Source organism: Grus americana, chromosome 5, assembly GCF_028858705.1.
Source record: "Grus americana isolate bGruAme1 chromosome 5, bGruAme1.mat, whole genome shotgun sequence".
Taxonomy (NCBI): domain Eukaryota; kingdom Metazoa; phylum Chordata; class Aves; order Gruiformes; family Gruidae; genus Grus; species Grus americana.
The window spans coordinates 5,778,678-5,922,856 of record NC_072856.1 but is presented as its reverse complement, the minus strand read 5'-3'; the positions used below and the strand labels follow the sequence as shown (position 1 = coordinate 5,922,856).

Below are 144,179 nucleotides of genomic sequence, written 5' to 3'. Positions count from 1 at the left end.
ATTTCCAAAGAGCACTCTGCTATAGAGCACGGTTATATTTCCCTTCTCTACAGCTTATGTGTACCACATGTAATGCAGTTATTCCAATTAATTTTTCATAAGATAAAAATAACTTATGTCCCAGCCAGCTGGGTATTAAACCTAACTAGAAATAAAAAAGTTTCAGAGAAGGAATTCCACTTATTTTGTGGAATATTTCCAAGCCCTGTCTTTTTTTTTTATATATATATATATATATATGAACAGCATCTGCCCGTCTGCTTGACAGCTGTTACCGTATGACAGATATTGCAGCACAGCACTCCTGTCCTGAAGAGAAATGTGTACAAGCATTTCACGAAATAATCACAACAAGATCAATGTTTAGGATGAGAATTTTCCAATGCCTTTCCTCTGTTTAATATCCCAAATGAGTACAAGTAGATGCGTTATGTTTTATAACTTTACAGCTACAAAAACAGACTCTGAATGATAGTCCTTCCCCCATTTGGGAAAACAAAAAACTGTATTACTTCTTCTCAGCTCTGATAGCGATACTGGTACAGCTACAAAACAAATGCTGAATACTATTCCCACTGAGATTAATGGGTTTTGCCAAGATAATGCAGATTCCACAGTAGTGCGAGGCACTAAGGCTGGGGAAGCAAAATGCAATCTAAGTGGAATTCCTGGTAAGCAACGTTCCAGTTTGTCCTGTCCGGATCCTCCTCTTTGAACCCGCTCCTCTGACTCGGTGAAGGTTTTGCTCTTGAACCGTACAGGAGAAGCAAGAATATTCCTTCCCCGTTTGCATGCACTGGACTCACCTCTGTTGAAATCAAACAGGCTTTCTGAAGGCCTCATTGTCCATAGGCAGCATCTGCTTCCAGCCTGCCCTCTGAAGCGGCTCTAGCCCAGACAAACTCGTTACATCCTTCCCTGATTGATCAACCAAGTTCGTGCCCAGAAGTTCTATCCTGAGTCTGAGGTTTCAAAGAAATCTCTCCTCCCACAGCTAAGAAAAAGCAATGCAATTTGCAAATGGCTTTAAAAGATATTTAACTATAGCTATTGAGGTATTACATAGTTATTTTAGTGTACACGGCCACCCCAAACTAGAGCCCAGCTTGTCGTGCGCTATAGAACCAAAGCCAGTCTCGACATTCCTGTCTTATTTTCCTCTTCTCTCTAGAAGAGGCAGAGACAGGAGCTCCCTTGGCAGAGAAACGAGGTTCAAACACCACAAATCAAATTCATGTGGAGGTTCCTCCCCACCTTAGCTACTATTCAATTGCAGAGTCAGTTCAAAATCCACAGGACCTAAGTTTTCCGTATTAAGATTCCTCATGCACATAAAGCTCTGCCTAAAGCATTTTCAAGAGCCACACAAGCTCTGACAGCGCCCATCAGCAAGCGCTGGGTTTCTAAATTCAGCTTTGGCAAAACTGGGCTCTCCGGCACCCGCTGCCTTCGCGGGACCCACGTTTGGCACCCGATCTGCAAGTGTAGCTGGTGGCCGAGGTGCCAGAGCAAGAGATGGCAGCAGTGCTGCTCTGTCTTGTCATCCCTCTTACTGCCAGCGTTAAACCAGCAACAGAAGATACGGCAGATGAGCTCAGTTCCACCCTTCATCTTATTTAAGCTGCCACAGGGAACGTTTAAACCTTCAGATACAGGACAGTCTGAGGTAGGAAAGGCAATGGTATCAATCTCTTCTACCAAAGCTAAACTGCTTCACAGCGACGAATTAAATATTTTTTGAGCCAAGAAAAGGAGAAAAAGGATTCATAGACCACTGGTTTGGGTATCTGATTGTTCGCCAGAGAAACCCAGCTTTCCGTGCTGCTCTGCTGAATGCTTAATGTACAGAAAGCGTGGAACAGCACAGACATGGCGATGGACGTCTCCTTATCTCCCAGCTAACCACCAGAGTCACCGGGCTTTAGAGTCATGCCGGCTCAATCTGCTACTCCAATGAACATTTAACCCTCCTGCACAAAGGGAATCGGGTTAAGGAGACTGAAGCTCTTTCTACCTACAAGGGTTTATCGATGCTTCAGAGTATAACAGCTCTATGTCCAAAGCAAAAAAATTTCAAAACAAAAGCAAAGCAGGCAGAAACACCCCCAGACAAGCTGAACGAGTGCGCTCGTTTATGAAAAGTTGACGTATCTGGTCACGGTGCAAATTACTAGAGAAGTATCTAGGTATTTTTACTACCCCAAATTAAAACCCAATGTTATCTGCAACTCTGACAAGTGATTGGTTATTACCATAATATAATATTTATAAGCAATGGATGACACAGACCCTGACATAATTTTTTTTGTGAAGCAGCATAGAGAAATAACAGTTTCCTACAAATCTCAAAAAATAGCCCCTACAAATCTCAAGTTAGCCGCAATATACATACATGCCATCTGCTAGAAAACCCCTCTTGCAGTAACGAACCACCAGCCATGTAGTCACAGCAAGAATAGCCACATTTCCTAACCACGCTAATGAGAAGAAAAAGATCTTTGTTTACGCTATAACCAGAAGCCATTGTAATTATTTTCCTAGGGCTAGCTGAATGCAAAAAAAAAAGTCTGCTATAATGACTGTGCACTGGCTTTGTCAGATGGCCAAAGTGAATTCTGGTTTGGTGGTGGAATTTGGTAGGTTGGGTCCCCAAGGACTTGCTCAGAAAAACAGTAATTTGGGGATGATCTCTAGCGATACATACAATGAAAATTAAGTTCTACCAAAAAAAAAAAAATAAGTTTTGCCACTGGGCAGATTGCTGAATAAAAAGCTGGAGTTGCATTACTTCCCGTTATCTGCATTTGCAAGCTGTTCACAAAGAGCGAGCCGAATGATAGGAGATTTTCCATAAATATTGACCTCATGTTTACTGAAAAAACTATAGTCGTTTGCTATCCAAATTTATAGTAACTATTTTCTCTAGAAGTAACATTTTCGATAGGAAACACAAGCATAGTAAAAGCTTTTTTGGGTAGAAAATAGCAGAACCCATGCCAAACTATCAGCTTTGTGCACAGACCAGAAAATGCTCCAGTGCGCTGGAATTCATATTTTATCAAGTCAGTCAACACATTTCCAATAAATGTCATTTTCCTGCCCCCTTTTTGCATACTTAAGCAAACTAGGACAAAACAAGCAATATAACACCAGTGAAATACAACTAATAAACTAGAAATTATGTGCCTTTTTTTTTTTCTTGCAATCTATCTCCAGGGTATCAGAAATTCAGCTGTGGCGACTAAGGACTCAAACCCATTAGAGCCGTGTTTGTCTCCGCTGTTACGTGGCGCAGATTGCAATGCATAGTTCAGTGAGGAAAGCAATTTGGAGGGACACAGTCAAAGGACTCCTCCTCCCATATGTATTAAAGAACAACTTCCATGATCAACCAGTTCATCGGGCCACTCGCTTTCAGCATACGGTAGCTGCTAAGTAGTTCGCAGCAGTGCTTCAGAAGAGCTACAGCAAGCAGGTTGTTACAAGTCAGTCCTTTTTTGCACCAATAACCATATAAAATTTCTCAGGCTCTGGGATTTACAGAGAGAGGTTGGATCCTCAGCTATTAGCGAGCATCGTAGCTTCATTCAGATCAATGATGCATTAAGCATCAAAGTCATTTACGCTAGCCAAGGGTCCAGTCTACAACGCCTGGCTCGCTGCCACCGAACAGTTCATGACGCTTTGAGTGAACTCATAAAGCGTTGCCCAGTAACGAAAAAGAAATTCCCTGCTGTCCTTGAAACCTGTTGGTTGAATAGGAATTTTGCTTTGAGATTAATATATAAACCCAAAATTGGAAGGACAGCAGCGACAGGGATCACTGGTGCAGAAGATCAACTGAAATAAAAGAACTGAGACCATGATTTTTACGACATGCCCCACATGCCTCACTCAAAGCCTGGTTTTAAAGATTAAATGGCCAACATCTAGCGTCCAGAGGAACGTAAGGCCTCCGAGAGCAGAGGACAGAACGGCAGGAATTTGGAAGTTGTACTTGTTCCTTGAGAGAGGCGGCACCCGTAGCAATGCTTCAGAAGTGTAGAAAGTATTGTTAGTAACTATAACCTAAATCTCAACTTTGTAGTCAGGTTCAAAGTAAGCTAAGTGGTTTAATAATTGCCTTCCCCTTACAGTCTACTAACATTTATTTTGTTTGTGGGTTGTTGTTTGGTTTTTTTCTTTTTAAAAAACCCGCCCCTTCCTATGTTTTCACATATATATTTTTAATATGCATACACATGTGTGTATGCGTGCAAAAACTCAAGCAGCATCCAGTACGTGAAGTTGTTACGCACCAGAGCGAGCAAGGTAATCTTGTTTAATCATGAGAACATCTGTTGTCCAGTCAAACAAATAGAGAAATGGAAAATATATGTCGTTGATTTTATCATTCCAGTCACTCACAACAAGCAAAAAGGTAGCGACAAAAGTTGAGAGAGTTGATAGATTCCTTTAATCAGTCCATGCTCCACAAAACACCTGAACCACGAGTGGTGTGGAGCAGGGTACAAAGCTGACCTGACAGAAAAGGTCGTGCGGGCCCCGAACACACAGATAAATTGAGAAGGGATATTAGTTCATTACCCTCAGCTCCTGTAAGGCCACAGGCTTCAGTCTTTCACACAGTTGCTTCCGCACCGAATCCGGTAATGGGCATTTGCTAAACTGCATCTCTGACGGATGCGGTCAGTGTCGATTTAAAACGGCAGTGAGGTTATAGAAAGGCTTCCCTGGTAATTAGCTCCAGTGGTTGATTACCACATTACAATGGAGAAGGGAAAAAAACCAAACCAACCCAAAACAAAAATAAAAAAAGAAAATCAGACTCCAACACAAACTTGTCAGGTTTCAGCTTCCAGTTGCTGAGTATCACCAGACTGAAGAGCTTTGGTGGTCAGTGTGTGGGTTGTGGGGTTTTTATTATTCTTCCTCCAGTTAGATTTATACGTGTTCTGTCACTTCCCACTTCCTCCTTCCTTTCTTCTTTAAAGTACTAAATAGCCTGATCCTTCCTTTATCACAATGAATTTTCATCTGCCTTCAAAAGTGTCGGCCCTTTTTTTGCCTTTTAGATCATCAATTGCCTGTCACAACATGAGAACTCCACGCCATATACCTGTGCCACCATTCTCGCTAGTGCTGCAAAGAGACTTCTGTCGCTTCCTTGCTCCGATTTCCTACTCCCTTATTCATCCCCCTGCAGAGCATCCCACCTCGTTTGGTTACAGCAGCGTATATTTTGTTGCTTGTGTACTGTTACCCTCAGATCCTTTTAGTTGCTGCCTTCCAGAGTAATTTCTCATTTGAAGTGAGCTCACACTCCTTAATTCTATAGGAATCGCTTTGCATTTGGTGTATTTAAAGCTTATTTCTGTTTCGATGAACCTCTCTTTATCATTCTTTCAACTGTTGATTTATCTGAACATTTTCTCCATATTGATTTTAGAGTTACCGTTGCAAAAATGGTATAGCTGAGCCGTGGTAAACTTAATAGGATGATTCTATACAATTTATCCTAGAGTCCTTGGGACTGCTAACATCCATCAGAGCAGGAGCTTATAGCACTTCTGGAAGAGAAAGGCCATTCTGGCATGCCCACAAATTTACTGGGGTGGCAGTCTGGAGGGGGTAAAAAAAGAAAAAAAAAAAAAAGTAGCAATCACAAACTTTCTCAAGTAAGGAAGCACTCGATCTTTGCTGTAAAATAAAGTGATGGCAAGAGAGTTCTCTAATGTGCAGCCAGGAAAGGTACATGAAAAAGGAAGAAGGCACACAAACCATGAGAGGTTGGGCTACAAAAAGAGTGCACTTCAGCCATGGCAAAGGGCCCATCGAACCCTCAACTGCCACACTGACGCTGGACTTACACAACAAAGCAAAAGAAGCACTTGAATTCGCTTTCTTCAGACGACTGCAGAAGATTTCAGGCCAGAGGGACTCAGTTTGTCACCAAAGGAAACCACGAAACGGGTCAAGGGGAAAGCGAGGAAGATCATTTTTACGTTAGTCCACAATCCACCTCACGGGAAAGGGAATGACCGACATCCGAGACCCATTGGGTACCAGATACAAAACCAGTAACCCACCAGGCGAGCCGAGCACTGCACTGGGACAGGGTCAGGCACAGCGCGTCACTTCCTGGAGACGCTAACGAGGAGCAGCATCTCAGTAATTCTCCTAATGAAGAATAGAGAGGAGCGACTTTCTTCTCACTGAAGAGAAATTCATTATCTAGCCTGCTGAGAGAGACAGGACAAGGGCTCCTATCACACACTCATCTCACCGATGTCCACCTTCTCCCTACCAGTCTTTGACTGCTGTATTTGGGCCAGTAGCAGTCTAATTTCGACACAAACTGGTGCCAGCCCAGCACTGATGATCAAGTTTTCTACCTACCCTTCCGACCTGCTGCACACAACGTTTGATCAAAGCAATTTATAAGCACCGTAGCATTTTATGGATTCATTTCAACTGCCACAGAACCACCACAGAACAGAAGCAAACCAAGCCTCAAAAGGAAACGGTACATAAAAATATATCTGTTTTGCAGCTGGGAAAAGCAGCAGCTCAGCAAACGCATCTCCTACAGCACATCCACGGGTAGAGCTGCAAACAAAAGCTCAGCCCTTGACTCTTACACCCTCTTCCTGCCTTTCTTCCTTTCTTCAACTCATTTTGAAACAAAGCAAGCAATAAAGGATTTAAGTGCTTTGAAGTGACAAGAGATAATATTAATGCTTGTTAATCAAGTCTTTAAGGAAACTAAATAGTGCAGGAAGTCGCCTGTACAGAGTACATATTATCTGAATTGACAATCTATTTTACTTTATGAAACGGTTGCCTATAGTAGAATAAACAAAGGAATTAACACAGTGCCTTAATACTCTGGTCATCTGCTCTTTACAGTGTTGTGGGTTTTATTTTTGTGGAACTTCAAAATTATTTCTAATAATTTGAAAATGTTCCCAAGCAGAGTCCGTCTGCCTCTGCTCGGAGCTCTGTGCCTCCACTTGGGACTTGCTTCCTCTCCCGCGTTATTGCTGCAAACAGAATGTCTCCTAAACTCAGAAATCCGGCATGAAAAGATACTTCATTACTCTGTATGCTGATGAATACCAAATTTCCCTTGGGCTGTCAGGAACTGGAAGGTTTTTTCATCTGTGTATCAAAACAGCAGTCGGATTTCGTGAAACCTACTTACAGAGGATTTTTCCCCACCTCCTTCAAGTTCTTTACAATTACTAGCATGTCAGGACAGGGAGCAGAAGCAACGCCATTTCAGAGAGTTCAGTTTTTAAGATGTCGAGGCAACTATAAGAAATTTCTGCTGCCCAAGATGACTTATACAGGTTATTTTCAAATACTGTTTGTCTTCAGGGGGACTTCAGTGTGGTTTCTTCTCCTATTTTAAACAATTATTTGCCCTGAAAGGTGTTACGATGACCTTTCGTCAGTAAATCGGCGTATTTGTTGTTATTCACAGTGTTCATTCACGTGCCAGCTGACACGGGAAAATGGTTTGGTTTGAAAAACTTGATTTTACTCATTCAACTTTTGCTAAAATGTCATTTATGTCAATCAAAATAATTACACTCAGTTTCTTTCCTTCACACTTGTATCTCACACAATGAGGAAGGAAAAAAAAGTAACATTTTAAACATTTACATGCATTTGCCCAATTACTCCACACTGACATTATTTTCAGACAGGACTTCAAAATATTATCAGCGTAATGGTCACAGATTGGAGCTAGAAGCACACAAAGTAACAGAAAGACATGATAAATATAGGATAATGATCAGCAGGAAAGTTTCCCCCGAAGCACGTAAACAAGAAGTCGGCAGATAGTTTCTATGATTTATACTTGCCATGTCATGTTGACAGAGTATTGTTCACAATAAATACATTTCGGTTCACAATTCGTAGTCACGTACACACCCTAGATTTGCATTGGGCTACAGAAAACCACTACACCGATATACTACTTTCTCTGCTTGTCAGAGATTTTGTGCCAGAATAAGGACCTGGGCTGCTCTTGACCATAAGTTTTCTGAACTGGCTTTGCTCATTTGTACCGTGCAAAGAGCAGATTGAGGAGGATCCTTAAACACAGAGCCCCGTCATTAAAAGCCCCACGTTTCTCTGGGCCAGCCGCATGCACACTACCGCTGCAAGACACCACCGACCCTGCACCCCAGCCGACAGCCAAAACACTTTAAACTGCACTAAGAACGTATTAACAAATCGCGTGTAGGAACAGGAAAAAAGATGGACAGCGTTCATTTATAAATGGACGATGAATAAAATAATCATGACTTCCAAGGTGCAAACATTTTTCTCATTGCAAGAGGGGAAAGTGAAGTGCCATGAATTTTGAGATTAAAAGCTTCTGTACAGTCACCGGAGAAACCGGTTATCTTGACACACGTTGAAGATAAACACGACAGTTTTTATTTATACCTTACGCTCAGAAGCTCAAATAAGTTATCAAAACTGTAGTAAAACTGTGGGTTAATGATAGTATTAAAAAAACCTTTTGGATAAAGAAGTCTTCTTGCTTCCTCATGCACACAAAACATTGCCTGTGATTTAAGGAATTTGACATGCAAATACAGAGCATACAAGAAAAGTATTACTTCTTCAACAGCAAAACTAACCTCCTGTATCGGTTAGAATAATGGAAGAAATGACATCACTTCAGCACTCTCTCATCATCTGCTGAATACGAATCGATGGCGATTCTTGTCTCAATGCACAAAATCGTAGCAAGTTTTCCCCAGAAGTGAAGGACATAACACATGCCCGTTCACCAGTGTGGTTCAAGTATTCTGAAAATTGGATCATGAACCATGGTGCCAACTTTATCCTCTTTCAAAATTCATTAGAAAACCCTTTTTATTTTTCCTGGTGTTAACAGAGAAAGAAAAATCTTCCCAACATACTCCCATTCCCTGTTAAAATGCATTTCGCTTACTTTTCTCTTTAGCGAGAAATACTATTCTCCGACAATCTTTTTAAACACCTCTTACGTATAATGGAATTCTCTAAAAATCAGGTTTGATACTTTTCAAATCACAGTGATTAACGCTGGCAAGACTTATTCATGACATCCCTGCCATTCTCCTCTCTCTTGTTTCAGGCTTATGGCATATTTCCATTAGCCAGATATTTATCAGGATCCTTTAGATAGATTCAAAGTTCCTTTTCTATGTTCAAAGAGCAGCAAAGAACACACTGTGATACATAGCATGACACACAGCATCAATCTACCCACAGATATACATGACTCATTGAATTGCCTCCCAATGGGAGCAAATTACTTCAGTGAGGTATCACAATAGCTCAGCTCTATTACTTCTGTTACTCTTTGTAACCTTTATTATCTATTTCTACATACTACATCATCATAAGTGTATTTTTACCGCAAACCGCTCCCAAAGTGCTACAAGTACCCTTCACAATTCTAATGGCTATGAATCCAAACGCTTACAGATGGAACTCCAAAAATCAACTTCTGCCTTTAAAAACAAAACAAAAAACTACCAAAAAGAACATGCCCTCAATTAGAGCACTTTTTATTTAAAGCAGAGCTCTGAAAATCTGTAGCATTTGGCTATCAGTCTCACAAAAGCAATCTGTTGGAAGATTTCCCCTTCCTGCTTCCAAGTGGAGCAGAAATACACACAATCTGCTTTGTGGTATTTTAGTATGTCTAGTTTCTGCTGCACTAAAGTAGATTAATCTATTAAGGCACGTTAGAACCCATTTTGAAAAGGACATCGGTTCTTCCCATCCTCAAGAAGTATAGTTGAATGAACCTACCGGTTTGTTCACTGAAGGAAAGCACCACCAAAGGATGACTTCAGAACTAAAACACTGAGTCTGCAAAGTTTCAAGAAGCAGTCAAATCCCCGATCCTTTCAAACAATAAGAACTATGCCTTAGAGCTGGGGACCATTTGCAACCTTGATTGCTATGATAGCCTCAGGCTCCCGAACACTTTAAAATAATTTCCCAGTTTAATGAACTGTTCATTCCACAGCAGACTTAAAATCATTTCTGGCAGAAATCCCCCAGCTAACGGAAACACTGGAACTCCTCTTTTAAAGGTAGCAAGGACAGGGCAAGCAAACTAAGTAACGTCAGGTCCGAGGTAGGCAATCTCCAAAGTGATGTTATTTTGACAGCTTTGAAAATGCCACAGATAAGCCAGGGGCTGCACGACCAAATCATGTGATGCCAGAATTATTGCTACTGGATCACCAGAAACCCCCAGGTGTATGGTCTCCTAGTCAGAATTGAAAAAACACCTACAATTTGAAACAGTTAATTTGCTTATCGGCGAAATACCAGCAGCTGGCCAAAGCTAAGGGTTAAAAGATCACCATTTGCAAACCTTCCAGTTGCAATTGATTTGATCTCACGACACCTCTAAAGGCCTGCGCTCTCCAGGTCCCACCACGAAGGCCAAGAAGCACAAGCTAAACGCTCTGTTGTTCTTCCCACATCACCGTAAGCCTGGACTGAAATCCCAGGAACCACTCCTATATCGCGTTCTTGCAAACCAATGGGACCGACGCTTCACACCCAACCAACGTTATCATTGAGCAATCTGATCTAATGAAAGATGTCCGGGCCCATGGCAGGGGTGTTGGAAACAGGTCATCTTTAAAGGTCTCTTCCAACCCCTTTTCAATCATCAAGTCCAAATCCTCAAAGCATCGTCAAACTTAAAAATTTAAAACCAGAGGAGTCTGCTCCTCCAGAACCAAGGCAAAGGCAGCTGCATCAGGGGTCTTCCCACCACGGCTCCTTGTCTGATTCCAGAGCTGGTCAATGACCACCAGCACAGGGTTTCAGAGCACAAAGAAAAGACTTGCAGCCTCACAGGTCTGATACTTTTCTTCCTTTTCCGGAAGCGGCAGAGCATGCTTGAGGTGCAGCCTGCGCAGTCTCCACCATTACTGCACTTTGGGAAATGTCTTGTTGCGGCTCTTATTTCATGGAGCCACTTTCTCTCTGGCACAGAGCTGGCTGGTTTCAGAGAAGGGGATGGGAACACGTCTGCCCTTTGACTGACTGTTTGTCAGAGAGACTGACACATTTAGTTTTGAAACCTACCAATATTTCACAGCCTCTGGAACAGACAAGCTGCCAGATTTCCTTTGGGAGAAAGAAAGGAGGGGACGTACGTCCACTGAATGAAAATAACTAATACAGCGCTGGATCCAGCCTCAAACAAGCGAGCCTTTCACTGAATAAGGGCTACAGGACTTGCATTACTGATTTCAGCAGGAATTTAGGTGGAAGAGAACTCTAGGATTTGGCCTTTACATTTAAGTGTATTTTATAGGGTTTACTTGCCCAAAACCAGTAAAAGACTGAAAATTTGCGTGAGCACAAGATGCATACAGAACAGTTTCAACGCCTGAAAATTAACTCCGCAGGCACGCAACTGTTACACAGACCAGCAACCATTGCAAGCTCATTGTTTAATGCAACAGCAGCATCATAAAAAAAAAAAAAACCAACAAAAAAACCAAAACAACTTGCAATGCTGCAAAACATTGCGGAGCATTGTAAATGGCTTCGCAAGAAGTGGTCACTATGATGGCGAGCTGATTTCATTATTAATGACATATTATACATAATAAATTTATTTATATGGAACAGCAAATACAGAAAACTCTCTAGATGAAGAGCTTGTATTGCTTTCCCACAAACGGTCCTATGAATCCTCCTTTTGCTCCCCAGGTTTCCAGAGATTTCCATGCTCTGGCATGGAATTGTCCTCCACTCTGCAAGGCTCCCCAACCCACACAAAGTCCCTGCAAGTCCTGGATTTAGGCAGAACAGAGCGAGTACACAGCATAAAGCTCACCGATATTGTTCAAAATCATCTCGCTGAGACTTGGTGTTCTCAGTCCTTGTCTTTCAAGGTATAGAGGCGTTCCAGAAAGGGATTCATGCTTGAGCGAGCCTTGCTTCCACAGACGGAAGTGGTTGTGAGCACAGCTTGTACTTGTCTAAACAGAAAAGCCTAAGCAGGGACCAGTTCTGCTTTGGAAGAAGGTTTTTCTCTTTGCGGGAGGTGGAGAAAATGTCAATTATTTTTTTTTTTTTAATGCGCATAGAAAACACAATTCAGATAACAGTGGATACGCTTCCTCCGAGTTTTGATTGCAAAACCTATTTCTGTTACCTGTAACTTTGTCAGGCTGAAGTTTATCAGCACCAGGCAGAAGCCTGACATAGCTGTTTCTTTTTTTTGACAGAACCAACTGAAATGTTGCACTGGTTTCAGGAAAAAATAAAAAAAAAAGAGGTGCGAAAAAGTGTCATACATAGGTTTGGACAAATAATTTCAGCAGGTGTTTTAGTACAATGTTCTGAAAAGCGAGTCTCCACATGCATCACAAGGGTCACCTTTCTTGTCAGAAAATTGGCTTGTGGGGAATATTCTTCAAGTAGAAAAAAAAAAATCCACAAAGATAACCAAGAAATGAGCTACTGAAAGAAACAATCACAGCGAGGCTTACCGCAGTCTTTCAAAACCCATATGCTAACTCACCGCTCCTCCACTCCAATGAAACCGCATCAGCGCCAACCTTTTAAACTGACTGTCTACGCACCAGCCCGGACGGGCAGGAGCCGAGCAGTTACCAGGCTCCGGATTTCGTAGCAAAGAGATTACTCCAAGTGTTTCTGCCGGACATAGCAGTAAAAATAAAGGTTATAATGGCGGAGGGTTGAACAGCAGCAGAAACAGGTGGAGAAGAAACTGGTGAGCCAGGAGACAGGTCTGCTGCTGGGGCTGTACGTTTAGAAAATCTGCATAGGGAAAAATCCACGGCCGTGGAGTATCACTTGCATACCTACACACCTAATGCAATCATACAGCACCGTGTGAGTAGAGAGGGCTAACAGACACCATCCAGTGAATTCCCACATACCCCCCCCCCCAGGAGAAAAGAGTCAATTTTAGCTATTCTTGCCTTTTGCTGGAGAAGGGAAAAAAAAACAGGACCAGAGCAGAAGGCCAAATATTCTACCTGAAAAGCTAAAAGTTAGGCACCTAAACAAACTTCTGGCCTCCTGTAGCCATAGTTGATTTCCATTAAAACAAAGAGGGATAATTCAGCTATGCAACAGGGGAGCCTATCTGGTTGACTGCCCCCACGTAGATTCGGGTATGAAGTGCTAGATACTCTGAACAGGATGAACCCTTTGCTCAAGGAAGCGTGGAGTACATTGAATTATTCAACTTAGTGGACAGATCACTTACACGTTTGCATGCATGCTCCCCCAGCATTATGGCTGTAACCTTTACTATACACAGCTTTTAAGTCTTTGGAAACACTGGGGACTTGCACAACTAAGTCCTCGCTTCCTTCCTCATAGAGGTAGAATGGCCAAAATAATTTCAGGACAAAGGAATAACAGGCAATCTAGGAGCGGGAAACCAGCTGGACCTTCTATACTCACGGTCTCGTGAACTTGAGCAAAAAAAATCACCACAAAGCCCACAAGAGTCAGAGAGTCTATCAACAACCACCAGCAACAGCTCCCGAAAGGTGCAGGAGCAGCAGGAAGCACAGCCTGCTGTGGGCAACGTTTTGTAGCAGCCAGCTCAAGAACTCGACGTTACTTTAAAAGCTGGTTCCATTTTGCTGGGCCAAAATTTACTCCCACGTAGATCTGCCTGCAAGTGGATTTACAGTAGTTTCAAGCTAATGTGTTCTTCATCATGAAGAACAGTATCTATATGAACTCCAGAATCTACTCTTCCTGTCTGCAGCCCTGGGGATTGAAAGGATGCAGGCGCTAAAGAGAGCCGCGTAATGGAGGCAGTAAGCATTCCTGCATTGTAGGATACAGTGCTAAGAGAGAGAGAGAAAGAGATAAATATCATTCCATTTGTTCTAAATCAATGCATAATTTCACGAGGATTCACGTTTGTATCTGAATACAATATTTACATTGTCGGTAAGTGTATTTTCCTCGACAGATGTCTTATTGTAAACCCTGATCTGATTCAATCTGCAATCACTGGGGCTATTCACATGCTAAAACGCTATGATGGATGATGCATTTTAAAGAGTAATTGCAATGGGAAATAAAATACCTAGTTTTGAGTCAGAGAGGCTACATTACATACTCAATAAGTGCTAGGACTGAAAAGCAAGCGCTGTTAGGGATGGAAAGACTCCACGCAGCTTTCCCTGGTGCCGAGCCCCTAAAGCTTTCCTGGGCAAAGGATGCAACTCTCCTTTTGTGATAAAAGGATAACGGAAATCAGGATGTGCCCCACTGCAATGAGTATGCTAACGTTGACTGGGAATCTTGTAATGACTTTTATGTTTTAAAGCCTTATGATATCTGGGTGAGATGACCGTGTATTTCAGGAACGCTCACACCTGAAATGAGGACCTCGGGCACTTGTGGATCTCCTGTCCTCACTATCTCAGCTAGCAACCCACGCACTGCAAGTCCTTTGCGGTGAAAAATTAGTCTAGCAGCCAATCTGAAAAATACTTCCAATTGCAAACAATAAACTTCTGGGAAAGAAATCAATATTAGATTAGCTGCAAGGTTAGTGCAAGTCCGTGAAGGACATAAAACAAACACACTAAAAACAAGCCCATGGAGCAGGTTACAGAAGACAATTGCATAAGGTCAGGATTCCATATTAAGGGTACATTGTTCAAACCAGAAAATGAAACTTTCTGGTTTATTAAAGGCTAACACACATCCGCTTTGAAAAATGAACTCCAAAAATATTGTTCGCACATCAGTACAGACAAAATATTTTGCATTAAGCATACTCAAACTATCCAACAGGAATTAGGCTGAGAAGAAAACAAGTAGTGAAACTAACCTGAAAGTTTAGAATTTAGGCGGGATTTTTTTTAAATGGTTACGTTTTGATGGAATGGCTATGTCTTTTCAATTTACCAGTCAAAATTAAATAGCATACTGATCACTTCCCAGGTCTCCTGGCAAATAATACTCCAATACTCAAGGAAAACAGGATGCGCTTTTTTCCTACCTTGATTTTCAAAACCATTTGCTCAGCATTTTGTGCGTTAAGTCAGGGCACCTCAGCTATAGATGCTTACAAATGATCTAACACAGGATCAAATCCAGCCAGAGAAAATCTCTCACATGGAATGAGCTTTGTACAAGCAGCAAAAGGCTGAGTCCCAGAGGTCACCCGTAGTGGCGACAACACAACTGGAGGCTGTTGCATCTATGAACAAAGGTTACAAGCGCTGAAAGCACAGTAAGAAAGATGGAGATGGGTAGCGTTTTGGTCTACGTCGAAAGCAGTAGCGTTCTATGGTAGGACAACAGGGGCACACAGAAACCCAGCGCAGTGTCTTGCCCAAGTTCACGTGCACGAGAGCCCACAATAAAATTCACGTCAGCCCCTCTCGTTATAGCACCATACATCACACCAGCTAACAACAAAGCACAACTTTGGTTCTAAGTACAATATTGTGTCATCTTCCCCACCATACTAGCTACAGGTCTACTCTGTAAAACTATTTTATAACAGTAATGATCGCTTGGGTGCGCAGACTAAACTCCACTACCATACTCATAGGAAAACCCTCTTTCAATAGAAAAATCCCTGGCAGTAAACTAATAACCCGAAGTTGCCCTAGCACCAAGTGCTCAGTTTGGCTCCTAGTCTTCTCATTTTCATTAATAGGAACTGCAGCTTCTTAACATGGGCCAGGGTGCTCCTTGAGTCCTGCAGCTTTATTATGCAATGAACAAGTGAGAGGGACTAACATTAGATATTGATCAAGTGCCATGGGTATCAATCAGTGTCTGGCACCAGCCCCAGCCTCAGCTTTGCTCTGCAAAGTGTGCTGCAGGCACAACCCTCCTTCCTCGCTCCTTCCCAGGGCTCAAAACTTTCTCTTTCTTTTACCCTGCTACCTTTCCAGAGACGTTTAAGAGAGCTATTACTCAGGGACTATTCTTACCCGCTGGATCTTCGGCCTCTAAGGAGAGCGGCACGGCAGCATCCAGGGCAGCTATGCACATCACGCTATTCTGACAATGACGTTGCACACAGCCATTCCCAACAAGCTGAATATTCAACCCTTACTGCTGCTGCTGGCTTTTTAATGACAAACATGTTTCAGAAAACCATTGTTATCTCCAGTTTATCACCTCAAACTTGGTGACAAGAATGAACTGGGAGAAAGTTGTTTTGAAAAGACTTGCTAGAATAAAATTCTTCAATGGAGGCCCACAGCTGCAGGCTGTCATGCGTGCTGAAGTCGTTACATACTCATAATGACATCTGTGAGCACTGTATTAGACTGTAATCAGTCATTACGTAGCATAAGGACTCTATAGCTATAAAGTGATTTCGACATTAGAAATAGCATTGCAGTGCCTCACAAAAATACCCGCCTTGAAAAGAGGGTGCCAAGGCTTGTGTGAAGCAGAGGGATAGTGCGTTAGGCATCAAAGCAGACTTTGGCACGGAGAAAGCCAGTCATTTATCTGGCAAGAGACTGAGCTAAGCAAATAAGCATTAAGCGTATGTTGAATTCTGCTCTCTGGAGCTTCAGCACCTCGCCCTCGGCTTTTCCTTGGACCAAAGATCTGGAAGCCTTTCCTAGAAGTTTTGAACCATGTCTTTTCTCCTAAAGGGAGTAAGGGAGAGAAGGGTAAGGGCAGGACGGATTTTCAAAGAGCAAGCATGGCGCACCCTTTCACTAAGCGTGGGCCAGGACTGACGCACGGGTCAGATGGTGCAGGATTGAGACATGACTCAATTTCTTCTTCCTCAGATTTAAAACAACACTTCCAACCTCCCAAGACTATTTTTTGCCACCGGATCTCTGATGGGAGAGTAGGAGAGGAAGCACTGACATTCAGCATCTGTTCTCAGAAGCAACAGTCCTCCCGTGACCCAGAGCCATCATACCAAATAATTCACTTCTGTCTACAATTCCTCTGAGTTACTGTAAAAGCAGAACTAAAGCTCTCCCCTCTCCTGTTACACGCACCAGGCATCATGTTTTGGGGGTGGTTTTTTTTGGTTTTTTTGTGTTTTTTTTTTTTTAATCCCCACAAGTGACATCCTCACGGACCCAAGGCCAGGGTGCGAGTAGCTCATATACTCACAGGGCTCCCACTTTTGCTCTTTTCTGCCAAACAGTCCAAACCATTAACTAGCCATAAACCTGTAAGTACGTACGTATCGATCAAAAATATTTTAAGGCTACCGTCTTGGCCAAACCATAACAGCTGTGACACCACCAGACAAGACAGGAAAGCTGTTGTCACGAGTTGACTGGGCATGGTAACATGAAACACAGCCACGAGCAGGAAAAAAAGTTCCTCTGTCTAAAAATATTAATTTATTTTGATTTCAATATACGCATGCATCTAATAGAAACTCCAAAAGACATTTTTCCTATGCATTTGTACGTGCCTATTAGTGAGCGAGAGGGTGCCAGGCTATTTTTCACTCATTTATTACGTTTAAGTGCTTGAATGACTACGCCTGCAGCCGGTAACTTTCCACGTAGCCCAGGGTGGTTCAACGCAGGTCACGGTCAGCCAAGATATGACTCATGCCCATCTTAAACATCTGAAAGGTAAAAGTCATCCGTTCTCTCCCCTGCTCTGCTATGGTTCTACCAAAATAAAACAAACATTTTTCACCTCACATTTAAATTTACATCTGCAGAACATCTGACTCACCTGAAAGAAAATGTCACAAATTGCATTATAGCAGAACATCTTAAGATGGAAACCCTTGTGGAAAGTTTTAATAAAATATCACAAAAGGAATAGTCATCCTAAAGTATCTCCTGGCAATGAAGAAAGAATCCTATCCCTGCAATACAATTCTGGAGATGGGTTCAAAAACGCTCTTACAAAAAAATAGGTAATTCCTTTAAAATATGCACATTTCTAATGTAATTTATGTAGAAAACCTTATTGGTTTCATTCCTTTTAAACGCCATAGGACTCTCCATAATGGAATTAATTTCAGAAGAAAAAATACCATTTAAATTTACTTAATCCCATGAATTAATAAAACCATTTTTTGACCTACATTAAAAAGGACGGGGCTAGCCTAAAATGAAAACACAACTCCTCTGAGATTTTTTTCACTCATTTGTAAGTTGTACAGCCAGCTTAATTAGATCTACAACATTAGACATGAAGTTCAACTCAGAACCACATCTTGTCATGCACACAAACTCTAGAGTGTCCAATATCTTGAAATGACCCTAAGTTCAATTTCTTCTTCTGGAATAGCAAGTATAAAATGAAAATATTCCATAAACTGTGAACATTTACAAGTAAATAGAAATGCAGCACTGCTTCTACTACAATTCATAGAAAGCCTCCAAAATTACGGTGTCTGCGTTGAAGATAATTTAAACTATGCAGTAATCCTAAAAATCACTATTCCATCAAGTATGGGGAAAGAGGTGAAACTTAATAGCTCTCAAAACAAGCTCTGCAAATCAGTTTAACAACTCCTGCTAATCCAGAGATTAACAGGTTCGATAAATGAGGTTTGCTTAGCATTTACATCTTAAGTGAGAAGAAAAATAAGAGGAGCTCTAAAAAGAAAAGTAAAGCCCCAAATATCTTAGACGGATTATCACATAAAACTGCGGGATGCACAGCCATAATAAAGCAGTTACACTTCATTCTGGAAAAATCTCAAGACCATAAATAATATTTCTGAAGAGCAATATCACCCGTTTCCATTCTAGTTAAAACTTCCAACCTCTTAATTATCTTCTTTTATAAATGTTATATATATGTAGATAAATATACAAGCCTTTTTCACACCCTCTCACTTGCAAGTCATTAATAGGCATGTCATATAGAGAGGATACATATCTTATCAGCGCAGAAGGCTGGGGGAGAAACTAGAATGTGCAGGAATTTGCAGTTGTTTTAAGAAGTCAGTCCTGAGGTGCAGGCGCTAGGCTGGTGGTCCCCAGCAGCTCCGCACGCTTCCCCTTACTTCACCAGGAACCTCCCGCTAAGTCCGGTGAAACACTTTGTGCCTCAATTTCTCTGGCCATAAAACCGTAGGCGTGCTGCCCTGGACTTGTTCTCAACCTTGACGGCATAATATCGTCTCAGTAACAGCTATGTATATAATGACATCGTATAATGGAACCTCATTTCTATTTAGGATGACTGAGAAGCAGTGGTGTGACTCCACTGTCCGTATTTCTGCATGGGGAGACAAAAGAAGAGCACCAGAGCTCACGGAAGCGCAGGCTTGGAGAATAAGAACGCATTACTGTCATCAAGCCTCCAAGCTCCCGTGATGCCAGAAAAGTGCAATTTTCTGCAGTACGGAAGGGCAAGCTTCTCTTTGCAGATGCAGTTCTCAGGGAAAGACCTTGGGTCTGTTCTGATGAAACACCGTACCATTTCTGCAAAATGTGCGGTTAACGATGGACACCTGAAACTGATGTATTAGAATAACTGGTCTTATCATGATTAGGAATTTCCCCCAAAAATTAATTTACGTGGATGAGTACAAACACTTACGTCTCACCGGTTTCACCAGGAATGGATCTTATTGTAAATACTGCCGTGACATCAGTGGATACAGGACATTATTTCTGTAGGAATACTAGGAATAAGGAATATATAATTATAAAGATGGGGAAAGTTAATTCCTCCTTTCATCATTTCTAATTCTTCGCTAAGAGTAATAGCTCCTATTCTTCTGGTCCTGATATTTTATGCAACATAGGAGTACTTTTACATAGCTTCTTGTCTATCGTATTTTGGGAGAGAATGAAGAGAGTCTTAGCCGTAAGTTAAATATCCTGTGATTCCAAGATGCGTCAACACAAGCTACTTTACGTTAAGCAGGAGGTAACCAGAGAAGATGGTATTCTGCAAATATTAAATTTCAGGGTAATTTATCAGTGACTTCCACCCTGTGAATGCACATGTACACAAAGGTACAGTGAAGCTTTCCGAACAGCCGAAAGCAAAGCACTGACCTTGGAAGCTTTAACGGTGTAAAAATCAATTATTACCAGCCAGAATTATTCTTCAATTTAATTCAATACTGCTGAATTAATGCCTCTAAAAAGTATGTACCTTTTACATCTGAAGATTTTAGGTGGCTGATAGAAGAAGACACAGAATTTATCAGGCAGGTATGGGCTTTTAAACACTGCTATAAGAACTAGTCAAGAGACATTTTCAGTTACAGGACTTCAGTTAAAAAGCTATAAAAGCTCATGTTGAAGAGCCTATGCTGCAGGATTTCATTAGGAGAACGGCAGTCAAAGTAAGTTTCTTTAACTTGTGACCCACTTTTCTTTCATTATAAAAGAAAACTGGTGGATCTAGGGAGGACGTGAACACAGTAAAACCTTGATTAAATAGAATTTCTTGACCAAAAGCAACTAAATTTAATGACACCAAGAAAGAACAAATGGCACGACTAAGTAGAAGAAGATTGGGCTGTAACTCATGGGCAACAGCAACTTACATATGAAGGCTATTGCAAAGTCTTCCCCCCCATGAAATATAAGATTTGACAGTCCCCAGAGTTCACTGGGGCTTCATGAATTTTCTCATTTCATTTCAAATCGCTTGGACCACATGACAAGATCTTCCCCATTAAAAGGCATCAAGCTTTTTAACCTGCTCCGTTTTGAGCCAGAAAAGTACATTCTTCAGGTTCTAAACATTTTTGGCAACCCTAGTGCTTAAATAGACAACAGGAAGCTGAGGCGGGGGGGAAGAAAAAAAAGATCGGGCAGCTATGAATAATAAATAAGAAAATACATAAATTGACCTTGCTGGTTGCTTTAATGATACAAGTCTGCGGTCTGTGCTACTGTTCACACCCAATAGTAGGTCTTACACCTTGAAGTCCTCAGGACAGCTTATTTTGTCAAACAATAAGTAGAGTTCTGGGATCTTGATCATTACAAACTCTTCTTTTGCCCAAACAATCAGCTGCTGGCTTTTACAATTACATCTTAAAAAGAGATAAAGCCATTCTTCAAATATCTGGATGTAATTCCTAAGATGCACAGAAACACCTGTGCTCAAATGATACACTGATTATTTGCTTGCCATTAAATTCTGTCACAGATAATCAGATATCTAATGGTACTGTATTGTTCCTCTTCTGTTTCTTACATACCAGTTTATATTTTCACAGTTGAAACATGATTTCCACTGGTATTTTTCCAAGTCATGGCTTGGCTTTCTGGAGCGTGCTCACCAGCATCCCTCTTGGGTTGCTTTAATTTGCACTCTTACCAGCACCCAATAGAGAAGATGTGCTGCTATGACAGTGCTTGTCATAACATCACACTTGACAATCGTGTGTGTGTGTGGGCACGCATACATATATATATATATATATATATGGAGAGAGAGAGAGAGAGAGAGAAACAGATAGATGGTAGGATGCGTAGATTCCCTAACAAGACTGTACATTTCCATTTCAAGTACCGAATAGAAATATATTCCAAACCTAATTTAGAATACTATTTTTAAAAGGAACCTGGTTGAAAATGTTGCGGAAGATCACTGTCAATGTATATAGCATATCAATAACACTGCCTTGGAAGACGCCGGGGCATCCTTCTCATTAATCTGATGCACAACTACCGTCTTGTCAGTACAGTTCATACCTCTGAGATCAGTCGCTGGGTTTATAAATTCCTTAAACATAGCTACAAGTTACACCTCTCACCCTGGCAATCCAGTTGCATTTTTTTCTGCTAATATATTTATATAATATCAACTGAAATTAGTCATTGACAAGGTAAAAACTAAAAGCTGAGATAAATAGGAAACATAACAGCAGCATTGAAAACGTATTTCAGTAAGCCAGTACTACAAATGTTTTGCAACAGTCAGTTAAAAAGATGTATGGAATTCACCTACGATGATGTGCGTATTATTGTCCTTTCTTTGATATTCTGTCTGGTTTCAGCAAGCCACTGCAGTTAGCAGAAAGACCTGCAGCATTAACAATTTCCACAGTGCCATATTAGTGCTTGATTGTTCCGGTAGCGCCCATCTGTATCCGCTACTGCTGCGCTTCAACGCCTCCTGTAATATACGAGATTTTGATCATGCAGCCAACTACTTCAGTCGCACCTCAGATTCACACTTTGGGCAACTTCATTTTATACAAGGTTTGAAAATATACTGGGATAAACTGCAAACTTGCAATCATGCAAAACGTACATTCATGATTAATTTGCAGTCTGCATTTCATTAAGACTCCTTGAGTCCTTACGGATAAGGAGGAGAAGGCTGCTAGTTCTACAAGGCATGTTGTGCTACAGACGCTATTGGCACGACTTGCAGCGGAGTATGCAAAATCTGTGGTGCTTGGAGAAAGTTTTCTTTCACAGTCTGAAAACTGGTCAGGCTTAAAGAGAAATCTGTAATTCCCATTTATTTAATGGGCAACTAACAACTGCAAGTGGTTCGCATTCAGCGTTAGGACCGATATCCCACCAAAAAGTACGTATCAGTCTACAGTAGCTGTGCATAATTGTTCTAATTCAGCTTTAAAAATTCTAACTTGTTACTTGCATGGAACATAAAGTTCGTCTGAACCCAAATTCTGCATTCAACTATACGGAATAAACAGGCAAAACGTTGCCATGGAAACGTTATAGTAACGAGATTCAGATTTGATCTCCAGTTCACAGAAAAGACAGCATTTCTTTTTAATTGCTGCAGCCAGTTAAAAATAGCGAACGCTGCTTCTGAAGATACAGTCGAGAAGCAGTTGAAGAGCCAGCATGAAGCGGTTATGTTTCCCACTTACTCTTCCACTTCCACCTGCACAGCTTTTTCTCCACCAGTCATCAAAACTCCCACGTGTCCCCAAAGTTGACCAATACCTGGAGCTGCCAAGGGCTGGCACCTTACCCCTGCAGCAGCACAAGTCTCACCCCTGACACCAGGACAGGACCTTTGCTAAAGGGCTTTGGCACGCAAGAGCCTCAGGGCAGTCGTTTGCATTAAGCCTCTGACTTGGTGCTGCCCAAATACTACCCAGAGCAGCTGAACGTTTTTTAGCTGAAGCTCCTCAAAGAAAGGCAGATTGAGGCAATCACCCAGCAGCTCATGTTTGGCAGCGTTAGAAAAAGCTGAAATGCAAATCTGGTCATGTTAAGCGTCAGGAAACTTTAATGGAGCGACACAAACGCTTCTGTCTATAATACGCACATGCAGAAATGCAGAATTGAAACAGTGTTCTGCTGCAGGGCCAGTACATGGACAGAGGGTTTCGCAAGATCACCACTGGCAAAAGTAGTTGGACAACTGTAAGATAAGAAGCAGCTGAGAGAAAAGAACGTGGAAGTTGAAATACTGGCAAGACACAAAACGTGGGAGTATAAACGTTAAAATGTCACAGGACAAAGGGATGAGGTTATTAAACACGATTGCGTTAGCTGCTCCTGACAAGACGCGCCCACGCCTCTCCCTCGGTCGGCATTTTAAAGCAGCGGACTGCTTGTTCCGTTCGGGAGCGGCTACAAGGCGTCCTTCCCCAAGCAAACGAAGAGCGCTCCAACCAGCCCGTTTCCAACCAGCAAACTCTCAGAGCATTTCTATAGCAATGAAGAATCCCTTCGTTATCCTCCAAGCACGCTTTTCACTTTTGTGCCTATTTAGCATTTCTGTGTGTTTATAAATACGTGCATGCTATAGTTGAAAAACTGTCTCCCTGGAAAGGCACATGCCCTGCTCGTTTGCCTTTTAGCTGGTAATTCGTAAGAATACACTCGATTCACCGTGAATGTTAGCAGAGGACAGTAAAGGGCTGAGAACATGAAATCCTCTTCCCATTCTCTTCTGGTACGGGATTAAACCACTAACAGTCTCGGAGACCGATGGTTCTGAAAGCTATGGCAACCGTTTCTGGAAACACCAGTGAAGAAAGACAACTTACTTCAAGGAGATTTGCTGGTAACGTGACACACGGGCAGCGTTCTGGGAGTTTACCACGTCTTCGCTACTTCTTGAATTTCACCGTGATTATTGGGATGCAACCTGTAAGGTCTGCACAATGATTTCTGTTCAATTATTCCTAGAGCCTTCATTAAATATAGTCAGTCACACCGGAAAGCAGAAGTTTATATGATTTTATAAGGTTTATATGTATTATTTGCTACAAAACATACTATCTCAAATGGAATAACAAAGAAATGCCATAGTTCTTTTATTGTTAAGCAGCATGCTACAATTATATATGTTTATTCTAAGGGTTTGGCAAATGTTCTTGGTTTTGCATATAGCTTGGACAAGTTTAATTATTAGAGGTCCTAGAACTCCATTTTAATGTTATATGCTTGATTTTTACCTTTAGCTTTCTGAATTCTATTTATTAGACTACGATGTGGCATTACACTGTAAATGAAATCCTGAAATCATTACTCATGAATTTATCACTAGACATAGTCCATGTGTCTAGGTAAAGTTCAAGTATGTTCTTCTCTTGTTTCAAGGAGATAATTAAGGCAAAGAAATATTGCTGCGTTCATGGAATTACACAGACAGGCTGCTGAATGACTGAACAGACCACGAAACATCAACATTGCAAATATATGCCCGAACATGCACCCCTGGGTTTTGGTGACAGAATAATTTACATATCGCTAAAAGTTTTATCCTTAAGATCTCGTCTGATACTCTTCACAAAAAGGGAAAGAGAAAAAAATAGATTTCAGCCAAGTATGCTGTCAGAAATTCCAGCATCTGTTAACTGCAAGCATCAATTTTTGACGCTTTGTTTTGGTACGGGAAGCGTGTATTACTTTTTTCTTAAGCTACAGGCTTAAGTTTTAAGTCACATTTCCAGAATGAGAAAAAAAGAAATGCCTACCTGTGTCCTTCACCTTTTGGGTTTCCCCCGCACCGCAATTCTGATTTAAAATATGTAAGTAAATCCAAATATTCCCCACTGAGTAGATGCAAGAGGTTTAAAGAAAAACAGAAAAAACCCCAAAGCAAAACCCAACACACACGCACAAACTGCACAAGCACACTTACGTATGAAAATACCATAGCCTTGTAGAAGACTCTGTAGGATGTCCCTGCTCTCGCAGCCTTACCCTTTACATGCCACACTCTTTGCAAAGACCTAAGCATTTCTCAGTCTGAAGAGGCAACTCTACAATATAACCCACGTTAGTGAGCGCTCAACCAGTAAAAGACCCAAACAGGAAAGTGTTAGGGCAGCTGTATCAAGCCAATTTTGAGCAGGACAACATCCCAGCAAGAATATAATCTTTTAATAGGGTACGTTAAAACCGTACCAATCCCAGGGAATACTATGGCAGGGAACAGATTGCGAATCCCTCCCTCAAACCGGTGAGGCTTATTCGACACGCAGAAACCAGATGTGCCAGAGCTTAATTCTGTTCCGTACCCAAGATACAAAACCGGTGCCCCAGGCAGGGTTGGAGAGTATCGGGTGCCTGCAGAAACCAAGCAGAACATACAAAGGCCAAGAATCATCTGCTCCCATCCTTATCCAATTGTGGGAAAACGGTCTGCATTTCTTAGAAGTTATTTTATGCCCCATAACTCAAAGCCTATCTCTGCTAACATGCTAGAGGGAGAAAGCGTATGCATTGCTGTATGTCTCATAAAGGAGTCTTTTGCACAGTGATTTTTCAAACTGCGTAGCGGTGCAAAGGCAAGCAGAGTGCAAATTGACCTTAAAAAGGAGTGAAATCTTCCTTCTCGGTTTTAATTGCTCTTGTACTCAAGCACAAGCTATTTCATGATGCAAATTTATCCTTAGAAGTGGTGACTGTAAACAGATGTTCTTTTGGCAGTTCCTAATTACCGTCTAACCGAGGTATTCTGGACTGATAAATGCCTCATATGAAGATGCTCAGCACAGTACCTAAAAGCATTCTTTGTTTTGGCTAGAAAAGAAATTGCAAGGAGCTTCACCAGGATTCAGAGTTTATCATTATATGCTGGACAGTCAGTCGAGCGGGACTTCCATGTGCTTCTACAGACTTTATTCAAGGATACAAAACTGCCGAGTTACAAACTAAATTTGCCCAGAAATTTCAGTGCTCCAAACGTACGGGTTTTTTACATGGAAGGAAAAAGTATAGGCAGAAGGCTTGTGTGCCGTATGCAAGCTTTTAGTCACCAACCAGCAACATCCTTAAACCTCAAAATCTGTCTTGCTTCTGCGGAACCGATCACGACAATCCACGAGGAAAGACGTGAAACTAATGGAAAGGGATTTATTGCTAATGAAGGAAAACTACCAAGATTAGTTGAAAGCTTATGAAGTAGGTTAAGCCATTGCTTAAAAAAAAAAAAAAACCTCAGCTTTCATGGGCCTTAAAAAAAAGCTGTACTCAGAAATCCTACAGAGCTTGGGTTGCAGTCTGACATTCACAGTAATCCCTGAACTAAAATATAAAAAAATATTATAGAAACTCTGACTATCTGCGCCTGTAATCTATAATTAAGCACTGCACCAGTCACTCACCTCTGGTTAGAATGAGTTAGAAGACTAAATAAAGAAAGAAAGCCCAGCCTTGCTACATTCTTTAAAAAATTCTCAAACTTCCAATGATGTTGAGAACTAGTACATTTAATCTGTTATAAAGTAGTAATTGTGCATTTTCATCCAACTGCTCCTTACAGATCCCGTGTCTTTCCTTACATTTTGTGCAGAATTATACACATCTAAGTAGAGGGAAAAATTGAAGTTCATTATTATTTCACTGCTAATATTCTGCTATGCACATACATAACATATATTTTGTCTCAAGTCAGTCATTTACAACTAGTTTTCTAAATTGTCCAAAACCAGACACTATCTAGAAATTTTCTTGTCACATGTTTCAGGACAGGTACAAATCTAAGGATCTTATCAGATGTAACCCTTGAGATACAGACCTATAAGAAGACAAAGTCACTGAACTGTGGTCATCCTATGCAACTGTCTCTTTTCTCTTGGCCCACAAACAAGTACAATAACTAAGACCCTGATTCGGCAACGGAAAGAAAAGAGCCTTATCTTTCTTTACCATGGACTCTGATGGAACTACTAAGAGCGTACTGATCTGAGAATGAACTTATGTCTCAAGGTGTCACGATCTCTGTGGCAGGAGTCAATCTTCCCCATATATTAACCAAATTTTACGACTAAAAGCCATCAAAGCTGCATTATTAACTCCTCACACCCGTATTCAGAGCCCGCGTCTCCAGTAACTGTGCTTTGGACAGAAGGCTTTACGCACATGGCTGTTCTTGTACACCCTGAGAACGAAGGAGCCAGAACAAAGCAGCTGAGGATCTAAAACCAGCACCGTTGCCAACTTCAATATATTCAGCGAGCCTGAGGCGTAACAGAGCCCGCCTGTTTCTGGTGGCTAACCAGTTCTTGGCTGGATTATACATGTTTTATAGAGCATTTGAATGGCCCTGAAGAGGACAGTACAGAGGTGGAAACGTTCCCTGCCAGCCCGACCTGCTGCTCTCTAGCTGATAGGCGTCCATAAGCACGTTTCCCTGTATTGCAGGTGGCATTTACACAGACACAAGAACTCTTCTACAACCAGAAATTGATTTTCCCCTTTAATTTACTCCTCGGAGAGAGGATGGCGGAACGCAACAATACGGCCAGAGCAGAAATAACTGAAGTGGGACTGACTTAGCAGAACTGCTGTGGAGACCATCAGACCTGGAAGCTTGCTAACCAAACCTGACGGACACCCGCTGCACATCACCGCCCGCCGGGTCTGTGCCTGCTCTCATGGAAATCAATGACAACCTTTGTATAGGTTAGCTTCAGTCCTTTCCTACTGATATTTAAACTGATGGCTAGCAACTACAGAGTAACGTATCAGGGCCGCAAAGACGTATATAAAAGTCCACAGATGCTGCAGTTACTTTTCCAGTAAACAGCCTGGCACTAAGCTGTTCCATGCCTTTCCTGGAAAGGGCTACACGTCTTTGTTGCTTTCAAAGCTGCCTACGGCAAAAGCAAGTACTGCCGATTCCCAAACCACAGTTATGATTGAGTCACAGCTACTGTCATAGACACTTGCCTTGACTTGGAGAAAGATTCTTCAAATTTAAAATTCAAATTAATATTCCTATCAGCTGGAAGAGAGATATGGTAAGTAACTAAACATTCAAGAGTTAATTCCCAATTCTAATTCCATCAGGAATAGGTTTTACTTTACTTTTTAAATAATTAAACGCGGTAACTTGCTAAACCATCAGTCAGAGATGGATTCTCTCTAGGCTGACGTGCAATAACAACATGAATCCTCCGTCATCAATAAGTTCCCACGTCCAGAGATCAACACTACAATTGCTGTGCCCTCTTAGACCTCGTACTCGACAGATTCACTTCTGTAGTGGCGTAACGATATGAAGTGTTTCAGAAGATGGAGGTGCTGAAAAAGCCATTTATGGGGCAGACCAAGTACCATGTAAAGACTAATCTTCACCCTGGGAGTGAAAACCATCAACCTGAGTCATCGGGCCAGGGTTGTTGAAGGAATTTCCCTTGTACCTGCATTATCTCACGCACACAGTAGCACAGGGTGACAACAGGGGGTTTCTGCAGTCCTTGTCAATTGAGAAAAGCTTTCTAACACTTCCAGAAACATAGCAGATAGTAGCATCTTCATTCCTATTCAAAGCCACACTACCTGTAATATCAAAACAAAACAATAAATCGGAGGTGCGGTTATAGATTTGGAAAACACAGGAAATTTTTGGGTCAACAGTACCACCTGCTGGATTTCGAGAAGGTAAGAGATTTAGAGACTAATCAACATTGACTAAAGTCAGACTAAGATGGAATTCAACGCCATTCTTGCACAAATGCCACCATAACTAAACCATTACAAATGAACTGATAAAAAATTGCCCGATCTTCTAAGGAGCTGCCAAAAATCTGCAGAAAGGTCAGTGACGTTTTTAATATGAATTTCTTGTTAAATCAGATATTCAAAACTCACTACACACAATTCATCACATGAATAAAAAAAAAATTAAAATTGGCGAGCTTCGAAACCCCATTTAAAAGCATGTGCTACTACTATTAATGTCAGTGTTAAGTACGTTGTTGGGGTTTTTTAAAGTTGATTATATAACTATAGTGTTGTTCCACTGCAGCAGTATTATTTGGCAGGGTGGAGGAAATGGACAAAAATGCCCCCAAAGCACTAAAACAAATAAAAGATCCCTATCATCTGTCACTACTGAGCTACCAGGCATTAAGATTTGTGATCTCACAGCCTCAAGAAATACTCAGCAAGCAATTAATCAACAGAGCGGTGCGACCTGTAACGGAGAAGAGCACGCTTGACTCTTGTCAAGTGATCACCGCTGTGTTTATGGAAGATGAGATTCACCCCTTCTACAAGCAAAGGGCGGAGAGATGCTCTGCACTGCTCACACCTCACACAGGGAGTAAGTTTCCAGGAGAAAGAAAAACAGAAATTGAGTGTTAAGGATTAAGAGGGAAGGGAGAGGCAGTTAACTGCCACTGCATGTTTTCAGATATGTTTCCTGAGGCAACATGGATGAATTCAGCCAAAAACCACAGGGCAGGTCTGTGTTTTACTAGTGCTATCACACAACCGCCCTGGAGAATCAGCTTCCCCAGTGCAGCAGGCCAGAGAGCTCTGTATCAATCCTCACCTGGCTCTGGGAATAGATACAGCGCTCGCTCATACAGCACCCAAGTTACCCTAAAATTGTGAATCTGTATCTAATTTTCAAGGTGCCGCTGGTATATCCAAACACACAAAGATCCTGTTGATTTCATTTCAAACTACACCTACTCAGAACTTCTTCAAGCTCATTCCAGAGAGTCTCAAGAAGAACCAGTTCTTAAAGGACCTCAATCTAAGTGACTTTACCAAAGGTTATCCCTAAAACTTCCACAGCAAAAGCATCGTTCTTGAAAATTGTGTTACCTATAAGCTCTTTGTTATAGAACAAAAATTAGTTACTGAATTTCCTGCTACTTCTCAATAACAAACTTTCTGACTGCCTTACACAGGCACTTCTAAAGAACTGAAGTTTTCCTTGAAGCACTCACCTTTTCAGCTACGTGTCTTATCGGCTCCTACTACCAGAAAGCTGCGCTCTCCTTCTCGATGCAGAATTCTGTCCAAGTATGCATCAATCTTCCTCTAAACCTTTTAGATGCAGCAAAAATTATTTTAGCCGCACTCAGGGATTATCACCTGATGGATCAAACAGGGGACAGCAACCAGCCGAGAACCCCTCAGCTCTAACCTGGCGCTTGACAAACACTAATCACTTAATCCACATGACTGTAAAGCAGTAGCATCTTGATACTTTAAAAATAATTAAAATACTGTTTTCATTACAAAGCAGAAAGTTAAATCATAACCATGGAGCAGGGAAGTTACAACACCTCTACTGCAGCTCCTGGGACAACCCAACACAACCCAGCTGCTCTGTTAGAGCTTTTATGTGCTCCTGCAGACAATCTCAGCCTCGCTAGCGAGGGATGGGTGGCAGGTGAGCCCCCTTCTGCTCCCCCTTCCACTAGCCTCATTAGTGTCCCAGTGACAGCGAGACTTGCGATGCCCAGTTCGGAAAGCTCAGGGCCACGTTCTGACTTGCGTGGAGTACTTAGTTCAGCAATGGGATAACCTTCTCTGATGGCTAATTAGAGCTGCCGGGAACAAACACAAGAACTCAAATTAGTGCTTAACAATAATGTAGGAGATCATGCACTCGTGGAATAAATCGTAGGGCAAGAACATTAGTGCAAAAAGATATACCTTGTTCAAAATCACAGAGGCAGAAAAGCAGCTGGGTAGATGTTGCATTGTTTATGCAGAATACATAATTATAGTCTTCACATAATCCTTGGGGATGGATGTACACACCAACACTCAAATTCAGGAAATGTTGTTGAATAAGGTAATGCTGGAGTCTACTATAAATAACTAGAAGAGAAGGTGGCAAAATTTTAAGAAAAAGAGAAACAGCGGAAGAGCCATAAAAGAGGAGAAGACTTCTGGAAAACTCGGTGTCAGTAAACAGGAAACCAATGAAGGCCAGCAAGGACAGAAATTCATGCATGGCAGCTCCTGGCAGTAAGCCACAGCAAACCATTTCAAAGAGAACAAAAGACTGAATGCAAAATAAAGCATTAATCCATCTAAACCCAGGAGCTTTCAAAATGACAAGCATTTAAAAATATTAAAATGGGGGAAAAAATCACATACATCTCAGGCTAAACATTATTTACATTGCTTTTCTAATAATTTATGTTTTCCTTGGCTACACATGCAAGCCAAAAAGGCCGAAAGCTGCTGGATGAGAAAGATACGTATCTGGCCTCAGCACGAGGAATGGCCTGCGCGGGTCCGTGCATCCCCACATGGAATGGCCTGCGCAGGTCCGTGCATCCCCACCCGGAATGGCCTGCACGGGTCCGTGCATCCCCACATGGAATGGCCTGCGCAGGTCCGTGCATCCCCACCCGGAATGGCCTGCACGGGTCCGTGCATCCCCACATGGAACGGCCTGCGCGGGTCTGTGCGTCCCCACATGGAACGGCCTGCGCGGGTCCGTGCATCCCCACATGGAACGGCCTGCACGGGTCCGTGCATCCCCACATGGAATGGCCTGCGCGGGTCCGTGCATCCCCACCCGGAATGGCCTGCACGGGTCCGTGCATCCCCACATGGAACGGCCTGCGCGGGTCCGTGCGTCCCCACATGGAACGGCCTGCGCGGGTCCGTGCATCCCCATATGGAACGGCCTGCGCGGGTCTGTGCGTCCCCACACGGAACGGCCTGCGTGGGTCTGTGCGTCCCCACCCGGAATGGCCTGCGCGGGTCTGTGCATCCCCACCCGGAATGGCCTGCGCGGGTCCGTGCGTCCCCACATGGAACGGCCTGCGCGGGTCTGTGCGTCCCCACACGGAACGGCCTGCGCGGGTCCGTGCATCCCCACATGGAACGGCCTGCGCGGGTCCGTGCATCCCCACCCGGAATGGCCTGCGCGGGTCCGTGCATCCCCACCCGGAATGGCCTGTGCGGGTCCGTGCATCCCCACCCGGAATGGCCTGCGCGGGTCCGTGCATCCCCACCCGGAATGGCCTGCACGGGTCCGTGCATCCCAGCCCTGCAGCTCTCATCACACGCCATCGCCACACGGGCGAGCATGCTGTTCGTCACGACAAAGCAGCGCCCGCGGGGGCTGTCGGCACTTACTGACAAGATGCTGGAAGCTACGGCCCTATGAGAGCACCGAGGGGTTCGGCGATAGCAAACCAGCACTAGCTTTCACAAGAACCTTTGAGTCACCACCACCATCAGACCCGTGTTAGAGCTTCAAACAAGGCGGGTGAGCCCCGGGGTGAGCCCCCCGTTCCCGGCAGGCAGCACCGTACCCCAGCGCTCTCCTGCCATGGCAGCCGTACCCGCTCTGCGGCCGCACCGGCCCCGCTCGGCGCCAGCGGATGGCAGCACCGCACCGGGGAACGGGGACGGTCCTCGCCGCCGAACCCTACTTCCAGCAGGCTCTGAATCCCGGGTTAAATCAGGTTTAAGCCAGGTTTACTGGAGCGCGCTGGAAATTTCTCAGCCTATTGTCCCTTTTGCCCTAACAGAACGAATGTCATGTAGTTTTATTCCCCAGGGGGGACCTAGCGCGATCCCGACCGAGCCGGCTCCAGCGTGCCTGCCCCGGCGGCCCCCAGCCGGCCATGCCCGCCCCCGGCGGCACGTCGGGGCGCCGCTCCCGGCCCCATGACGGGGCGGGCCCTGCCGGAGCGCGGCGCCTGGCGGAGGCCGCGGGCGGGGCCGCCGCCACCGCCTCCTCCCGAACGGTCGCGGGCCGTGCCGGTGGTGGGGCCCGCCATGGGGCTGTGCCTGCCTTGCATGGGGGGGGCCGTCAAGGACGTGGTGGAGACGCCCGACCCGGTGAGTGCGGGGCCGCGGCGGGCCCCGGGCCGGTTTCCCCTCCTCCCCTCTCTCCTTCCGGCCGGTTGTTTGTGAGCGGGCGGTGGCATCTAGCGGCACCGGGACGGGGGGACGAGCGGGGGAAGCACCAGCCCTACCCGCCGGGGCGAGGTGGAGGGAACGGGCCGCCTTCCTTAAAATGGCAGCCGGGAGGCGGCCTCCCTGCGCCGCCGGCGGGGCTCCGTGGCAGCCCTCGGTGAAAGGCCTCATGGCTGCCGCAGTGCCCCAGGAGGCGTGCCCGAGGCAGCGGTTGTGCGGGGGAACCTCGTCCTTCGAGCCCGGCCCCGGGAGGGGGGAGCTGCCGGGGCCGAGGCCGCCCGGGGCAGCCCGCACCCGCCGCCCCGCAGCCTGGGGCCCGGTGCCCCGCAGCCTCCCGCTGGTCTGTCCCACACCTCACTCGTCGGTACCTGTATGGAGACCGGCAGCTTCACCTGAAGGGGGTTTGTGCCATAATCGAGGCCAAGAGGACCTTCATTTTAACCAGAAACGGGGAAAACCCGTGCTTTTATCTTTAGTGCACAGGGATACTCGCTGTTAACCAACCTACACAGGATGAAATCTCTCCTGCGTGGGTAGGAACCCACCTCCGAGCGTTTGTAGCCCTCACCTGAGGATAGTGTTGGGGAGAAAAAAAGGAGCCCGTTAAGCCTGGAAAAGCAAGCGGTCCCCTTTTCAGACTCCACAGTGCACGCCTGTCATTCCAGGCCGAATTTTTTGAAGTGAAGGTGTAAGGCAGACAGCCGAATACAGACGTCTGGCGGGGTTTGACTGTAGCTATGTCAGCAGCTGCTCTTCTAGCATATTAGTCACTAAAACCACTTTGTTCTTGCAGACTGGCAGTGGAGGGAAAGCTGATGCTAATTGACTTAAGGTTGACATTTTGTGGCAGTTTGCATTACAGATTTGAGTCATATTTAAAAATTAAGGCTTTCAAAAGGGTGTACAGACTGTCTTGAAATAGAATTTCACTGTCTTTCACATTTTATTTAGGAAATAAAAAGAAGACAGCTAGCAGAAGCTGCTGAAAAGAGGCAGATGGAGGTAATGTCTGATAAAACGCCATTTATCCCAAAGATATTTTGCTAACTGGTTTATGGGAGAAATAACTGGGGAAAATAGCTGGGATTTCTGTGAGAACACTGGATATCATGCCTGGATTGTGGGAATTGTCATTAAATGTTCTCATGGTATTAATGTTTTACCTGTATACCATCTTTTATATACAGTAGAGTTTCATAGCTACGTAAGTGCTCAAAGACCATTCCAAGACAACTGAGCTTGTTTGGATGGGAAAAGTTTTGCAGTAGTTAAAAAACAACGTAAGAATTGAAAAGCAAGTTCCCCATTACTTTTTTTCCTCCATTATAAGACTTGAAAACAGGAGATTGAGAAATATTTCACACCAGCGTTGTCAAACAGTGTTGCAGCGGCAATTTCAAGCGGTACTGCACTTGTACTTCTCTTACAGATGCAGGTTTTGGGCACTTGCACGTTCAGTTTATCAACGTGGCAACAATTGAGCATGTTTCTCAGCTTAAATTCCAGCAAAGTAGTAGTATTAACTTATTCTTCTATCTTTCTAAGGTTACTAAGCTTTCACTACTTCACTATCCTTAACGTTAGAAAGGGTAGGATGCAAATGTTCTAGCAGAACGTAGAACTAGCCAGCCTATTTCTTCCTTTCCATACCCCTCAAAAAAGGCTTATAACATACGTCACGCAACATCTACAATAAGATGTATCTTGGAGATCACAACTGAACTATGAAGAGAGAGGAATGCGTTGTTTGTATTAGTGTCAGTGACACTATATATAGAATTAAAAGTTCACCATTACCTGTGTGGGCCACGTTGACCTGGTTTTAAGGGACTTTGGTGAATAATTGGAGCCACAGCTGAGTGATGCTTCAGAGTCCTTTAAAAAGTCTTGATTTTGTGTCAGACCACATACTAAAAGCAATCCACATGTAATCTTAAATTGCAAAGGGTTTTTTAGGCATAACTGTAGGAAATACACTTTTGAGAAGTGTGTGAAAGGGGAATGTTCCCATCCAGCTCAAATTGCTAAAAAACTTTCCTGGGAGGAAGGAAAGACAAAGAGCTAAAACATCTACCAGGATTTTTCAGGACTATCTTTGAGAGTATTTTAGCCTCTGAATGTTGGGTGATGGAGGTGTCTGGCAAGCAGCCTAATTCAGCCGTCCTTCTCTGCTTAGTGTTTTCCTGTACGCGCTTCTCAACTGCTCATTATTCAGCCTCAAGACGTGTGAGGTGTTCCTCCTTTTGGGCTGCTGTAGAGACAGTCTGGGTACCTAACTTGCTTGGAAAGCCAGTTGCCTAAAAGCTAGAAATCATGGGGGCTCAATAAGTTAGTATTTGTTGGTAAGATTTGCGTTGGTAGCCCACTGAGAACTGCCCTTGTCATCAGGGCCTTGAATTTCAGGCAAGAGCATTGCTGTTTTCCCTTGGTAGATTTAACATCTTGCGCGTAGCTTATACTGTAGTATCATAACCCTAAACTTAGCTAAGAACCACTTTTTGAAACATTTTCTGTGTAGGTTCACAGTGCTAACTGTTTGCCTGTAGTTGTGATATCCCTACCATCTAGTCTAGGACCTCATCAGACCATCACCAAGAAGCAGGCAGTTGACAACAGGTTTCTCATCTGTGTGCTGCTGTCCACACGTCCTGTGAAGTTTGAAGAGTAGACTATCACACAGGTTATGTCTCAGATGACAATTTAGAAGTGGGAGTTCTTACAGCCTGGGCTAGTGCTGCTAACATGACCTTTTTGTTGCCTGCATGTAAAGTTCCCATCGATTTCTGTAGTCACTATACAGAGCTTGTGACTTTGTCTGCTTATTGAGTGTTGGAATAGAAGCTGTCATTATGATTTCCATCATCTGTATCCTATCTTTACGTAACCTTTTGATAAAAAGAGATGGAAGAAATGAACTGGTGATGAAACAGCTAAAGTCCTGGGAAATCCCATCTGCCTGAGTTGTCTCTTCCCAGTTAATTCTGTTTGTGAGGACAAGAATAGGCCCTGACACTGGAAAAAACACAGACTTAAAATTTATGGGACTTTTGGGAAGGGAATTTCTGGTTCTGCATCTTAGGATGCAAAGCAGGTACACATAGTTGCATTAAATATGTTCACCTGGTTGTACTAACAATATGGAAACAAAAAACCCCTCACACACCTATGGGACCAGAGCTCACAGTATGAAGAAGCATCCTGAAAGGTCTGGCTTTATGTAATAGTAGCATTACTTAATGTTTCAGTCTTTTCACGCAGACCAGAGTTCACAAAATGCTGTTGCCAAGACTTGCAGTTTGGTTTCTATCCAGAAAAATTGCTAACTAGTCTTACCCAAATGTCTTTTCTCCCAGGCTTCCTCTCGAGGTATTAAGAATGCTTACTCTGTAGAGCAAAAGAAGAAGAAACAGGAGGAAATAGAAAAAAGAATTGCAGCTTCAGGTTCTGGAGGAGAAGGAGGACTGAGAGTAAGTTCAAAAAAGAAACGACATGATGCAGCTGTCCTTGTATTCACTGAGAAAACCCTGTTTTGTTGTTGTCTACAAGAGTGACTATCTGGAGAAAAAAGACAAGAGGAAGGGAGATGGAGTAGAAATGGAGGCATGTGTCACAATCACAGTGTTCTCAGTGAGACTTCATTTCTGGGACACACAGACAGCAAGGATGGCAGAGAGCTTTTTCCCCACCCCCCCCCTTCTTCCCCAGTTTCTGCACCTACAATGCGTCAGTCCTACAGTACTCTCAGCACTGGGGACGTCCTCACTGAGTTGACCCGTACTCAGCGTCCCTTTGCAGTACTGGTTGAGATTGTCTCTCTTCCCTCAGAGTTCATAGAAAAAGTTTGAACTCAGTAGGGAAATGGCTTTGGGTTTCATGCATCCATCTCTCTTTACAAAAGGAGCATAGAGTGTTGCCCTAGATACTGATGAACTTTGCTGCTACTACTTTTCTAATGTTAACTTTGTCTCAGAAGGCCAGGCAGAGATTAAATGAAGAGTTAGAATCTCTCCAAGGCAATAGATGCATCTGGCTATTGAAACACAGGCTTCATAAGCCTTCATCTCTTTCCCTCATTGCTATGGACGATTCCAGGGGCAGGAGTTTGTATAAGCTGACCCCGGTGGGCTGTGTATCCCCCACTTGCTGGATATGAAAGGTGTTAGAATGGGGAATTTATCATCCTTAGACAACCTCGTGGTATTTGGGCTTATTTTGTTTAGTTGTTTTCCTTTCTTTCCCCTATCTTCATACAAACCTGTGGTGTGTTGTGTTGTTTTTGTCTTTAGTGGCAGGTTGGATAAAGAAGTATGACTTCTGGAGAGAAGATTGATGTTTACTGCCAATAACTTGCCAGTTTCTGCAGCCAAGTGGCACTTACTCATCATGTGGCTTTTGCTGTTTGCATATGAAGACCCAGCAGTACTTTGCCATTGTGGGAGGACAGGTGTGGAAACATACGCTAAGAAACTTAAGAATTAACTCTGAACACTAAGTTTTGGCCAATCTTATTTGTTTATTTTATATGCATGTTTTATTGCTTCCCTGTCAGGAGAGCGAGATGAATTTCCTCACATGGAAGTGGCCTCGTTAGCTGTAGTCAGTCTGTCTGGTCAGTTGATGTATATGTGTCTGCATATGACTGGCTTAGGCGCAGCGCTGGTGCCGACATGTTGTTTCTGACGCTTATTTCAAACTCTACAATTAAACTTTCCTCTAAGTCCTCACATAGAAAGTTGTTCATAAACCTGTATATTTGAATATGTGAACGACAGCATTTCTCTTCAGTTTCCTAATGACTTCTGAACTGCTTAGGGATTTAGTGCCTTTTTCAAAAAAGAAAGCAAGTTCATTGTGGGTCCTTACAAATGGAAGCATTTTGTGACATTAGTTAAAAAATAGAAACCTTTATAAGCCCTGTGTACTTATAGCAAGAAAGCTGTTCTATATGAGTCTAATAATTGTTCTCCTTATTTTCTGATGTGGATTTCTTTTCAGTCTGTAATTATTTATAATGAATACTGGAAGTTAAACATTAAATTAAAGATACTGTTATTCATTGTTCTCATTTATTACCACAAGAGGGCAATGCTGCGCTTCTGAGAATTTTGAAAAACAAAAAGCAGCTTCCTATGTCATCTCTTGGATGGTTCCTTTCCTAAAGCTTCTGTACTATCTAGGTGGGTTTGTTACAGTGCAATAACATTTGATGAATGCCCAAAGCTCTGTCACTTCTCTTCTGTACTCAGCAGCATCTGTAATCCCTTTCGCCAATGTCGAGCTGCCTTTGATTATTTAGAAGTGCCAAAACGATGATGTTAGAACTAGACTTTCAAACTAGTGGCCTCGAGCCACAGCTTTGATAGATGAGGGACATTTGTTGCAGCACGATGAACGCTGAGAATCTAGCTCTTATTTTCCCCGGAGAGCACGATGCTTGGCCTCAGTATGTTACTGGCCCCATTTTCAACCTAGTTTAGGCTGTAGAAGCCTTTTTTTTTTAAAAAAAAAAAAAACACAACATTTCTTTCACCTCCCCAAGTAGTGTCTCACGCTGTCTTAGGAGCACAGTCCTGACACAATGAGTTTCCTGGCTTTGCCTTTGGAATTGAGTTGAGAAGGGAGACTTTTCAGTATTAATATAGTGGCGTTTGAGCTAAAAGGCTTTGTCCTTGGCAGATGAATACCTTCAGTGTCCTTTGATTGCTGACAATTGCTCTCTTCAGTGTATTAATTGGTCGTAGTGAAATTTAATGAAAATACATTGCAATATAATAAAATATACTAAACATAAATTTGAAATGTGAATTTCAATCCAACATCTGTCACAGGAGTGTCCTGCAAAGACACTTAAACAGCACTTAACACTTGGTTGGTCACTTGGGGTGTTTTAAAGTTAATATATTCTTCTTTCCACTCTCCATCATACCGCTCCCCCATAAGGGGAAGAAATAACTATCCATCTCTTCCTCCAGGCCCCCTCTCTCTGAAAGAGCTAGCACACCGACCCAATGGGAGGACTCCATTTGAACTAGCATCATGCAGACTTTCATTTAAAACAACTGAAGTAACCTAGTGAAACGAATCACGGTTCGTGGATCACCCATTGACGTTTTGATGCTGTCAAAACTGGAGGAGTTTTGGGTGTGAAGCAGTCAGACTGCTGTGCTGTGCTGCCCGTCCCTGCTAGGCGGCCCTGGGCAAGCCTGCTCCATTCTGCCCCACGTGCTCTCCCCAGTCAAGGTGCTCTGCGTTCAAGTAAGAGACGACCACCCTGTCTCAACAGCCACACTGCTCGTCATAGTCCTGCGAAGGCCGTGGGCTTGCTTGCGGCTGGCTGGCAGCAAAGGTCTGAATCCCCCCAGACTGAATGGGCCTTTTGTTTAAGAGGTGATTCTCGCAGTTCAGAATTGCAGTAGAAGGAAATACCGCTGCACTCTCTCCGTCCTTTAAGTAAAAAACAGTATGTCTGTGCTTCTTAAGAGTCCTTGTTTTGAATGTCAGATGTATTCCTACAGCTAAGAAATGTCTGAGGATTTGGGGTGCGTAGTTACGTATTACGAATAGCTGGCTGATAAAAATATTTTTGAAGAGGTTTCTACACCATACCCATCTAACTGTTCAAATGGCCAGTCTGAACTGAACCTGGGAACTGATCAGGGTAAATAAAACAGCTCATGTTGGTTTAAGTTTTTCTGGTAACATTAGTTCTGAATGAAAACAAAGCCAGCAGTTGAGTTGTATACAACTGACAGCTACCTGAAGCACACCGTTACACAGTAAGGCTGAGAGCTACGTGGATCAGAGCTGCTCTGCACTTGTAGAAGTAGACACCTCCCCTCTCTTACCGCTTAGCCCTGCGCTAAGTAAATAGAAACACAATAGGAATTTTTTCCTCATTTCCCCAATCCTAGATGTTTACTTCCCCTTGGAGGCTGTTAAAACACATCCATTCATCTAGATTATCTAGGTAGTTGGCATTCTGTTTGCTTTACAGCAGTACCACTGCTCCTCTTTTCTCCACCTCCTGAGAACATTTTCAGTTGCAGATCACTTGAACAACTCCTGGCAAAGACAAGTGCTCGTAAGTTGAAATGAAGGGGCTGACTCTCAGCGATTGCAATGGCATCATCTTTGTTGCAGTAACAGAAAACAAAACCATCTGCTGCTGTATATTGTTAAAATACACAGATTATGCCAGGGAGCGCTTGGGGCAGAACTCCAGAGATTTGGGAGACACAAAAGCTGCGGCTCCACCAGGTGGGTGACACCACTGTGGGCCCTTCGGAAGACGGATGACTTCAGCAGGTGGGTTTGCCACAGCGACAGGCTAAGTCGTCGGGACGCAGCTCATCAGGCACAAGCGGTGCCAGCAGTTGGACGGGGATGGAAAAACCTCTCCGGCTCTATAAACGTTCATGTGATCCCACGTGTCTGTGTCACCTTCTTTCAGATTCCTAACGTACCACAGGCTAAGGCAGTGGGAGACATGGAGCCAAGAAAAAGCGCTCTGCCTCTTCCCTGTCAGGCACTGCCCATCCGCAGCCAGCGGGGCAGCACAAAACAAGCCCCAAAAGAACCAAACCCTCGGAAGCCTCTCTAGCAGATGCTTCTGTAACACCGTGGTGTGGCAAACAGCTCATCTCCCTGATCTAAAATGAATGCATGTAATGAATTCAGTGTTGGGTCTTAAGTTATAAGAAACTTGCTGTACCTTCCCACGCACATATATCGACACCTCCTTATTTCACTCATCCCCACCGACAGCCCTTGAGCTAGTTTCCATACATTTTTACATATCGTCTCTAAATTGCTGTTGGAAAAAAGGTGGGAATGCAAAGGAAGCAGCAATTATCACTATAATAAAGATAAGAAAAAAACCCCTTATCCGCAATCAGTGATGTAAATAATCCTGCTTGGAAGAAAAACTCCAGGTAATGTATGAACAGCAAGGTGACAGAAGGTACCTCCTGTAATGAGCAGTAACAGATGTTACAGTTACATTTCCAAACTAATTCTGAATTGCTTCCAGCATAGTGATGCATGTTTGACTTTACACAATAATAATGGTTTTTAACAGTAATCTTACATAATTCAGCCACCTTGAGTTTTAGCACAGTCACTCACTCAGCCAGCCGGAGCTCCCATGGGGGTTGTTCTATGACCCAACGAGGGCTTCGAGAAGAAGCTTCACCACAGCTCATAGCGGTTCAGCTTTTCAGGAGTTCCAGCGTCCTTAACGCTTACGGTCAGCCAAGCTACACAGCAGCAGAGTAAGCTAGAATCACTCCGTGGCACTCTTCTTCACAGTCCTCTTCAGCGTTTCAGCATCTCATCACCTGCCCTTTTAACAGGAAACTACTCCACAGTCTCCTCAGACCCTCCCTCGCTTCGGGGAATAAGGAAAGAGCTGCAGACCTTCCCTGAGGGTACTCTGCCATTCAGTTCAGCCTTCGAGAAATCTACACTAGGTACCTTTATACCATAGATTTTGGCATAGAAACTTTAGATATCATCCACCATAGCTAGCTAGTACAAACAACAGGATTTTTTTTCTCCGTGAATACTTTTTTACATTAAGTCTGCTCTGCCCCCATCACTGCAGCCAGGGCCATACCTCCTTGAGCAAGATTGCACTGCTCAGCTTTAGCTTTGCAAATTGAGCCTTGGGCTCCTAACACCCCCCCAACTCCTACGTTGCTGCAGGACCTAGTACACTAGGAAAACACCATTCATCGGATCAGCAACACTTACCTTCTGAACAAGGTGCTCCCAAGCCTCCTCCACACCCTAACTAACATCCTACGTTTTGGTTTTGTTTGCTTTGTTGATGCTCCCGCTTTAATTTCCTCCTCTGCTCCTCACACCCACACCAGGTGCATCCAATGCAGTTAAGTCCCACCTGCAAAGTTTTTACACACATTAGGTGGTAGTGGCAATGCTTTAAAAAGTCCTTTATAGGTCTCCTATTCTGGAACTGGCTCAGTTGAAGTTTTAAGTCAGGAAGTGTTTTAATGTGATTTTTTTTTTTTTTTATTTTAAGATGCCTGAGTTCCCTGAGTCAAAAAAGACTATTTTGATAGCTACAGTCCAAACACATAAAGCAGTTCATGTTTAATTTAAAATCTTGGTTTGGATTTACCAGGATAATTTGTTGAACCTTAATATTAAAATAAACCTAAGAATATTTTTTTATAATTATATGCTTTCAATTTATATAAATACCTTCAAATATTTTAAAGAAAAGATGTAATAGTAATGCAAATTTAATCTTGTGCAATGGAAATACAACTATTTATGGTGTATAAACTAACCATTATTTCAAAATAAACATCTGACACTTTCACAAGTGGGTTTTTTTTTTTTTCTTCTCTGTTCATTTGACAACAGATCTCACTGTGCATATATTAAGATCATTATTTTTTTCAGCTGTACTGCATTTTTTTAAAAATAACATTGCTATGGCCTGTTCTCCGGTCCCATAAAGGCTACACACATTGTTTTTATGAGAACTGGGTCTTCCTATGGCTTTGCAAAGGATTTACTGCTTGAGTATATGTTTAATCTTCCTAGAAGATGTCTCAAAATAAGAATAAAAGGCTGCAATTTTTCCTTCTAAACACGTTTGGCATTATGCGCTGCTACTTAGTACGGTGCACCAAGCAATTGTGAACGGTTTGTATTTAGCAGGTATTTTTAGGTGGTGAGGTAGACCGTGCTGTTTTCATACGGCATGGAACATGAAAGAAGAAGGTCTTGATCTCGCCTAGCCAGTAGATATTTTGCTGTTAGTTTTCAAGACCGCGGGAGCAGATCATAAGTACATCATAAACATCAAAAAATACAGAAAAATACCAGTTGGAACTTAAAAAGTGAATTCCAGAATGCTTTTGATTTTTTTCTTTCCCTGCAAAGGAAAATTAATTTTCAATAAAATCCGGGTATTTCTGTGCTATCTGAAAGTGAATGTTTGCCCCGTTGACCGTGTACCTCATTATTAGGAAGCAGTATTGTATACTGTGGGCATCCAGTCAGTAGCAGCAAAGTGCGGGTACGCAGATTACAAATAATAAATAAGACTTCCAAAATGTATGAGTATTTAAAAAAAATTTATTTCATTTTTAATGAAAGAACTGAGTTCTGCTCGAATTTATACAGTCAGTGAAATAATCCTATAAAATGATTTTTCTAGGACGTTACAAGGCACATAAATTACCAAATATCAACATAGAAAAGTAGCCAAAATAATGAACTAAGCCCCCATATGCCTTTCGCTATTTTAGAGGTGTGGGAATGATTTACAAGAATGTGAATCACTCTATTGACAGGGTAATGAATATTTCATATTTGGCATGACCAACAAAATTAAAAATAAGGGGAAGGAAAAGCTCAGATTCAAGAACGGCGTGAGCGTTTTGTGACTCAGGAGGGACTAGCATCTTCTGAAGCTCCTCCTTGGTCAAAGGGCTGTGCATCTTTTAGGCTTCCCCTCGCGGGTCGCAGGACATCACCCCGCGGTACATCTCTATTGTCTGGCAGAGGAAGGGGCAACCTCTCGACTTCCCCGTGCTTCTATATTGGGCAGCTTTGTAAAAACCAGGAAGGATCTACGTACGCATCTAGCACTGAGCATTGTCTTTAGCTTTAAAGAGTAGAAGGTGTGGGGGGGTGGTTCTTGGGCTTTTTTTTAAAAAAAGTAATCACTCTGGGAAGTCGTTTGGCATGCAAAAAGTCCTTATATTCTACTGGTTAAGAAAATCTTGCAACCCATAAAAATACTCAATTTTTACTTCATTTCAAGAGGCATTACCAAATAATTTCCACAAATATTAATTTTCCACCTGCATATGTATTTTTCAACTAGCCTAACCGTCAAGGATTCAATGTAATAAGATTTTCATACAAATATATTGTATTGTCTATTTTCTTCCATTAACAGGATCCACTCCTTTATGTAACTCTAAGTATACATTCACATATTAAAGAGTAATAATTTGGCTAAAAATATATGTCTATTTCTTATCTGATGGTAGTAATTAGCCTATCGAGGGTAATTTGCTATAAAAGATACAGTACTAGAAATAAATAGTTCTAGAATTCAAAGATCTTCAAAATGGGTTGCCATTTCCAGTCTGTCTTAAATTTTCCAAAGTCCTTTTAAAGCATAAACTAAATTTACTACATTTGAGAAAATAATTTGGACCTACATACATAAAGTCCCGATCACATGAGAAGCTTATTTCACTTAATCTCCTTCTTGGTTTTGTAATGGGCAGAAACAACCAGATAATTGTCTGGATTCATGTCCCTGAGGGTTGGAGACTTGCTCTGGATCGGAGAAGTTTTCCCATCCACTCGGGAAATCTGCAACATTCGGCACGGGTCATGCTTCAGTAAGTAACCTGCAAACGTCTCCCATCCTCCTCCAACACGAACCATCACGTGTTTGTTGTGCAGCATCTGAAATTACATATACAGGGGAAAAAAAAAAAACAAACAAACAACAAAAAACCTCTTGAAAGTGAACCATTCACTGGGAAATCACTTTTTTCCTACCAGAAAACTGTGCTTGCTTTAATTAAAAGTCAAAGACATATGTTAATAGTCTGCTTTGTAATAAAAGGAAAGGAGAAGAAATAGTAGAATGGTCTTTATTTGAATTTCATAAGTAAATAAAAATACCTGTAGGAAAATGAGACTGTATTTAAAACTAAAGATTTTCATATTTTATGTAAACAATGCTACATGTTTTTCTACTCCTATAGCACCAACTGATCCTTTCCTTCACGTGCTAACTGCCAAACTAGGCACCTCGCTCTAATGTATATCCCCCAGATCCATACTCGTTTTCTGCCTAAACTCAAATAAAAATTTTTCACCAAGTATTAATGTGACTTCTCCACGTCTGCAGCTGTGAGTTCGGTTGGCAATTTCACTAATTTCTCTCCTCCGGTTCTCCATGCAGAACAGTCAAATAAATACCGGTGAGGTACCATAAAGCAGCACATTCTATAGAAGCCACGTCATAAATCACGCATTGAAAAATGCTTTGATTAGTGCATCTCATGCAATGCTAAACATCATTTAGCTGTAATGCCAGAAATTAAATTTGGCCCCGTAAAAGGCATGCTAGGAGATGTTTAACGTAGTCTGGGTGATGACATTTGGATTTATGGCTGTGATGCGTATATGAGCTCTTCTACATGTCCAAAACTCCCTCGAGGGCTGACAGTATTTGCAATTGAGACTTACGTGGCACGTAAACCTTTTGTAACGTAGCACAATTCACATTAGTACCCATAGCATAGACAACAAAACAAAAATAAATTCCCAATCAAACAAAATCACAGATGATAAAAGGCTAAAATGCAAATCTTCCAAAAAAAAAAAAACCCCACCCCAGTTGACAAACAAACACCCCAGCATAAAAAAATGTTGTTTGACTTCTGTGACAAGAGATGAGAGATTGACCTGGAGTGAGGAAAGCCATACAACTTTCTGATGCATGAAAATCAGAGTAAATTTGTAAGGAATCAAAGTCTTCATCTGAATAAGCAGCTGGAGATGAAATCTTGTTTGAAAGTTTTCATTTAAAACATTTCAATGCAAGGAAATTCTTGTTTCTGCATTTTCATTTTTATGTGAAACACAGTGGGAAGTCAATTCAGCTTTGGATACTAAAAAATAAAGTTACTTCTGATCCATCCCAATGAGAGCACACTCAAGTACTCAGTTTAATTAACATCTCTCCGCTAATGAGACTGTCTGTGCTGCTGCTCTGGGTTGTAGGAGCGTTGGGTTCTACGATAGCTATTCACAGGTGAGGTTTTCCTCTGGATTGACACGGGTATGAAAGAATCAGACTCGCATCTTCGCCAATCGCACTTTTTCTCTTTCCTCCCAAGCTTTGTATTTTAGTTTCAGGACTTCACTTTGAACTGACAGTGGTATGATCAGCCTTCAGCAGCATGAGATTTGCGTCAAGGCTTTCGTGGGGACAATATATCACGAAAGTAGCAAATGGGTTTTATATCAAGTTTGAAAACTGCAGCTGAAATGGTGATATAGCCTTGAGACAATAGAGTCTATAGAATTTTATTTAGCAACTTTCTCCTCTTGGAATGTCTAAAAAGCATTTGAGAAATGCCCCAGAAACTTTGCACATAAAAGCATTTTGAGCCCAACTTCGGTCCACTGCGACAGGCGATGCGGCTGTGGGGAGGAGTTAACTACTGCTGAATTTCAGCTTCCACGTATTGTCACAGGGGGGTTCACGTTCCGAGAGCAGCTAGTATCTGGACTTTTGATTAAGAGCTGGGAATGGAAAGTTAGCAAAAAGTATATTTAGTTCCATTTCCCTAGGGACTACCGTGCAGACAAATAAAGCCTACTGCTGGTATGTTATTTCCTGATGCTCAGGTTAAATGTACATCTTCTGTCTTTCGCCTCTTTTGTCTTTCTCTTTGTATTGTTGTACTATTATAAAACTCATTGAATGTGTGCTTTCTATAGAGACTGGGTTTTCCTATGTCCTAAATATAGTTATTGTTCATGCTGTGCCTTGCCACAAAAGCACCGGTTTACTCCTACGGCTGTATTCTGATGCTAGTAACACCAGCACAAATCCAGAATAATTCTGCTAGCTTCAGAATTGCTCCAGGTTCACAGAAGGAGAAAGGATTTCTCACCAAGAAGGAAAAAAAAAAAAAAAAAGAAGAAAAAGAGAATAAAATAACTTGCTCTACTTTCTAACTGAAAGAGCAGCTTCCTCCTCGACATCATTCAGCTGAAGATGAATCTTTTGAGATTTTATGATCCACCTGATTCAGATTTTCCACTGCATGAGATCTCTGAGAAAGAAAAAGTTGGATTCTACAATAATAAAGTTTATTAGTCAGTTATCAATGTAAATAAATTAATGTCATACGTGTATTTTCACACTGCTATCCAGCCAACTGAAACTGAGAAAACCATTTCTGTAAAATAAAATCCAACATATGTTTATGGTTGCCATAAATCTTCCTTATTTCCGTTGTGTCCGAAGTGGGGCTGTCACTGAGCTGTTCCCTCTAGAATCTGTGTTTAGGTTAGAACAGTTGAATCGATGGTGAAGCAAACAGGTGAGAAACCAGGCAACCGGACAACAGCATCACAGAGGAGGAATTATAGATTGTTTTGGTATGCATTAAGGCTGCATCAAGAGATAAGATGAAAAATAATCAACAGAAGTTAGGTGAACTGAGCTGTCATTCCACAGGACTTGGGCACAAAGTGAAATATAGTCTAAACTGTTCTGGTTTTCACATAAATAAGTTTAGAGAGCTTTATGGCCTATTGAAGACACATTATTTAAATGTATGTAAAGATATTTAAGCTCATGTAAATGAGCATAGTTTTACTGACTTGAAAAAAAATCTATTCTGTTTTATTGGAACCGAAAATCTGGCCCAATATTGTCATTCTTCAGATTATATTATAACTTTGTTTAAGAATATTTCAGGGAGGGGAGGGGAAGCGAGGGGAGGAATTACACACTACGGATCTGATCCAAGTCCTGCAAAAACCAACAGAAAGAATCCTACTGACTCGAAAGGAACGTGGGCTGGGCTCTGGAAGCCAAACGCAGCGACCCAAAGCAAATCATAGCCCGGCGTTAGTTGGTGTGACTTTAGGCCAACTTCAGAAACGATGTAGGCTACATACCGAGAGCGTATTGACTATAAAAGCCAAAGGTGTTTGGCAAAATAACGCGGTGCATCACACCAGTGGTCGTGCAAAGAATATGTGGCACTCCGAAAGTGAAACGTTAATGAGATTGGGAAAGAGAAGAATTGAACACATTTCAATTAATTTTTACTGAATATGAGCCACTTAGACTCATCGTCATCAGTAGATACAACCCTTGTTTCTCACACTTTAGCATTTTGGAGACCTTCTTGCAGAGGTGTTCAGCCCATGACATGGGCTTCTAGATCAATATATTTTTACCCTGACCCCAGAGACATCCCAGGCCAACATTAAGGAAATCCCAGTGCTGTTGAGACTTCTCCACACGACTCTGTCAGACCACTACCTGTAGCAAGCTGGAACAGCTCGCCGCTCTCACTGCAGGCGTCGAGGTCTGAGGTAAGTACGTACGTGTACACACACACACGCGCGCACCAAGAACACTCAGATGTGGCACCTGTACTTTGATTTTGCTGCAACCCTAACTGATGCTACTTAGCAATCATTTTGCTCCATCCAGCATGACCGTACCATTTATATCAATGATCTGCCCTCCTGTCTGTGCAAAAGCAAAAAGGCTTTCTCAGATCTCAGTATTATTCACTAACCATTCTTATTAAAAAGGTGAGAGCAGGGTACAAAACTTGGACCAGGAACAGGACCCAGATCTGGGCTACCAGCCTTCCCCAGTGAGTCTCTGAGCCTTTATCTAGAATCTGGTATTGTCAGGTAGTGACAAATCATTCCACAGGGCATAGCTCACGTGGACATTTTCATGGAGTAGGATCTCTCTTACATACAAGAGACCGAGGTCTCCCTCAGCATCATCCTGGTTGTGGCCTGAAGAACTGACGTTAGGAGAGAACTTGGAGCCTGTGGCTGTGTGTGTGTGGCTGACAGGCGGTGAACTCTTCTTGGAATGTGGTATGCATATCTATATGGAAGAGGAAAAAGTATTATTTTGGGACTTGAGAGATGATCACTTCAGAGAACAAGGCCCGTGTCAAGCGTCAAGATTTTATTCCTTCTCACAGCAAATAATTTTAATGGTAAAGCTCTAAAGCCAGCAAAATCAGTCCTCCAAGTCCCCAGCAATTGCAATGCTTAGCAGTTACCTGGTCCTCTTGAAGCTGGCCACTGAAAATGCTGACATCATTTAATGTGGAGCCAGGTCTAGCCTAGTCAGGCCCTGAGAAAGACTCTGTGAAAGACTGGCAACATGCAGAGAAGCCTGTCTAGCCGCATGCCTTCACAGAAGCTCCAGCGATGTTAGTTCAACATACAAAGGTTCACGTTAGCAGGTAACGCTAATATTGCATTCAAACGAGTGATGACCGGGGACTGGCCAAGAAGAGGACCCTGAGGAGTGGCGAATGGGTACTGGTCACTGGTCTGACAATTGGTCTGAAAATGGGTTTGATTAAAAAAGGAATTGAGGGAAACCACACAGATGTGCAGCACATGCTGAGAGCGGCTGGCCTCCGATGGGGCAAGCCGGTAGCACACTGGCGTTAGGACTCCTGCTTGCTCCAGGGAGGTTTTGAGGAGACCTGACACGAGCAAGTGCAGAGGCACTGGACAACAGAAAAAGAGCTGCAGTGCTGCCCTGTGACCATGGATTAGTGGTCCTTAATAGCGATGAATAGCAACCTCATATTTCCATAATCATTAATGTGATCATATTGACAGTTTACTCATTTCTAGTACACTAGTACGTACCCGTGCAGTAAATGCAGTAGTAGGTGGTAATAGGCATTTACACCAAGTCTCCTAAATACATTCATATGAGGAAGTGAATTTTCAGAAATTTGTAGGTAACCGTTGCTACATGGAGTTTCTCTACTTCCCTGAGAATTCCGTGACCTGAAAACGCCATCAAGAACGCATCACAGTCTCCTGATTGATTGCTGCGTGCCACATCGCTATAGACATTAAAAATACCTTGTTAGCAGACAAGCATGCAACTTTATCTTTAGCGTTCAGTGTAAAATTGATAGCAAAATCCTGCAGTACCATCAGATTTGAACACCCATCAGGTTAGATTTAGCTACCTTCCTATTGTAAAAAGTTTACAGCCACTCTAGCATACATTTTCTAAAAGGCATTACTGCTGCTACATACACAGAGTTCACTCTTACGGACACAAGGGATCGTGGGAGCAATTCCCAAGAGGATATGGACGAAAACCAGCTTCCAGCTGGAATGCTAGAAAGCTTCCCTCCAACTATTCTTTTTCTTGGCTTTCACTCTCTTTTTGTCATTGAATTTGTATGTTGTCTTCTTAGAGAAAAGTTTGAGTCTGATAAAACATAAAACTTATTTTAGACTTTTAAGAACTCACTTATGTGCCTAAGTGCACGTCTAAGGAAGTCAAATTAAACCTCAACTCTGCACATCCGAAAAAGTGCTAATTATGTAGCCAATTCCAGGTATTAATTATTCATCCCCACTGAAGTAATCTACTTATAGCATATTAATGTGTATTTTGGCAGGCAACACTATATTAGTCCCTTCCAACCTGAATTATCCTATGATCCAACTGTATTAAAGAAAAAAAATAAATTAAAACCCCCATCTTCCCCACCTGAAAAACAGGAAAAATGCACTCCTCATTTTTCCTTGTCATCCCTCATTAAGTCACACTTTGCCTAGGCCCCTTCTTGATATAGGATTATACAAAACTGTTTTGGATTATGTCTATGAGTTTTAAAAGTTCCAAGTGATGCAACTGGTATCACTCCAGTCATTACACATGGATTTGTTTAGGGACCTCCTCCGAATTTCCGCGTTGTCGTTCTAAAACCCCAATAATGGAGCCTGCGCTTCCCCTCTCTGCAGACACCGTGATAATGACATGGAAAATAGACAGCTCGCTGGATTAACATCTCCCTCTCATTTTCAGGGATTTATATGTAGTAAATCACACTAAATGAATCTCACTTAGCTGGAAAAAGCATTATAAAAAAGCTCAGCTTCAAAAAAAGATGTCAAGTGCGCACACTAATTGCTTGTCACAATATTTCTAGCTGTGCTAGAGCTGGGGTTTATAATTAACACACTTTCTGAATTATAAAGAATTTTATTTTAACGTTATATCTTGGGCTGTATCAAACACATTAACAGGTCTCCACTCAGTTTGTTGAAACGATCTCTTACGCTATGTTGTATAAACAAAGAATGGGATGGAATGATACGTCATAAATTATTTATAAGCTTCATTGGTTCAAGTCTATATTCCCAAAACAAATCAAATGCAAACATTCCTGATTTTATAGTAAATATTAATGGTGGAAAATAAATCAGAATGAAGGCATTCATCAGAATCCCTAAATCTCTATTTTTGGGCGGAATAACCTTTATTGCTTTGCGTCAAGTGATATTTCTCACTGAACAAGGAGCTCAGTTTTCCTGTAGAACCTAATAAAGTTCCCAACCACTTCAGCAACACCACCACACTTATATTCTCCGTGTCTATTGACTGACATATGGGGTGGGGGGAACTGAAAGAAGTATTGACTTCAGCAGGTGACAGAAAAATTGTATCACTGTAGGTCCAGCCGAAATGATTTTCAGTGGCTGCTGATACAGTGAAGCCTGATAGATTTTCCAGGTGAGGTGGCCACAGAGGCTTGCACCAACAGAGCCTTCAAAGCACCAGGCCTTACACTAAATATAGATCAGAGGCCTCCTATAATTCATTGAGTCATTTTTTCAAAGTTTGTTTCAGATCAAGAGAATGAGCAGGCTTTGTGTATGCAAATACAAAAGGCTTCTAAACAATCATTTGCACATGTAAACACCCAAAAGCCAATTTAAACATGAGAAGTATGAAACAGAAAATGGTGGGTGCCAGTATCTGCTTTTCTCCTTTTCAAAATTTGGCTATCGCTTCCCTCAGTCAAACACGATGCATCAGAGAGGACTGTAGACTTACCGCTCTGCAGGCAGGACCTTCATTTAGGCGGTCAGCCATAAAGACAGTGGGTTTAAGCTTATCCTGAGCTCTTTTGAAGTTAAAAATCTAGTAAGTGAGGCTTTCTGAGCTGAGTATTATTTTCCATACATTCTCCTAGGCAAGAATTGTTATTACATGAAGTGCTAAAGATCAAAGAAGGAATGGTAGCGGTGCAATATATTGCATACAGTGCCATCTGTAAGACAAACGCGACCTTTCAGTATAGATATACATGGCAGGACCCCCGGTCTGTGCCTGGTGCCCAAAGGCATCATCACACAACAAATAAGGATTTAGGGTACAATGACACATTTCGGTACCGTTTACCATATTCAACTCCAAGTGCTTTAGATACACGCATCAGACTCGCATTAATAGCGAGACTTAGTTTTTTAAAAAAGCCACCTATCTTCAGGTAAGTTAAAGACATAATGAGAGACTCACGAGGTTTAGTGGGCAATCAACAGACACCTGTAACAGTCACTAGTTGTGAAGGGAAAAATGTTTGTCTTTGAATTATAACTGTGTTTTCATTAAATTGTCTTTCCTACCCAGACATTTGTCAGTTTTTTATTACATAGTTGAGCCTCAAAAATGATGTAGAAATTCTTCAGCATTTGTAAAGCGACAGCAGCTTACAGTAGTAATATATGATATAATATTATGTATTATAAATTATTATTATTATAATATAGTATTATTGTAGTATAGTATTAAATAGGTGTTACCTATTGTTTCACACTTAAATCTATTAATAAATTTTGCAGTAAAGTAGAAATGCAAATGTTTAAATATTTAAATAAAGATCCACTCTCCAAATATTAGAAGCCTACTCAATAACAGATACATCTTTGTCTCCTATTCCTTCTCCAAAATTGGTAGGACTTTGTATCTGTCGCCATTTGTGATTGAAAAAAGAGAGGCCAAAACAAAATGAGTTCCAATAGGAAAAAAAAAGTCTAACATCAATGAGATTGATGCTCCTCTCTGATTAAGGGATTTATTTTATTTTTTTTAAGAAAGGATTAAATTGCGAATTAATAAATTGAAAACTTGGCACGGAATGTAATGAATTTGGGTAGATAGTATAAGGAGATTTTCTTACTTCTACTTGTTCAAATGTGACCTGAAACATCTAATTCTTTGTGGGTTTTGTAAATTGGCTGGGGTCTCAAAGCGGAGAGCCGCAACCCAGTTGTAGACCATGTCTTCTTTTTGATGGTGTTCGCGAAAAGATCAGAGACTTGGCTAGCCTGAGCTCTTATTCCTCAAAACACTGCTGCCAGTTTAGGCCTTTGCCAGTCTGACTGAGGAAGTTTTGGAAGCCAGAGTTGTATCTGATTTTTGTTCTTCGATACTGTATAACAAAGGTGGGCATTACAGGTATTAAATTATTTGACTGTACTATTTATGCATCCTCCCTTTCTTGCAGGGTTTTGATTGTGATAATAGAAGTTGCCTTGTTAAGAGCGTTCTGCGTCGACAGGAAAACGCCAATCTTCAAGCAGCAAAGGGAGAGGTGTTTGAAACATGATGAAACGCTATTGCTTTGCCACCAAAACCAGAAGGCTCACTAACAATACTTACAGCATAACGCTTGCAAGCTTCAAAATACTTGAACATTGATATTAAAATGATCCACCTGAGGTACATACGTTAACTCCTGGTCTCCTAGCAGATTAACTAACATATGCACCGAAAGGTCTCAGAGGAAACATAATGAAATCTAATAAAACCGAAGGAGACCAGTTACACAACATTTTCATTAAGTGACGGATCCAGTTCCTACTGAAGTCAACGGGAATTTATCCAATTCTTCAAAATGTATTTTGGGTCATGTTTTTCTGAAATCTGAACCTGACTCTTTTGCTAAAATAAGGTGGTGGGGGTTGTGGTTTTTGGTTTTCTTTTCTGAAAAAGTCCCAAGGATAAGGGCTTTAAAACTGTGCTCACCATGTCCTTTGTTAATTAAATCCACTCCTTACAAACCAGCCCTTTCATTCTCCTTTACATCTCTCAGACATTTCTATGAAAAGATGCATAACATCATTGACTTTTTTACTTCACTAAATCACGCTGCGGGGAGTTCCCTTCTTTTAGAATATGATGTGAATCGCTTTCACCCAACTCATCCTTACTTGGTTGATCAGTCAGTTTGCTTGCACATTGAGTTCTCCTTTTTCTAGACTGACATTACCGTCCATTCATCAACTGTCCACCCGGCAACTGCTTCCACTTGCAAAAACACTCCTTTTCGTGGAAAACTTAAGCAAAAGGAGGGCAAGTAAAGCTGACCTGATACGAGAACACCCTTGTCTCTTGGGACTCACTTTCTTTTCAAACCTTCTTTATTCCATTTGCAAGTTCCTGCTAGAGGATCTTTGGACCTCATCTGAGATTTCCACCTCACAACTTTTCAATTTATTTTTCCAATACTAACCCAAGTTGTTAAACTACCTTATCGGTCAAAACTCTTTCTTTATAGTGCACATGAAACACTGTTATAAAATGTCACATTTTCAGCACAGGGCTGATGATGCAACTGGGAACTGAAGACATCTGTATCCTGCTGAAGACGGAGAGGCACAAAAATAAGCATCTAGTGATCCAATCAGGCTGCTGTGGCTCAAGAACAAAGGCTTCATATATTAACATACCTTGTCGGTATGACCTATATTACCTGGTCACCCACTGAAGAAAGTTAAAATGCTCTAACACTGCTGAAGTGACATCTAATTCATACATGATTGTAAATTCCCCCAACAGGAAGGCAATCTGGGGACAGTGTCTCAGGTCTCTGCCTGTCACCCTTACATAGAGCTAAATCCCGCTCCTCTGTTACTGCTTATGCAGGAGGCAAATCCTTCTCACAGCAATATGAAAGGAAAACAAAATTTCATTTAGATTTGGTCACAGCTGAGCAAACTAGTATGCAATCGGGTTAGAAACCCAATACCAAGGGGAAGAGTTTATAAATTGTTCCTAGAGCTTTTCCCTAGTTGAAGTACATATGTGGAAAAGTTGAGATGGCTTCTGAGTTACATCCTGGGTTATAACAAACAGCTGCTCAAAGTGGGCAGTTCATAAAGGTCTGCAAGAAGCCAGGAAACATGTATTTGAGAATGAGGACACAGGGTGTCTAAGAAAACAGTGTGAATAGGATGCTAGATGACTAAAGGCTCATACAATCCGAGGGACATAACGGAGGATAACTGGGACCATGACCTCCACTTAAAGCAGTCAGAGAACAGGCAAATAGCATGTTTACACCGGTACCAAGCATGATGTGCCAGAAGATTTTTCCATTTGATATTTCAGCAGAAGATCATACCAGAACAGCACACAGCCTCCCAAAAGGGGCAACAGCGACTGCTGAAAACAGGGCTCCTGTAAATCTAATCTAACGGCATACACGGGTAACAACAAAGATCGACAATTGTGGATTTACCTGAAGTACAGTAAGAGCAGGGTGGTGACAGAACAGGAAAGCAGAAAACAGGGTGTCCCAGGATGTGGGGATGAGTGAGGTGACAGCAAATGAGGGACACAGAAACACCCGCTGAAACGTTAGAGACAGCAGTACTTAAGAGCCAGGGGAAAGAAAGTTTCTTTTCAGCAGGCAGCTAACAGTAAGCAAGAATCAAGCAGCACACTGAATCCCCGAACTGATGAGAGACATGGAATACCAAAGGAGGGAGAGAGAGAGCTCAAGGCAACTAACAATAATTACTGAAACTATTGAAAGACAAGTTAAAGACTCAAAGGACAAACTGCAAGTGTGCCTTAGAAATTATGGGGTCTAGCACAGAGATGATTTTTAGCTGACACTTGGTCATCTGAAGAGACAGTAGAGATTGAAATTATGGAGCAATGATCAAGGCAATCGCACGTGATACCTGCCATCAGGATCCGAGATACATACGAAGGCACAGATGGAAGGCAGTGTCAGAGGAACTGAGAATTTTATAGGAACAGGGTAGGAAAGAAGAAAGGTCCATCTGCACAGGCAAGTGAATGCAAAGATCTCATTAGCCTGAGGCATTGATTAGTGTAGAGGTCCCAGCTTGAGGAGTAGCATTTCCACGGTCATTCTACCACTAAAGATACTTAGAACCCATGAAATAACATCTTGTCTTCTGCAAAAGAAATAATCAAGCGAGGAAACTGGAATTTTTCCCCTTTCACATTGCAAAAATGCAGCCTCCTCCCTCTATTTGTTCTTGGCAAGAGATGAAGTGAATATGCTTGGCATAATGGCATAAAACACAAATGCACGTGGATGGAAACTAATGAAGAAAGTTGCCTGTTCCACCGGTTCAGCTCTGGATTGAATACACGTGCAGGGACCCATGCAAAGCTCTAGACTGTAACAGAACAGGAGCTTAGTCACCTTTCATGTACCCGAAGAAGCCAGGAATTGGCTTAGAGGGTGAAACCACTGCCACATAAATCCTGCGTGGCATAGACACCTGAAGGTCAACAGCCTGTTGACCTCTGGAGGCTGAGGAAAAGGCAAAGTTGCATAAAACAGTTTCACAAAGGGAAAGCACTGGGGAAGGTCAAATTAAAGTATTGTCTGTAGCACAAATGTTGCACTTAATGAAACGAAAGTCTTTATTTCCGTTTTCAGAATATAGCAGACCCATTGAAATAATTACTCAAAGTATTCCTGCCTAGCTTACTGAAATCAAGATACATCTTCGAGTGTGTACTGATATGAACAACATGAGAGTTTGGACATTTGGGATTCTCACTCTTGATTAAACTTTCCCTCAAACCTCACTTTTGGTTTCTGTCTCACACAATTTTATAGAATTTGGGAATAGTACATGTTTGGTGTCTAATTAACACTAGACCTCAGTTAAAGTTTGAAAAAAGCATCCTGCGTAGGCGAGCACTTTGTGTGTGAGAAATGACTCAGATGCAGACAGAAGTAAACACACTCGTTTATTCATTAAGAGACAAGTGAACTTCTGACAAGTGGAGGCTTTTATTTCTTCGACAAGGAGGAATATTGTCGAGGAAAATTAATCAGATGTGGGAGTCACGTTCAGAATGGCATTTGCAGGTAAAGGGAGCGTGCATTTCCAAGCACTTTGGGTGAGACCCTGCACCTGGTTGACTACAAGGGCAATGAGGGTGACAGTGTCTTGTTGCTTCCCCTCCAGACGTTTCCGTGGGGGCCAGCCGCAAAGCAGACCTAGTCCCTATCAACTGAAATGTGGGATATTTAACAGAAATGTAGTTGCTTCTAGCTACAGCACTGACTCATAAGAAATATTTTATGCAACGCTCAGCAGAAGAGATGATATGGCAAACAGATTAAATGCAGAAAAAGAAATCAGAGTTTATGAGGTTAAGTGAAAGAGAAAGCGTAAACTGGCAAATGCTGTCTCTGGATGGAGACATGGAAAACCAGATGTACTAAGATCAAATAATGCGAGGAGGGAAAACTGTCTTTCAGAAAAACCGTTTCAAAAGCGTAAGTGTGAGGCTGCCAAAATACATCTATGAGTGATTGCTTAAAAAGAAGAAAAAGGCTTTACTCTCACCTTTGAACAACAATAAAAAAATATCGATTTTCTTAATTGTAGATAGTTAATGTTTCTATTAACATTTTGAGCCTTGGAAAGTCTCTCTTAGAAACAAATAGCTAAGGGGACAGTTCTGTCTCACTTTCTAAAGTTAAGTAAGTTTTTACTCCTCAAGGAATACCACTGAAATCATATATTGGAGCAGTGAGATACTGCACAGAATGAGTTAGAGAGGCAAAATCTAATGAGAAATAAAAAATATGAGTTCCGCTTCTAAACAGTGCACAAATTTAAAACAGAAACCTAAATACGAAAGGAATTAATGTTACCCAGACTATCAAGATTCTCCTCATTTACATTCCTCTAAGGATATTAAGTCATTTGCAGAGTGTATTCGTGCAGAGAGTGATCATCCATTTCGATTTTGCCACTGAATTCAGTGAATCTAGGATTTCACCATGCAAATGCGCGTGGGTTGCATGTGAACACGTTCATGTTATAGCACTGCAGAAGTACATGAAAATGTTCTTTTGAACCCTAAAGTGCCATCTGTTTTCTAGCTGTTTTCTCAAGACTCATTCTGTCTCTCCTAATTTCCTGAATAACAGCCTCAAAACAGCCAAATAAAAGAAAATATTTCCCACAACCAAATGAAAAAACCCACCTTCATCTACAGAATTCTTCTCACTAACTGCCTATGGAAGTGACGTGCGTGTGATAAGTGACACAGACACGTTATAAGCCCAGCACAGATTGATTTATCACGTGAATCCAACTGCAGTAACCTATCTGTTTCCCTAACTCTGCTGGGATTTTTTCTTTTCAGCATTCCAAATTGCTTCAAACAGCTACTTTCAAGTGTATACAAGATTCATGCAGAAGCTGGAGTTAAAAATGCTTAATTTGCTTCCTTCTTTGTTCATCCATATCCTCAGGGATACCAGTACAGCAGACCCAGAAATAACTTCCCTGCAGTTGCGATCTGTGCAATATTTGTCACAAAAGTGACTGTAGGCCATTTTCCCCACACCACACTTTTCCTCAGTGGACAAGACAGGCTCTGCCCTCTCTAGAGAGTAAGCTTAAAAGGATGCTTTCAGAAGCAGTGCTGCAGCAGGAGCATAGCCCAAGTACAGAAAAGCAACCAAGTGGAATGAAGTTTCTCCAAGCGTGGAGGAAGAAGAAGGGAAATTTCATTAATACAGGTCATTCATTCCACTTAAAGCATATGACAGTCAGGCGTGTTGTGGAGATCGGAAAGTCCGTGAGCAGAAAAACATTTGAGTAGATGAACATATTTTTGCTGCAATAAAGCTTTCAGTATCTGTAATTATATTTTTCCTATCACACAGAGATACTGATATAAAGCGTTCATGAACACCAATCGCTCAGAGCCCAGAGGTGAAATCTCTTACCTCACCTCAAAGAATGGGAGTTCAAATTGCATTTCACATAGATTTTGATTCACTAGTGGCTGTTTTAAACCACCAGCATCTAAAGGCAGTTCACACTGCTCCCCATAATTCTGGTCCCCTCATTTCTTTCCTGCTTGCACGTCTGGATTTTCTTCCAGCTGAAACCGTGTTGTGTTGAAAAATAATATGCCCATCTTTTGCCACCTATGGAAATAAAGGTGCTACCAGCTCCCTTAGTGGTAAAAATCATGACCCAGAATTGTGTTTAAGGTATTTAGATTTACCCAACATTCAAAGCTAATTTCAGTTGAGATAGGTATGGCAACATCCTCAAGCTGGCTGTTAGTATTTCGTTTTAAGGTATTAAGTCCAAAGTCATAGTGTTTTGGAAGAAAAAAATCCACACTGCAAACCCAACATTAAAGCATAATCCCAACAATTGGTGCCTTTAATCATTTTTCCTAGCTGACTTTCTGAACTTCTACAGGCCTCAGGTCCAAGCAGGTCAGTGAGACAGGGTAGATGAAGAACTGGGTGCGTGACTGGCCAGTATTCCAGTTTGTATGACCGACTTTCTCCAGGATCTTGGAGAAATTAATTCCATGAACACACTCTTTTTATTGTTCACTACCCTTCCGCTTACTTTGTCTAATCTGACCATCTGAAAACCTAAACAGAATCAGCCTTTAGTATGAGTTTTTACAACGTCTAACATGAGAAACCTGACCTTGGTGAGGTCCTACAGACTTCATTGAATAAAACCAGAGCATATAATGTCACTAAAGTTATAAACCAGAACTACACCATTTTCTTATACTGCAAACCAAAGATTTGCAAAAATATCACCACTCTGTCCTAACCTTTAAACAAACAGACATATAACAGAATAATTTATTCAGTATTTCCAAATTTCGGGATTTTTTACAGTTGGATCTAGTTCTAACCATTTTATTTTCATCCCTTTTTTTAGTGAAAGCTACTTTTCATAGCTGTGCATCCCATGCTACAAATATAACATTACTTAAAACAGAAAATGTTGTTGCCTGGAGCAGCAAAATGCCATGCACAAGATGAAGTCACTTTTAGGATAGTGTAATGTCTTACTGAGTCACGAGACTAAAAACCTAGTCAGCGATGAGCAGATATGATAACATCAGCTATCATTTACACGAAGAAAAAACGATGACAGAGTAAGGGATCACGCTCGCCTGTTCATTAATGAGTCTCTCAAGGGCATCATTCTTATACATTTCTGAGAAATAAATAAAAAATGGCACGCCTAGAGTCATCACAATACAATTCAATTGCTTAGCACAGCCTCTGAAAAAAACCCCAACCAACAAAAAACCCCCCAAAAAACACCAAAACCAACACAAAACCAAAACCACCGAACACTTCAGGATTGCAATTACAAAGAAAATCACAAGGAGGCAGACAAACACCACAATCAGTTAAATGCACGAGAAAAAGGAACAAAAAAAGGTTGTTCTGAACAAGTGAAGATCTCACAAAGGATAGTTAGAACTTGCTTGTGTAATGAAAATTAATGAAAACTAAAGATTTCCAGACACTTTAACAGATTACAGGAAACTGAATGCCACGTATTTTACCTTTGCAGATTTATCTCTGTGAAGAACTAAAAAATATTTGCCACTGTAGGAGCCTTCTGCACTCATCAGCATAACCATCACCTCGACTTTAGATAATTTTCTGCGGTCTGTGAGCTCATGGGGTATCGGTACCTTCCTCATTTGGCTGACACCACCAAGTAAGCGAAAGGAAAGACAACAGCCGGAGGTGTTTTATGGACTGGAGGAAGGAGGCCTGCACAGTGGCAACACACCTTATACCTTAGCTATGAGATGGAGATCACAAAGGCTATATGCTCCTAGGGTGGAAAAGAAGGTATAATTTTCATTTGATCATTGGAAACAGAAGAAAATCTTGTCTCTGGGTTGAAGCCAGGACACAAACCCCTTGTTTCCAGCACGGATATCTGAAAGGCTTGAAGGCATGTCCCTACTTCCAATTTCCATTCAGGCTTACCTTTAGTTTGAAGAGATTTTTGAAAAAGATTACTTCTCTCTTCCTGTATCCACATATTTGATTTCCAGAAGCTGAATGATGTCACAAGTAACAATCACCACAGAAGAACTTTTCTACTGAACTTGAAGCTGATGGCAACAGCTCCTGCTGTGTGCCTGGGCTTAGATATCCACCACAAAAAGCTTGCTGCTGCACCAAGGGAAGTTCTCACAAGCATAACGTCCACTGCTGCATCTAGCAGCATCTCTGCATTGCCTTCGATCTGTGCTATACTGAGGTGACATTGCCTTTGGAATTTACACAGGAAGCTATTTCATTACATCTTTTTCCCGGAAAGCAACAATAACACTCAAACAAAAACCCCAGAAAGCACTCTGCGGTGAGGGCCCCAACAAAAGAATGCCAGTAAGTATTCTATTTTTCTGACGTTCTCAGAATAACCTGCACATTTTCAGGTGCACAAGTTGCCTAGAAATTTTTTTTTATTAAAAGTTCCCTAATGTCTTTATTACTTAAACTTTTTACCTCTTCATGGCATTACTTTCAGGACTGGCAGAGTGCTGGGGTTTCTGATCCAACCCATAGAGTAAACAATATGCAATGACTATAATACCATTTGATATCATCAAATTTATGAGAGAGATGTAGGTTTAATTATAAGCTCTAAGACATACTTCTCGCATGACCTTCAGCACGCAAATACACTGTGATTCTATACTTCAAGTCTCTAGACTGGCCATCACAAGACTTGTTTTTTCCATTTCTTCTGTGTACTGGCTTGCCGGCTACTCAAAGATAGGATCTTTGAATATATATCACCATTAGAAAGCAGTTTCCAAGAACTGATGTAAACCAGTCAGAGGGTAGCTACTGTTGAAATTAAAAGCAGTTTTTAAGACTAACACATGCATTATCATGACTCTTCACTGAACGCTTGCAGATGAAATTGGTCTGTGCTTATAATTATCGAGTCACCTACACGTGCCCGAAGACGCAGCAACTATAGTGCACAATTTCACTATCTCAGTGTGACTGCAGCTTACTAAAAAAAATAAAAATTAAAAAAATTAACAAACACACACAAAACCAACACGATGTATTGCAATGGTGATAGTTATGAAGCTTAATTAAAAGTGAGAAATCTAAAACTGGGGAAGCCCCGGCCATGTGAATACACTGGCCTGGGGAGATCACGTGCCAAAACCCAGAAATGATTCAAGAGGAGCTGTAATATGCTTACAACCCATTTATTCCTGTGCCAAAGAACTAATGTTCTTTTAAAAAGCTTTTAAAAGCAATACAATATACCAGACAGATATAAAGCCATCTGTCCTTGGTTGCTTAGTGATCCTAGAATAGAGATGTAAAGAAATTCATTGGGCCTTTATTCTGACTAATTCAAAAGGTTACATGTTATTGTCTAGTCTTATCATTAAATATATTTAACAATACAGTCTCTTAGAAGGAAACTATTCCTTTATACTGTTCTCTGTTGAAAAGACTCATTAAAATGTGGCTACACTGAGGATATTGCTTACAAAATCTCTTCTAATAGCAACAGAAAATCTCTTCTAATAGCAACAGGAATTAGTAAACACCACTGAAGTACATTTATCAAGTTTAAGGATGGGTTACATTTCAATCATTTAATCCATCCATTTTTCCTCCATCTTTCCTCTACAGGATGGTTTTTTCCTTCACTTTCCACAACCCACAAGCTTTCGGGAAATCGGCTCTCTGTGCGTTGTATGTGAGAGAAAATTAAAACCTGCCAAAGAATGGGAGCACAAAGGGACAAATGCAGAAATGGAGAAGGATTCAAGCCTTCTCTCTACAAGTGCCCCATGGCAACCCAGTGCTCCAAAATGGCAAGGAGGAGAAAACAGGGAACTGTTCTCACCCCAGTCTCCTAGTTCTCTGGTATTCTGAGGCCAGAATATTCCTCAAATAGGTGCAATATAGTATTAGTACCAGTGCAGTAGGGACTATTGCTTAGCATTTACTTAAGGTGAAAGACTGCATGCGAACACTTGGTGTGGAGTAGTGACATGCTCCTAACTCACACCCTAAAAGTAACTTGCCCAAAAACCTAAGTAGCATAGTCTAGCTCTAGAGAGATGTAAATTAATTCCCAACATACCAAAACTAATCTTCTAGTCTGACTCTCTTCCAAAAAGTTCTGGATCATGGAGCGAAGGCTTGGCCTCCAGTTACTTCCCCCCATGGTGTAGCGTAGCAGGAGCCATAATCCCATCTCCTCCCACTCACGCTCTCTCTGGTAGGAATGTTTCCACCACTCCAGATTCCACCTCCTTCCCTTGATGAGTTGCAGGAGAGCACCACATTGCATTAAGCACCTTACAACCTCACTACTTATCGTAAGCAGTAGGGAACTCTGGGCTCCAAACCAATGCCACATCTTCCTCATCTCGGGTATGTTATGTACATAAAGAAGGGTACACGGACAGAAGGACAAATAATGGACAGAACGGTTAAGAAGAGAAAAAGCCCTTTTTTTTTCTTCATATTTATACAGTTCCATTTCTACATCTCCATTCAACTAGGTGTCTTTTTCCTCTTTTGAAAAACACCCTCGTAGATTCATAAACCCTGTAGGCAGAGCATGGTAAGGTAAAAAACATGAGCTGACCAACATTTAAGATTAAAGGTCATGATATGCATATGTCTATATCCACCCTATTACTTGCCACGTATCCGGTGAACAGATAGTAGTTAACAATTGATATTTAACAATACTTATACTGAATATCTACCCATTCTAACAGCTATTTCTGATTAATTTCAGTCCAGGTTTATATGGGTTTTTTTACTTGTGCGGCAGTTGTCTTTGACAAATGCATCATTTGTATATTTTATTTCACTCTTTTTCACACTATCTCTCCATCTTAGTCCTGAGTACCAGCAAGTCTCTGCACTGTAATTGTCTTATGGCCTCACTGTAATGTCAATTCGTGAAAAAATTTGACCCTTGTCTCTTTTGGCAACACAACGTTCTCAAAGTTGTTAAATTCCACCACAATTTCTTTTCAGATTACAATATGCCTTTACTTATGTGGTACAGTCTAAATACACATGAATTTTAGTTTCATGTAAATTGGAACTAAATAACGCAATAAAGGAATAAACATTCTCTAAGAAACCTAAGATCCCAAGCAGTAAGTGCACTGCGCACTCTATCCTGCAGTGTAACTGCTCACGTTGAGCTGTCACTGGAAGTGGCACAGCTATAGCTTTTATCAGAAAATTATCTCAGAGAAGAATCTTTTGGTTACTAGCACCTATAACAGAGATAAGGGCATACAATAAAAATATCGGTGAGCTGGCAATATTCAGATAACATTCCTGCAACCACCAGTGTGTGATTTTATTCACAAGAACTGTCAGGGTTGTCTAAGATACTTCAGAAAACCTGGACAAAGCACAGGTAGCCCAAGATACTGGTTGGCTGCCTATAGAGTGCTTCAGATCCCTTTGTTTGGTGATTCTTAGTTATGCTGAAACGTTAGTCCATGTGCTTTTAGGGAAGATCTAATAGACGAAGAACACAAAAGTCTCAGGATTTGTTTTCGACAGTCTTCTATATGAACAGTTCAGGGCAACACCAAAATTATGAAAACAGTCACAGATGTCCCGAAGTAAGATGCAGAGATTTGGAAACTGCCTCCTACCTCCGTCCTCTGGTTTTTACATCAACAGAGCTACATGCATAACCAAGAAAATTACATTTGGAAAGCATCTAGAGACTGATCATTTTATCAGATCTTGCTGGAATTAAGACTGGAGATTATTCTTTTAAATGATCAGGCCTGAAATAAACTTATTTAACTCCATGAGTTTCATTAAAATGTCTTCTAATTTACACTGGGGTAATGAGGGGAGAACGAGGGTAGCATAATTTCAACAATGTTTATACTTGGGCTTAATTTCCTTTAAATAGCACAAAGCGTCCTCTCAAAGTTTTCAAAATGATGTCAGCGTGAGTCTATGGGGTATGATGTTACAATGTTGGAATGAAATTATGTCACTGCAAATCTATGAAAGCAACATTGTAAGTAACGAACCAAAGCTATACTAATGTGTTAAAAAATTGTGAAAACAATCTGAATGGAATAAACAACTCTGAAGAGAATTAAGATATTACAGACCAGAAATTATTTATCTGAGACTGCAATCATCAGTCTTGACTATAGATCCATATATATATATATATATTTGGCTATAGACCCAAATCTAGTCACATGCAATGTGTAGTATATTACCTAAATTCAAATCCACCATAGTTCAAGTGATTGCAGCTTTCATGGAAGTCTGTGGGCCAAATTTGGTCAGAGTATAAATAATACTGGCAATTACATACCAGGTACAACAACTGGAGAAGAGTGCAAATGGTTGGAGAACTTAAACTAGAACATTAAGTGGACAAAATTTACTCCTGATACAACGTGAAAGCGGGAAATGCACATCTGGTCACTCTCCCAGCTTCCAAAAACAGATATCCAAATGCAAATCAAAGGTGATTTAATTGCATTGATGAGGGTAGCATGAGCACAAGCTAACATATGATGACATGGCTGCATGATATTTCACTCTTACTAACTTTTCCTGCTCCAACTTTTTCCTTTCTTTCTGGGATCAGATTAGCACTCACAGTCATCTTGAATCAAATTTCCAATGCGTTTGAACCTAGAATGGATTTACACTGAAATTATAGTGCCATAGAGAAATGAAGGGTCTGCATTTCAACTTACAAACTGTATGCGTTTTACATATTGAAGTTGACTTTCATTTCACGCACATAACTACTTTGTCACAGTCATTACACTCATTTTTGGACCTCCTTACCAGTACCCCATATATAGTCTTACATTACAACTCCATCGATACTGAACATAACTTAACGTACAAATTACAGTGATTTCAGTTCTCAGGAACATTAACAAATCTTTATAATATTCTAATCTGTGCACATATGAATCATCTGAGTCGGGTTGTTTGTTTTTTTTTTTATCAGGCATTTCTTTTAAACCAGTTTTAGCCCAATGTGAAATTCAGCTGAAATCAGAGTCTCATCTAGTTTGATGCGTAATGTTGATCTTTTAATTGCTTTGACACGAGACAATACATTTTACATGGACATGAAACTGCCAAGATTTACCAGTTTGGTAAATCCGGGTGATAAAAGAGAAAATACTGATGTTTTTGTTCTCCTCAGCCCTACTTTGACAGCACATCTGATATTAACTTTGTGCCTAATCCTCACTTTTCCATGAGATGGATCCAGGAAAAAATCATGGTAATACTATCACTTTTGTTCTGCAGAATTCCAAGTTTATCTATGGAATGTGTTCCAAGACAGTTTACTGTACTGTGCTTTCATGACACTCGTGAGTGGCTGACCAGGTGCCAAGCCCTGAAATCTATTTAAGTGCTGTGAGTGCTACCAAAAAAAAAAGTCACTTTCTTGGTGTGGAAGTTAAGATAAAGAACCGATGGGGTCAAGGGGAGAAGAAATCAGACCTAAACAGCGCACAGATTTTTCATGTCGTGCTCTTTTTCCTTGGTGTATTTAATAATTTTAGGACTCTGATAACTCTCTTGACACAGGAATGAATTATTTAAAGTTAGTATTAGTAATTTAGTTTAGTTTTGATAGCTGCCAGCTGTAACCTGACAGCACTTAGATTTAGTCACATGGAAATCCCCTGTTGTATATATTCTAGTATGTTGGATCTCTTTGCACTCATCAGTTTTATATCTTTCCGCAAATACCAGAAGAAAGATCTTTTTAGGTTCTGGCAAAGATCTTGGAATGGGAAAATGTGCTACTTGCCAAAAAGGCACTGATTACTGTAACAGAGTAGTCTGGAGTTTCTATCCTTTTCCTTTTAATATGTAAACTTGTTTCTGATTTCGAACTGATTCTCCTGGCAAAGGTGTTTTCCTCACTGCTAGTTTGTGTATGGCTAGATGATATGTGACTCTATTGTCTTAGAGCACACAAGCCCCTTTTCACTTACTCAGAAGCACAAAGCAGTTTTATACCATTCAGTCCTAGGTGGCAGGAGATGGAGCGCATACACACAAGATGGGAACAGAAAGTACTTCTATTGCGTGTATGCTTTTTAACCATGATTTCAATAGCAGGAACTATGGAAAACTCCTTAAAAAAAAAGGTCTTTCTAACAAAAGGAAGAACTAGCTTTAGACAAATCCAGTATGCAAGGATCAAGTATGCAAGGACACTTGCATACTTCAATACTTCATCCTTAGATTTCACTTCCTTCAGAGAAGTGCTTTTTGCTTACTGTCAGCATAATGGATTTTCCTTTGGTAAAGCTCCAACAGAGAACTTAATGAATGTTGACAAGATGACCTCGCACAGCGATGACGTTTATTTGTATGACTTGGGGGTGACAGGAGGGGTGGCTTGGGGTGGGTTTGGCGTTCATTTTGTGTTGTGGTTTTTGGTTGATTTCTTTTTTTTTCCCATTAGGGTGATCAAGTGATGCTCCAGTAAAGCCTGAAAAAGCTATGGAAACATTCTTGGCTGAAATGCCTTCTCAAATATTCTCCCTCATTCACTGCTGCTACATCAAACCGTGCAGTAGAAAGCACTCGCTGTGTTCCACACCTGTATGGTGTGCCCCAGGCACATCTTAATCCATGAGAAGGCAAGACTTTTTTTTAACCTTATCTCTCCTCTTACTTTCAGCTTTCCACAGAAGAGAAGCCACAACAGCTCTAGCTGCATACTCAATCTGGACACTCAAGAAACCCCATGTGTCCAAAATTACATTTATTTCGTAATCTAAACATAGTCAGAGCTGCCTAGAAGGAACTACTGTTGCAGTTCCTAAAAATCTTAGTTGAATCTACAGGTTTGTTAAATCCCTAAGGCCTTATTATGATACCTTAGTCCATCCACAGTGAATAAATTATTATTTTTTTTAAAAAATATATAATCTAAGAATGAAGCATGACAATACTTGTCTTCTGGAAATCACATACTGAATTTCTATAAATGTTACATATTAAACGGCGAAAGTGAATGAGTGCATCCTTTCAAATGAGATAGTAAAGGCCAAAGTCTTGCACCTGCATACGTGCATGGCAAGTTAGGTACAGTCACTAAGCCTTATCTGCCTGAAAGCAGATCCTGGTGGCATGTGTCTTACGAAAATATCAGGTCTTACTTCAAGGGTACTGGCTGTGAGAAAACAGTTTCCCGACTGGGACTGGGAAGATTAATTTCTACTGTCTTCACAGTGTCTCTCACCATATGCATATTCTCACCTCTTCAAGGTGGGAATTTGGTAGGGTCAGATGACACCAAGAGGAGGGGGCTACACTCAGGTCAGTCAGTGTATTTTGGTGACCAGCTTAAGTGTAGGAGTAAAAGGTTAGCTAGTCTGAACCTGCTTAAACCCATAGGCATTTTGTGGAGCAGTAAGCATGCCTGTATGATAGGTCAAGAGCTATTTCTCAGAAGAAAGTTATTTAAGCTTGAGAGACTGAGGGAATAACTAAAAATCAGCGGTCACCATTAGAGAAGGAGTAGTGAATTTCAAGCACCAAGAAAAGGCGGGAAAGTATTTCTAGATTTGAACTGTTTAGACTTCTCATCCGTTATCTTACAAAGTTCACAACTGGCCCTACAGACTTTGCTACCACAAGTACAGCACAAAATGGAAACGCAGAACCACGCAACTGACACAGGAATTATACGTGGGAGCACATATTAAGTGCGCACACGGTAAGCGAAGCTGCAGTCTGACATGCAATTCCAGTTCAGGGTCTGCCTTATGCTTTGACCTGAACCGTTCAGCAAATCAAACCATCAGCTGGATACTACCACCCTTTGATGTATTTTGAGTTGACTGATAGCAGCCTTCCAGTACCTAAAGGGGCCTACAAGAAATCTGGAAAGGGACTGTTTACAAGGGCACGGAGTGACAGGACAAGGGGTAATGGCTTTAAGCTGAAGGAGGGTCAGTTTAGATGAGATATTAGGAAGAAATTCTTGACTGTGAGGGTAGTGAGGCACTGGCACAGGTTGCCCAGAGAAGCTGTGGCTGCCCCTGGATCCCTGGCAGTGTTCCAGGCCAGGTTGGATGAGGCTTTGGGCAACCTGGGCTAGTGGAGGGTGTCCCTGCCCATGGCAGGGGGGTTGGAACTAGATGATCTTTAAGGTCCCTTCCAACCCAAACCATTCCAGGATTCTATGAATTTTAGTCAGAGGAGTATGGTTTCACTCACAAAAGCGTGGCACACATCTGTACACACCCACGTGTAGGTGTGTACACACACACACACACACTCCTCACATAAAATACGCAAAGTACACTGTGGCCAGGTAAGATGGCGTATAAAGCAGACGAGAGTTCCTAAATGCAAACATATGTATTTGGGTGGTAGGTCAACTGGTTCATAAAATATTTTCATAACTTTTTTTTTCCACTTCTGTATTATGACTAATGCCAAAGAATCGTGTGTTGTAAAACAAAGCTTCTTCAGGCTGGAGAATCTATTAAGCTAGTTGAGGCTTTCATTCTAAAATGACTTTGTTTTTAAAGCACTTTTTGTGAGTAAGTTAATCTTGAAAGTGGAAACTAATTGTTAGGATAAGACTGTTGGGTTTAACTTCTTACATGGTCATAGATAACCCCAAGTAGTAGCCCTAGACAGAGACAAAGCTACAGAGACCTTCCCCTTAGACTAGCACTGCTAACGCTAAGCACCAGTTCTGAGAAATTCTTCCCATACTGTTTTCTGCTCAAAATATCTCCTAAGCAGGTACTATGAATTTTTAACAGCCAAGAAACATGAATGAATTCCTCTAGTGAAGATGACAGTGTAAAAATGTAATGATTTCTATTTTCATGTCAACATCATCTCTCACCGTCAGTAGAGTTATTTTTGTATAGGATTCTTTACTTCACTATTAGCAAAATGGGGATATTATGTAACAATTCCTGAAGTATTAAATGGCAATATATTAATATTCACTAGAATCTGCAAAAAATTACTTGATGGCTCTAAGCCAAATGCAGCCAGACTCTTGGCTTTACAGAAGAATTCATTGACCAACCTTTTATACAGATATAGATACATTGCCAGACCTGGATCAAACACTTGATCTCCAAATTTCCTACAGCAAAGATTTCATACCACAGACACCATATTACAAAGTATAAAGCTTTGAGCTTGAAGGCATCTCATCTGGCTTAACCCTCAGGCCAGCTTTTGGGACAAAATTGAAATCACAGTAGAGAAAAGACAGAGGAGTTAAAAAAGCAGTCTCACAAGCTTAGGCAGTATGTTAAAGACACTTTGCAATGCTTTTCGCTAGCTGAAACAGGGAATCTGGATGCTTAGCGCATTTAACAAAAGGTCTTTCCCCTACTGTTCTGCACGTATTCAGGTGCTCCTAAACCACTGGCAGCTTATTTCTCCTTCCTAGCTTTTTTGTACTGATGGGATTTGCTGAAGCACTGAGAACAAATTTACCTCCACAGAGATTTTTCTTTTTTTTTTTTTTTGCACTGCTTGCGAGGGAATCAAGACTAACTAGTTAAATTGCAATGTCTGATAAAAAAAAAAAAAAAACAAAACAAACAATCACCCCACACACGCTTTGCTATCACTTTTTCTTAGCTGGAAAATATGTTCTAAATTTAGGCCAGTAAGACAGTAACCTAAGCAAATTAGCTACATTATACCTGAATCTGTAAGATAATGCAACACAATTATCAAGACACACAGACCAGGCTTTCATTGACTCCTTTAAAATCAGGGTTTATGATCGGAGATGTCTTATGTAGAACTTCCTATAGGTTCTTTTGCCAACACTGTATTTAATTTAAACAAAACAAAAAAACTAAAAACCAACTCTCCACTCTACTGAAGCAGACTCAAGAGAAGGAGGGAGACTTGAGAACAATGTACACTTTCAGCACGAAAGCGCCATGATATCATTCTTTGGCTTGCTAATATATATATATACTTTGAAAGACTGGGGCAGGGAGGAGGGAAGGAAACAGAAACAGGGTTCTTTGTACCCTTATGAAATGCCAAATGACTCCTCCTCCCTCTTGCCCCTCAGTAAATCACGGGGAAGTAGTGAAGTAACATGAACCAAGAAATTAGCACAAACAGCATAGTCATTTCTGAAAACCTGGTTTAACTAAAACACCAGCCTGTCATTCTCCCTGATTTATGTGGCTCTGGTTAGAAGGTTTTACACAGAATTCTGAGTGCCACTGTAGTTCTAGACCTTAGACACAACAGAATAGTGATATTTAAAATACATACTTTTTGTAAGGAAGGTTTTTCAGGCCAGCCAGGATTATCCTTATGTTCTTTGTAATAGATGTCTGTGTTTTACATGTATACAGAGAAGAAATCCTAACGGTAAGTATGCTTCCCTATATACAGCATAATTAGATTAGATAATTAAAGATGGTCTAATTAATGTTTGGCTAGAAAAGTCCACTGACATTTAATGAGTTTCACAACAAGTTTGGTGAATATCTGTTTTGATTTCCAGATGGAAAATTTTTCCTAGAACAGAAAAAGAACCATGTTAAAGAGCTAAACAAAAGAGTTTGAAAAGTTTATAATGACCAAAAGGGCAAATGGGAGTTGCTTTTGTTCACTGTATGGTTACAGTTGTGTAGTCCCTTCAATACTTCCTTGATAAATTTCAGCCAGCTAGCAGAGTATCAGACCAGGAATACTGATGATAATCCTGATGGATTTATGCTGGATTATACTTTTTCCCTCATGTAAGAATCTTTTATAGACTCACTTTTTGCATGCATTCAATATTGAATTTTACCGATCTATGCTGAAGTTGTAAAACTTTTACATGTGTTATTCCTTTCTTCTAATCTCAGTTTATCTGCCTGCTGGTTCTTACATCACAACACTGTGAGATCTCAGCAACGTCCATCTTAATATGTTGAAAAGTTCTTAATAACCTAGAATGGTAACAAGGAAATAGTAATAAAAATAATTGTGAAGGACTTTGGTGTGGACTCTGGCCAACCTATTCTCCACCCATCTTTTGAGTATCCAGGGAACCAAGTGATTCTTTTCAGTTGTATGTGCAACCTCACTAAGGGTCAGCTTCATCCAAATGCTACTCTCCATGACTCTTTCACTAAGATTCTCCTTCCTGGGATTTAAAACAAGCTTTAAACACAGGGAGGGCAGGAACCAAACCAACACCAGGAAACGGAATAGGAAAACACCAATAGTTTTGTAAGACTGTCTAAAAGGGTAATACAGTTGGAAGCGTTACGAATCGGGTCCTCAGCAAATCAGTCAGGTTCCACAGAAACACTGACTGCTTTTGTCCGGTGTTTTAAAAAAAATTAATCTCGTCCAATATAGTGAGTACAGATGAAGAAATGAAACAATAGAGATCATTTTCATGATGATCAAGTAATAAAAAGAAATGGCAGCAAGATAAACTTAGGAAATTTTTGACTGGGAAACTCTTTAGGTTAGAAATTTTAAAATCCTATCATATAGTTAAAAGAATTCAGTTTACTTTTCAAAACAATATTCAAATATTACAGTCAACTACAGTGTTTGAAACTAAGCTAGCTATTTTAGTTTAACTGGTTGGGTAACAGCTAATGGGAAAACGCTTCCCAGGTCCAATATTGAAAGAGAAACCCGAGCTGTAAAAAAAAATAACTGCAACGATTTAAACTTTTTTGAATGTATTCCCTTCAAGGAAGCAAGGAGAGATTTTGGAACCTGAAGTGATAGTGCATACAATATCAGTTAAGTTGAGCTCAAAAAGTTGTCTGTGGAAAGCAATGTGTTAAAGCAAAATGGTATCACGGTGTTAAAAATATCTGTGCCATTTTGTTGGTTGGTTGGGGTTTTAAATTATAATAGACACTCATTTTGTAGCTTAGCTGGGTCCTCTTTGAGTGGTCTATTAATATGGTCCATGTAAAATAACACTAGTAGAAGGGGAGCGGGAAGCTGCCAGTCACTAAGCCAAAAGGCCCAGGCCACACGTCGTGTCTTTGGATCTCCCTGCCACACCAGGACCATGTGCATCAAGCACATATATATAAATACATCATTGCTCTCATGGCAAGATTGTAAACCGCGTCTGGGATCAAGGCTGAAATTCAGATATGTAGAAATCAAGTATTACACCCCTATCTCATCCAAAATAAGAAAGAAAAATTAGAAATTCAGGGAAAGGAAAGGTTCCAGACTGGGGGCTGCTGGGGCAGAACAGAGCTGAGGTAGAAACCAGTTCCATTACATGAAGCACAGGTAGCCTAACGTGTGCAAAACTTTGGGACTGAGGCACAAACCCACTTCCTTTATAAAGTCTTTGTTAAATCTTCCTTCAAATGAGACAGTAATTTATTATGGCTATGCATTTGACAAATAGTTATAAACACGTCTCCTTGTGAATAAATAATTGCTCTTAACTTCACATGAAAATTATTGTATTTAAGCTGGTCACATGTTTAAGATGACATGAGAAAAGCCAGGCTGTCAAAGGCTTTAGGCAGTAAATGCAGCAGAGGAAGCAGGTCCTTGTCCCTATCCTGTAGTGTGGCAGAGTTTAAGACAAGATCTTAATGCAAATTAAAACGATTAGTTAGTGTTATTTCAGCATTGTTTCCAAAAGCAATCACAACCTAATAACTAAAAGTAAATGGCACATTTAAAGCAATGGTTCTGGCTCTCTTTTGACTTTTAAAAAGTGCAAGAAGGGTTGCATCTAGTTCGGTAGACAAAAGGCTTACATTTGATAGCAGAACTTAAAATGATTTAATCGATTCTGATTTCTGCATGTGTTTATCTGAACAGAGTGTTAATAACGACTAAAGTATTTTGGCATCTGTTGCCATGATTGAAATGCTAACTTGATAAAATACTACAATTTTAATGATCTGGTACGCTTTTTAAAAACAAAACCAAACCAAACCAAACACCCTTAAGGTAAACCTGTTTCTGGCCAGTGGAAAACAAGGCATGAGAGCACACCACAAAGCAGTTTGAATCAACTGATGCTGATTTATGACTTGAGGAACAATCTATATCTGGTCTTCAGTTTAATAGTTACTGTTTTATGGAAAACATGCTTCAGATAAATAGTTGAGTCTGGGATCTCCGGAGTTTACTAATCTTTGCCAAAGCAAATGTTTGCTCTATTTAATACTTCCTTACAGCAACTGATTCTTCTTGTTTTGCTCTGGGTTTCAAAAATTAATGACAAAAAAAGAGCAGAAGAGATGCTCCTAAACTTCCATTAAAACGTGCACATCATCATCTACAAAGTTAGATCAGTTTTACACGTACTAAGTCTCAATGAGATTTGCAAAACAAGTGCATTTAAAAAAAAAAAGGTTTAAAAAAATTTTAGAAATTTGTGCATTCACCATTTTTTAAATCAACATATATGGGAAAATGTGTTTTCCCACACAGATATCCCTCGATGAAATAGTTTAGTACTACAAGACAATCACAAGAAATCACTTCGGGCTTTATGTAAAGAAAACAATGCTGTTTTCAGAAAAAGAAAAATAATGGCATTGGGTATATATTTTAACAGCACTTCATATTCAGTTTTAACTCCAAATTCCACATTTGGAGAAGCTACAAGTTTTGTCCCTGGGCTTTTGTGGGCTACCACTGACTTCAACGTTTGTCTACCAACTTACATCTGTCTCCTTAAGTTGTCATCTACTCTCTAGCATTCATGTAATAATCAGTAAGAGCCATGGAAGCATAATTTTGGACCCATGTGAACGTGGCAGTCATTTGCTGCAACTATTTCCATTTGTGACATACAAAGCGGTCACACGTTCAAGAAGCAGAGAGAGTAACTTATAGGGTCTGACAGTCACCCGTGCAGAACTAGTAAAACTTATATTTTAATCTGTTCATGCATTTTGTTCATAAACTAAATTTTATATATATTCAGCGAAAATAGCTTGAACGGGCAAGTTGTCATCATATGAGAAGACAATATACAATCAAATTTGGGTGTACATAACCCTAAACCATCTTTGCTTAGTTTTCTCGTGTGTGTCTAAGCAAGAACATTTACCAACCAGTTTTTTGAACAATTAGTTCAAATAAGCAAGTTAATTTTACTTCATGTTTTAAAATTCATTATTAATACTGTGCTAGCTTATTAATGGCAAATTGCATTTCAAAGGAAAAAATTATTACATCGTAGTTAAATAAAATCTAAAAATCTGCACTTAAAAAGCACTGTTCAATATGTACTAAAAATATTATTTCTGTGCTATTGCATATATAAGATAGACACACTAAATTATCAAGACTATTTCATAGTTGTTGGCTCCTAGACAGGTTAATAAATAATTCAAGGACATAACTGTTACAGATAAATGTTTCATTGTTCTATCCATTCTCCACTAGAAAAAAATTACTCTTGATAAATAGCTTTTGTGGGTTTTGAAAGATAAATCAATTCCTACTGACTCACACAGATGCAGCTGAAGTTTTTTGTTTTGTTTTTAAAGTTGGAAGACAACATCTTGAGATAGAACCTTAAGAAATCAATGTTAAAAAAATTCCCCATAATTTAATTTAGAACAAAGAATATCTCAAATGGACAGTTGATTTAAAATTTTTCAACTAAGAAATAGATACTATAAAATGCCATGTAATTCTGTAAATTGATTAACAATCCAGTTAGTCAACATAAAAGAAATTGAGAGGAACTGAGTGTTCTTCTTCACTGAAAATAACCCCGTATGCATCAAACTTAGGCGAGATGAATCCAGCCCTTAGATTCTAAAAACAATATTCATTTTTAAAGAGAACAAAACTCCAAACCTCAACTTCCTCCTAGTCTCTCTAGGAAGAGTGGGCATCTCAACTTCTTCTAGAAAAAAACCCCATCTTAGTAGAATAGACTGGTTGGTGAGTTCATTGGTGTGCAAAAGTCATGAATACTCTCATTAAAATACAATGCTCTGTATTTCAGTGTGATGAAGAGGATTTGGAAACAGAGAATTTAACTACTTTTCTGCTGAATTAGAAGAATTAAAAGGCAGCACAGAGGACAAACTCATCAATAAAGACACGGGATAAAATCCTGTTGCCTTTATGATACAGTACTTCACACGCATCTTGCGTGTTGCCATAGAGGTCTGATGGAGCTTAGCTTCAAAAGAAAATTCTAAATGTCATAAGGATTATGACATTTATAAAAGTAGATATAGATAGTTTTTAATGAACAAAATGAATGCATACAAAGTGTAAGTGGATGCAACAGGAGGAAAAAAGATTGTTTTCACATTGATAAGAGAATGACAAAGAAATAAAACACTTTTTAAAATACAATTAAACTTTTTCCTGTTATTTCAGGAATTGTTATGCCAAACCACATGGTATGAAATATTTTAAAAGCCTACATACCATTTCTGTTAAATCATGGCCAATTCAGTTCTATGTAGAACCATCATTCCCGAGTCAAGATATAAAGCACAGCTGGAAATTCCCACGTTAAGCTACAAGTTCATTAAGAATGTCACCCTAGAGCTAAAGAATACTGCAAGAGACAATCAATGAACTTTTATGCCTGAATCCTACATGTTCAATGAGAATTTCTGATGAACAGTACAGAAACCTGTTTATGGATGCCACCACATCAGTCTCATTTATTGTCATTTCTATAAATGATAGCATGAGTTATGTTTATAGTGTAAGAGTATACTGTACACAAAGCATGTCACAACTTAAAGAACCAGGGTTGTTGGTGGTTTTTTTTTCTTTTTAATTAGCATTGTATATTAATTAGCTAAAGCTGCAGTGAAGAATATTAACTTTAATTCACCCCATAAAATATTGCAGCATCGCCCTATAAGAGAGAAACACGCTTACCATGACTGCGTTACATGTTATTCCCATTACTGTCGTACAAGACCTTTCCACTTCATCAAGGAGGAAGTTTAAATAAGAAAATGTAAAGCTCAGTGCTATCCTTCCTAAAGAGCAACATCACAAATAGCTGCATCTCCAGTTCTAATACATCAGGCTTACTAGTTCCAAACTGTGAGTCTCATCATTAATGTAGAATGTATTAATGTCTAGTAAGTGTTAAATGGATTGTTACAAAATGATTAATCTATTAAACAGGACCACAACAAGAAAATAACTGGACAAAAAGGAAATACTTTCCCCTATTAACATTTTCAGAATAAATTTAGGGCACCCCATTTGTGGTTCTCAACAATAAACTGTAAAGGCTTTTTCATTTTGCAAATTCTTGCCTGTAGACTAATGGTGGGAGTGGATTAGCGGTTTATTAAATAATGAGACCTATAATACGTAACGTATTTATCTAGCTTTGTTTCTCAACTTTATTTACCTTTAAAGTATTGAGAAATTTTTTGTGTAATTAGTGACCACACAGAAAACACCGCTGATACTAGTGTGCAGGGCGATTTTACCCTGGCACATTCCTGCCAGGGAGGAAACTCTGGCACCCCGGGAGGTCTCGCTTTGCCGTCTTCAGCTCTTGCAGGCGCTGGCTGCGTTAAGAGCGCACCAAAGGCTTCCTAAGCCTGAATCACATCGCTAAGGAAGTCAGCTGGATTTCTGGGTGGTGCTTTCAAAGCTATTACACATCTAGCTTTGGAATACTCTACCTGGCCTCCTGTTCTGAGCCACCTCTCAAGAGAGATTTCTCTTTCCACCGAATACAGGGAACCTAACATTGTTATAACTTCGACTCTAGGAGTCTAAATTATAACTACCTTGGCAGGAAATTACTGCAGGTGTATTAGTCATTTCAAGAACTAGAACGTGACACTTCTTGAAGATGCCTTACATCCTAGAAAAGCACGATAGAATTTGCTAAAGATTTTTCAAAAATTCAAGTGGAGTTCTCATTGTGCAATATTGCATAGACGGAATTAAAGAAGAAATGATATTTAATTGTCCACAGAAGGAGATCACTAAGGCAAATGGGTCTAAGCCAGCGAGAAAAACTGCTGAGCTATTGCACAGCCTGTCAGTTCCACTGAATCAGAATATTGCATCGGAGATACGTCCTGTCAAAACATTTTCAACCAAGACTAACGAGAACAGCATTTGGGTGAAAGTAAAACAGGAATAATCCAATCGCTTTTCTATTAAATTAACAGCTAAGAACTTGACTTACACAGCCTTTTTGTAAAGAATTTTACAATTAATCCTTTCAAAGCATTTTTGCTCACAAAATGCATTCCAAACCATCGCCAAAGACACACAAGTTCGAGGCACCAAACTAATATGAATGGCCATGCAAAAGAAGCACGTTGAAGAAAAAATAGGAAATTAAATCAAGAATGCGGAGGGGGGGAATAGTTTCTAGTACTTTATGGGTTTGGCTAACCATCAGTGAAAGTCTGTCGACTGTTTAACTAGAAACGTCAAGTCTTAGAGAACCAGATAGTTGAACTGTAGCAGCTCTTATGTTCAGCACGAACACAGCATCATCAAGTACAAAGTAAACAGAGAGATGTCCAGAGGATCCTGGCTCCACGAAAGCTGCTGGACCTGAAGAAGAAAAGCTCAAGGCAGGAAGCGGGGGAGGGGGGGGCGGGGAGGGAGAAAAGAAAAAAAAAGAGGGAGAAGCAGGAGAGAAAGTGTAACTGTGAGAACCGGCAAGCTGTAACATAAGTTGGAAGAGGGCAGGGGTCTGCCTAATGTCACTCAACGGATTAATGGCAGAGTAAAGAAGAAAACAGATCTCCTGACTGTCCGATAGGCAGCACTGGACTCCAATCACCCCCCGACACGTTCAGGAGCACTGTTTGTCCAAGAGCTTTTGAGTCTTGTGGACTGAATTTCACTGGCCATTTAAGGACTTTTTTTTTTTTTTTTTTAAACAAAAAGCAAAACGTGAGAAGGTTGAGAAGAATTCCACCTTCACTAGCACAAATAAGACTGAAATGTGCCAACGACTCTGTGAGCGTAAAGCAGTTGGAGAGGAATTGGCGCATAGAAAAAAAGTGTCCAGCCGCCCACTGGTCAAGGTCTCCCAAAACACCTTATACCTGGGATGTAACTTAGGGCTGCACTTTAGACATGCCTTTCCCCGGGTCTTTTGCAGTCTGGAGTTGAGAATTAGTATGTCCGTCTGTAAGCATGAGGATACTGAGATTAGAAGCCCAAAGAAGAGGCCAACGACTGTGACTGTCCTGTGGCCCAAGATGCGTTTTCAGAATTCACTCACAAGATGACTCCCAGCCATCTCGCTACATCTCCTTTGGAGTTAGTTCAATTAAAACTCCTGATTTGCCTATGTTTTTGACATTTACACATCCCTGAAAGGTATTTGATATGGATAAACCGCTAGGGAAGGAATTTCAGTTCTAAAAAAGGGAAGCTATTTCGAAGACTAGAAGTGAATGGGCCTGGGAAAAGCAGAACAACTGTTAAAATCCTTGGAATAAGGAAGACAATAAAAGCCAGGTAAATGATGCTGAAGAGAAGACAAAACACAGAAGCACACCAAGCAAAAGCTATGAGTATGACTTACGTATTTGGATTGGAAAAGCAGAACAGGACATTTGAGTCTTGAGAACTGTATAATCAATCTGCTTTCCATTTTTCCTTATTTCCAGTTCTTAGATAGCATATCATCCCTACCTGGATGGTTTGAAGTACAGTGCGCTTCCATATTTACACATGAGTACATTTTTCTCACCAGGAAGAGGCAATAGCATTCACCAGAGTCACTCTATAGAGTGATTTTATTTAGGTACACATATACATTACATACATACACACACACACATTTTGATAGTGAATCCCAAAATAAAGTTTCTCCACAGGTGCCGTAGCAGGCAAATAATACCCTTCATTTCCTGGGATTTAAAGGAAGCTAACATTAAACAAACATTTTATTATTACCACAGTAAAATAATGCTAAGTGATATTAATGATTAAAAGTACAAGCTCAAAAAGTATAAGAGCAATCACATGCTTATCATCTGGACTGCAAAGTAGAGAACAGCCATAAATTATAAGAATAATGATAGGCTTTAAAGCCAGGACCCATTAGATCATCTAATCTGACTCCAGTTGCACAAAGAAGTAATTTTTCCACTGTGCCGAACCCAACGGTTTGAACATTATTAGGGGTACGGACCAACAAGGCAGATCTTTCTGAGAGAAGCTTGCTAGTTTGTGGCAAATGTACATCCTTATGCACGTACAAGGTAATAAACACAAGAAAATTTGAAATAAGAATATTTGCCAGTGAAGTGGTTAAAAAAATTACCTTTTTTTAAGGCTTGAATAACACTTCTTAACTATAAAAATCTCCATTAATCTAAACTCCTTCACTGCCTTCTGCAAGAAGCAAGCACTTCAAACTCCGTGCCACTTTTTTTTCAAGTTTTATGCATTTGCGCAAGGTATGTTTTCGTGACTCGTTATTATTTTTAAAAATAGGCTTATTAATTCAGTTCTACTTTGAAAGATTAAGGCTTGTTCCCTAAACCACATCACGGCATAATGGCAGGATCTCAGAGTGAACAGGCAAATAATTGGTTGTATATGGCACACGTATAGAGATCACGCTAATTCTAAACTAGTCATTTCATTTACTTCAAGTTATTAGCATAAGCCATTACTGTAAAACATGTCTGCTGTCATTTTTGTGTAAGAGGAATTTAGACTCTTTCATTCCTACATGGCAGGAAGGAAAAAGAATTTTTATTGAAAATAAACTTTTATCATCTAAGCCACCACAGCATTATGGTAAGCATGTTTAGTTTATGTACTACAGAACTATGTCATGTGTAAAGAACTACTTTTGTGACACACATTTTTGCCAGCAGACTTAAGTATCTTCATGTTTTCATCAATTTTCATCATTTCCATTACCTCATGGATTTCAATGGTTTATTTTTCATCTCAAATTTAAACATATTTCCCTGTTAAAAAAACCCCGGTCTTTATTCAAGCAATGTTAATGGGGCCATTACCTTAAGAAGTTACTACAATACAAGATTTTTGAATTTTGAAGGACCGTCCCTCCTGCGTTTTGCTACATTTTCCAAACGTTTTTTCCCTTTAAAATTACTTTAGATTAACACACGTAACTTTCTGTGTCATTTCTTGCATGAATTCTACATTATGCCAGGTTTTATTTTTCTTTGCTCTTCCTTTTTCACTTGTAAAATTAATATATCTATATTATAAATTAACAAAAAGAGGGACTAGAATAAAAAATTGTTACGGATGTGATGTTATTAAATATTTTCTGAAAAAATATAATCTTTAACATCAATTCACGAGTGTTAATCCCAATTTAAATTTAGAACTTGTAATGTTTTATCACATGTCATACTTGTAACATCACTGAAACCGTATACGTTTTAAGTCCTCTATAGGTTACTGGAGAAAATTAATAGAGACAGTAACGGGTATACTAAGGAAACTTAAAACAATGAAAGTTTCAGTCTCAGTTCAACCAGAACACATTGGGTTATAAACAAATGGCATATATCTGGCTGTGTAAAGAACATATAACGTAGGAGGAACTCTCTCAGCAGCATCAAATAGGGTGCCAAATATCAACAAAATTAAAAGTCAGCTACACACCTCAAATGTGTTTTCTCACAAGTGTCCAAAGAATTCCAAAGAAAGGCTAATAAATCTACTTATGTACACAATAAAAGCATGTAGAACGAAGAGTAAAAACTTACTGTGATCCAGTGAAGCATTCCAAAATGACGTTCAAACTAACCAAAACCCAAAGACAACTGACTTTTAAAACCTAGGAATATGGGCTTGCTCCCACTGAAGTTCATGGCAAGTTTCCATTGCTATCAGAGTTGTAGGAATGATCTCTAATACTGTAGTTTAATGTCTAATCTATATTACCGTTATTTTTTGGCACAGTTCAACTTGGAATGCAGTAGCGTGATATGAAAAGGGTGTTTTGTTTGCAAACTTGGAATGAAATCTGACTTGGACTAGGTTGCACAATAAAGAAGCCAGCAAAAGGGAATTTGACACTCACCATTCTGGCAGAAAAACTTAGTTTATCAAAACTAGAAGATTAAAAATACTTTGATATTGTTATTTGAAATTAAAATCAAAAGGAAGACAAGAGAAGTGTCAAACTGTGCCAGATTACTGGGATCTTTGGTTAATGAACATTACCTTCTTCAAAGTCATTTGAAGCTAGTAATAAAGCTAGTACCTAAAAATACTGCAGAATTAAAAAAAAGTCTCACTGGCTACGAAACAGAAAAGCTATTAATCCTTTATACTAGCATGCTAAATCTCAAACTATCTGTGACAAATCCTGTATTTCTTCTTCTTTCTGAGCTATTACTGAATTAATTGCAAGTTCTCAATCCCTGTTCAGCACAGTACTTAAACCTGTTCTCAACTTTATACACATGAGAAAACCTAAATCCTTATCTAAATTTGACTTCATTCTAAGTTAAGCATAAGTTTATGACAGAGCAAGAACTCTGGTGTTTTGTTGAACTAGGAACTTGACTTCTACAGATGGGAAGGACTCCCTCCGACTTCTTTTGTTCGCACAAGTGTTAAATCCTCAGTTTTATCAGTTCCCAGTTGTATGCCTTTAGCAAAATAGGGATAACAGTTATTTGAGAGCAAGAGCTATCATTTTGTCAAGTCATTACTCAGGAACAGCACATGTGGAGAGGAAAATGGAAAAAAAGCATAGCATGAATCAGATTCTTAACCTATTACGACAGAATAATATGATTAGCATATCTTCATTATTATTACCATAAGCATATATAGAGAAGATTACGAGGATCAAAATTAAGTTTGGATAATATATTTGTGCTAAATTCAGCCAGATATTAACACTAGCCAATAGTTATATTAACAATTAACTTTGTACCATGGGAGTTAATATACTACATATATTAAGTCTGAAATACAACACTGGGTTTGGAAATATCTGTTAATCAAATGAAGTACTATGGACATCAATGTTTTGCTCACCCTACCTTAGCACTGTGTCTTAGTCGTGCCTTGGCAATTCAATGATCGTAAAGTCTTTGATCTGTTTCCTGACCTGCCAAATACCACCAGTCAAAGCAAAGTGGTAGAATGGCCGTTTCAATGAAGTGGATGTTCTTTCAAACCGAACTGAGAGGAAGTCATCATCTCCATTTCTGAAAACTTTTGGTTGCCATTGATGAAAAACAGAAAATTTGATGACCTAAAGCTAGAAGGATCTGCCACATGCTAGTAATTCCTTGAGTAAATTAACCACTGTAGTTTATTCCCTGACAGTGTCATAAAAAACAGACAGTTCCGGTTAATAAGAAAATATTTTCTGTTAATCAGTGATATCATCGCAGAAGTGGAAGATAGCAGATACTAGCAATTCACTACAAAATAAAAAATAAAACCTTTACCCTAATAAAGAGAATCTTCTCTCCAACTCTGTATCTTCCTTGTGAAAGACGCTCCACACAGAACTTATTAGGGCATTTACAAGGAGGATCTTCAGAAATGTGTTTAACCTGAAAAACATGGAAGTTATTAATAGAAACTGTTTAAAATAACACATGTGGCAAAACATTCAAGAAGACATGCGCCATAACAGGATATCACTAATTTAAGTCTTCACTGATATTTTCTTATTTTTTCTTAATTTTCTGCATATTTCTGTAATCCCAGACTATGGTGCTTCCAGTGTCAAGAAGCTGTGATAAAGTACGAATAGAGATAAGTGTCACAGAGTTCAACATAGAATTTGCACTGTTTAACTGAAGTCAAACAGTTTATTAGTTTGAGTTCAGCATCAAACTTTTGTAGACGTGTCCTCAGTATTTTGTAGTGAATCAGTTCAACTGTCAGAGTTGCTAACATAGCTGACAGGCAAAACAAAGATGTCATAATGATGTATTTTCCCTTCTAATAAATACAGAAGCACCTTAAAAAAAAAAAGTATACAGAAAATAATGTGACAGTCACAAATCCATGCCAAGATGCTCCCCAGTATTGCTAACTACCCTTTGATGATCTCCACCTGAGGGCATTAGTGCAATTTAAAGGAGCTTCAAGAGTACTCTCATTGCCAACAATAAGGGCTGAGAAAATACAGATAAAAACTCATTTCCTGCTTTTTATCAGCTACATCAGCTTGATTTCAGCCTCTTGTGAAAACTTGGCCTTGCATGTGCTACCAAAGGCATTAATGCTCAGTAAAAGTATATTTGGTACTCTTCAGTGATCTGAAAGTAGCACAGCCATCAATGCCAAAGGAGCAGATCTGGCTGAGAAACTCATCTGACATTCAAATCGCACTACTGCAGTTTTCTTGGATGAATGCTGACCCAGTATGTCAGTGTCAAACAATGCAAAATGCTGGAGGTTTTGTCCACTTCAAATAATATTCCAAACATGTTTTCAAATCCAGTTTGTAAACCAAGGCCTGTAAAAACAGGCTGAGATCTGGGAAAGAATAGTCTCAGAATAGCTAACAAATCCGTCTTAAACAGTTTCAGGAAAAAAAAAAAATCAGGGCAAAGCTATATGTTCTGATAGGTGTTTTGGTTATCTTCAGCAAATGAACAGGAAAAGCTTCTGAAGTACAACAAGTGTTTTTCAGATCTGCTTTTAGAATAAAGTTATAGTATGTTAAGTAAGCTGGAAAGAAATTTTAAAAGTTAACCAGTTATTGTTTCTATACCAGAATAGGGAGCAAAAATGCTTTTGAAACTAGTCCTGTTGACCGATTTAAAGGCTTTCCAATTATTTCTGAAATTGTTCAATGTTGTTATCTGAATAACTTTTTTACTTTATGGAATATTTTTTATAATTATTCTTAGCTTTTTTTTGAAATCAGAGAATGATATTTTTGTGCAAAATTTCATTTAAAAATAACACTTTGCAGAGGAACTCTACATGTATTTTACACACAAAAAGTGTTTCTCAAGTATCAGATGAGTTGTCCTCAGTTTGAATGTTCAATCACTGAATTATTTTAAGATTAATTATTCCAGTGATTTTTATGAACAAATGGCTGAGTATTAGCCTCCATTTCTGGAGAATCAAACTATTTTGATAGTCAGTGTACAATAGGAATTATTTATACGAAGGCAGCGGTCGATGACTTAAATCCGAGCGCAGGTTGCTAAGGATGCAAAAGGTGCATTCCTGTATCTCCTGGAATGTGGTACCAAGACTGGGATTGTGCACAGAGGACTATTTGGTAATGGTCCTCTGCATGCTGCCCAATACTCCGTGATTTCTGGCATAATAACCTATGGCAGTTATCAGCTCTGGAGACACTCCTGAAATAGAAAGCTGAAAACGGATAGTGTGAACTATGCCTTAGCGGCTGCATCTACCAGGGTTCATCTAAACAAGCAAAAACCCAGAGCAGCTGGACCTAACAGGTTCAAAGTTGTTTTGAACTGTGTAAGCAAAACAGAGCCCTCGTAGTCCTGTGGCGAATGAAAGCCAACGGATTTATACTGGTGTAAAACAGAGGATAATGAGACCTTCGCTGCTGATCCTGCTGTTGAGGCTTCCATTACCTTACTATCCCAAAGGGCGCAGAAGTACTATTGAGTGGAATTTGGAAATCAAATAAGGAAGCAGAGGGAAGAATTATATCCTATTTTATTTTGCGTCTGGACTATATGAGCACTGCTGCTATTTTATGGTGTGAGAGTCTGGGGCAGTGCGGGTCAGGAATCTAGCTGGATGAATTCCATTCTGTTTCTATCCCTACTGCTTTCTAAATTAAAGGAGGTGGTTGGAGACAACCTTCATACTCTCCGTTCCGCTCCTACAAGATATGCAGTCACCACCCTCATTCTACGCGACTGCTCTTTCTCAATTCTGTTGAAACGTAAGTGGGTGCTTTTGCAAAGTTAAGGAAGAAATACAAAATGTAAAAAACGTTAAATGTAATTATTTGCATCAAATAGTACAAAGTATTTCAATAAAATGAACGAACATTATATCCCATCTGCTCTTTGTAACAAAAAAGTGGCACATGGATTTTTCAAGAAGTGCTTTGTAACTCCCAGGTGGCACATCTACCTTGTAATATAGCAGTTACTATAGTAACTGCTTCTTTTTATAGAATATATTTTTACTTTTCAAGTTTAACCTCTTCATGGTCTCAAAATGTGTCCTTTTCATCTGATTCCAGCTTTTTCAAATGAACTCTACTAGACTTTGCCACAGAGAAATGAACACTACGGTGTAGCGCAAAGAGTTTAATGACATTCAAAGCAAGATACTTACTTTCTAACGCTGAGGAAAAAAGCTTGCTTTTATTACCACATGAGAAACATGCCGAACAGCAGCATAAAAATTAGGCAGAAATAATTTACGAGTGTTTGTTAACAATCCGCACAAGTCAGTATGGGCCAAACCTCCTAGTCCTGACTCAGTCCTTTCTCAGACAAAACACTAAGTGGGAGTTGATGAACAAGAAGTGAACAGAAAAAGAAAACAGCATAATAAGAAGGGAACTTGGCCCTAAGCACAAAGCTAGGCTAAACTGCAGATCTCCTTCCTACACAGTGCGACATTTTTTCCAAACTTCAGGCATAAATAATTGTGGTCAAAAATAAACAAACTCTATCAGCCTGCAAATCTTTAAAATACAGTGAGATGTGACACTCAGGCTTCTGTGGGCTTTGCAAGTAAGTGCATACCAGCATAGGGCAGATAGGACCCACAACTTACAGCATCATCCAACAGTTTCCCTGTGCTCTTTTTCCCAGGAGACTTTGTTGGTGACGGCGAAGGAGATGGAAGGGGGGCTGAAAGCGTTTCCTCTTGTTCAATCTCTTTTTCCAACTTTATTAATCCAGGAGGCTCCACCCCAAACCTTTTGGAAACATGCAAACAAATTACTAGTCCGTATGAAGTATTACATATTTTAAAACAAAATGGTGGAAAGAATTTATACTTTCTGTATTGCACTATTGTGCAATAACAGAATACTACATACATTAGTAAACATGTATAAAATATATCAATCGTTAACGCCATCATTCCAAATTAATACAAAAAATTGAGATGGCGTCTCTCAGTTGATCAAATTTACAGGATATACAGGTTTGTTTCAACTTCTCTGTCGGATGACATATATGTTGGTGAGTGAATAATTTATGAAAAACACTAGGCCTCAAAAATTGTTATACCATCTAGGACAGGTTCGAGTACAGTACCTTCATTTTCCCTTTTTTTCTTGTTTTTTCCCCCCCAAACAACATCCTTTCAAATTGACAACTTCTATTTTGTGTTAGTATTTTTCAAAGAAATCCAGATGAAAATGGATTGAAGGTTATCCTGGTCTCAACTATTGCACTAAATTTATAGATAAATAAATAGAGACGTGGCCAATATTTTTCAGAAGCGACCAATGCTTTTTTAACCTATTTTAACAGCCAGTCTTCAGATCTCTGTTTACAGTGGCAACACACTTCTAGCTCCAACTAAACCAAAACACATGCAACTTTGACATGGAGCATCTCAAACGCAGCACTTGGAGAGCGAGGCTCTGTAAAACAATGCCTGCTTTTGAAAGCTTTATGGCAAGTGATTAAGTCAGTATCTCACAGCAAGCAGCAGAGCTTGCACAGATGTCAGAAGTCTAAAAGCCCATCCCATTTTCCTAATCACTGGTAATTTCCCTCTGTTTTGTTTTTTTTCTTCTTTGCCAACACTGAACAAAACCCAGAAAAATAGAAAGATTTCCTTTTTCAGAGAAGGACTTCGGCTTGCAAAAGTTATCATGCCAGGTAGGCTTGTCATAGCAAACTACTTGCATAAATGAAACCATATTTTCTTCTGTAGCAGAATAGTCCATAGCCCAGATGCAGAACTATGCTGGCTTATCTAGGTAAAGATCTGGACACTAAAATATTGAGCAGTAACAAATACATTATGAAAATCTAAGCTACATACCATAATAATGTTAAAAGTGAACAGAGGAAGGGCATAAGCGTGTATACTATCTTCTGTATTTTTATGATAACTTTTAATTTAGTCACACTACTGCCTCGTAAATTAATATCAAGAAAACCAAGAACCAAATCTGTGCTTGGATTGGCTTCTAACTGGTGCAGTCTGCCTAATGAAAAGTCATCCAACATTGAAGCAAGCACTTTATACAATCCATTTACTTCCTGTCTGTCTGCAGATGCTGACAGGCTGTAAATCATTAAATTCCCCCTGGGCTCTGAGGCTACACCTGCATGCAGCCTTACTCATCAAATAAAACTCTTCCACTCTAAGCAATGCTGCTTCTTTGCTTCTACTGCTTTTCATAACGTCCAATTTTTGTCATTGTGACAGACTTTTAAAGTTCCCTGTATTTCCAGTATTCTGAATTCCTCTGGTGAGGAGTTGAAAAATAAAACGAATGAACAAACAAACATACACACATTTGTTCCCACATAGTGTATCAACCTGAAGCAAAGTTGCTGGAAAACTGAAATGGTAAAACACACATCTTTCCTGGGAGGCGTAGAGGTGCAAATTCTGGTCTGGAAGGTATGCTGAGAATTTCCCTTTCTGCTCTTTTCTTGCCTGCCTTCTCATAACTACAAATGAAGCAGCATTGGTCTGTAACGTGATCTCCAATAGACTTCTCAGAGCACCACTTCCCTTTTTTACCAAGGAAAAAATGAATACAATAGCAGAAAGATCTCAGAATTGCTCAACGGTAATTTCAAAAGACCTGTGGGGGTTTTTTAACCCCCCAGAGCTTAATAGTTAGCCAAAAACTTCATTCTTTCTGCAGAAAAGATAATTTAGCTGTTTTCCATCGTATAATCTCTCTTTAAGCGCACACACAGACAGCACATATACACCTATTTGCAAATAATTACGTTTTCCACAAAGTCTCGATTACGAAGATTACACAGTGATCGATTCTGCTCTCACACCACTTTAGTTTAAATGATTCACTCTGACTTCAAAATACTTTGGGAGAATGTTGGACCTGTGCAACCCACTGCAATCCCCACTGCGTATTGTCAATGCGCAATTTCATCCGGTAGGACACTTCCCTCTCTCATAACTGTTCTCACTCGACCCACGTTATATCTGCCAGTGCACAGGACGGCCCATTTTAGCTACTGTAATTTCACAGATTACCTTAGAATTGTGTTTTCATCAACAACTGAAATCCAGGAGACTTTATCAGGCTATTCTATTTTTCTTCGTAGCCGGGCTTTGAACTGCCACTCTTTGAGCCACGTGGTCAGACCAGTTCTCCACTCACTGCGTAGTCCATGCATCCAGGCCGTCTCTCTCTAATTTGGCCAAAAGGACGCTACGGGAGAATATGCTACAAGCACTGCTCAGGCATAGGCAAATTATCAACCATTTCCCCTCATCCATCGAATATCTGTTGAACGGGTTCGAGTTTAGCAGAACTCAAACAATCCCCGTTGCCACTCACTCGTGCCTCAATCCCAAGCCCATTTTCATGAAGACGACAGACCTAGGTTGACTTATGGGAGTTATACACCCTGAAGATTAACAGCAGTCTAGTTGGGCACAGGGCCCGGAGCCGGCTCCTTGTGATGAATAAGCCACTTTGAACATATCTTTCCACTTCTAAAACAGAAAAGTGGGAAATTATTCAGTGTCTCTTACTCTCTTCACTCTTTAAAAACATATCAAGGCACCTTTTCAAAGATCTTTGTGGCTCCTGTTCAGGAAAGCAGACCCCTAAGACTGTCAACAGATCCAGTTTGCTTTATAAAGCAAGACTACATCTGACTTCTCTCCTGTTTAAGGCAGCCCAACAACAATGTCAGTTTAATGTGCTCTTTCCTATGCTTAGTGGAGGCAACTGTCTATTCTCCTCTTCCATATAGTTCTAGTCTAACACACCTCGGGCAAAAGTGACATCACATATTTGCTTTTCAATTATATTAACTCGATGTTCCCCTTCAACAGTTTTTATGCACCTTGGAAACGTACAAGATTATAAATAGGGTTTTGGTTTTTTTGTTTTCAAAGAGATGTTACAGCAGGAACATAAATATAATATATAAAACACATTAATGGTATAAGGTAACATACATGTATTATAATTAAAATATTTTAAAGGCAAAGGTATAGATATGCATAATAGATAAAAACACTATATGGTTCAGTATTTATTTTCATGTCTGAAGCACAGAACATCTGAGACATGGGAACTTAAGACAAAGGCAAGTATGAAGGGTAAGATTCTATGTTAATGCTCTTGTAGACCTGTTGAGAAATCAAATCTCATTGCAAAATGAGATTAATCTAGATCAACCAACGTGAGCAGAATCCAGCACTGCCTAACCGCTGACTTGCATTCCCTGAGGAAGCTCGATATTATCAAGTAATCAACCTGGGGCAGACTTTCCTGACAGCTACACCCTGGCCATGGGGTCTTTGGATGCTGGAAGATCTATCTCCAGGTTGGGGATCCTGAAAGCACAGTTTGTTTGCTCAGGTAAATTAAGATTTGTGAAAATCAATTTCATTGAGCACCTACAGATCAGAAGACATTCTTATTCATGAAAAGTTCAATTAATTTTTTTTTGTTTTGGCCATGTTGGACTGAATTCGGGGTTTAGGGAGATAAGAAAATTACCGCAAGCTGGAAATCTTTTTCTGGCCAATGCTATTTCTATGCAAACCTCCACTGATGGCTATTTTGAAACTTGACTGAGAGAGAAATTTAGTTAAGCGGCCTCACAAGTGAGTTGCTGTCACAAAATACAAATATCCATAATGCAATTTTAACAGGAAAATACTAGTTCTTAAGCTAGAAATAAACAGGGGTCTCCTTCTCATTGATCGTAAACACAAGGAATTCTTCTGAAATTAATGCAACTATTTGAATAGCAAGGCACTCCAGTTCAATACACATGGGTGACAGCAACTGCAATTTACATGCAAGACTGGGTATTAGCACCGCTGCACATGTATTTTGTAGCAAATCTTACGCGCTACGCTGCTTAAATCTGCATCTGCAAAAAGGTGGTGGTGGTGGGGAAACTCACGTTCTAATTACCATCATTTTGATTGTCTAGCAAAAGCCACCTTCGTCTTGATAGCAAAGACAATACTACAGTGTATTGAGGGTCCAGCCCGGCTAGAAATATCTGACAGAGATGGAACACAGACTGTTAATTCAATTCTCGTTTTCTTCTCTTGGTGAAAATCAGAGCTAAGTTTATTTAATAAATGACAGAAGAGTCACTGTTGCTTATATCGGATTTAGGTAATCTGAAGATCAATTTATTAGCAGTAAAGTTAATGAAATCTCACTTGTTTAGAGAAAGTTCTGACTCTTAGAAAGAGAAACAGTTCAAAGATTTATTTAGAAAAAAATTCTCAACTCTTCCCCATCCTAATACGAGGATAGCCAACAAATACCTTCACTGAGGTGATGGTACAGAGAATTTATTATACTTGTTAACAACTGCCCACAAGATATTCTTGAGTGACACCAAGGCAAGCGTTCTCCTTGAACCTAACGAGCATGAAAGTTAGCTTGAGATGTGCTGATTTAGTAAGTCTCTCAATAGCCACTGCTGTCAAGAATGTAAATATTTCTTCATTCTTTAAATATTTTCACCTACCTTGCTGCAATCCTTCCAAGTTCCAGCAAGCAAAGGCACACTTCTCTTGGCTGCTTGTGGAGAACTGGAAAAGCAAAATGAAGATGGAAAACATTTATAAATAAAAGCTATTTTAAAGATCTTGGTGATGAATGGAACATAATCATCATCATCTGCAAATCTTGACTCAGATAAAACTTGGGTTTTCTTTGGATTGCAGTGGAATTTTACTGGAATAAAAAGGATGGGATCGAGGAGTCATTCTCAGAGCAGAGATAATTTAGGAAGTTCTCATTTCGTTATCCTTTCGTTCCTTTGAAAACATGACTCTAAATCTAAATCACCAAGTAATTATTTGGGCTATTTGGTAACCTGCAAGCAGTTCATAACTATTTAAAAACAATCAAGAGCTCTGGCAGAATGCTGAAATTAATAGAATGTCAAAAATAAATTAATAACATTGAAGTAATACTTTCTACAAACTAAGAGAATTCCTATCCTTTAGATCACTATTTTTCTTAGCCTATTTAAATCACAAAGATAACAAAATTGAGCTAGCAAAGATCTCTCTCATTATAAATTTGGTCCTGAATTCATTATACATCTATCCTTAAAGAAAATATGAAACAAGAATAATTTAGAAATTCAGGTCATCGTAGAAAAAAATACAACCAAACAAAAAGCTTTTCTTCTCTACATATGCACACATATATATGCAAGTTTTCATGCCTGGATTCCACACAAGACCTGTAGTTTTTAAGCTTCAGAGGCAGCTGTAACACAGCATGAACTTCTCCTTAAGAAATACCACCATAATCCAAGTTAATTCTTTTTTTTTTTTTTTTTTTTTCTTCTCCCCACAATTCAGGTAGGTAACGTTCTGTAGAGAAGTCCAGCAAAATATATGGGCAAAATCCAAAATGAATACATGAGGAAAGGCCCGTGCCTGTTTGCATAAACTCCCCAAAAGTCCAAAAAGAGGAAAGGAAAAAAAGAATTATGAGCACATGGTCAGCTTCTCTTCAGAAATACCTATTGCAGTACACTCCTCATGTTGTGGATAAAATTCAGGTTTTAGAAATTTCCACAATAATTGGAAGATTTGTACCTTATACTTCAGCTTGAATTGGCACCAAAAAAATAATTATGTGAATATTTGTATACATCAGAAAAAAAAGAAACAGCAACAAAAAAATATTTGGTTTTAATGAATTAAGGTCAAGACATCTGCGGTATAAACATTTTGGTTATCGAAAGACTCACCTAACTCAAATGCATGAAGAAAAAAATACCATACCTGAAAAAGATATTTCAATGTCTAGTTAAAGCTCTGAAAGTCATTAGTTTGTCCTATACTGTGCGTGTGAGACCCAGAACAGGAATCCACAGACTTAAACATCTCTGAATAACTAACGCCTACTGGAGAAGATCTGCAACTTCTGCAACTTCAGCTTACAGCTCCACTGTCTTGAATAAATGTATGGTAAGTTGCATAAGTTGAACACTTACTCCAATGTCTTTTACTAGTGTATGTAGCACTTGGAGATGTATGCATTCTTCCCCTCTAATCTCATCCAAATAAAATTCCAGAAGTGAAACTGCAGAGCATGAAAACTAAAATGGCACTGCACTAGGAAAATTGTTTTTATCCTTCAGCCATCTGTTATTAAGAATATAAAAGATGCAGACGGACATTCGGCTAGTCTCAATATTCTTCCTTGCCACAACACAGTCATTTTATGAAACATTTACCTTTACTAATAATCGGTATTTTTAAAGTGTAACTTTCATGACCCTAGAAATGTATTCTGCTGCTTTGGTTCTAAACCAGTTGGGACTGCCCCAAAATAAAACTGGATTTTCAGAAATAAGGCATCCCTCGAATTATAAATGGAATAAACTGGGTTTGGAATAGTCAAAGGGAGTCCAATAGTTCTGAATTGCAATTCACACATATGCACATCTGAATGACTTTGGAAGGGAGGAGAAAAAAAGAGAGGCTCAAGTAAAATTATTTGCAAAATATCCATAAATAGAACTTAAAGAGCATTTGATTAAGAAAGACAAAATGCTTTTTCTGTTAATGCTTAGAGCTTTTCTACCCAAACAAAATTCAAAGTCCTTTAGCAAATCTGACTCGACATAATCTAGACACTTTTCATGCATTTCACATCGAACAATGTGGCACAGTGAAACCATTGTTAGAAGATGAAGAGTTGTGCAGGCAATAACCAACCACAAGAGCAAACATCTGGTCATCTGATAAGACGACGGTGACACAGCACTTCTAACAAGAAAATGTTAGCATTCCTGAGGACTATACCAGCATATGTATTGGAGAACTTCAGAGACAAACAAGTGTTATTTTTTGTATACTGCAGGACTGGAAATAATTTAGATTCTCAAGCAAAATTCTCCTTTTTTCTGGCTAATGGACTACCACCTCGCAAGAGACTGTTCAGGACTTACAGCAAAAGCCACAGAGACACAAGACTGCATTTTCACACTTATCTTGGTCCCAAACATCCGGTATAACACCTTGAGCGAGTAAACACCACCATTGCCTTCTGAAGCAGATAGCACTTTCAACTGTCTGGATTTCTGAGTACTTATTTGGAGATACTATTTGTCTGGTGCTATTCCACAATAACTGAAAGAACTTGATATTTATTGTCACGTTCAAAAGGCTGCCTCCTAAGCTTTTTGAAAAAAGCTACCTTTATGCTTTTTTTCCATCTAGACAACAGAAAGAAAAACATTTTTTACACTTCCTTTCTTAGTTTTACTTATAGAAGTTGAGTCAATCAATATTTTTGAAGCACTTCAAGACATCAGATAGAAGAGATGGCAAAAACTATTTCAGAGTCACCACATAGCATGGAAATAACTTATTTCATAATTTGAAGTAAGTATGCCACTAAAAAAGAAAATCTGTAGAAGCTGTCATAGTTCACATTTAAATTCTCACTGTACTGTAATTTAAATTCACATTTAAATTCTGACTGTGCTACAGTTCCCAGCTAACTACATTACATACATGTACACAGTTTATAAACACGTAATTTTACATATATATATGGTAATAACTATTATTTGAGGACTACAGGTAATTCATTCTGACGCGACTGGTTATAAGCTCAGGTTGAAATGTAACCCCTCTACACCCATGGCATTCTGTTGTATCCTGTGGGAACTACATCCACCATTTCCTGAATTACTTACTGTAATCTATATTAATAGTTGCATTTCAGTAATAGGCACCACCTCAAGCTTTTGACCTGACCAGTTACTTAATCCCAGATATCCTACATGGCAAACAGACATTTGCTAAGCAACACATTTTCTGTAATTGGAGCAATTTATATGCAGTTAGACACCGCAAGTACTGGAAGCTGAAAAATTATTCTTAGAAGCTGTCTTCATTCTATCTACAGCCACATACACAATTCACTGCACATCATTTAAAGTCTACGCTCAACACAGTGCAATTCATTTCCACAACAGTGCTACTGTATGCTATGAAGAATTCAAAGAAAAAGCAAAAATGAAGATTTCGCTAACACTTCTATGAGATGAATAGTATCACTATGCCCACCTTATACATGGAATTAAGGTATAAACATAAGATACAAAAAAAGCACGCTTTTGTAGGTGCCGTTTTAAAATACTTACTACCTGATCTCCAGGGTACTGTTGAGTTTCCTAACGGTACATTTTGTATGAAAACAAAGCCAACGCAACTAGTCATCCCATTACAACGGCTGATGTGGATGCTCTCGCTGCATGTGGGAGCTATGTGATAGAGCCATAGTCACTTCTTCCGACGCCATTCAGTAACAACAGCAAAATAATATCCTTCAGCATCTCGCATCATTCTCCAAACATCTTCAGGTTTTTGCAACAAATGAGGCATGTGAGGAGAAAACAACATACCAATAAGAGTTTCCTTCACTTCATGAACCATACCGTACCAAGATTTTGGCAGAGCAAGGTCCATCCTAAAGAGAACACAGCTCTTCTGGAAGAAGAAGTATCCCATGACCATATGAAAAGTTGGTAGGTCTATCACAACAGTTAAATACTTTAATACAGTACAGCCAGCCTTAATTATAGCCCAAGTACTTCACTTTGCAGTATTAATACAATTTGTAGATGCAATTTCCTGTAATTTTTCATGCTTTCATATATGGAAGAAAAGAATATTCTGGGAGAATCATTGGCCAGTCCTCTGCTATCAAACATTAGCAAGGAGAATCGTCTGAGTAGGTGACTATAAGCAAGTAGCAATTTGTAAATGTAGAAGACACATGCGCTACACAGACCTACTGCATAAGATGAAAGGAAATATCCACCTTGCCAGAGAATCTCACTGATGATATTTGCTTGACAAGAAAGCAATGTGAAGATTTAAAAATAGCGTGTACAAGCGCAGCTTATTTTAGGTGTCCTGACAGTTACAGACCCTTTTGCTTTCCATCTCGTTCATTTCCTACCTGCTCTCCTCATTGCCTGCATCTTTTCAAGCTACTTCCAGTCACTCTTTTTCAACAAGACTTCATTTTCAGCTCCTAGCAAGCTTTTATCCCTGCTCCTCTCTGGCTATAACTTCTCTTTCCACGCCGCTTCCATCTTGTTGCCACCCCTTTCTCCTTTTACAGGTCCTCCTCTCCTGATGACTCCCCTCTCCTTCTCCTTCCTTGTACTTCATGTCTTTCCTGCCTATTGTTCATCACATTTCTGCGTCCTTGACCACTCCCTTCCGTGGTGCCTGGATGCTACCAGGAGAAGCAGGGAGAGCCAAGGAGGAACAACCTCTGCTTTCAGTGCTGCTCAGCCCCTGGGGCTGTGAGGAGACAGAATACAGCCTGCACATGGACACCATGAGTTTGCCGGGCATGTTTAAACCGAGAGTGTTCACAGTAACAGAGGTGAGGAGGTTTTCTTTTGTTTGTGGTTTGATTTTTTTTGGTTTGCTCGTTTGTTGTATTTTTTTAAAAAGTAGCAGAATGCCCAACCACTGTACAGGAACAAACATCTTACACCTCCCTGCCAAGTTTCAAGCCTTGGCTCCTAACACTTTTAGAAACCATTTTTAGTGGAGTCACTATTTCCTCTAAACTTAAACTTTTTTTTTTTTTTTTTTTTAAGGTCTTGGGCATAGCTGAATCAAAAAAGTGAATATGATTTCTGCTTCTAAAACACTTTTTAGCTCAATAGAAGCAAAGAAAGATTTTCCAAAGGAGTTTAGTATTTATTATCATGGGCTTCCAATTGCCATTAGAATTTCAGAATTCACACATATTTTAGGAAGTTTTTTCAAAAAGTTGATCCTTTGATCCTTCTTCCTATTGTCTTTCACTTTATCCTTTAATACTTTTTCTTCTGATATTTTTTTCTTCTGATCTTTTTTTTTTTTTTAACATTGCTTTGACAACACTTACTCTGTTCAACTTACCTCAACCATACCCTTGCTTCTGCGTCAAAGAGTTATACTATGACATACTTAAATCAAGGAGTTGTGTTCCCTGCCTCCCATTTCAGCACTATCACTTTTGGAAGTCTCAAAACAATTAACCTTTTGAGCAGTAGATCTATGGATAGTAAAGAATTAATCTAGAAGGAACACAGAGATGATCTAAACACTAATAATTTACTGGAATTCATTAATTTAAGATGCTGATCCAACGGTAATAACACAGTGTACAGGATGCTTCTATAGTCCTCAAAATGAGACACATTCAACAACAGCATGAGTTGTTTAGTAAAATGTTGTGAAAGACAGGACAAAGCCTTATTCTGATGCAACTACATGAAAAATTTAATATGCTATTACAAGCTGTAGATGTGTCACTGTGAAAGACTGGTCAAAATACTTCCCTCTTGTAAATATGAAATTAGATAAACTAGAGTTAATTAAAAAAAAATCCTTTGCCCCAATGCATAAAATATTTTTAAGCAATCAACATTTGAGTGGTTTTTTTTTTTTTAAAAAAAAAAAACTTTCAAAGACCAACATTAGAATAGAGATCAGAGGTATTTGTGTTTAAGTCTATTCTTTCCACTTGCCTTTGTTTAAGGAACCTGTCCATTAAACTCTATAATCAATAAGTTGCATCAAAAGAAGGCCATGTCACATATTGTGTGTACACACGCACAGTTACAGAATATTCAAGCACAAAACATTAAAACAGTAAAATCATCCAGCAATTCCCAAAACAAGCAACACACAGGAGCATGCTGGCACACTTGGTGGCAAACCCTTTTCTTGTCGGGTAGAGTCTTTATCATAGAAGAGATGCAGCATACTCATTGGTTCCAAATCCTATAATCATCCAATAACACTCTGTTACCAACAAAGAGTTCATAACTTAAGCTTTGTAGTTCACTTAACTAAAGCAATCATAGAAAATCTTACCATTCTCACTATTTGGCCAAGAAGAGTTTTCTTCAAGCATTACACTCTTCAGCCTTGAGCACCATAATTACAAATACCTCCATCGAGAACGCTTCCATAAATTGAATTACCGTACCTGTGTGGATCTGCTGCCCTAAAATCTATGAAGAGGCACTTACAAAATATACATCACATGGGAACAGAGGAGTTACAGAGAGTATTACTTTTCTTCGGTTGAAAAGAGTTAGTGTATTATGTTCCAAGTCCTAGATACGGGACAAATTTTGACCTATGAGATATCTAAAAACCCCTTTCAAAGCCAGTGTATATCAAGATTTGCCCAGATGATGAAATTTTGAACTATGGATCATAGGTTTTGGTATCAACAAAGCTAATTCCTTCTTCTTTCAATACACTTACTATAAAAACAATTATGAAAAGCATGCTAAATGGGTCAATGAGTGCAGGGAGCATGCAAAGTCTCGCTCTATCTTGCAGCATTCAAAATTATCCCTGCATAGTGTGTTGCTATATTTGTTACAGACGCTAATGTTTTTTCTGCAGCTCATACAACAAGCGCAGCATTCCCCTTTTCTTTGCAGAGGCATTAACTTTGAGACTTTTCTGCCATGTCTCTGCATTAGTGCAAATGGCAAAATACTTATAGATTGCTACCAGTCAGCTCTGGCTGTATTATAAATCTTTACAGAAAGCTGTATTTCCAATTTGTTTGTATTTTAAACTACCTTAAAGCGTCATAACGTTCAGCAAGACAAAATACATCACATTATAGACTGACTATAGGTTGGTAGTACAAGTGCATTGTTTTCAAACTTTTGAGCTCCTTACTGATATCTTTCAAGGATCTTTAAAGTAACTCTATGGATTGGAAGGCATAATCATATCTATCAGCACAACAAATTACATTTTTTTCCGATATATTTATTTTGAAGAAAGACTTTCATCCTGTTTTCTTGTTCAGCCTAACTCGATAGCCCAAATCCAATAAAGCATTTGAACCTGAGCTTAACTTTAATTATTTAAACAAATTACTAAATCAGTCCACAAGTGTTGGACAGGGACACAAAGCGACATGAGTAGGTCTACTCACCTGCTCGTCTGGATCAGCCCTAGAATGTTAACACTTTGCAGAAACAACCTTCTAGGAATATTAAGATTCCCATTAGCATCACTTGCCTGCAAGCTCCTCAGGCATGGACCGCACCTAGCTCCTATAGCGTCTACTTGACATGATTCCATCCCAACAAGGATGCAGTTCTAATACAATGCGTTACAATGAGTGTGCAGTTATACTTGCATTATTTCAAAGATTTCAGAACTCATCAGGGTAAGAATATCTTCTTAAGCAATTAGAAATAATAGCAACTAATAATTTCTTGGCTAGTATATATCTAATTTTGCTGCTCTCCGAATAGATATAGGACCTTTTTTTTTTTTTTAAACAGTAGTGTCATAAATCCATATTTCAAATGTTTCGGTGCAATAAGTCTTCAAAATTACTCTTAAAATGTCAGAACAGAAAATTGCCAGAAAAAGGCCTCAGGAAGGTTTTTTTTGTGATACAATGGCATGAAGAAAATATCCCTATATGCATCTAATTAAATAATACAATATTTACATACAATAAGGCAGGCAGAATACAGTAAATAAGGAGGATGAAAATCAAATCAATTAAGAACATTAACATAGTAAGTTTCCTGAATATAGAGAGAAAATAGTTGCTTTATCACTAGCAATTTACACATTAATACAGTTTACTAACCGAGGGGGGGGACCCCACAAGAAAACACAAAAACCAGTTACCTCTGTAACCATCATTTCACCACAATTATTTATTACCAAAAATACAGCAGACTTCCATGAGGCAGTGCAAACACTGCGATGTCATTCACACATGTTTCTCACCACTTTGAACACAACCTTTGACATTACTTACCTTTGTTGAATTTTTATTTCCTATGCAGTGGAGACGTGATTTGTGGGAGAGAGAGAGGAACATAAAGGCTTTAGATTGGTAACTGTTACGATTCATCGTTATTTCTAATGCGTTTGAAAAACCTCAAATGAAATCAAACCTTTAAGAGTTCTAGCTCAAACCGAGGGAGAACAGTAGCTTCTATTTTTATCATTTTCAGAAATAACATGGTCACTATCCCACTCTCAAGTTCAGAAAAATAGGATTAGGACTTGGTAATATTTTGACCTACTTCCAGCACCCTGTCTTGTCAACATGTGCATTCCATAAACAATAACAATCGGAGAAGGAAAAAACCTGAACCTAGTTTTCGATCAGTGAAGAAAATCAGTCGCTAATCAAATAAATCTAATACAGCCACACTTGTTTTGTGCACTGTGTATGTGGGCATATTTCACTTCTGGTTTGTGAGAGCAGAAGTTATCTTGAACATCAACTTGCCAGGTGCATTTGCACTCAGTTATACTATGGCAGGCAAAGCACAGCGTACGTGTAAAAGTTCACTTATCTGGGGAATGTCGGTATTTCAGCTCTGCCAATTCCATCTCTAAACAAGACCTGGTTTCTTAACAACGCACAAGAAAATTCCTTATAAACACGTTCTCAATTACACAGTTAACCTATTATTGGAACAATGCAGTACAAAGTCTAAATTCATTTAAGTGTTGGATTAACCACAGGTTGTTCTGCTTGGAGCTCTGTGTCTCCTTCCTTCACATGTTTGCAAGTTTCTTTGTCCTAGGCCACGTCCAACTTCTCCATCATTTCAAATCTTTAGAAATAAAATTATTGTTCATCTTCCACATGACTTACCACATCCAATAAAAATTTCATCTTGAGGATTTAGTTAACAAACAGAGACAATACATATCTCCTCCTTACTATTTGTCACCTTTGTGATACTAATTTCTTCTCTGCCAAGCATTTTTTTCCTGGAGATACAAAATAATTTAATTGAAAAATCTCACAGGATAAAATAACAGTCAAATTAAAAAAAAAATGTTTCAGAAATAGTTGTGCTAGAAGAGCAAGACTGCAACAGAAGGGGAATAGATCAGTTGCAACACAGATAAGAGCTTCAACTGGGCAGTCAAAGACCTTTTGAGCAGCAGAACAAAGAAGCTTCTTGATTCGGTACAGCATGTTCATTTGTCTTCCATAGAAACTGAGCTGTCTATCATCACAACTGCTTCACACTCTTATCTGAGTTTATAGAACAAACAAACATTTGACTCTCTTCGTTTCATGATATTTGTCTGAAACAAACTCTCGAGCTAAGATTCCTAAGTTTTCCTTTGAAGAGAGAAGAATTAAAATAATGAAGAATATGTACTATTGGAAGGGTGATTTCCTAAGCAGTTCAAGTTTTTCGATGGAACACCCTGAAGCACTAATCTTGGATAATTTTTGTCCAGAGCTGCACAAGGGAATCAGCTGAAAAGAAGGTCAGTATACGATGCAGTGAAAAACGTCACATTTTCTTGCCTCCTGAGCAACCCACTGTGTCTGCACAAATAATGAAATATCAGCAGCCAAAACTCCGCATGCACTAGCATCCTGCTCTCCCAAAACAGAAAAGCACCATCTTACACATCAAACTACAGAAGAGCATTCCACGATCAAAACTGTGTGTAGGGTGAAAAATCATCTGCGTGCAAGAAATCATAGCAAGATTTTTGTCTCATTTAAGCTCCTCTTAAAATTGACTTAAATGAATTTAAGTGATGTGTACTTTATTTATTCATGCTTTAGATAAGGGGCAGAATTAACACGGTCAGAGGTCAGATTTGGAGTCAGGATCTATTAAGAGAGCCATTCTGTCTTTCAAGGCAAAACACAAAAGTTATTTACAATTACTAGATAAACAAATACATACCCAAACCTTCCGATTCAAACAGACAGGTATCATCCACCCCTACATCTCTGCACCAGGCTAAGAAATTTGCTGTGTTGTCCCGTGCGAAAAAAGACCCTGAAGGAGCATTGGCTTTGCATGGAATCTTCCGTACTGGTAAGGTCTGAAAAAGAGAAGTTCTCTATTTAGATAAATGATATATGCTAGCATAATACTTAAGTATTGTGAAATCAATATGCAGGTTTTGCATAAACGGGTGACTGCCACCAACATATTTGCTTGGAATTCTTTAATGGACAAGGAAAGAAGAATGAAAAGGGAATTTAACAGCATGAAGTTGTCAACCACGGTTTTTTCAAAAGTGTCCTGATAGGCCACGTGATGTGAAATTCAGAGCCGAATCAATATTAGTGACTTCTTTGGAATATTAGGAATGTTAGCAACTACAGTTTTGGGATTTAGTGTTTGGTCCAGGTCATCGAATTAAAAAAAATAAAATTATAAAGACAGACTTTAAGCTAGGAACTGAACTTTCCCAAAGTTAAGGGTGAGTTAGTTTCAGGTCTACATTAAGAGGGAATTACAGTGTAAAGCGATAGGTCTTGAGGCCTAAAGACCATAAGCACTTCGGCAAGGCCACTGTCTCCCATTTAACAACACATGGAAGCCCTCTATCCACACCACAGAAACGTAACCTAGTAGCTACAAGATTAAGATCTAACACAGAACCAGGCTCCCGTTGTACCAGAGTAGTTCCATTTACATGATTTCAATACCAGAGGGGATGTTACTGATATAGCGTCTCAATATCTGAACCAAACGGAGGAATTACCACAGCAAGCTTTTTGCTTGTACAAGTACATTTACTGAGACACATACAAAGAATACTTTAGCATTTAGGTCTCGTTTAAGGTTTCTTTTCCTCAAATGAAAAATAGCTGTCATCCAGGGCAAAATGAAGAAAGAATGAAACATTGTTACTACGTAACTTCAGAAATCTCTAAACCATGGAGGAATTCAGACTCCACATCAATTTGAATGTGCTGCTTTTCTATTATGCTGATTTATGAAATATTTGCTTCTGTTCTGGAGTCAGCAGTTACTCAATGGCAAGCGAGCTAAGAGGTGGAAAACTGAAAATGGTGTCTCTACTAGTTCCTAGATCTATGTCCAAAATTCTGCTTTTAACAGTCCAAAATAATTCTTGGAAATGTGGAGAGGGGGAAAAAAAAAAAAGACATAGGCTTAGGCTTCCCCTTACAACAGCTGCTGGTAATACACTAATGTCAGTATTTAAAGAAAGTTTAGAAAGAGTTTATATATGATTTGATATTAGATACATGATAGCAGCTATGTAATCGCAGAGTACATCTACATGCACAGAACTACTCACCTCTATATACCTGATAAATCAAATAAATGGCAAGTAGAATGGCTACAGGGTTAAACACCATTCGACTTATTCTATCAGTGTGTCAACGGGAGCTTAGGAATTGCTTTAAGCATATGCACGTGCCTTTGACCTATTCCTCAGATCACCATCTAGCTCTCATTCCCCTGTGCTTCTTATTCCAATTGCACTTTGTTGCATTTATTTCCTTGTTTTGCAAAAACGATCCTTATGTTTCTAAATATTTGAAAGGAGCTATTAATACTTTTCTATATTGTATTCCCAGAAACCACTGGCCAGTTTTACGTGGTATTTTAAAGAAAAATCCAAGTAAACCTTGTGTCAGACACACCACATATCCTCCTGGACCATCCTGGAATTAGGGAGAAGGAGGAAGAAAGCAGGAAAGGATATTTGGCTATTCAATAAATCAAGTATAAAGTAAAAAACAATGAAACCTGCATTCTTCCAAGGGGCTGCAGATCTGGAATAACCTTACAGATCAAAGGACAAGGAAGTTGTTAAGCAGTATTTTAAATCCCTCTCCATTCTTCCAGAGGAGAAAAGAAAAAAAAAAAAGGGGGGGGTGAAAAAAAGGGGGGGGGGAAGGAAAAAAAAAGTGTTCCATTCCTCACAGACCAGAGCATTTTTTTAAGCTATTAGCATTACACACATTTCTAGACTAGTATCCTTTTCACATCAAACTAATTTCTTCAAAGAAACAATAAGTATCTGTACCCTGAGGCAAATTCTCATACTCTACAGACTGCTTCACACGTTGAATTTCCCTTTGTGACTTACAGCCTTTAGGAAGAAGTAATGCAGCATTTGTCCGTCTTTGCCCCCCCATATCCTTTCTCAGGAGATTTTAATTGGACAAGTCTAACAGTCTTAAAAGAGCACTCACTTCTGTTAAAAGGAATCGCACAAAATTCTCTGGCAGCCTGCTGGAAGAAGGTCAACTAGTCCAGCCTGCATTTGGAGAAAAGCTGTCAAAACAAGCCTTTGGCTTCATGGTTTTCCACTAAAATCTTACATAAAACATTGCAAAAACCTTAAAGAAGTTCCTTCTTCAAAATAATTTCTGCAGCAAAGGTCTAACCTGACCTTACTTCCTCCAGTGCAGAAGAGGAACAAGCAACGTTCCACTGGCTAACAGCAGCATGAAGCAAGATGGGAAACAGGCAGGGAGCAACAAGAGTTGGGCTGCTCCATGAGGGAAGATAAGCCAGGAGCCAAGGGTGACCCCAGCAGAGGTGGTGGCAGCCTTCGCTGGCAACGGTGCAGTCCCACGGCACCCGAGTAAGGCAGTGCTGGTGACACAGCAGCTTTAGCCAACTGTCCTGTGAGAAGATGAGGTGATGAGTCAGGTCTAGCATCTGTCCAGGAAGACAAGTCAGAAACAGCAGAAGACAAGGCTGGACACAAGGCTACAGTAGAGGCTGAAGCTCCAGCCATGAAGCCCAGCCAGAAGGAATAATAACCAATAACCAGCCTACATTCTTTCATGTCATGCTAAGGGTATTAAACACTCTTCTGGAAGTCTGTGATAAACCCCTCATATTATTTCAGGAAACCTGAAGTGGGGAAAAAAAAACCCACCAAAAAAAAAAAAAAGAAATATTGTGCTATATGGCTGGTGGCTGCCATTTGGCAATCAGAGGAGATTTGGACCCAGCGTAGGCACAACCAATCTGCTCCTCTCGACCCTAAGCCCAGAGGGCACGAGCAAGGCTGCAGCACTGGTCCTGGGGAGCCGGAGCTGCTCCTTGGCACAGATGCCCTCAGCACTACAAAACCAGCTGGAAGCGAGGAGGTAGCCAGGAGAACATACACTGCCTTTCTGAAAAGGGGCTGTTGGGAAGGCATTGCAATGCCTGGCAGGAAGGCAGAAAACTCCAGTTTTCCCCTGGGCCACTGCTGCTCCCCAGTACTAAGAACACAGGAATAAATCTGGTTCTAAATATTTCATGTCTTCTGATTTAGGTAGATCGTAATGACTGAATATAGAAACACATTCAAGAAAAGCAACTCAGAACAGATGGTTTATGTGTCAGAATTCTATGCAGTCAGAGTCAGCAAATAAACCATCTAAAACTTCATGTACGTAACGGACTATCCATAAATTACACCTCTATACCTTGACAACCAAGACAGACCTTTAAACACATCAGTCAACCTAGCTTCACCGTGCAGCTTCGACATTCGTTGAGCTCGCAGCATTTCTTATAAAATAATAAAGATTACAGTGTCTTTTAGAAGTACATTTTTGTAGTAACAGCCACTGACAACAAATAATAAGAGCCTAGGTACAGAACTATCACACTTAACTAATCAAACTTGTGATATTCTCTCGTTTCACAGTGACAGAAAAAAAAAAAGCCTGATTAATGGGTGCCCTAAACAACTCAGAAGTGATGTACATCCAAAACCAAAGCACATCCTAGACTACAGAAGGGAAAAAAAACCACACACTACATTATTGAAGGGAAAAAAAAAAAAAAAAAGCTGAAGTCATTTTATGGAGCAAATACTACACAGATAAATATCCCTGGCATCACATGTCACATGACCTCACTAAAACGTAACATTCTATATTTCATTCCATTTCCCACAATATTAAGGTCTTGCTGAAGAGAACAGCAAAAAAACCTCCTCTCGATTCAGCAATAGCATGATCAGGTTTATCACAGAAATCAGGAAAATACTCATATTTTCTTATCACCTAATAAATTTCCATACCACCTTTTAAATAGAAGTCTCCTTTTTTTTAATATTCCCAAAACCATCACTGTAATGTTCAACATATAGCACGCGAAAGCTCTTATTTAAGAAAGGTTTCATGCCCAACTATTCTTTACTGATTTGTATAAATGGCCTGACTATCTCAAAAGTGCTTTCTAACAGATCATTCTGAAGTAATTAGGTTTCCATATGGCAAAAGTGACTTTTGTTGACATAGTATAGTATAACCGCAGTTGCTTTGAAACAGCAGTGGCCGCAATTACTCCTATCAAATATCATGAAAACAGTTCCCCAGTTACACTCCTTTTACAATCTTGTCTTGTTGATGTGCATGCATGTGGTTTAATGCAGGATGTGAAAGTGTGAGTGAAACATATGATGCAATCCTGGAAAAATGCTGTCAGGTTCACTTCTAAACCCAAAAGGGACTCTCTTACACCCGTGCTCTGAAATCCCGTGGAAAAAATGTAATTTTTGTACTGTATTTCCAAAATGAGGGACCACAAATACATGTTAAAACCCCCATTTTTTTTAATAGCAGACTTGAGCCATATTTTGAAGATTCCTCGGCATTCTTGCCTCTTCGAATAGATGATTTCACAACTTGTTGAACTGTCACTTGCACTTGAATAAAAGGAAGAAGATTAGCAATTCTGTTTGTTATGGAAGAGGGTTACACTTAGCTAGGCACTCATAGGAAAAAATCTGCTTTTATCACCCGAAGACCTACATTAACTAAAATGGGGGGGGAAATTCCGCTGTGGAGACTGCAGTGTGTGACTGCAGCAGTGTCTCTTATGTGGCTATTTAGTGTTACGTAAGCATAAATTCATACTGAAATTTGAGGATATCAGCTAGATAGAACATATATCCATTTCAGAACTTTTTTCCAATTTTGCCTTTAACTTTGCCACTGGCCACAGAGCTATTCTTAAATTCCTTCTTAAATTCATTTTGCTCAGGTATTCTGAGAAAAGCTCTCTTTCCCCCTTATAAAATCTGAATTAGATCTTTAGGATGGGGAATACAAAAGAGAAACCCTGCCACAATCTTCTCTGTAGATATCATTTTGCTCCTTGTCTTTTATTAATTTGTTACAAGTGAACTGAAGTGCATCGCTACAAGAACTTACTCTTATTGAGCTGTTACAATTCACCTCACCACAGAGTGACAGTACCCCTAGCCAACCATCATTTATTCAGTTGCTAGTCTTAATTCTTCAGGAACTGAAACCTAAAATATTTCAGATCCCCTTTATAAATCACCAAAGTGGTGTCCCAGATGTTCATTTCAGCAAAGGAAAATTAAGTTTACCTTAGACTGCTTTGCAGTGCCAAAATTCAGGTTTAGGGAATAGCCGTATAGAGAAGTACGAACTGGTCATTAAATAAATGAAACTGTAATACCTACCAGGTAAGGTAACGGCTCCTTGGCAAGGTGGGCTCACTTTCGGTTTTCCCCTACCCCGTTTACTATGGGACAGAACACTTTGAAAATATAATAATTGGACCAACACTCAAAAGAATGTGCTAAATGCATACACAAAATAGATAGAAGGAACTCTGAATACGGAAATGCATGCATAAAGTTTAAAATGAAGCATTTCCTACTGAAAAAAAAAAAAGAAAAAAACTAAGAGAAAAATATAAGCCCCCCAGCCCTCCCAAAGCCACAATAAAAGATAAAATCCAGGAAAATTTTAAAACCAAAAACTCAACATGGAAATTTCCAAGGCTTAGGAGACATCAGTAAAAATTGCCAAACTTTTCAACAGACATGGAACCGGAAACAGCTTCCAGATTAATGAAAAATGACATTGCACTTACAACAAAGCAAGCATCCCTAGGCAATTCACTTAACAATTGGCGAAAGATTGTCCTTCAGTGAAATACAGTCTTTGCACTGTCATAGTAAGTACTGTAGAGAGATGTCATTTTAATGCAATAGCAGGTTGGATTTCAAGTCTAAAGATCACATGTTGACCTGATTTTTACCCTATGTAATCACTACAGAGATCATCAAAAGCCAAAAATCACTCATTATCAACTTCCTAGATTCTAAGAAAGCATTTGTGATCACTTTGGAACACCCAACAGATTTATGATATGCCAATAAAAATAATTAACATCATTGACAATATACAGACTACAATGTTAAAATAAATACAGAACTAAGTGAATAGTTTAGCCATGTTATTAGTACCAAAGTAGAATGCATTCTCTCGCTTCTTCCACGTAGCACTAGTTTTAACTTCTTCAGAGTATATGTAGATGGGGAATAAGCTTAATTTAACGACAACATAGATTTAAAATCTAAAATTTTGTTTATAGCCTTGTTCTTCTAAGAGCTTTGTCTAAAAACCAGCTTACTGGTCACTTCGCAAAAGATTAAATCATTATAATTCAAGAAAAGATGGGGTTAATAAATAGGTATGAAAAACAAACAGAAACACTGCAACTCCTACTTCTAGCAGTGCGCTAGAAAGCCAAGGAATACAGGATATTTCAGTGCTCATATAACGCACCAGACAACTGAGATACCCAGAAATAGATAATGCCAAAAATTGGCAAGGCAGAAGCTTCATTCACTAGCGTAAGCACATTCAATTATTTGACTAATAACTAATTTAAACGTAGTCAAGGGACACGTTTGCCTCCATTTCAACATATGGAGGCAAAATCATGATGTTTATAGAATAAGTGACATCTATCTAACTGAAAGCAAAAAAAGCTCGGTAAAATATTTCTGTTAGCTCTAACAAATTTCTGTTAAGATTCAACTGATAGTCAGCAACTGAGTTACCTGGAATTGTCTGGAAAGAGCAACTAAAGGAGGAAACGTGTGGCATGTTGTCAATGAATCAGAAGGCCGCCTAAGAGAGGCTGGCTATTGGGCAGCTAGATAACACACAGAAACCAACAACCAGGAACCTTCTGCTGGAGAGCAGGCGAGGCACAACTAGTGGAACCTGACAACAAAGAGCCCAGTTAAACAGGTCTCAGACCCTGTTCCTGCCTACTCAACTTGTGTAATTGAGGATGGGATTAAATCACTAGAGTCCAAAGTTTTGAGGAGGTCTATAAATTGACTTTCAAAATTTCCGGACATCTAACTGTATAACATATTTATGCCTACTGTCAAGTTCACTTTTATTAATAGTCTTTCAGAGATCTTGTAGAACTAATTTACAAACTCCAGGCATGTACACACCACAAATTAAAAGCCATTACTTCTACTTAACTACAATCTGAAAATGCTAGCAGGCCAAACACAACAATCAAAGGTGCTTTGTTTGTGGGGGTTTTTTTCTCTAACATTATAATAGCAATAAAGAGAGAAACTACCATTAAACAACATTAAAGAGAGAGACTACAATCAAAATAAAAAAAAAGAAGTTTATTACAATTTTATAAACAGGGAATCTAAGACAGAGACTTCCTTGCAGTGTTCTTCCAAGCACACACAAGGGGCAAAGCCTGGAATTCCGTAGTTCATTCCCATTCAATAAATGCTCTGTACTTTGTCCTTAGGCCTCTGAATTTCAGAATTTACATTTAGATGAGGATTTTTAAAATTAGCATTTCATGATATGTTTCTTAAATAATATTTGATTAGAACAGAATAGGGCAGTTCTCACAGTCGCTCTTTCAGAGGACATTACACCTTATATTTGATACGTGATCGTGAGCTTTTCCCCATCACAACCACAGAAGCCAGAGCTGAATTCATGTAGAGTTAGTTGAAGAAGCTGAAGAATCCTAGTTCCTGAATTTCCCTCATTCATATTGTAATTTAATGAGAAAACCAGGAGGATCACATTTGAGTAAGTTGTTTGTGACTACTTCATTGTCACGCAGCAGGACCTGAGAATGGACATGGCAACTACATGCATAAGCAGCAATTTTTCCACAAGATATAAACTGGTCAAATCTGAGTGGATTTTCATAGGACATGTTTCAAAAAGCAACTTATTAGCCCATGATCATGTCTTACCAAACATCACATTCTCGAAGGGGATATGATTCTCTCAAAATAAAGTTAAATATGAAAAATATTAAATTTTGGCACAACCAACTCATTTTAGTCTCAGAAAATTCAAAATCACTTTTTCCCTTTAATCATTCCAGAAGAACCCAAGCTAAGGACAATGCTTAGAAAATTTCCATCAGAATAGCTGAAGTCCATCAAAACACATGAAAGGTTCTGAAATTTCACATCGAAAGATGTTTCCATAATTTCACTTACAGTGTGGTGTAATATAGTTCAAATAACCAACATATTTATTTGATCTATGGAATTATAGTGGATACCCCTTCACGGGCAGTCTAAATAACAAATGTAAGAAGCCATTCAAATTCCTCCATGTAACAATGATAACGCTGGGTTCCTCTGCTGTGTGACAGTCATGCCTCTTCCTTTTCCTCCTCTTTTGGTCTCAATGATCAATCTCACACTTGGTGACCTTTTGAAGTGTGAGGCGGGGTAGAGGGGTCCCAGCCCTTTCTGTAAGATTAGTTCCAAATGGTGCTTTACCCAACATGAGCCAAGTGTCAGGGAAGACTGTGATAGAGATCTATGCAGTCTAAAAGAAGACAGAATTTTGTCAGATGCTTTATCTCTTCGCTTTTTGGATTTCCAGATGTTTAACAAAGGTAAAATTTCTATGCAGATGATGGAAACATTCAGAAAGAATGTCACATGTAGCTCAGCACAGGTAGGTCTGATTCTCCAAAGCCCTGTATGTTCAATTTTAAAAAAAATTGCATTTGCCTTTATGATAAAGAATCTGATTTTCTGTGAGTTTTCCAATTAGAAACCACAAGGAAACTGCTGGAGCCCTGGGAATTCTAAGCTGGCGTAGAATTTTAAAATGTCCGTGATTTGAAAAACACGTTGGAATGTTAATCTATATAGCCAAATTTCCAAAGCAGCCTTAAATCAGCCTCTAAAGTTACGAACAAAGCTTTCCTGTATACTTGAAGCATTTGGGGCCAATTTACATGTACAAGCCCAAATGGGAATACGTGTTTATTTAAATAAACAAATTAGACACAATTATGATATCTATGAATTGGTGTCTGTGCCTGAAAGTGAATTTTGTTTTCTCCTTCCGCATTGCAGTCATCACTTATGGCTGTATATTCACTAGTCCCATGGCTTCAGAAATTTTGGCTCATTATTGTAAGCTCAAGACTCACTATTGGTAAATGGACCAAGTTCTGCAGCTCTTGCTTATTCATTATTCCCTAAAAACTACTAACACTAAGTTTGACCTAAGAATTGCACAATTAAGCTGAAGATAGTTACTGTAAATTATATTTTCCTCAACCTTTTAAAAATATATGCTAATTTCCATTCAAGTCCCTAATCTTACATTTCTGCTCCAGACTATTCCTAATAGTCTAAATAAAAAGTCCCATAGAAAGATCTGTTACAAAGATTTTTACAGTTTGTTTTAAAGACTTAACAAAATAAATAATAGGAATGTTATAATGGATTTCACATAAAAGGCAAAATCCAGCCAATCTAAAAATGGCTGTTTATATATTTCTCTCAGAAAATATGCCATCCCTATTTGCAATACCTGGACTGAAGTAATGGTAAAAATGTTAGGAAGACTTCCAGTTTTAATATAAATGTTATGAAGTGTCTAAGTATTAGTATTCTATACAAAACCAATGTTAATTGAAAAAAACTTGAGATGTCTTCTAGTTAAATGATATTATTAGAAATCAAACTCTGGTTCTCCTCTTGACCTGATGTGCAGTCTGAATCATTAGGATATTTTCCAAATCAGGATCCGACAGGCAGTTAACTGCTTAAATCTGCACCGTTGGTGGTTTTGGGTTTGTTTTTTTTTTTTTCCCCCGTGACAACTACCTTGAGATGCAAATTCTGATTATTTCTGCAATGTCGAATAGGAGTGGAGGGAGGGGTATGCAGGAGAATCCCTACCCCAGGTTCACTGACAAGAGCAAGGCCAGTTTACACAGAGATCAAATGTGCTTCAGCCAAACGAGGGAACAAACCACGCCTTCCCAAGGACAGGGAGTATCAGCGGGAAGAACGATCTGGAGAGAGATGATGGCTCAGTGCTCCTTCCAGGATTGCGTAGCTCTACCCCCACCACAGTGCATGGCTCCAAGTGCATCTAAAAGCTTACAAAAAGTTCTTCAACGTATTCACCTGGAAGGTGCCAAGCAGACAGCCACAGAATATCCTAAATTTCTTGAGAAATCTTCTTTTATGGTCTGGTAAAAAACAATTCTATCCTACCATGCAATCCTCCTGCAAGCAGGAAAGCCTTAGTTGTAAGAATTATTTGCTGAGACATATAGGGTTTGTCCACATGACCTCTTGCAGGCAAATCTTACGGTATCTGCAAGAAACCTGGTAGCAATCCAGTTGAACATGAGCTCAGCAAGCTATTGACATGTCTGAGAAAGGTACAAGGAATTCTCTAACAAACAGCTTTACAGTCTTGTGGAAATGATTCCTTCCAGATGGATTAGCACTTGTGAGTCATTTCACAAGATTATTCTTTTCCTCTCTCACAGCCACATCAGTCTGCCACTATAAAGATTAATATACAAAAAGACAATGCTTCACTTTTTTTTTTCCTCCCGAGTAACTGAGGGCCGTATCTATATTGCGTATGATTAGAAATTGGCTCCATAAGCTTTTACTGCAAAACAAAAGTCTCCATAACGGACAAGTGTGCAGACAAGCAAATTGCTGCCCCAGACCACAAAGAATCTGTTCATAGCCTAACCACATTCATGCAATTCTTGACTAGAAAGTCAAATTTATAACTTACGGAGAGCACCTGAACGTGGCTCTGCTATAGCTGAGCACTCTTTACTCTGGGCAGACAGGCTCAAGGCACCAAGCTTACTGTATTTGCTGGGAGCCCATCCCACCTACGGGACCACAGACAGCCTTGAGAAACTGAAGCCTACAGTAAAAATAAAACCACCACATTGATTAGATCACAGCCTTTCAGCTTGGCCATCCAGGGTCTAAGAAGAGCAAGATCCACATGCTTCAAAGGAAGATACTTCAAAGCAGACAAAAAATAGAGGAAACTGTCCAGAGAGAAAATTTATTCTTAGCCCTTTCCATTTGAACTCCAATTACACCTTCAGGCATGAAAATTTATACCAGTTCCAAATTTAAAAAATATTGAAGCAGTTCTCTCTATTGTACCTATGGATGTCCTCATAGCAATCACACATATCTGATTCTGTTTAGAAATCTGTTAATCTTATTCTTAATTGATGCAGTAAATTCAAAAAGTATTATTATATTTCAGAAAGATCAAATGAAAGGAAATTATAAATTTACTAATTTTCATTGCACAGCACCTCAATCATTTGTTGAGAGGAAGATTTCCTTAGGGCAGGACCTTTTCTACTTGAAGAAAAAAAGAGTTATCTGTTTCAGCAATTTTTTTTATTTATTTATTTTAATATTCTCTATAATTTTGATGCACACTCACATTTTGACAACTCCAGTAAGGGAAGCTCAGAGAGCTTGGGTACTGATTTTTATAAACTGTAATATCTAGCCCAAATAATTTTTTACTAGCCTCCTCATTTTTAACAGCCCTTTAAAAATACTGTGTCTTTACTACTTTGTTCAGGGTTAGTTATATCTTAAACCAACTACTGAGTCTTTGAGTTACGCGAAGCACAGCTTGCCTCCCGACCACCAGTCCAGCAAGCTGCCTTGGAAAATTATTCAGTATTTTGCTGGTTCTCTTCCTGGTTTGAGATTTCATCAGTTTAGGTGAAAATACACTAACATGACCTATTATACCTTCTACAATTTGTCAGATGTGTATGGTCTTCTGTAAACAAACCCAACAATTTAACCTTACGCTATCTGTACAAGTGTCTCACCTTGTCCAAGACTCGAACGGATCTTCCTGGATTACTTACAAAGGAGGGTTACACTAGCATATTCATTTGTCATTTAACCTATGTAATGATAATATATCCGTATGAAGATACATATGATTTTCTAAAAACAAATTTCCGCATTTCTAAACTGCTGTCAGACACTTTGCTTTCTTTGATGATGCATGCCTTGGAGACTCAGAGGCATTTGTTACTCCTCGTGAACCTCCAAGAGTTTCTCCATTCACATAATTCCCTTTATGCAAAGGAAAGATTGAAAAGATAGGACAAGCACACACATACCTTTTGTTCTTAGAAATTGCTAGAGCAATTGCACAGCTGTTACTCAATCCCGACTCTCACTGGTTCAGGAGATGAGTCAAATCCTAAACCTCTGGTCCAGATTCTCTACTTTAGGAGGAGTAGGTTCCCTACATTTGCTTGTGGCCCCATTGTGGAGCAGACATAAAGCTCTTTGACATAAGCAAAGGTCTGTCTCCTGTCGATATTTAGGGAACTATGAGTTTCCATGTTTCTTGTAAATGAGCAGAGTCAAATATCAATTTGTTTTCATACTGGGAACTGCCTAGCGCTAATCACAGCTCACCAAATGGGGTAGCAATACTGTTTGGCACAAGAGCTCAAAGCACTTTATAATCTTCACAAATCAAGCCACTATTGTACAGTGAACAGTATTCCCAAGTTACAGATGTGCAAAATGAAAGCAGAGACATGTATTCTCCCGAAAGCAAACAATAAGCTTACAGCTGAGATGGGAAATTAACTTGGCGCCCAGTTTATAATCTTGTTCTTTTGCCACCAGCACCTTCTTTCAATATTGACAGAATTTGAGTCAATTCCCTGGCTTTTCAAGTCCTTTAGTTCAGAGGATTCTGCCTCTACTTCCAGACATACATAATTCTCCTTACAAACACAAACATCTTTACATTTAAAGCAACCCGTGAGTTTTCAGTTGTGAAACTGCCAAATTGTTTGGCCTCTGAGATCCAACTTCAATATTAGAACTTAATTAGGGGCAAAAATCTTCCATCCCAAATCTCAGTTTAGATCTCTTAATTGTAACTCGCAAAATGCATAATGTGACTCTCAGAGTTATTCTCCCTAGGCCCAAATGTCACCTTACAGAAACCCGCATGATTGAGAAGCCAATGTCGTCACAGTGATCTACACCCACCAAGTATCAGATTCGCCAAGTATATGTCCCAGGAGCAAATAAAAGCTTTGGATATGGAGCAATGGCAAAATACACTTCAGATACTAGGACTACGGGTAAGATGTGGAAAGAATCTCTTAATGTTAGGAAATACATGCACGTGTGCGTGCATAAATTAGTTTTCTTAGACAATTTCAATGGAAGTGCACATGCACATTGAAGGACAAAATTTACTCGCTGTTTTCTACACAACAGCTTTATTTCAGTGTATGATCAATTCAATCTTATTAAGTCAGGTCCCACTGGAGGAATAAAATTAAATGCATATTTGAATTAAACATTCTAGGACTTAAGAAATATTTGCATCTGGATTTATTTTGTACTTGCTTCTATTTCTTTTATAGGCCAAATCAAATCTAGATCCTGGCTTCCTGAAAATGAAGTTGAATTTTAGATTCCAATTCAAAAGTATTTCTAAGAGAGATTAGAGTTGAGATTTATCTGATTAACCTCTGAGAAATCGAAGAAAAAGGATGATCAGCTTCAACCTGTTTTCATTCATTTGCCATGAAAACATTGTTTTCAGTGGACTGTTCATAAATATAAAGGGCAACTTCAAGGATGGTGGGCAGACTATTATGCCCTCCCTATTAAAATGGTGATAACTATTAACACTATTTATGTTTCTTCTAAAATCCTAATTAACGGGCTTACTAAACTAAGCCCAAGCAAATGTGGGCCCTGTGCATACTGCACATGCCTTGATGCTTTGAATTTGTTTGTACAGCTGTGAAATTCTCAAATTAACTATCTGTCAGGAAAAGTAAAATACTGCCAGGAGAGCATGGAGATGAAATCCAAGCCAATGGGAGAAAATTACAAAATGGCATCCTGTGACATGAATCACTTTTATGGAATAACTCCTGCTATAATAATAAGTCTGTAGTTTCTAGACAGAAGATCATTAGCGGCAGCAGCACAGGTAGTTCCAACAACTTACTACCATACAAATCTTGAGCATTTATGAAGATTGATATCAGTCATCTCCTTGTCATTTTATGAGTGTACGTGATTAGATTTATTTATGACTGTAAAATCTCCAAAAAGGGGAAAAAATGACTTCTTTAAAAATATATCATACATTCACACCGGTCTAATACTACCCTCCCTGTTTAAAAATTTCCATTTTCCTTTAAAACTCAAAGTTTTGTCTGTGTCAAGCAAAGGATCAGATACAATATCAATATTTTTAGATTCATCAGGTTTTGCACCATGGTTTAGCTGCTTAACAATGAAGAACGTTGTCTTCTGGGATTTACAAAAGAATCTAAGCACCTAACACCCTTTGAAATGAACAATTGTTAAATGCTTCATCTTTAGAAGCTGAAATGCTTTTAATAATTTATTACTGAATGATTAAATCAAACTCCACAAGGTTAGGGAGCTAGACTCGTGGAGGACACATTCAGAGTATCGATTATGATACCCCAAGGTGCCTCAGAAGGGCAATAAGCAGAGACTTCATAAATGGCACCAGAGATTTATGGCACCAGTCCAGTGCTCTTGATCGCACATTACTCCCCTGGATAACAGATACCAGCGTGTGACTCAGGTGCTATTCTTAGCGGTAGGGATTCAGTCCTGGAGAGGCATTTTTATACAGAACAAACAGTACAAATTTAATTTAAAATAATTTCTTTGAAGTTTGACCTTTGTGAAAGGACGTATTTGCCCATGTCTGCCTGCACAACCAGCAAGGTATTCAGCCCTAAGAACCAAAGCCACACGGAATGTAAGAGTGACCCTACTGGGTCAGCCAAAGGTTCATCCAACCCAGACCAGCCCTAAGTAAATATCTGGAGAAGACTAAGACCGTAGCAAACGTTACACCTCTCAATACTTTCTCAAGTTCCAACCATTTTCAGCTATGGGGACTTCCCTGTCCAGATGGTGTTTCTGTGTATTCAGCCTTCCAAGAAATCTCTCTCCCATTACCTTATTCAGTGTTTTCTTGAACCCAGGTAAACTTTAACATTCATTGGCAAGGAATTACCAACCAGTTCATAAACAAGGGCCCCCTTTTGTTTGTTTGGCTCCTACTCACTTCATTCGATGTCCCGTAGTTTTTGTATATAAAAGACTGAACATCTACCATGCCATTTCTGATTTTGCAGGTTCCATCATATGCCCCCAGGCTGCCTCTTTCCACACTGAAGAACCCTAACCTACTCAGTCACTCATAAAAAGCTACTCCATTGATGTCCTACAGCCATAAAAAGTTACTGCTCCATTGCCTTCCTCCCACTCTTAAGGAAAGAGGACTTTTGCATCACACACCTTTTAATCTCCTTTTCAGTTTCTTAAAGCTGTATTCCCAACTCATATTACTAATAGTTTCCTAACTCTTCTGAAAATGTCCCCAGTATCCACAAGTGTCTCCACATGACACAAAAAGGAAGAGTTTATATCAATATCACCATTTTCCTTCCAGATTTGGAAAACTTGATATTGTGGGAGGCACAAGTTTTTTTGCTTTATGCTTTCCTGATTTATTCCACACTCAAAAAAGCTGATGCTGACCTAGGGGGTCCCTGAAAGCTGAAGAAAGTTCAGTCTTTGCTAATAAGAAAGGGAATGATACAGCGCTGTTACAAAACAAACTGCAAAACTGACCGTGACTAGAAACATATCGCACCAGCAGTTAACCCAGAAGCAAAAGAATTTAACCTCTGCCATTCTGTACAGTATGGCAATACAAACTTAAGGAATTAGGGCAAACAACTGATGAGTCAGTGTATGCAATACTGGTTTTTAAGGTCTTCTTACAAGTATTGCTATAGCTACTAAACTGGCCAGACAGCCCCAAAGAGCTGCACAAGTGAATTCAGGATCAGTAGTATATATCAAGCAGAACAGGATATATCATTTCCCTTTAAGACAAAACTAAACCCAGATATGGAGCTTTGCCATCTAGGAAGTAGCTCCCATACAGGGAAAAAAATTCACTTATGAAAACACACCAAATCTTCAAGCTTGCAGAAGGACTTAGCAAGATTTCCCCCCTGCCCCCCATTATCTATAGCCTTATCCTGTCTCACTCACTTAGCTGCAACCTGGTGCTGCCTGCAAGCTGATCCTTCTGGCAGGCACTCGGTTCATATCAGTCTGCTTCTATCTAAAAATTAAAAGTTACATATAGGGACAGAAAAGCATGTTATCTATTTTGAGAGAAGCTGGACTCTATAGAACTTCCAGCTGCCAGTGAAGGCACCTGGGTCAAAGACCATAACGTTTCTGTTTTCCTGCGCACATAGAAGTGGCCAAATGGCTTCAAAATTCCACATGTATTATTAACAAAATACATAATAATGATTCAGGAGAGGATTGTGGAATTCTTACTATGCTAAATTTCATACGGTATAGTCGTCTTCTACATTTCCTTGGCACCAGAAGTCAGATTTTCCAACGTGTAGACTAGTCCTATTGCCTACGACTGCTACACAGGGAATTGCAATCTGAAAGGATAAATAGTTCCTTAATAACCTACAATGACACAAATCTATTACTCTGCCATTTCTTTGAATTCTTACTATACTAAGTATGAAATAATATACATTGAGAAAATAGGAGTGGAGCAGAATTTTTTCCCTCTAATTGCATTGCCTGTTCTATCAGTTTGACAAATACAAGACCAACAAAACTAGGTAATTACAACACATGGGATTACAAATGTCTCATTGGCTTCTAACATAACATGGGTTCAAAAAAAGGGGGATCAGCTAGCTGAAGTAAGGAAGGCCATATTCTCAGCTGAGGAAGTTCATACAAGAGAGGAGGTCTACCTATTTTCAGTGGTCAAACCAGAAGCACCAAACATCGGTACGCTCCTGGGTTATCTTTCCAAATGGTAGCTCTCTCCAAATGAGCCACCATCAGACAAAAGTCTGCTGATGCAAAAAAACCAAAACAACCTGCAACCAAACCACCAACAAAACAACCAAAACCCCAAAAAGCAGTAGTTAGATATCTAACAAAAACATATTGTTTGAATTTCTGAATATTCACTACAACTCTGTAGTAGAATTTATGACTATTATTTTCCTGAGAATTTTATATTAAGTAGACATGGTTTTCTGAGATGTCAGTCTGTAAAAAATGCATTACACTTCATGATTTAATTGATTTTCTAGTATGCCACCTGAGCAAGATATTAAACCAGAACATTTTAGAACTAGGTACTAATTTTACCTTTTGGGTATTCACTGAAGCTTTTAATAGCTTTTGTCAATAATGGTACCTTTTGTTTGTTTGTTAAGGGGGAAAAAACAAAACAAGGAACCCTTCTTTCTGCCTAGCTAGTTCCTAGGCTCAATCAAAAAGACTGCCGTAAGTGTTTTCTCAACTTAGGAGCTACCATAACACTAACAGGCCATTCTCTTAGGTGAAGACAAGCTGGACCATATTATAAAGAGGAACTCAGAAGTCATCCAATACTTCTATTAACCAAACCCTGATTATAATTTGAAATATGAAATATGAGTTCCAGCTGTCTTTCCCTCCTTTGTGGAGGAAGGCTTTCTTCCTTCTCTACTTATCTTTCTTCCCAGCTATCTCTTTCTTTTTCTTTAGGGGAAAAAAACAAAGAAAAACCCAAAAAACAAAAAAACCCAACCAACCCCAAAAAACCAAACCTCAAAGCAAGTAAACAAGGCCGTCCCTGCACCCACCCCAATACACAGAAGGTTAAAAATAATTCAATAAATAAAGCCTGCCTTAGTCCAGACAATTTCTTCTGCAACAACAATTATGAGCTTGGAACCAAGAAAAACAACTTATGCGGCTGCAGCTGACACAAAGCTGTAAGTTCTCAGAACTGCTGATAAAATTTGTGCTGTGCCCTAATTTCTGCTACAGACTAGTTATGAAAACATAAAGAAGAGAAGATGCATTATGTGATTTCTGCTCTTGGATTCTCTTTTACCTGCTGTGTATTTGCGTGTTTTAGCTTTCGAGAAATATATATCTGAATTCAACAAGAAAAATAAAAACGGTTTCAGAGTAAATGCATTAAAGTACATGTCAACCATTTAATTTAACTTCTCCCAGAGAGAAACTTGCTGCAGTCTTTAATTTCTCCCAGTAAGATTGTCCTATGAAAATCACTGAAATTAAAGGGAAGGTGTGGTCAAGCAAGATCTTAACCTGATCTTTGCAAAGCTCTTCAGTTCCTTCTGAAGGTTCACGCCTTCCACATCATCCCTGCAACTCTTTACTGAATCTCTTCCAATATACCAACTGGGCCTTTAAACTCAAGGCACCAAAACTAACTATACAACTTTATTATTGGCCTCCCTAGAGCTGTTTATGGAGGAAAAGGCACCTCCCACAGTTCCTTAATACTCCCCTTGCAAATAAATATAAGGATCACATTTTCTCTATTAGCTACCACATCACACTGCTAGATTTCGTTCTCTTACCCTCCACATGTTACAAGTCATTTTTTGAGTAACTTCTTCTCATAGTTACCTTAATTATTACCCAAGAAGTATCAATTCCCCCAATTTTATATTATTTTTTTTTCCTACACAGAGCAATTACCTCCCTCTTAATTGCCAAAAAAAAAAAATATCAGTACCAAACAAGGCAGATAGCTCAGATACTGATAATACATGCTAGAACATTTACCGACACTTACTTTGCCAGGCTTGTTTGCATCAAAGCTGTTTTCTTTAAATTTCTCCTGCAGGGTCTCAGCTAACCGACAAAGCAAGGCACCGTTGTCCAGTTTCTCCATAAAGGTTTCTGCTGTTATTTCTCTACCTGAACAACAAACAGAAAGTTAACATGGCAGAAAGCATGCAATAGCATAGACTGCATTTGTGTAAAATCAATAGAAATCTCGACAACAATTTGAAACATGCCTTAACTGAAAAACTTGCATTACTTTGAATATTTAGTGAATAACTCGACTACTATTTTTCTGGTAGACATACAGCAAAATTATTCAAAAATAATACGATTGCTTTGGGAAGGCATGTGCTATTTAAAAAATAATTCCAGCATATCAGACTCCACATATCTCATTTTACTTATGAAATGCCAGTGCTTTTAACATAGTGTTTTAAAAGACAGAGTACAGCAGGCAAATGGTTTACCCCAGTGTGCACTGGTAGCTAGAGCATAAGAGTTTCTAACACTACTGCAGCTTATTTTGTAACAGAAGTAGAAAACCATGTCAAGAAGGACTGTATTTTTTTAAAAAAGGACTTTAAGACATGATCCTGCAAGAAGTTGACAAGATACTGCAGTGACTACAATGCTCCTTTGAAAGAGCTTTTTCAGAAGTAAAGTTAGGTACCTAAAAAAAAAAAAAAAGAGAGTGTGAAATCCCTGGCAGTGTTTAAGACCAGGTTGGATGGGGCTTTGGGCAACGTGGTCTAGTGGAGGGTGTCCCTGCCCGCAGCAGGGGGGTTGGAACTAGATGATCTTTGAGGACCCTTCCAACCCAAACCATTCTATGATTCTATGAAATTTCATGTTAGCTATCTACTTGCCAGACAGATTAAAATTTTCAGCCAAAAAACAAAGCTAAAATGCTCTGATTTCAAAGTGCTATTTCAATATCAGTTATTATCATGCTAGATGGTGCTGTACTTCAGCTGCCACAGATCATCCTCCCTGGCTACAGGAGACCAGATGACCTTCCATTACACCGTAATTACATACTCCTGGTGCAGGAGATCACGAGAGTCCCATGATGAGCTGTGCATGCTGACTAGGTTGGACAGGCCAGATGAGAACGGAATCATTTACTACTCTAGACTAAACTTCCAGGATCTAAACATCATTTCCAGGTTAAAATAGTCCTAATTCTTATTGAAGGTTTTCCTTCCAATTTGGAAAACTTGCCTTCTCTTTTCTATAACATTTCACTCAGAAGAGAGGAAAAAATTAACATTCAAAAGTAACAAAAATGAAGTAGATAAAAATTAAAATCGTAATTCTGCAATATATTGGTGGCACATTGTAATCTGGTAGTCAATGTCACTTGTAACACTGTAGATAACAGTATCATAAAGCAATATGATTGTGAAAATGCTAAAGGAAAATTGATTTCTCTAGGCTCTTGCCTGAGAACTGTTAGATACTTCAGCATCCTCTGGGCAAAAAATCGGGAGTCTTTTCAGTTTGGTCAGGTCAAATCAAAGACTAAGATAAAGATCTTTGCAGCAAATCATCTTCCGATACAACAGTAAACTTGTATTTTTAGTTGAAGTTAAACTTGTTTTCTCTAACACAGTTCTACTTCAGAAATATCTGTTTAATGTGAAGGTTTTTTCCCCTTTTTATTCCCCCTTAATTGTCTCTGCCATATAGCCCAATTTATAGCTCCTGTATACCTAAATGACTTCTCCAGGCAAAAGAGCAGTAGCAGCTCTGCAGACATTCAGTGGCAGCTTGTGCATAACTGGCAATGTTTTAGCAGTGCCTCCAGCTCAGCTGAAGCCAGGACCGAAAATGGAATAGCCCACAGATAGAAACATTGAACATCTCAACACCTCAAAAGCCTTCATCACCATTCTAGCCTACATATTTTCCTGTTTGCCCCATCAGCATTTTTGGCAAAAGGTATAAATCCATTAGAAATCTAAATTTGAAAAATGACTATGTTATAGGAACTGCTTTATTCTTAACACAGTATTGCATTGTATAACAGACTTGTTTTCTTCTAAAAAATGTATTTCATATTTTCAACCTACTCAAGATTTTTATTTTCATTTAGAAAGCTGCTTTTTTTCCCCCACACACACAGGTAAAAGAAAAAAAAAAAAAATCACATTCTACATATCAATTCTGTCCTATGATACATCGATTTATTATTTCACTGGTCAAGCATTAAAAAAAAAACCCTAAAACCTATTTAGAGTTATTTTTTCTTTACACAGACATGGCAAAATTCTTCTATCTTCTTCTGCTACTTAACAATACATTTATATTATTTTAAATGCTGAACTGCATTAGCAGTTTGGTCACTGCATATAGTACACTAAGCCAGAGCATTTTAGTTCTGTTCCCATTTATGAAAGCTGAAAGAATGAGTTTTGCATTGAACATCTGTATCCAATGAAAAATATATTAGGTGTCAGCTTTCAATTCACTGTATTTTATGGCTCCAAAAGGTGGCATTTCTTTGCTAAAACAGACACTCTGACATATTTAACAGTTGAAATGTATTGATTCAAATGAGAGTAATGTTCATAGCCTGAGGAAAAAAATGGCTCTGTATATTTGTATGGAAAAAACATTAAACTCCATTAAAAATGTATAACTCCCCCTATAATTACAAGAAAGCAGTTGCAATGTTTTTATAGAATGGTAGTAACATTAAGTATAATAAAAAAACAACACTAGAAGTATGAAAAAACCCCAGGAATATGAAGGCTTTCTCAAACCTCGCGAGCATTGCTTACCCTCTCTTGTACCGCAATCACCCCATGCCCCTTAAAAAGACCAACGTAGACCTGAACGCCTACCACTTGGAAACTGTTATCTGTAAGGCCACCCAGTCCTGGGGGCCCTAATGCAACCAGACTGGGAAGTCCGTGACAGAGTAACTAAAAGAGCCCGTGCCCAGGGTGCGTGCCCAAGAGGCCAAAGATAAAGCATTCCCTACGGGCCACCTCAGTCAACCACAGTCTTCAGAAGAAGGCGGAGGGACTCAAAGACTAAAACAAAGTACCAAAAGCTAGTTGGTTCCTCTATTGTTGCACTGAGTTCTTCCACGCTTAGTTTAATAACTGCAACGCAAGACGCTGACTCCAGCCTCGCAACTAGCTGATCGACTGCTTCAGTTATCCACTTCAGTGGTAACACCAAACTACTAGTTTACAAATAGCAACATTTCTCTTGGACGAATCTATGTAACACATTGGTAGGAGGATGATCTTCTACAATACTGAGGCACCAGGGGACCAACTCCTCGTGACCCCCCTCACGTTGTGTGGCATTTAAGCCCGAGATAACAAAATGCAATAAAAATGCAAGAAAACAATGGCCAATGATTTTATGCACATGGAAAACCGGCTCTTTTCCGACAAGGCTACTCTGTTTCCTACAACAGCTAACAGCAAGAGAAATAGTTTTTGTAGCATTGAGACATTATCACTTACTTTTACTTGAAATGGGACATATAAACAATCCCAAAGGCACGTTAATACTAAAGAAAATTATAAAGCCACTCAACTGCATCAGTGCCAGCAGAATCACTAGAAGGATCACTATCATGAATGTCTTGATATTCAGATACTTAAAACCTACATTTCCCATTGGCTTGAGCTGAACATGCTGATGTTGAAAATAAAGGTACTGTTACAGAATCCTCTTAGACAGCAAAATGAGCAAGAACACTGAGCTGCAGCAGGTTTTGTTTTAATTCAGAATCAAAAACAGCTTTCTTGCAGAAGACTTCCCACTCTTCATCCTCCAAACTTTACATCTCCTTCAATGCACCTTTAAATTCCATGCCTAGTCTTCAACTCAATGCCTCCCCTAACCTCCTCACCTCTCAGTTCCTTTTCTCCAAGTCTACTTCACTTTTGCACCCAAGCAATTTTTACATGCCTCATGCATCATTCAACATTTACGTGTCCAAATCCTCGGCATCTTGCATTCTCCAGCTTCTTTCCTATGAGCTTCTGAAGCCCAGAAAGCTCTGGTAGGAAGAGGCCTCAGCATTGAAACCCTGCCCAGACACATGCCCATGCACATCTTACAGGTCTATTCTGTCGTCCCATGTGTTAAATGAAGCTGGATGCAAAGAGCTACAATATCATAACCCTTTGCAGCTGGAAAATGGGATCTGGGAATGGGAGAAGAGATCAGATCTTTACCCCATAGCTAAAGGGAAAACAGAGAAACCATCCCCCTGTACTTGTCCTAAACTACAGACTGGTGATGAGACCCACTCCTCCTGATGTCAGCCCTTTCTCCTCTGCAGACACACAGAAGACAACAAGACAGTACTGGAAAGTACAGCAAACATGCAAGCCTTACTTGCTTTCAAATTGCCATTTTGCCTCTGCTAGAAGATTACTGTGGCCCACCTGTGCTAATTCTGTGCCCAACTGTGAAGCTTGCTCAAGGGGAAACAGAAGGTTTCCGTATCCTCAAGAACATTCCACTAAAATAAGTGTATACATAATCTACCAAATTTGGAGTGCATCAGCAGTGAAAGCATTGCCGAGTACTTCATTGGCTCTACAGATAATAAAAACAAGGCTGAAAGATGACCATGATTTGCAAGACAGTTGGGTCAACACATTTCCTTAACTTTGCCGCTGCAAGAATCTTGTAACTGAGCCACCAAAGCTCAACAGAGGGAAGCGAGGGTGAGATACAACATCCACAGCTCCAATCTTCCTCTCCAGCATGCAAACCCCCACTGCAACGCTAACGTGTCCCACTTTGAGAATGCTATAATGTACAACATTGTTTGAGTCAATCCCATCTGACACATTGATTTCATCTGCAACATCCTTTTTCCAGCCCCTAGAATACAGGCAGCTAAAAATCTATTCAGCAATGAAGCCGTAACAACAAACTGTCCTCTCAGAAGCCGCGCGTTTCTCTGACATGGTTCAAAACATAATTAGCAAAACGCGTACAAAAGTAGTAGTGATTACGGAAGAAAAACAACCCCACAGTAACGTCCATGCTAAAATAGAAAAAAATGTTCAAACTCTCAGGGTTAAAAATTTTTTCAGTGTTATTTTCCAGCTGCATCATGCATCTCAGTCTTCCAATTTCACCCAGGTAAGGTCAAATTCTAGCTATGCCTAATTTCCACCTAATATTAAAACCCTTCATTCACATTATAAAATGCAACATCCTTCTAACGTTTTCCAGTTTGTAATTTCAAACCCACACCAGGCTTTGCTGCTGCAAAACTGTCGTCAATTTAAATTCCAGTAACACCGTGTAGGACTCATTTGCCTCTCCATAAAAATTTCCGAAACCATCATCAGTTGATCAAACTACCTCAGAGAGGTTCAGCCCTATTCTTGCCTAAAATGCTTTCTATTATTTTTGAAAAAAATCTACATTTATTTGAAAAGATTGTGTGCCTTTGTTGATTCATAGTACAAATGAATGAACAAAATATAGATGAAACAAAACATGAACCAACACGCCAAAAATTAATTGAAAGGCACATTAATTTTCTTTATAAATTGAGTTACCCTATTGCATTAAACCTAGCATAATGACACTTACAATGAAGCCACACTAGTTATAGCACAGAGCAAACTAGCACGTGGATACACAGAATATTATCTGCTCTGCGTTATCTGCACATCCATGCATGTGAAAAATCTATTGACCATTAATAAAAAGTACATTATTTCTTCCATAGAGGGAAAAAAAAAAAAGCCACAGCAAAACAAGCAAACAAGAAGGCTTGCATATCCTTTTAACCCTTGGGATGCTGAAAAGTGAGAGAGTACAAACAGGTATTTACAACAAGGTAACGGCATGTTATAAATTCATACCTATTTTGTCTTACAGCAACACGCTCACATGTCCCTCTTCTCATTAAAGGTAACCTAAATTATACAGTAATTAAACCAAATTTGAATTCTGAGTTAATATATGAATATTAATTACTTTAATTCAGTTACACTTAGTTTATTTTGAATGTGAATTTTAACTTCATTGAATTATTAATTTGAATAACAATGTCTACACAGCAATTCAAAGCAGTTCTTCAGGACAAACTGCGAAAAGAAGAGCTTGGTGTGAGAAGGTGTGAGGGAATACATTAAGCAAATGAATTGTGTATGCTGTTTAATTAAAAGAAGGTTGTGCCCATTTAGTTGTGCGGTGCAGAATTTGGTGTCCATATGAAAAAACAGATTTTTAATTATACTTGGCATTTCAGAACCTCCTGCTGGTTGCTACTCTCTTGCTAAAAAAAGTGACCTCATTCCTAAACTTGTCGCTGTGAGAACTCTGTTATGAACTGCAAACAGGCTTCTATTTGTTTTACAGCAGCTCACTAAAACTTCATTGTTTAAAATACTTAAACAATACATTAAATCCTTAATGGAACATGCTGCTTCTGATTCAAAAAACAGTCTTTCGGATTGCTGTGCTGTGGTAATTGGAATAAAAAGTCAGGATTTCTGGATTTTGTTCTGGCATTACCTAGACAATTTTATATTCAAAACTCATTAATTTAAATGGAAGTACCACACAAAGATGTAATCTAAAATGAGTGCCGCTTTTGCAGTTGTGCATTCACAACTATTCCAACTGTAAAATGGGTATCGCCTACCTGAAATATATTGTGTTCTTGCATTCTACTGACACTATACTTATCAACTACACCTCTCATAACTAGTGATACTTCCCCTCCTCTAAGAAAAGAAGAAATACAGCAGCATAGAATGTGTAGATGAAAGGCACTAGATATATTGTATCATTGTATGATATCGCTATTCAGCTACAGCATTTACCAAGACAGGACACTGCCTATGCCTCACCAGAACAGACTTCCAGAAAAAAAAAAAACAAAACAGAACTCCCAAAATCACACACACCACATTTAAAAATGCTCATCCACATTTTCTCCAAAAATAACATCAACAAAAGTTTCATGTAATCATTACCTCCACTGAAATATTTTCTCCTCTTTGTTTAATGAGAGGAACTACTGGCATGTTTCCCTTAGGATGAGGTATTGTGTAAGTCATGTACTCCTTTGGTAGAATCCTTCTGACTTTCAGAGATCACACAAAAGCCATTTTCCCCTGAATGCTCTCAACAAACAACATACTATTTCCAGGCTCATAGTTTCTAAATTCTGCCTTCTTGAATGAGTCGTATATGCCAAAGAACTATCTCCTTCCTTCCTGTCAGGGACGTATGCTCATTCGCTCCTCTTCGTGTCTACCTGTTTTTTCTTGGCTTTTGGTTTGCATCCTCTTTCATCAACAACACGTTTTGGCTTCACACACCAAGATGTGCAGGTGCAACCAGTAAATCCCCAGGTCCCAGCTGCAGCCACTGGGTCAGATCCCTCTATGCACAAACTTCCACAAGTCTTTGCATGCATTGCCTTGGGTGGCAATTATCAATCACGAGACTGCTTGATGAAAAAACAACTCTTTAATGACTCCTTCAGTTCAAGACAGTCAGTACCCCCATACTCTTTAGCAGACCTACCAATAAAAATGGAAGAGGTACTTGATGGCAGTAATTCGCATTATTCAGCTTAATGGTATTAATATAAACAACACATGCAAAAGAACATGTAAAAGGAAATTTGAGGAAAAATAAGCATGAAAATAATAATAAAGTTCTGTTGTGCCACTCACAGAAACAATGTGGAGGCAAGCTACTTATTAGCTTTTCCGACCTTGCTAACAGTTGTGCTATGTGGAGGTAGCTACCTAATCGTAACTACCTTCATCTTTAAAACCCAAAGAAGTCTGAAGAACTGAATTCCCAGCTAACAGTGCACAGAATTCTCTTACTGCCTGGTATCCGCATTCTACCTTATTGCATCTTACCCAGTAGGTTTGTGAGCCACAGGGCCAAATCCTCTTTCATCGGCAACAAGTTGGCCTCGTGTCTACTTGCAAGCCACTGACTGTATTGATGCATATCAGAGAGGCCAGGCCCACGTGCCTTCGGGCTCAGAGCAGTGCACATTGCTTATCCACTCGTTGTACCTGTTTTAGTATACATATATAAAAAAAAAAAAAAAAAGGTACTTCATTACACCAAATCAAGTTTTACAAGTTCTCTTTTTAGAATTGTAGTAGATAACAGCAGTAACTATGATTCTAAGAAATCGGATGTCAGACAAACAGATGTGAACCTAACACATGAATACAACATCGATGACTGAAGTTTTGCGTTGTTAATGGATCACATTGCAAGTGATTAAACGGTACAGATAAATATCAACTTCATTTGTACTCACCAAGCTACGCATGTTGCCAACACAAACCCAAATATTCTGCAAGGAACGATTAAAATCAAATCAAAATAAACATTTTACACAAAGCTAACAACTCACTATGGTGCCTGATCCAATATCCATTCAAAATAAATGGAAAGCTTCAGAGATTTTTGGATCAGGCCCAAGAAAAACATGGGAACAACTGGGTTACACTACTAGAGCAAACTTACTAGCAATTAACAAATGCAATTACCAAATGGAATCGGTCAATTCTACAGCTTCAGAATAATTAAAGCAAAAGAACCCACACCAAATATATTTATTGAATAGCATTATTTCTTCAGAAAGCAGCACAAGAGCTGGTGCTGGTCACCCACAACTCCCACTTCCACCTTTTATACAAATAATCCTCTGCTTCGGTGACAACTTACTGAAACTGTAGTTTCAGGTAAGACAATACGTCATGTGTTATATATTAGTTAAACGTTCTGACTCTTGCAGCAGTCGGAGAGGTTAGACCCACAGGACCTATACCTCTGCTCCTGAAGGACTAATTCCCCCATTTGTGGCAGAAGCGTGCTAAGGGAAGGAGGTTATTTTTCTCTCTTTCTCTTCAGAAAGTCAGACCTGGACCCTAAGGCTTGTAGCAACGAGCTGAGATACTTTCTTGCCCGGTAGGCTGTAGCCTGCTGAAAGCCCAGCCACCCCAACTAGCAGGCACAACATCTTACGTAGGTGGCACTAGACAGGCGCTAAGTGGGGGCAGGAGGAACGTAAGATATAGTTCTTTCCTGTTGTCAACCAGGTGATCCACGCCAACTGCGGTTACAGGTGTCAGTTAGGTTCAGCTTATGATACACCGCAAACACTCTTTCTTTCTGTCCTTCGCATACCTTTCAAGTGAGGTGAGAGGTAATAGTGACTTTAAAAACAACCAGCAAAAAGAGCAATTTTTTACACTATTCCATTGTGACCTGGACTAACAAGAATACTAAAACCAATTCCTTTCCCAAAAAATGGAAAATGTTTACTGAATGTAAAGAGCAATTGTCTTTCCATAAAATTGTGCTGTAACTGACATATCCAAATATATGAAATGCTATTTGGAATATTTTAATACTTACATTAAAATACTCCAACATTTTTAACCATACCCTGGGTAATTAAACTCCTTGTTGACAAAAACATGAGCTTAAGGTCTTGTTGAGAGTACCTCGCCCCAAATCCCAAAGTTCAACTTGGCCTTGAGATAGGCTCAAGCTTTCACTACAAATATAGTTCTTACTGAACTTAGAGAATTTTTTCAGTTGGGGAGGGAGGAAAACAGACATAAAAAAGGGCTTTATTCCCTTGTATAAATACACATTTCTGAATTATCAGTAGATTCTACATTTTATAACAAAAAAACCCCTTATGTATCAAGGATCCTTTGGAAGAAGAGGAGTTTAAGATAGACTAACTTGTGCCATTAGAGCTTGGATTTATGGTTTCCTGGTTGATGAAATCCAAGTCATACCTGTTCATTTGGGACAGGGTGCGAGGGGGTGGAGAGAAGAATTAGGCTGTTAGCTCCACAAAAATCAGTGTGGAACGTCACTCAAAATGGTATCCTCTAGTCCGAAGGAATCTAACAGCTAGAGAGTTACCATGACAGTGTATTTAAAGTCGCTCTAAGTCACTCAGAACCACGCAATTTGGTGCTTCAAACCACTGTTTCATTTTGGACAGATGGAAACAGAGGCAAGATGAATAATTGACACCACCTTGTCTTCAAAGATTATATGGGAAAAATCAAGTATAAATACCTGTCTTATACTTTCTTTCCAGAAAAAAAAGACCTGATTTTTTTTTTTTTTTTTTTTACTTATTTCTGGAATCTATAAGCTATATTGAAATGGTGAGAACCAGAACTGAAATTGGTTTATTCTCTTGAATCACCCCTAAAATTATATCAGTAAAAAGTAATAAAAATTTCTCTATCTTGAATGTTCACTTCATATACAATACACAAATAAAGCAAAGTAATTTTTTTTTTTTTTTGCATAATTTCTTAACACCTATGTATCTAAATATTTAGGAAACAAAAATCCCTCAACTTGTTTCCATTGACATAGATTGGAAAAATATACCTGAAAAAAGCAGCATCGTTGTACTAAAGGAACCAGTTAGACACTGCACCGCTTCACAGTTCATACATACTTTGAGGAGGGGGTTTAACTACATGACCCCTGGAGGCTCCTTCCAACCTAAATTATTCTGTAATTTTATATTTCAAGGATGCATACAGCAATATTTACCCTGGGACTCTAAGCAGGGTCTGCCCTGCCAGGAGCGTAACACACAGTGCACACACTGAGCTGGGCTGTGTTAATGGGAAAACTACATAGACAACATCCTTTCCTTTCCCATCAGGAAAGGTGTACCTAAATTATCACTTCCAAGACCACATATATGAAGTGCCCTTCGAAACGCGAAGAAAATTAATAACCAACAACATTAGAATATGCCTGACAGGCAGCCCAATACAGGCTGCTGCCACTGGTGGGGCTGAAGTAATTCTAAGGTCTGAAAGCTGCATTTCTTTAAGACTAGAGGGAAGGGGGGGGGGGGGAAGGAAGGTTTCTGGAGCAGCCACGTGGAAGCATTTTGGGTTTCCCCATCAGTCTGTGGAACAAGGACTGGAGTCTTTTTATGCTTCAAGCTGATCTCTGTGGAGATGCAGAGCAGAGAATTCAGGTATTTGAGATGTTACTTCAGTTTGGCTCTAAAGTACAGGGCTGTCTTTATAAATCTATTTCATACTGACCTACCTCTTGCTTCATAAAACTCAGCAACCAGGCCGTGTAAAGGTCTCAAGGAACTTTTGAGACTCACTGAAGGGAGAGAAGTGGGAGAACAAAGAGCTCCGATTTCAAAGGATGCATGGGCGCTTCAGTTTGGTAGTAACGGTGGTGGTAAGAAGAGAGAAGATCCAGAGACAAGAAGGGTATTCTGAGTTTAAGGTAGTTTTAATAGGACACAGGTTCTCAGAACAGGAAACTAGGAAAGTTGAAGAAAGGCAGATAGGTGACAAAACCTCTAGAAGCTGAAAATGACACAGGCACCTCTATTCTGGGACTAGGTCTGCTTCAAATAGTAGCCCTGAATTAACAATAACGTATGAGTTAATCTGTGAAGCAGGCATGCAAAGTGAGGACTGAGGAATGAGAAAGTTTTTTCTGATGAAGAGTCTCCACTGAGAACCCTGAAGAATCACAGAGGAATCACATACAATCCAACCTTACCTCTGTGTAAGTTTTCTTTAATTTCATTTCTGAAACAAATTGATTTTCCCCTTTCCCCCTACTTCTCTGAAAACCTGCCCTACACTTCAGGAAAATACTTTCTTGTTAGAATCAAAGCAACAGAATTCCTACCTTAGGTTTTTTTAAAATAATAATAATAATAATATCAGCCTTCAAGGAGCAGAGTACAACTTATTACCTGTAGCTCCCATCATAAATTCTTATTGTGGGTCAGTAATCAAACTGCAAGCATCAAAAGCTATCAAACTCTTAATTATTCTTTATGCAAACACTGACCACTACTGAACTTCTCAGTTCAGCCTAAGCCTCCGTGATAGTTTGGTGCTGAAGTACCTAAGCTTCATTACTTCATCAGTTGTAATAGCCCACACATTAACTATTAAAACTTCTTCACATGCTAGCTGGGATCTGTGAAGCAGCTAAACTAAGTTAGTTAGGCAAAGGCCACCGCAGTTGGGTCCTGAGCTCCTTCAAGATCCCTTTGAAGATTCCACCTGTAGTCAAGGCCAGGCTCTTGATTTTTTGCTCAGATACCATTAAGTCACCTCCTTAAAATGTCTTAACATATTTGTTATCTGGTGAGCTGGAGAAAAGTTTATCGTCAATTTAGCAATGAGCAATCTGGTCAGAGAAAAGGACTAACTTGCCACAGAGGTAGACAGTAGCACTGAAGGATACAGCCCCGCAGCTGAGGGAGCCTCTTTGGCTCCACCAACCATTTCATCCTTTCCTTTTGGCAGGCATGAGGTACGAACAAAGTAACCAGAAAATACTGGTTTTCCTAATCTCGCTACTTTCTAACAGCAACATCAAATCATCATACATGCAGCTCTTTAAACCTAGCCAACACAAACATGTCAAATATTTTATAGCATGTTACACTTCTCTATAAACTGTTGAAGCTGACATGAGATACATACAAGCATTTTCAAAACTTACCTCTCAATGCTTTGTTCCGCAAAAAGCAACTTCTTCCTCCTGCTATTCTGAATGCAAGGAAAGGTCTTTAACTACTTTTCGTTCTGTTTTGTTACAGGTCATATTTATGCAGCACAGCCTTTTTTTCCACCTCTCGCAATAAGAGGACCTCATCTCAAATTCTCAGACTTAATTGTCTAGCTGAAGAATTCGGTGTGGGATAGTTTACAGTACGCCCAGTGACATGTAACAGATTCAACACACTGAAAGGTTGTATTTCTCTCTCCTTGCTTCTACCAAACAGTGAAGTTTTTATTTTGCTTTACAGTAGTACATTTAGTTTTCCGTGTATTGTAGCTCACTGCTTTTATTTTGCCAGCAGCGTAACTTACACTATCTGCTGATTGCTGTCAGTGATCATCAGGTGAAAGCAATGAGAATCACACAAGTAATCTTCTGTAATTCCACTGGCTTTTGTTGGGGTTAGCTGGTAGAACAAAAGGATTCAAGAACGATATACTCTGTACTCAAAACACACAGGAGGGAAAAATTGTTCAAGCCAGAAAGTAAAACTAGCTGCTCAATTAGACACTCACAGTTGCAGATCCCTGGGTTCAATTCCATTTCCTATTCCAACCACCTTCCTTACCTGTAAAATTGCAGTAACAGTACTCTTCAACCAAAATCAAGTATAATGATGAAAAAAATATTTTATATAGGAAAAATGTATATATAAAAGCATGCATGTATGCATAGGTATACATACACAGAAAATACATGTGCTCCACCTGTGAATTTATCATATAAACCAGTAAGTTTTTACTCCAAATTCCCCATCCAGTTCCAGCATATATACATAATGGCTTATTCCGAGTAGCTGCCGGCTGTTCAGAGCTCTCTGTATTACACACGAGTTTCATTGTTGCTTCAGCCTTATTCCTAATTGCAACATGCACGTTAGTTCTCAAACAAAAGGAGGCTTGAACCGCTCCTTTTAACTCGCTCCTAAACGCAATCCTTCCAGGTCAGGGATGAAGAAGTTTCCCTGAGTCACTTGATCTTCCTGACTTGGTTTAAGAATTAGCATAGAAATTAAGTATCCAGCAAAACAAGCATTTTTCATTGTATTTGTATTCGGTTAGAAAAGAATAAAAAGTTGTTGAAAGTGTCTATGGAGGTAGGAGGGGAAAAAAACCCAACCCAAACCAAACCAAAAACCCACAAAACCAAAGATAAAGGAAATACAGAGCTGTGGTGAGAGATCAGTCAAATCACCTCTGATGCAAAGGTCCTACATGATGTCCCCTTTGCACCGTACCAGTTTGACTGTGACACTGGGCAGCAGACATCTGTTTTGGCCCACCCAGGTACTATCGTCTGGCAAGCAAGCTAATGGGCTCTGCTCACTTGGCAGTCAAACCAGAGTCATCCCGGACTGAAGATTTGCACGTATGCCAATTCAGTGGCCTAGTTGCTCTACAAAGCTGGAACAACTGGAACAGAAGATGGCATAACTCTGCCTTGGAACCTGGGTTCGAAAGACTCTATTTCCTAAGATCTTCATGGAATTAAGTCTGCAGGCTTTAAGCTTGTGAAATGAGGTCTCTTGTAATGTTATTGAGGAAGCACATTAGCTATCAGTTGTAGAAGAAACAAAACAACATGCACGCAACTGTGCAATAGCTTTACTGTCAGTAGTAGAGAGAGCAGACAGCAACTTAGACGAGAGCAGCAAGGAAGGAACTGGAACTTGAGCACTAGACTGCACATTGGCTTTGACAGAGGGGTATCGGCTATAACTGCAGACAATCTCCTGCTGTCTTAGAGAGAAGGTAATGCTATTGGAAAGCAGCCATCCTGGAAAGAGAGGAGACAGAGGATCAAAAGCCAGAACAGAGCTCATGAGTATCTGGCAAGGGTCTCTGCTGGATCTCCCTGCTAGTTCTAATCACCTCAAGCAGATGGAAAAGAACAGAACTTTTGAAACTTTACTGGAGTTTAAGTGGGCTGCGTGAAGCAATCACTTACTGTAACTGCAAGCTGGGCGCAAAAGAGGCTTAAATAAGAGATTCAATATTCATAAATGGATTCAGTTGCCGCAACAAAATGCACATTTGTGCGAGCAGAATTGAGGCTGCCCACAATTTGGGACCCATACCTGCAATCGCAACTTTCACTTAAGCAAGTGCCAGTTTTACAAACATAACATGTCCAAGCAGAAATACATCACATTTTAAAACTGATTTCGGTTTTCCTTCTTCAGCAGATTTTTCAAATTTGGAGAGTGTATGATGAGCCCACAAACTAAAGGCTGCTCTTGTTTTTCCACCCCCTCACTCATACATACATACATATGCGTATACACACATGCAGAAAGGGGAAAAAAAAGATATATGAATGTCTTCCTTTGAGAGCCACAGAGGTAACTAACAACTTCTGTAATTGATATTTTTACTGTCAGGAAACTGTTCCCTACGGTGAGATCTGCTAGACAGTGGAATAATTTCCCCAAGTGAAACCATGAAAGCTCCCCTACTTGAAATCTTTAAAATGGACTAAAAGAAGCAGTAGGGGGGGGGGGGGGGGGGGAAGAAAAAAAAGAGACACCTGTCACTCACTGATAGATGTTACTCAGTCAATATTTACCACGTGCAATTTCCAGTTTACTACAGAACAGTAATCACTCTCACTTTGCCCTCTTATGTACGTAAAACCAAACACAATCACTTTTAAAGTGATTCTGCTACTACACCACATAGCTCCTCTTCAAGAGCCATTGCAGAGCTTTCCCTTCTGCAAGAAGCAACAGGTCATTCTTGTCTGCATCATCCTCAACACGTATATCTGTAGTCTTAGTTTTCTCACCACCATAAACAAGCAGATAAAACATAAGTTCACAAATGCAGCAAGCATATTTTTGTAAGGAAATTCGATTTTTCTAGTTATTTTATTATCCTTATAAACTATACCACAACCAATTTAGCCCAAGGTTTCTGGAGCTTTCCCAGATTAACTTGGAGCATACTGTACATGTTAGGAGCAGGGGGAGGGGCACTGGAGGGGAACCACCATCTGAAACTCATTAATCAATTAGAATTTTTAAGGGCTTACATCAAAATGTGATCTACACTGATAAAGTAAACTTTAATCACAAGAAGCCTTTGTCCTCCACGTTATGAATATACTTGTTACAAACGTGTGCATTTCTGTGAGCGGAGGATAGAGAACCTGGCACAACAGCCTACCGATGCTTTAGACCTGTAAGGCCCTTGGTCTGAGGCCAGACCAAAACGAAGTTAACTGCACTTAAAAATCTGAGCTAATCATTGGAAGCCTAGACATTTTCAGGACTAAGCCTAGTAGAAACAATTTTCTTGCCTTGATAATGTCTCCTCTATCAAAAGGAAAGCAAAAAGTCCTTCTCACGTAGACCAAAACAAAACTTTGGGAATGTTCAATATCTACTTGCTCATAAAATTTTAACTTCTGGAAACTAAACCTGATTCCTAACACAGTCCAAAAACTTTCAAGTTGACTTCTCTTTGCCTGGCTCTTACTGCATGTTTTTCTGCTTGTCTAAGCAAAATAGCCATTAAAAATTAGTACAAAAGAAGTTTCAACCTCCACCAACTAGAAAAGGAAATACATATTTCAACTGACATATCCTATCTTACAAGGAGTACAAGTGTGTTTCTTGCTGCGAGCACACTATGCAGACAGTATTACAAGCTGACTCTCAATCATCAGCTTTGCTTTTAATTATGAAGTTCCATTTCCAAATTCTGTCCTGAAATTAATGTGAAGTTTAACTGAGAGGTCTAAAGTGGAGTCGAAGAGGTACTTTGGATAGGAAGCATGCCAATTTAAATAAGACTCTGGGTAAAATAAAGTGACCAAATGAGTTAGTAGCCTAAAGTCAGTAAGAGCTAGAAACTTGAGGATAGTAGTGACTCTTCCTCACCTCACCGCCTCCATCTAGGCTTGGTTATGGTTCCAACTAGGGTACCACAGTATAATGCTGATCAGATAGCCTATGGTACCACATGATATGAATTTAGAAATGTCAGCTAATTTCCCAACGAAAATCACAATCCACATCACAAAACCATTACACTTGCCACAGCATCTACTCCGCAGTGAAGAAACCATTCATAATTTAATGTAAATGGAAACTGAAAAATATTTTTTGCGTTCATTTTTTATTTCAAAGTAACATCAGAAGTGTGCTGGAACTGCACAGAGGAGCCTGCAGTGTATCCTTCCTGGTGCCCCCAGAGCCCTTCTCCCCCAGGAGCACGCAAAGCCAGCGGGCTCAGCTGACGCACACCACTGCAGCAGGATGCTGACAGCAATCCTAGATAAGGAAGACGGCAATCTTCATTTCTTACACGTAAAGCACTAGTGAAGAAACAGAGCCCTCAAAGTCAAACTCAGCCCTCCTGAGATTTCAATCTAGACTAGAGTCTGAAGAGGCAAGCAAGAACTTGGAAAGACGGCTTTTGGCATGAGAGGGGTCTCCCCTTTGGGGCAGCGGAGGGGGCAGGCCCGGAGCGCTCCAGCGCAGCCACCCGCACCGCAGCAGAGCTTGGCCGCCTCCCACCCAGCACTTGCCGCAGCCTCCGATACAGGCGCTCGCATTTCCCACGAACGCTGCAAACGCACAAAACCCGTCCTCCTCTCCCTTTCCTTGCACCACCAGGTCCCCGGAGCTACGCGGAGCGGCCCGAAAGATCAGCCAGAGGCTGGGGCAGGGGGTGGTGGGAAAGCACAACGAGTAGGAGCTACTCAAAAGTCGGGCTGGAAACACGCAAGCCGCCTCGCAAGGGGAATACCCCCCGCCCCCCCCGCCGCGTTTTGCCCACACCGCTCCGAGCGCCCAGCAGCCGCCCCCCCGCTCTCACCCGCCGCAGAACCCGGCTCCTGCGCTGCGCCGGGATGCGTTTGTCCTCCTCGGGGCCCCTCCGCAGTAGAACTGAGCTAATGGCTTTGCCATGAGTGCTGGAAGCGCTGCTCCCAGGTCTGCCCCTCGGGGGCAGGACCAAGAAAACCCGCTGCGGCCCCCGGCCCTCCGCGGGATGCCCAGGGCGGCCCGCCAGCGACCCCCGGGCTGGCCGCGGCGAGCTACGAGCGAACCGCTCGTGGATTTCCACCTCACACCCACGCACGCTCTCATTCCGCCTCCGCGATGCTTTCAAACCCCAGGCAGCCAGAGCGCGGGAGAAAAGAAACACGACACAAAACCCCACAACCAGAAAGCAGCCCCCCGCTGCCCAGCGCGCAGGCAGCCGCCCCCGCCCCGCAGCGCGGTACCCGCCGAGCCCTGCCGCTTCCCCCGGCGGGCCCCCCACGGCCGCCCCGAGACACGGGGGGAAGGAAACAAAAGCACCTACGCCGCGGCGACGAACTGCCGGGCGAAGCTCACCTTCCCGCTTCGCTCCCCGGCCCCTTTCTCTTTAAACTCGAAGGCAGCCGGCGAGACACACGAAACGCCCTCAATTTAAAGGAGCCCGGGCTGCGGGCTCCGCCGTGGGACCGGCAGCGAGTCCCGCTGGGGCAGGCAGGGCTCCCCCCGCCGCCGGGACAGGCAGGCAGGGCAGGCAGGCAGGGCAGGCAGGGCTCCCGGGGCCGCACTCACCGGCCGCCCGCCGCGCCCCCCGCCTCCGGCAGCCGCCGCCGTCCCCCCGAGCTGAGCTGAGCAGACCGGCAGCAGCCGCGCTGCCGCTCTTCATACTTCTGTCCGCTCCACTCGGTGCTCTCTTTGGGAAACCCTGCTTTTTTTTTTTTTTTTCCATCTCCTTTTTTTTTTTTTTCCTCTCAGAAGCCTATTTCCTATATTTCAGCAGTCCACACAGACTGAACGGAAGTTTAATACTTACTTTTTTTCAGAGGGACGGCAAACGCAGTTCACACTGATTTACCCTTGAAATGCTGAGATATTGTGTTACAGCCCTTGGCAGCAAGTTGGTGCTTGGGTCCGTTTCTCTTTTATTATTATTACTCCCTTTCCAAGACTCTTGATTATGAAGAAATAAAATAAAATAAATAAATATAGGAAAATTTCACATCCAAGATAAAACTCTCTTTTTCTTTAATGTGACTAGTTGTCTCTGGGAGCTTTTAACACTTAATAGCACCTCTTTTAATTGTCACATTTTGATTTATTTTTTTTCTTCTGGCTAAAGGAACTTAATGTCAGCTTTATATCTTAGGGAACTCTGCTTTATCGCCTATTTCTCAAAAACGATTTCATGCCACCTTGCAGTCTATTTTGAACAAAAAAGTATGCTGTTCATAAATTAATCATTCTTATATTACACTTTTCGAAAAACGATGGGTAGAGGTTTTGCTTGTTCTTGTATGTCTGTGCTTCGTTTGCCAAGCTAACTGTTAGCACACCTTTATTTCAGTCATTTCATTCTCACCTTATTTCATTTTTCGTGACATTTCAACATTTTGTTAAATGTCAGAGCTAACCTTCTCCAACTGTTGTTTATTCACTTATTCCCTGCACAGAGAAGCCCCTTTCGTGAATTCAATAGCGGGAAACAGATGTTCAGACTTCTGCTTCTCTTAATGCATGGATGTAGATTGTCTTGTTGAGTTTCCTAATGGTATCACGTTATCACTTTCCATAAGAGTGCTCCAGTCAAACAGCACACTTATCTTTTCTTTCACAGTGTATATCCTCTTAATTAAATTGTTCTAGCCAAAGCACATTATGTATAATTATACTGAAAGAATTGTTTTAACCTGATTGCTGAAAAGCACATCAAGCTGACCCTTATTTTTTATTTACATTCATTTCTTTGTACTCTGATCTGCTGGGAAAACTTGATTTGCGCAATTAATGTTGGGCTATTTCTCAATAATTGCACTGTAAGCAAATTCCTGGTCTCTGCATAGCAGATTTTAATTTCTAGCCAATCAGAATACACACGTATTTTGTTATTTATTGTGTTCCTATACTCACATTATACTGTTCTGATGGACTATTAACAGCTGTGATGAGTGCTACCTAAATGATGAGAGCATTTCATGAGCATACTGATGTATTTAAGTGTGATGAGTTCTAGCCATGTACTATGTGAGTAACAGTACAGAATTAAATGAAGTCCTAGTTTTGTTCTGGTTAGCAAAAGTTGCATGCCCCTGGACATGACTGTTTTCTTTGACTCATCCAATTTCTTGGTCAAAAAAAAAAAAAAAAAAGAGAGAAAAAAAGCCCTCAGATATCCTCATAATACACTGGGGTGGAGCAGATGGTAAGCTGATGAGTAGATTCCTGTATGCACTTAATTATCTTATACAGGTTTTATCTGACCTTGAGAAAGATTTTTTTTTTAAAATAATGAGCAGCAATTTAAATCCAATTTATTTGTCACCTCAATATGAAAACCAGCTTGACATGAGAAGACCAATTCTGTTAAGGCGTCCCCTATACTTGAAAGTCCTGCCACTTTATACAGAAGTTGGAAAACATTCCCCTAAGCAGCAGTTACATCTCCAGTAAAAGCTTCTCAAGGTTCACATGTACTCTTGAAGTTACAAGATCCCTACTAAGTTTAGGAGCAATTCTACACAGGGAGTTAAGCTGAGGCTTTTCCAGGCATCATGCAATAAATCTTGTGTGTGCATTTTCATAGGTGCTAGTGGGAAGGGCTGAAAAAGCAGTTGTAAGATTTTGAAGCCAAAGCTGGTTGTGCACTCCTTGATATGGTCAGTTTGTACCAAAGAATAATCTAACATCAGGTGACGGCAGAAGAGCACGCATTCATAGACACACTATCTGTATGAAACATGTCCTGCCTTTTATTATTTCAGTCATTAGCTTCTTACCATCACTTCATAAAGAATTGATAGTAGACAAGCAATATGCAACACCCAGTACAACAGTTAAGAAAAACAAAAAAACTGAAGGTTAGATCAAATCTTACACAAGCCAGATTGAGGGGAACACAGTGCCAAGTATGCAGCTGAAATGTACATTATACGAATGCTATGGAAGTTTCAGTGGTGACACCACAGTTACGAGTGCACTGAGATTCACGCTTCAAGCAAGACTACAACTTTTCTGTTTCACACTTAAACATTAGAATTTGACTTTCAGTACTGACACAGTAATTTCAGAGCCATAGCACAAATACATTTTCTATGTAAGGTTACTTCAATAACACCCTTGCTAACCTTTGTGGAGGAAATACACAAAAGCCTCCTTGAGAAATGCTATCATTTTCTTCATTATTCCTCTACATAAACAATCTTAAGCTCCCTACACTTCCCACTTTCACAGTCCACATATTCTGATAATATTTTTCATGCAGCCTACTTCCAGATAGGAGGATGAGTGGACATATGAATAAATGATAATTTGAAGACAGAGATAGGAAGGAGAAGAGAGAAGGGGAGAGAGGACTTACAGTGACTGAGGAAGGTAAAGCTTATTTGGAAGTCACATGCACATGCAGGAAGCCTCAGCAAAATTATTACTATGACTAGGACAAAATGGTTCTACACATTTTCATTTAGATAATTTTAACAGTAGGAAGGGAATGTTAACTCTCAAAAGAGATAGAAGATGTGTGTAGTTGCCTGAGACGCAACAAATTCTATCTAAAGATGTCATAAACTTTGTTTGGGAGAAAAAAAATCGGACTAAAGGTTCTGAAATATTTACTCTAACTTGGTTGAACATTATAAATCTTGATTCATAGATAATTAGAGCTGAAATTCTGGGTCACAAGGTCAAAGATGATCACAATGGCCCATTTTAATCTGTGAAATTCCTCAGCCCTTTTCTAAAACTGTCTCATGATCACCATCTGTGGTCATCTGTGGATGCTATATCATTCTGTAGTATTATCAGGATTTTCTTAAGGTGGTACCTTGCAGGTCACTTCTTAGTACAAATGGGGAGAGAAAATTGCCTAGATCAAGGCGTTATCAATGCACAGGAGCTGAAGCAGCAGTCACTGAATGGGAGCACGAGGGAGAGAATGTAGATAGGAGATTGAAATTCTCAGCAGGCAGAGGAGAAACACAGGCATGTGGTTTGGCATATCCCTAGATCACGCATTCCTAGTGACTTTCCAAATTTCCCAAGTACTCCTTCTTCAGTACGTAGTTAGTGTCACTACTGACCAGTATAATACCATGGATACAATGTAATTTATGACTGGCATCCCAGTTCTGTATCAACTCTTAGAGCACATACAGCCATTAAACAGGACATACCTTGGTCAGCCAAGGGAACAGAGATGGGAGAGCGCAACTGAGGTGAGTAGCAGAAATGATGAATAAAGTGTACATTGAGTAGAGAATGTCATACCTGGTGATCTTCTTGCTTTTTGCCACTAAAGGGACTATACAATTAAACTATTCAACTGAAAATTAAGCAAGTTTAGAATGCAGAAATACATTTACTCTGTCCTCCTCTTTCTTTCCATATATGTCACAGAAGTTAAAACTCAAAAGATGTGGAGTCAGAGGTGAACAAACTGCTGAATCTTGACTTAGATCAGCTTACTAGAATATGAGAACTCTATGAAGCAGACATAATGAGTGCAGAACATGTTTCATAAATGACCTAGCATTGTCCCAATATTATAGTACTTTGCAAAAACAAATTTTAAAAGTCAAGAAAGACAGGGAAAAAGGCAGAGTAGTCAGTATTCCTGTGGGCCTGTGATCAATAAATATATCCTTGTGGAACTCACTGAAATATAATGTACTGACTGGTGCCAGATACCTCTTAATTTTTTCTAAAACAGGTGGATTATAATTTATAAATCCTAGTTAAAATGTGTCCTGTGTTTGGCAATTTGAAGAATATACAGAAAAAAACATGAACAGGTAAAACCTGAAATTAATTCAGTTAGGCATGATCTTCCATTTTAATTACCATGAAAATAAGGCATGCTGCAAATTAATTCCATCCCCTCATAATTCAGTTCAACACACACAATGACTTTGTAATCGATTGAACTTTTATCAACCATACAGTGGAATACCCATTTTAAAGCTCTATGAATAAACTGCAAACAATCCCTTCACCATAAAAATATAGTATTTTGTCCTTCCATCTCGTAAATTTACTATGCAAGAAATTTACTTTCTAGTCAAATAACTGTGACTTAAAATAATTACAACTTCCATTAAACTTTTTTTGTTTTAATTTTAAATGTGAAAATGACTGCTATAATCTGAAAAAAACCCACAAGTTTTCATCATTGTAAGCCTAAACAGAAGTTAACTGTTACCTCTGCAATGTATTTACTAAAACATACCTACTTCTCATCTTTTGGAGTAATCTTCATCAGTGTTAGGGAAAACACTGGGATGAAATTTGACCCAGTACAGACAGTTTTCTATCCTCATGGAGTACACATACTTGAACTGATGTACTGTGCACCAGCGTACATAGACTGCTCAGAAGCTACAGGAGTATAGTATGCGCATTACTGGGACATATATTATGGAATATGCACCGCTGGCATGAAGTGATCACAATTCTGATTTATATAGAAAGCTATTTTTTTGGCTGAGTGTCATAATAGTTTGTTCATGGATACAGAGCATGCAGTTGACGTGCCAAGAAAAATACTGGGGTTGACACAACAATTAGCAGGCCAAAGCCTATGTTCTGTTTGACAATTAAAGCTCAATGATCTGTCCCTAAACAAACCAGTGCCTTAAATATTAACAAGGCAGATTGTTGGTATTACAAGGATCTCAGATACTACATTGATAAAAATCACTTAAACACCTAGGCAGATTTGATAGGCCTCGTAACACTTTCCTTCCTTCTTGAAATGAAATCGATACTCACACACAGAACTCAAAAACGTCTAACTCATACTCCACTGCCTTCTCCACAGGACTGTAGCAATGGAAAGTGACTCAGGAGATAACATAGCAACCGAAACGAACTCAAATACCTGTCAGAACTAGCCCAAACGTAAATGAAGCAATGTGAAAAATGCATATTTGATCTCTGTTCCTGCTCCTTATATTTTACAAGTGCCCCAAATTTTGTGATTGGTTTCTGCTTGGGATGGACAGGTCATTCAAATAAGGTGCTATCTAAGGTCACATATAAGCATTCAGATTTTAACTACCAACAGCACAAGAACAGCAATGAGAACGACGATCCAAGAATGCCAATAACTACCATAGCAACATTGTCTTCTTG

The 144,179-nt window shown here is 39.8% G+C and overlaps 2 protein-coding genes across 8 annotated transcripts; one reads left to right on the top strand and one right to left on the bottom strand.

The window, feature by feature from the left end:
• The first annotated feature begins 32,627 nt into the window (after window positions 1–32,627).
• SVIP (small VCP interacting protein) lies at window positions 32,628–38,854 on the top strand. The gene is made up of 4 exons (XM_054828339.1): window positions 32,628–32,984; window positions 34,014–34,064; window positions 36,416–36,529; window positions 37,349–38,854. Exons 1-4 carry the CDS (start codon window positions 32,811–32,813, stop codon window positions 37,361–37,363), a joined length of 354 nt encoding a protein of 117 aa, XP_054684314.1. The 5' UTR covers window positions 32,628–32,810; the 3' UTR covers window positions 37,364–38,854.
• Window positions 38,855–43,198: 4,344 nt separating this feature from the next.
• Window positions 43,199–138,713, bottom strand: GAS2 (growth arrest specific 2). Of its 7 annotated transcripts, XM_054828333.1 has the most exons (9): window positions 137,893–137,981; window positions 128,790–128,825; window positions 128,374–128,535; window positions 120,501–120,625; window positions 101,620–101,761; window positions 91,375–91,438; window positions 86,477–86,621; window positions 83,182–83,289; window positions 43,199–44,519 (listed from the first exon to the last, which is right to left on the bottom strand). In XM_054828333.1, exons 3-9 carry the CDS (start codon window positions 128,513–128,515, stop codon window positions 44,301–44,303), a joined length of 945 nt encoding a protein of 314 aa, XP_054684308.1. In that variant the 5' UTR covers window positions 128,516–128,535; window positions 128,790–128,825; window positions 137,893–137,981; the 3' UTR covers window positions 43,199–44,300. The 7 variants fall into 7 exon arrangements, with proteins under 7 accessions (XP_054684308.1, XP_054684310.1, XP_054684305.1 ...); XM_054828335.1 differs by lacking the exons at window positions 128,790–128,825; window positions 137,893–137,981 and adding an exon at window positions 138,627–138,713; XM_054828330.1 differs by lacking the exons at window positions 128,790–128,825; window positions 137,893–137,981 and adding an exon at window positions 138,414–138,530.
• Between the last annotated feature and the right edge of the window lie 5,466 nt (window positions 138,714–144,179).

Excerpts from the sequence above, each read along its gene's own strand:
- GAS2 (XM_054828335.1), bottom strand. The coding sequence starts at position 128,515 with ATGTGCACTGCTCTGAGCCCGAAGGCACGTGGGCCTGGCCTCTCTGAT. Across the intron at positions 101,762-120,500 it reads ATGCAAACAAGCCTGGCAAA|ACCTTACCAGTACGGAAGAT; the intron begins GTAAGTGTCGGT and ends TCTCTTTTTCAG. Across the intron at positions 86,622-91,374 it reads CTTGGAAGGATTGCAGCAAG|GTTTGGGGTGGAGCCTCCTG; the intron begins GTAGGTGAAAAT and ends TGTTTCCAAAAG.
- SVIP (XM_054828339.1), top strand. The coding sequence starts at position 32,811 with ATGACGGGGCGGGCCCTGCCGGAGCGCGGCGCCTGGCGGAGGCCGCGG. Across the intron at positions 32,985-34,013 it reads TGGTGGAGACGCCCGACCCG|GAAATAAAAAGAAGACAGCT; the intron begins GTGAGTGCGGGG and ends CATTTTATTTAG. Across the intron at positions 34,065-36,415 it reads CTGAAAAGAGGCAGATGGAG|GCTTCCTCTCGAGGTATTAA; the intron begins GTAATGTCTGAT and ends CTTTTCTCCCAG.